Source organism: Pipistrellus kuhlii, unplaced genomic scaffold (assembly GCF_014108245.1).
Source record: "Pipistrellus kuhlii isolate mPipKuh1 unplaced genomic scaffold, mPipKuh1.p scaffold_m20_p_3, whole genome shotgun sequence".
Lineage (NCBI taxonomy): Eukaryota > Metazoa > Chordata > Mammalia > Chiroptera > Vespertilionidae > Pipistrellus > Pipistrellus kuhlii.
Genome location: NW_023425529.1, coordinates 106,571,280 through 106,715,458, shown reverse-complemented (window position 1 = coordinate 106,715,458; position 144,179 = coordinate 106,571,280). Strand labels below are relative to the sequence as shown.

Below are 144,179 nucleotides of genomic sequence, written 5' to 3'. Positions count from 1 at the left end.
AATTTTCTAATTCTTTGTTCAGAAACTTCCTCTGAAGCAATCACAGAAAATATGGGAGTTTGGTCTACAAGTGAAGTCTTGAGCTGTAGATGTGTCCAGACTGACTAATTGGCAGTTACTTACCAAATATAACACAGGAAGAAGAATTGATTCCAGAGTTTTTAAGATCCACTAAATCTGTATTTGTTACCTAAACATGCAAAGAGATGAAGCAAAGCAATAGTCCAGTGTACCAGTATGGGTGCAATGCCTCTGACAATGGTTGGCACACAGTGGATTCCCAGTAAATATTGATTTAGTTGAATGATCAAACCAGAAATATTCCCTGGTGACACAGGTATAATCTGACACTGTATAGAAAACAAGCAAGGAAAGAGGAAGGGATGAAGAATTTGAGAGCACTCTATCTTTGGTGCACACTATGGTGCAAAATCCAGTCAATGTGTCTTCTTCTAACTGTGAAGCTCAGTGTGGCACCCCTGTTGTTGATGGCAATACTATATATTTTTCTTTAGATTATTGTAGTTCAAATCTTTGGAGCTACTCTTGATCTTTTCTTCCACACCACTACATGCAATTAATCACTATGACTTCCTGATTGTTCCTTAATAGTTCCTTTTTATTAGTGTTTAAAGTATTACATGTCTCCTTTTTTCCTGATTAATCCCCCTCCATGGCCACTAAGACCCCCGAGGGCAAGCCCCTACCACCCCAGTGTCTGTGTCCATTGGTCATGCTAATATGCATGCATACAAGTCCTTTGGTTGATCTCTAACCAGCCCCCTTCCCTGCCTTCTCCCCAAGGTTGAACAGTCTGCTCAGTGCCACCTTGTCTCTGGATCCATTTTTGTTTATTAGTATATGTTAATCATTATATCCCACATATGAGTAAGATCATGTGATATTTATCTTTCTCTGATTGGCTTATTTCACTCAGCATAATGCTCTTCCGTTTTATCCATCCTGCTGCAAATGGTACAAGTTCCTTCTTTTTTAACAGCAGCATAGTATTCCATTGGGTAGATGTGCCACAGTTTTTTAATCCACTCATTTGCTGATGGGCACTTAGGTTATTTCAGAATCTTAGCTATTGTCAATTGTGCTGCAATAACAAGGGGTGCATATATCCTTTCTGGTTGGTGTTTCTAGTTTCTTGAAATATATTCCTAAAAGTAGGAATACTGGGTCAAATTGGAGTTTCATTTTTAACTTTTTGAGGAAACTCCATACTGTCTTCCACAGTGGCTGCACCAGTCTGCATTCCCACCAGCAGTGCACAAATGTTCCTTTTTCTCCACATCCTTGCCAGCACTTGTCATTTGTTGGTTTGTTGATGATATCCATTCTGAGAGGTGTGAGATGGTACCTCATTGTTGTTTTGGTTTGCATCTCTCAGGTGATGAGTGACTTTGAGCATGTTTTCATATGTCTCTTGGCCTTCTATACGACAGCTTTTGAAAAGTGTCTATTTAGGTTCTTAGCCCATTTTTGGATTATATTGTTTTATTCCTATTGTTAAGTTGTATGAGTTCCCTGTAATGTTAGAGATTAAAGCCTTATCTGACACAGTATTGACAAATATGTTCTCCCATGCAGTGGGCTTTCTTATTGTTTTGTGGATGGTTTCTTTTACTGTGCAGAAGCTTTTTATTTTGATGTAGTTCCATTTATTTATTTTCTCCTTAGTTTCCATTGCTCTAGGAGCTGTAATGGTACAAATATTGCTACAAAATATGTCTGATATCTTGCTGCCTATGGAGTCTTCTAAGATGTCTATGGTTTTCCATCTTACATTTAAGTCCTTTAAACATTTTGAGTTTGTCTTTGTGTATGGTGTAAGTTGGTGATCTAGTTTCATTTTCTTGCATGTATTTGACCAAATTTCCCAGCACCATTTATTAAAGAAATTGTCTTGACTCCATTGTATCCTCTTGCTTCCTTTGTCAAATTTTAATTGAACACAATGGCTTGGGACTATTTCTGGATTCTCTGGTTTGTTCCATTGGTTTATATGTCTGTTCTTGTGGCAGTACCAGGAAGTTTTGAGAACTGTGGCTTTGTAATATAGCTTGATATCTGGTATTGTGATCCCTCCAATTCTGGTCTTCTTTCTCGGGATTTCTGTGGCTATTCAGGGTAGTGTTTTTTCCAGATGAAATTTTGGAGAGTTTATTCTAGGTCTGTAAAATATGCCACTGGTATTTTATGGGGATTGCATTAAACCTATAAATTGCTTTTGGTAGTATGGACATTTTAATGATGTTGATTCTAACAATCCATAAACATAATATGGTCTTCCACTTATTTATGTCTTCCTCTAGCTCTTTTTCAATGTCCAGAAGTTTTATGAGTATAGGTCTTTTACCTCCTTAGTTAAGTTTATTCCTAGGTATCTTAATTTTTTTGATGCAATGGTAAACAGGATTGTTTTTTTAGTTTCTCTTTTTGTGAGTTCATTGTTGATGTATAAAAAAGCCATAGATTTATGGGTGTTAATTTTGTATCCTGCTACATTGCTGAATTCATTTATTAAGTCTACTAGTTTTTTGATGGAGTCTTTGGGGTTTTCAATGTATAGTAGCATGTCATTTTTGAATAATGACAGTTTTACCTCTTCTTTTCCAATTTGGATGCCTTTTATTTCTTCTTGTCTGATCTTTAAGGCTAGCACTTCCAGTTCTATATAGAACAGAAAGGGTGAAAGTGGGCATTCCTGTTTTTTTTCCTGTTCTTAGGGGAAATGAATTTAGTTTTTGCCCATTGAGTATAATGTTGGCTGTAGGTTTGTCATATGGCTTTTATTATGTTAAGGTATAATTCCTCTATTCCCACTTTCTGAGAGTTTTTATCAAGAAAGGATGTTAGATTTTGTCAAATGCTTTTTATGCTTCAATTGATATGATTATGTGATTTTTTTTCTCTCAATTTGTTTACTAATATGTGATGTATCATATTTATTGATTTGTGTATATTGTACCATCCAGGAATAAATACAACTTGGTCATGATGTATGATAATTCTAATGTAATTATGGATTTGATTCCTAAAATTTTGTTGAAGATTTTAGCATCTATGTTCATCTAGGACAGTGGTCAGCAAACTGTGGCTCACAAGCCAAATGCGGCTCTTTGGCCCCTTGAATGTGTGGCTCTTCCACAAAATACCATGACCTGGGCGAGTCTATTTTGAAAAAGTGGCATTAGAAGAAGTTTAAGTTTAAAAAAATTGGCCCTCAAAAGAAATTTTAATGGTTGTACAGTTGATATTTGGCTCTGTTGACTAAAGAGTTTGCCGACCACTGATCTAGGATATTGGCCTGTAGTTCTCTTTCTTTGTGATGACATTATCTGGTTTTGGAGTTAGGGTAATTCTGGCTTCATAGAAAGTGCTTGAAAGTGTGCCTTCCTCTTGAATTTTTTGGAATAGTTTGAGGGGAATAGCTTTTAGTTTTTCTTTGAATGCTTGTTAGAACTTTCCTGTAAAGTTATCCAGGTGAGGACTTTTGTTTGCTGGAAGATTTTGTATTACTGCTTCAATTTCTTCAGTAGCTGTCGGCATATTAAGATTTTTTCATTTTCCTGATTGAGTTTTGGAAGCTTGTATTTTTCTAATAATATGTCCATTTTGTCTAGGTTGTCCAGTTTGTTGGAATAGAGTTGTTCATAGTAATTTTTCATAATCTTTTGTAATTCTGTGGGGTCAGTTGTTACTTCAACTCTTTCATTTCTTCTTCTTCTTCTTCTTTTTTTTTTTTTTTTTTTTTTTTTTTTTTACAAAGAGGAAGGGAGAGAGATAGAGAGTTAGAAACATCAATAAGAGAGAAACATCAATAAGAGAGAAACATCGATCAGCAGCCTCCTGTACACTCCCAACTGGGGATGTGCCTGCAACCAAGGTACATGCCCCCAACCAGAATCAAACCTGGGACCCTTCAGTCCACAGGATGATGCTGTATCCACTGAGCCAAACCAGTTAGGGCTCAACTCTTTCGTTTCTGATTTTGTTATTCTGGGTCCTCTCTCTTTGCTTCTTGGTGAGCCTGGCTAGAGGTTCATAAATATTGTTTATCCTTTCAAAGAACCAGCTCTTGGTCTTATTGATGTTTTGTATTGTGTGTTTTTTCCCCTCTATGTCATTTATTTCCACTCTGATCTTCATTATGTCCTTCCTACTGCTTACTCTGGGATTTTCTTGTTGCTCTCTTTTGAACTCTTTGAGTTGTAGGATTAGATAAGTTATTACCATTTTTCTTGTTTTTTGATGTAGGCCTGTAGAGCTATGAACTTCCCTCTCAAGACTGTTTTCACTGTGTCCCATACATTTTGGATTGTTGTGTTTACATTGTCATTTGTTGCCATTCAAAGAAGAACTAAAACTTATCCTCCTCAGACTATTCCAAAAAATTCAAGAGTAAGGAATACTTCCAAGCTCCTTCTATGAAGCCAGAATCATCCTAATACCAAAACCAGATAAAGACAACACAATGAAAGAGAATTACAGAATATCCCTCATGAACATAGTTGCCAAAATTCTCAACAATATTCTAGCAAATCGACTCCAGCAGTATATCAGAAAGATCATACACCATGACCAGTAGGATTTATCCCAGGAATGCAAGGATGGTACAATATCCACAAATCAATAAATGTGATACATCACATAAACAAATTAAGCAATAAAAATCACATAGTTATATGAATTGATGCAGAAAAAGCATTTGACAAAATCCAACACCCTTTCTTGATAAAAATTCTTAACAAGGTGGGAATAGAAGGATCATACCTCAACATAATAAAAGCTACATATAATAAACCCACAGCTAACATCATACTGAATGGGCAAAAACTAAAACCATTTCCCCTAGGAACAGGAATAAGACAGGAATTCCCACTCTCACCACTCCTGTTTGACATAGTACTGGAAGTATTAGCCATTGTAATTGGACAAGAAGAAGAAATAAAAGGCATCCAAATTTAAAAAGAAGAAGTAAAGCTGTCCTTACTTGCAGATAACATGATATTGTATATAAAAAACCTGAACGACTCCATAAAAATAACCTAATAGACTTAATAAATGAATTCAGCAAAGTAGCAGGATACAAAATTAACTCCAAGAAATCTATGGCCTTTCTATACACCAATAATGAACTTAAAGAAACAGAGACTAAAAAAGCAATCCCATTTACCATCACACCAAAAAAATTAAGATACCTAGGAAAAAACTTAACTAAGGAGGTAAAAGACCTATACACAGAAAACTACAGGACACTAAAAAAAGAGATATAGGAAGACATAAACAGATGGAAGAACATACCATGTTCAGGATTAGTAGAATCAACATATATGGACAATTAAAATGTCCATTCTACCCAAAGCAATCTATAGGTTCAATGCCCTCCCCAACAAAATACCAACAACATATTTCACAGACCTAGAAAGAACTCTCCAAAAATTCATCTGGAATAAAAAAAGACCCCAAATAGCCACAGCATTCCTGAGAAAGAAGAATAAAGTAGGAGGGATCTCAATACCAGATTTCAAACTGTATTACAAAGCCACTGTTCTCAAAACAGCCTGGTACTGGCACAAGAACAGACATATAGATCAGTGGAATAGAATAGAGTAGGGGTGTCGAACTCAATCAGAGAAGGGGCCAAAATCTAAAATCCAGCCTAAATCCCGGGCCGAATGGTTTACTGAACAGTCATAAACTGACAATGTTAACCAGAAATGTGAATTTAAAATGAGTGGAACAATCTTTTCCTTAACAGTGCTGTTAACCAACTCACATGCTATCAAGCAAAACAGTAATATTGGTATCAAGCAAAACAGTAATATTGGAATGTACCTAAAATGCTCATTGTTTTGTTTTCTGGCTAGATGTCTGACACGGTTTTCCCCGGATCAATGAGTCAATGTTCGGTTTTATTTCTTGGGCTGTAGCAACCCGCAAAACAGCATGGAGGTTGTCATTGGTAATGCGTGATCTGTGCTTGTTTTTGTTCAGATTCATTATTGAAAACATCTGTTCACAAAGATAGGTGCTCCCGAACATGGGTAGAATACGGGCAGCATGAAGTCGGAGCTCTGGCGTTGAGTCAGGGGGCAGTAGAGGGTAGAAGTCCTCAATTTCAACATCCTGAAACCTTGATTTCAGGCCACTGTCAGACTGAAGCTTGATTATCTCCATCTGAAGGTGATGGGGCACATTGTTGACATCAACTGTAAAAGGATTGGCAAAGATGTCAAAGCCTGAGTGCTGTGTTCTAAAGTCAGAGAAGCGCCGCTCAAATTCACTTAGTAAACGGCTAACTTTGGTAGCCAGCCGACTGCAAGGAAAAGTACCAGAAATAGTGGTTGAGATACTTAAACAAACGGGAAAGTGGGCAAGATTGTCCTGTTCCAGTTGGGACTTCCATAGTTGAAGTTTACGCTGGAATGCTGTGATCATGTCAGACATCTTCGTGATGACTTGTTTGCGTCCCTGCAGCTTCAGATTCAGTTGGGCGAGATGCTCGCATATGTCACACATCATAGCAAAATCACATAGCCAGGCGGGATCCGACAGTTCAGGCAAGGGCTTTCCTTTACTTTCCATGAAAAGAGCAATTTGTTCTCTGAGCTCAAAAAATCTTTTGAGGACTGCGCTCTTGCTCAGCCATCTTACTTCTGTGTGGTATGGCACGTCTCCATGCTCTGCACCCACCTCCTGTAAAAACTGCTGGAACTGGCGATGATTCAGGCCACGTGCCCGTATAAAGTTAATAGTTTTAATGACTGTGGTCATTATGTCATTCATGTCCAGAACTTTTCCACACATATCCTCTTGGTGGATAATGCAATGATAAGTAATCAAAGGTGTGTGGCAGTGACTTTTTTGCATTCTTTCCTTCATTAGTCCAACCAAGCCTTTCTTTTCTCCGCACATTGAAGGTGCGCCATTGGTAGTTAGCCCCACCAACTTTTCCCAGGGTAATTTAAAATTATTTATAGATTTCTCCACAGCCTCAAATATATCTCTACCAGTCGTCGTCCCATGCATGGCAGCTACATCCAAAAGTTCCTCAGTGACAGAGAGGTCGGTCTTCGTAGCACGTATAAAGATGGACAGCTGCGCTGTATCAGTGTTGTCTGTGCTTTCATCGATAGCAAGTGAAAAAGCGAGATAACTGCATGCCTGTTCGGCCAGCTGTGATGATAGATTTCCTGAGAGTTCTTGAACTCTATCTGCAATGGTGTTTCTTGACAAACTGACATTTTGAAAACTCTGTATCTGGTCTGGGCATACTTGCTCACACACTTTTAGCATGCATTGCTTCAAAAAGGCACCCTCTGAAAAACACCTTGAAGTACGGGCAATTTCTTCAGCCACTATAAAGCTTGCTTTCACTGCAGCATCATTTTTCACTGTAGCCTTTGTAAACATTTGCTGCTGTGATTGTAGTTTGCCTTTTAGTTCTTTAACAATTTTATGCTTTTCTTCCAAAGTATATTTGCCATACTTAACATTATGTTTGGTGTCAAAATGACGACGTATATGGTATTCTTTCATCACCGACACTGTCTCATAACACAATATACACACTGGTTTGCCCTCTCTAAGCACAAACATGTATTCATTTTCCCATTTGTCATTAAATTGTCTGCCTTCACCATCAACTTTTCTTTTTCTGGACATTTTGGGATCAATATTGGCAGTAAAAGATGTAGTTTATTGGAAATCTGCGTTAGAAGGAAAAAGTTGAAAACTGCACAGGGATAGCTTGATTTGGCAGATGGAGTGGAGGGAAAAAAAGTCAGTCAATAAATGCCTGGCTGGGTACAGATAGCAGATTCTGTTGCGATTTTTATGCCTGCACTTTATGCCAGGAACTGGCAGCTTCTGCTGTGTATTTTTTAAGCCTGCACACTCACTCTCTCCTCTGCTCTGCCACCGGCACAACCACATAGGATGCCGGACTATAGGTCATGCCTCCTGAATCTCGAGTGACTTGTTATCTATGCGCATGCGTAATAGATAGCAAGTACTGCGGCCGGCGAGGTGGCCGGTGAGATCACAAGCCTCCTATGTCCACGCGTCATTGTGATGCAGTGATGACAGCGCAGTGCGGGCCACATTGCAAGGCCTGGCGGGCCGGATTTGGCCCGCGGGCCTTGTGTTTGACATGTGTGGAATAGAGAATCCAGATATCGACCCAAATCACTATGCTCAATTAATATTTGACAAAGGAGCCATGAACATACAATGGAGTCAAGACAGTCTCTTCCATAAATGGTGCTGGGAAAATTGAACAGATATGTGCAAAAAAAAAAATGAAACTACATCACCAACTTACACCATACACAAAAATAAACTCAAAATGGGAAACCAAGATGGTGGCATAGGGTAGACACCTGAATGCAGCCTACCACAACAATTTTGAATGTAGAGCTGGAAAACAGAGGAAACATCGCCTTAAAGTGTCCAGACGGCTGGCTGAGAGGAGGTTCTACAATCCGAGAAGGAGAGAGAGGGCACGCTGAGCCTCAAGAACTGTAAAAGTGCAGAGATCTGTGCAAGAGAAAAGGCAGCCGCCCGAATTCGCTGCTGGCTTACTCGCAGCTTGGAGAGGGTGGGCTGAGTTCGCTACTGGCTCGCTTTAGGCACACAGAGAGGGTGGACAGTTATTACGCAGCTGGCTTTCTTGTTCGGGAGGAAAACAGAACCACCCTATTGCTCTGATAGATAGATGGCCGCAGTCAGGGAGAGGCCAGACTATCAGGCAGTGGGCAGAGATCTCTAGGAGGTGTGTGAAGCCAGCGGCCATTACTGCGGGGCTGAGGAGAAACCAAGCTTGTCAGCACCACCCTGAGACTCCACCTCATCCAAGCACAGCACCAAAGCCCTCCCGGAGGCTGGCTTTCTCGTTCACCATGAATAGGACTCTCCGGAGGAGGGACAAGTTTGTCTGCGCCTATACCAAAGAGGTGCGTGCGCCTGCAACCAATCTTGCGGGACTCACCACCCTGAGACTCCACCCCATCTAAGAGGAGTGCAGAAGCCCTCCTAGCTGAGACACTGCTGATCCTCACAGCCAATTGGCTTGGAGATCAACGCTTCCCAGTGATACCAACAGCAAGCAAGGCTTAACAACAAGACTACACACAACCCTCAAAGGACTACACCAAGACTGTCTACCACAGGTAACTGGGAAGGCTGTGCTACTGGGCTCTACCAGAGCACCTAGCACACAAAACTATTCCATCAAATCAGGGAAGAAGCTAAAATGCAGACAAGAGAAAGGACACAAGGAAGGAAATTGAGTAAAAGAAAAGAATGGACATTGAGTTCAAAACTACTGTTATAAGGCTTTTTAAGAATCTCCTAAAAAGAGGCCGATAAAATAAATGAGACCTAAGAGGATATGAAAAGGGATCAACTAGAAATAAAGAAAACATTGTCTGAAATAAAAAAAATATTACACAGAGTCCTAAAAACAGACTGGAAGATCACAAGAATCAAGACAAAGATTTAGAACACAAAGAGCCAGAGGACACTCCTCCACAGAAGCGAGAAGATAAGAGAATGCAGAAAATTGAAGATAATGTAAGAAACCTCTGGGACAATTTCAAGTGAACCAACATCAGAATTATGGGGATTCCAGAAGAAGAGAAAGAACAAGATACCGAAAGAATACTGGAAGAAATAGTGACAGAAAACTTCCCCCACCCGGGGAAAGAAATAGACTTACAAGTCCAAGAAGCCCACAGAACCCCAAACAAAAGGAATCCAAAGAGGACCACACCAAAACACATCATAATTAAAATCCAAGAGCAAAAGACAAAGAGAGAATATTAAAAGCAGCAAGAGAAAAGCAGGAAGTTACCTATAGAGGAGCACCCATATGATTGTCAGTTGATTTCTCAACAGAAACCATGCAGGCCAGACAGGAATGGCAACAAATATTCAAGGTGATGAATAGCAAGAACCTACAGCCAAAAGTACTCTACCCAGCAAAGCTATCACTCAGAATCGAAGGCCAGATAAAGAGCTTCACTAATAAAAAAAAAAAAAGCTAAAGGAGTTCATCACCGCCAAACCAGAATTATATGAATTGCTGAAGGGGGTTCTTTAGGAAGAAGAAGAAAATAAAGATAAAAATTATGAACAACAAATACATAAATATCAACAAGTGAAACTAAAAGCCAGGGGAATTAAAAAATATATGATGAGCAATATTAACTGGTGAATATAATAGAATCAGAGGTATGGAAGGGGAATGGACTGACGATTCTCAGGGAAAAGGGGAGTGGGGAGGTGCGGGAAGAGACTGAATAAAAACTGTGCGCCTATGGATGAAGACAATGGGAAGTGAGGAAAGGGCAGAGGGTGGAGGGGAGCAATTGAGGTTGGGATGGGTGGGGAGAGGAACATTTGTAATAATCTGAACAATAAAGATTTATTTTAAATAAATAAATAAATAAACTCAAAATGGATACTGAACTTAAACATAAGATGGGAAACCATAAAAATACTAGAGGAATCCATAGGCAGCCAAACCTCAGACATGTGCTGAAAGAACTTCTTCACTGATACTGCTCCTAAGGCAATGGAAGATAAAGAGAAAATAAACTAATGGGACTACATCAAAATAAAAAGCTTTTTCACAGCAAAAGAAACCATCAACAAAACAACAAGAAAGCCCACTATATAGGAGAACATATTTGCAAATGTTATCACTAATAAAGGTTTAATCTCCAACATCTACAGGCAGCTTATACAACTTAATAAAAGGAAGATAAATAATCCAATTAAAAAAAAATGGGCAAAGGACCTAAATAGAATCTTTTCAAAAGAAGACAGAAGGAAGGTCACGAGACACATTAATACATGCTCAAAGTCACTAATTATCTGAGAGATACAAATCAAAATGACAATGTGTTACCATCTCTCATCTCTCAGAATGGCTATCATCAACAAATCAACAAACAACAAATGTTGGTGAGGATGTGGAGGAAAAGGAACCCTCGTGCACTGCTGGTGGGAATGCTGACTGGTGCAGCCACTGTGGAGAACAGTATGGAGTTTCCTCAAAAAACTAAAAATGGAACTCCCACTTGACCCAATAATCTCACTTCTGTTCAGGGTTGGAGGGATTGATTGTCTCAGAGCTGGCTTCCTGATCTCCTCTCCCTGTTTTGTTTTCCAGCATCCACAAAACCACCTCCCCCCCCATTGCAGCCAGGGTGAGTGAGTGTAATTGAAAGATCCTAGATTTATTGAGTAAAAGCAAGGAGATAATAAAGACTGAGCTACCACACCACTGTGCATTTCTCTGTTCCTCCCTCCCCCACCCCTTCCACCCCAGCCCTGTGCTGCAGGTGCAGAACCTCAGGCTGCCTTTCCGGACACAGTCTCCCATGGCTGTGGGCTTAGATCTAGAGTCCTTCACTGGCAGGAGCCCTATGGATAACCTTCCACAGTCAGGTGCTACACTTGTCCCTAAGGGAAGCGGTGTTGGTTCAGTGTAGTCCAGGCTGCATGGGTTTCTCCCTCCAGCCCAGATCCCACCAGTTTTCTGGCTACCTCTGACCTTTCTGTCCACAGATTGTCTCTACAGCTGAGTTTAATTCACAAATTTAGGGTGGATGTTATTTGATTCAGCTGTTTCTTCTATCTGCTCCATGAGAAGGCATCAGACCCATCTGCCTATTCAGCTACCATTTTGTCTTCCCCTGGACAAACTTCTTGGGAGCCTGCGACCAGGGAGGCTGGAGTCTCAGTGTTCGTGGATTCACAGTCAAAGCAGCTTGTCCCTGGCTGGTATGGCTGTAGGATTCCAGATGGTGTCCGACGTTTCCCCTGGTGAAGGTGAGGCTGGGCTCCCAGTCACAGCCACTCTCCCCCTCAAGATGGCATGATCTATGAGGCAGAGCCAGCCACTCGAGAGAGATTTCAGTGGTAGTAGAGGCTGCCCAGCTAGGGGAGCCTGGTCCACCAGGAGTCCTGAGGAATAACTGTCCCTCACTCACACATACACACATGCCCCCACATCCACACACACCCCTTTCGCTCTTTCACTCACTTACCGTCATTCTGTCTGTTGCCATCTTGGATAGCTCCCTTAATAGTTCTTAAATATCTCTCTGTCTTTATGTCCTAGAAGCACATCTTAAAATGTCATCAATTCTTGTCCTCAAATAAGACTGAGCTTAACTAACATCATGCAGCTCATCTATTGATAAAAACTTCCAAAGCCTTTAAGCTCCTCTGACAAGCTCTAATAACCAACCTAGTTTAAAAAGAACCTTTAAAGATACCTAACCTTTTTATTATAATGCAGTTAAATTCTATTTTTAAATCAGCAGAAATAGAGGCTCATGGATCTGGCTTGTTAAATAATTATTGAGCAGTTACCATGTGCCAAGTGTGAAGTTTGCAGTCATGTTTCCTGCTGATAAAACAAAATATCTCATAACGTTTTATTCCTCTAAAGTAGGGGTCACCAAATGATAGTTCCTACATCTGTTCTTATAAATAAAGTTTTACTGAAACTCCCATTTACAAGTTAGATATATATGTATATTGGCTTTCCTGCTACAAGGGCAGAATTGAGCCGTTGCAGCATACACCATATGGCTTGCAATAGCTAAAATATGTACTTAATGTCTGGCAATTTGTAGATAAATAAATTTGGCAACTAAAGTTTTAAGTATTGTTTTCCAATGGCCCATCTTTAACCATACTCAAGAGGCTAGTCACTTCTGTGCCCTAGAAGTCTATTGACCTAATTCTGGAGACATGGCTACTGAATCTAACAAATAGTTCCATCATTCCTAAAATGGGGTAGCCACCACCCATCTCGCCTCTTACTTGTGGAATGAAATTCTTCAACATATAGAAAAACATCAGTAGAGAGCTTGCCAAAGAGTAAATGATCAGAAAATACTGGCCTCCCTTCCTATATGCAGTTTTGTACTATTGATAGAAGCTTAACAGCTACAGGGGAATTTGTCCTTTTCTTTCCATTTGGTTCCAAAGCCCAGAATCATTTTACTCAAGTTCTCATCTCTTCTTTCATGTCATTAAATCCTTTTTTGCTGTCTGAACAACTTGTTCAATATCATTTCAAGGTCCAACTGAGACCAGAATGTAATTTTTCTCCCCAAACATCCTTGACACTGCATGTCATGAAGCTTTTAAGAATAATTCCAGTTTTATTTACAATAAAGTACCAGCAGGAGATACATTTCCTGAGCAATTCTACTTCCACAGGGTCAGCAGGCTTGATACAAACCCATGCTTCTTATGCCAAGTAATACTCCTTGTGTACAAACTTGAAACTGTAAAAAGAACTATTTTATTCTTGACTTTTATAAGGGAGTAATTAGTTTTCTATCTCTGCTCAATAAGTACTAGCTCCCTGTTAGTATGGCAAATGAGCAAAACACTCATAGATGTTTGACTGCACACTGAAGTTAACTTATGTCACACCTGATCACTGCTCAGAACTGCAGTATGTCATCAGGACGGTGACATTGGTCTTTTTGAACTTTATTTCCCATCCCAAGAAAATCAATGAGCAACTATTGATAGAGATCTCTCCACTGAGAAAATCCCAGCACCCAGCGGGGAGCTTGAAGCACCTATCTGAAACATGGAGACTGGGAGTACACTAGAAGGATAAGAGAAATGGCTACTTTCTGACTGTATCAGCCCTCCTCCAGACTGATACAATACTGGTGCCCGCCCCCTCACCTTCACCCCCGGGGCCTACAGTTTCTCCAATGGCAAAAGAGAGCCCAAGGTGAACATCCAGCTCACTCAAAGTTGGTAAGATGCTTTCTGAGAAGCCCATTCAGATCTTGCCTCACAGGGATCACTGGGGATCAGATATAGATGGAGAAGGGGGTCAGCAAGACTTACAGCAAGCAACCCTCAAAAGTTGGCATACCATGATCCTGCTTGCAGGGCACCTCAGCCAATATTCCAGCCAGCAGCAATGCTGATCTACAGAGTAGAGCCAGTGGCCCTGTCTGGCCAGAGCTTGGTTGGCAGTTCTGTCTGATTAGGGTCCCCAGTCAATGAGTCACACTACTATCCTACTGAGGTAGGGAAGCAAATTCAAAGCCACAACAAACTACTGAGTCTATGCTGCCCAGCAGGGAAGCGTGGCCAGAGAACCCAGATAGCCAAGAAGCCCATCCTACAGCCCCACTTGGACAGAGAGCCAAGCCAGCAGCCCTGCCCAACTGTTGAGCATAGCCTCAGCCCTGTATAACCAAGAAGCCTGAGCAATAATCCTGGGAAGCCACAGGACCAGCTTACAGCAGCATTCAGCCACAGAGCCACTCTACAACCCGACTCAGCAGTGGAGCCCAGCCTGCAGTTCCAGCCAACATCAGGGCACAGTCTATAGCCCCACCCAAACCTTGAGCTCAGCCTGCAGCACCCTCCATTTGGGAAGCACAGCCATGAGACCCCACTTTAACAGGAGCAATTGTGAAGCCCAATCCATAGTAGCCCAATCATGTCATCCAATAAGTGGCAAGAGACTGCCACCTCACCCAACCAGGGGTAATTGCAGGGCAAGTGGCCCAACCTAGCAGTGGGACATAATCAGAAGCCCTTGCCCAAACCAGGAGCCCAGCCAGCTGTCTCATCCAACTGTATAACCAAGCCAGCAGCACCCACACAGCCTTAGAGCATATGCAGTGCCCTTGCCTTAATAAAGACAACAATAGCAAGCACAACCTGCCCAACAATGCTACCAGCTGACTAGTGAAGGTCAAAAGCAAATCTTCAAAATCTGGAAGAGGAAACTTTTTACTTAAATGCACACATAGAATGTTAGGGATCAAGAATCATGAAGGGCCAAAACCGGTTTGGCTCAGTGGATAGAGCATCAGTTTGCGGACTGAAAGGTCCCAGGTTCGATTCCGGCCAAGGGCATGTACCTTAGTTGCGGGCACATCCCCAGTAGGGTGTGTGCAGGAGGCAGCTGATCCATGTTTCTCTCTCATGGATGTTTCTAACTCTATCCCTCTCTCTTTCTCTCTGTAAAAAATCAAGAATCATGAAGGATCTGGAAAACATGACATCACCAAAAGAAATTAATAAAGCTCCAATAACTATGCTTAACAAATAGAGAACTAAACTATGAGCTTATCAAAGAATTCAGAATAAGCCACTTAAAGTAGTTTAGTAAGCAAAAACACACAAAAAAACACACAAAAAAAACCCAATACAAAATTAAAAAAATAATGCATGAACAAAATAAGAATTTGAGTCAACAAAAGACATAGAAACCATTAAAAAAAATCTAAAGCTGAAGAATACAATGATTACACTGAAGAATTCAAAAGAGAGCTTAAATGGCAGAGTTAACCAAGCAAAGGAAAGAATCAATAAAGTAGAAGATAAGTCATTTGAAGTTATCTATGAAGATGATATGGTATCACAAAAGATCCTGAATAGCCAAAGAAATCCCAAAAAAGAACAAAGCTAGAGGTATCAAATTTCCTCATTTTAGACTATATTACAAAGCCATGGTAATTAAAGCAGTATAATACTGGCATAAAAACAGACACATAGATGAGTGGGATAGAACCAAAACCCAAGAAATAAAGCCATGCACATACAGTCAATGAATAGTTGACAAAGGAGCCAAGAATACTCAATGGGGAAAAATAGTCTCTTCAATCAATGGTGTTGGGAAGATTAGATATTCACATGTGAAAAAAATTAAAACTGGACCCCTCTCTTAAACCACTCACAAATATTAATTCAAAATGGATTAATTAATTCAAAGACTTAAAAGTTTGAAACCATAAAACTTCTAGAAGAAAACATCAGAAAAAAGTTCCTTGAAATTGATCTTGGAAATGATTTTTTGGATATAATACCAAAAGTATAAGCAACAAATGCAAAAGTAAAAATTGGGATTATATCAAACTAAAAGCTTGTTCACAGCAAAAGAAACAATTGATAAAATGAAGGCAATATATAGAATGGAAGTAAATATTTACAAACCCTATATCTGTTAAGGGACAAATATCTAATATATATAAGGAAATTATACAAATAATAATAATAATCCAATTAAAATGAGCAAAGGATTTGAGGAGACATTTTTCCATAGAAGATATTCAAATGGCTAAAGGTATATGAAAAGGTAATCAACTAAACATCAGTGAAATACAAATCAAAACCACAATGAGTCATCACCTCACACTAGTTGGGATGTCTATTATCAAAAAGATAAACAATAACAAATGCTGGCAAGGATGTGGAGAAAAGGGAACACTTGTACAGAGTTGATGGGAATGTAAATTAGTACAACCACTATGGAAAACAGTGTGAAGGTTCCTCAAAAAATTAAAAAAAGAACTACCATATGATCAGCAATTCTAATTCTAGGTATTTATCCAAATGAAATGAAATCACTATCTCAAAAAGATATCTGTACCTCTATCTTCATAGCAGCATTATTTATTATAGCCAAGACATAGAAAAAACCTAAATGTCCATTGACAGATAAATGGATAGAGAAAGTGTGATATATATACACAATGGAATATTATTAGGCCATAAAAAAAGAAGAAAATCCTGCCATTTACAACAACAGGAAAAACTTTAAGGGCATTATGCTAAGTAAAATAAATCAGAAAGAAAAATACAAGTATTTCCTAGGTGCCCGTCAGCAGATGATTGGATCCAAAAACTATGGTACATCTACATAATGGAATACTATACTGCCATAAAAAAGAAGGAATTCTCATCATTTGCAGCAACCTGGATGGAATTGGAGAACATCATGCTGAGTGAAATAAGCCAATCAATGAAAGAGAAACATCACATGACCTCACTCATTTGTGGATGATAAAGAACATTATAAATTGATGAACCAAGAGACAGATTTAGAGACAGTAAAGCAACAGGCAGACTGTCAAATTACAGTGGGGAGGGGAGGAAGATCTGGGGGAAATAACAGATCAACCGAAGGACTTGTGTACATGCATATAAGTACAACCAATGGACATAAAACTCTGGGGAGGGAGGGTATGTATGGGAGGGAGGGAGGGGGGCAAAAAAAATCAATAAAATATATTAAAAAAATAAAAAAAATTAAAAAAACATTTAAAAAAACACTAACTCATAAGAAGAAAGGAGGGAGTAATCAATTGTATCACAAGATATTGGGAGGTAAAAAAAAAAAAAAGTAAAAAAAAAAAAAAAAGACCATTGGATTTAATAGCATGAAGGTCAGTGTGATGTTGACAATGTAAATTAAGTAGACTGGTAGTTATGAAATTCTGAATGTAAGACAGAATGAAGGTGAAGGAATTGGAGACAGAGTAAAGAAAAAAAAAAATACAAGTATTGTATCGGGTCTAGTAATAATTAATGTCGTTTTTAAACATTCGTTTAAAATCTTGCTTGGCGTTGACTTGTATTGACATAACCTTCAAACACGTGGTATCTACAGAACGTGTGAAGTGCAATTAACAAGTTTTGCTTGAAAAAGTTTGTGTTTGGTTTGGTTTTTGTTGCAAAACTAGGGCTAAGAAGATGGCGGATGAAGACCATATTCGGCACTGCATGCTTTACGAGTTCCAATTAGGAAGAAAAGCAAGTGAGGCTGCAAAAAACATCTGTAGTGCTCTTGGTCAAGATGCAGTTAGTGCCAGAAAATGCCAGCGTTGGTTTGAGAAATTTCGCGAGGGAAATATTTCGTTAGATGACAAGAGTGGTCAAGGCCGTGTGTCCAATTTTGATCAAGAAGCTCTTCAAGCTCTTTTGGTGCAAAATCCTCAAATTACCCAACAAGAGCTTGCGACAACTTTAAATTGTTCACAAAAAACAATTTCCAATCAATTGCGTGCACCTGGCAAAGTCCAAAAGTTTGGAAAACGGGTTCCTCATGAGTTGACCGACAACAACTGTAATCAAAGAGTCACAATTTGCAGTTTGCTCCTCTCTCGTCAAAACCGTTTGCAGTTTTTAGAGCAAATTGTTACCGGAGATGAAGAATGGGTGCTGTATGTTAATTTGAAAAGGCGGCCTCAATGGTTGGACAAAAATGAGGCTCCGCAGCCCACGCCAAAACCTGACTTGCATGCGAAAAAAGTGATGTTGTGTGTTTGGTGGAATTTTAAAGGAATTCTTCATTATGAACTTTTACCATCTAACCAAACCATTACAAGTGCAGTGTATAGTGCCCAATTGGAAAGGTTAGCCCAAGCTTTAAGAGAAAAAGAACCCGCGCTGATTAATCGGAAGGGCGTAATTCTTCACCACGATAACGCACGACTGCATACTGCAAGAATCACTGCTGAAAAACTGCGCCAGTTGAAATGGGAAGTTCTCCCTCAACCTGCATATTCTCCTGATATTGCCCCTTCCGATTACCATTTGTTTCGTTCTTTGCAAAACTTTCTTCTTGGAAAAAAATTTAATAATGAAGAATGCCTCAAAAATGCATTGACCGAATTTTTTGCATCAAAATCACAAGAATTTTACAACAGAGGGATTAAAATGCTTCCTGAGCGTTGGACACAAGTAGTAGAAAACAACGGCAACTATATTGTTGATTAAATTTTGTTGTATTGTTTAAATAAATTCTATTTAAAAAAGTATCGTATATTAGAAAACGACATTAATTATTACTAGACCTAATATATAATTTACATGTGGAATTTTAAAAAGCCAACAACACTAAACTCAAAAAAAACAGAAAGTACATTGGTATTTTTCGAGGTCAGGGAAAGAGCATTAGGGAAGGGGTAAAGGATGTAAAATTCGTTATAAGTTCTATAGATGTAATGCATAGCATGGTAAATATACTGTTACATATTGGAAGTTGCTAAGAAAGTAGATCTTAAAAATTAATACATAATTGTCATTATGTGACATGATGGATGTCACATAACTAATCTTATTATGGAATCATTTCACAATATATACATATATCAAATCATTATATTGTACACCTTAAACTTACGCAAAGTTATATGTCAATTATAATCTCAATAAAGCTGAGGAGGAGAGAGAAAGAAAGGCATGTGCCGAAGCCAGTTTGGCTCAGTGGTAGAGTGTCAGTCTGCAGACTGAAAGGTCCCAGGTTCGATTCCGGTCAAGGGCATGTACATCGGTTGCGGGCACATCCCTGGTAGGGGGTGTGCAAGAGGCAGCTGGTCGATGTTTCTCTCTCATCGACGTTTCTAGCTCTCTATCTCCCTTTCTCTCTGTAAGAAATCAATAAAATATATTAAAAAAAAAAAAGGCATGAGGTGTGGGCTAGGGAATAAAGAGGAAGCAACTAACCACAGCCTAGATTCAGAGGCCATTTCAGCTCCTTTTTAGCATCTAAATATCCTGGGCTGGTTGTTACGTGACACACTTTCCATCTTTTCAATTTTTTACAATGAAAAAGATGAGAAAAACAAACTAGAAGCAAATCTGGCAATAACTTTCTAAAAACCCACTAAATTTGCCAATAGTAATAATAATTTAAAGACAAAAGACACTATAAATGATATTTATCCTGTTTTATGAGAAGCTGAGGATCAAATGTAGAAGCATTGATTTACATTTTGCAATCTTGTGTTTACACAATGTCACATTATAAAGACTCTTAAACCTTTTGAGAGTATGACCAAGCACACACAAAGAATGGTGGTCTCTGCTAACAAAGGGGAAGGGCCAGTGAAGCAATCATTTGAATGAGACTTACCCAAGACTCATTCTGTCCTGTGCCCTATGATCAGACAACAGTTCCTTACAAGAAAATTAAATTAAAGAACATGAGGGCAGCTATTTTTTATGGAAAAGAAACAAATGGACAGTGAGAAGTGTCTAATAATCACTGATTTACTACACACAAGTATTGTTACACTAGTTGAGCAAAGTACAAAGTATTTAAAATGACTAAGACAGAATCTGCATCCTGAGCACTAACAATCTAAAAAGTAAGGTTAGAGAGAAACCAAGATGGCGGCATAGGGTAGACACCTGAATGCAGCCTACCACAACAAATTTGATTTTAGAACTGGAAAACAGGGGAGGCATTGCCCTGAAGCACCGGACGGCTAGCTGAGAGGAGGTTCTGCCATCTGGGAAGGAGAGAGAGGGAATGCTGACCCTCAGAAACTGTGAAGGTACGGAGAACTCTGAGCACGAAAAGGCGCTGGCTTATTCCCTGTGCGCAAAGAGGGTGGAAAGCTAACTCAAGTGGCTTTCTTGTTAGGGAGGAAAGCAGAATCACCCTATTGCTCTGATAGACGGCCCTAGTCAGGAAGGTCGGACTGTCAGGCAAAGGGCAGAGATCTCTTTGAGGTGTGTGAAGCCATTGGCCATTACTGCGAAGCCATTGGCCATTACTGCGGGACTTGGGGAGAGGCAGACGGCTGTCTGCAACACCCCGAGACTCCTCCCCATCCAAGCTGAGCACAGAAGCTCTCCCAGAGGCTGGCTTTCTCTAAGGAGGGACTGGCTGGAATCCAAAGCTTGTCTGTGCCTTTACCAAAGAGGTGCGCACGTCTGCAACCAATCTTGGGAGACTCACCGTGAACAGGACTTTTCTAAGGCGAGACTGATAGGGAACCAAAGCTTGTCTGTGCCACCCAAGACTCCGCCCTATCCAAGAGAAGTACAGAAGCCCTCCTAGCTGAGACACTGCTGATCCTCACAGGAATTGGCTTGGAGATCAACGCTTCCCAGTGATACCAACAGCAAGCAAGGCTTAACAACAAGACTACACACAACCCTCAAAGGGCTACACCAAGACTGTCTACCACAGGTAACTGGGAAGGCTGTGCTACTGGGCTCTACCAGAGCACCTAGCACACAAAACTATTCCATCAAATCAGGGAAGAAGCTAAAATGCAGACAAGAGAAAGGACACAAGGAAGGAAATTGAGTAAAAGAAAAGAATGGACATTGAGTTCAAAACTACTGTTATAAGGCTTTTTAAGAATCTCCTAAAAAGAGGCCGATAAAATAAATGAGACCTATGAGGATATGATAAGGGATCAACTAGAAATAAAACATTGTCTGAAATAAAAAATATTACACAGAGTCCTAAAAACAGACTGGAAGATCACAAGAATCAAGACAAAGATTTAGAACACAAAGAGCCAGAGGACACTCCTCCACAGAAGCAAGAATATAAGAGAATCCAGAAAGTTGAAGATATGTAAGAAACCTCTGGGACAATTTCAAGTGAACCAACATCAGAATTATGGGGATCCCAGAAGCAGAGAGAGAGCAAGATACCAAAAGAATACTGGAAGAAATAGTGACAGAAAACTTCCCCCACCCGGGGAAAGAAATAGACTTACAAGTCCAAGAAGCCCACAGAACCCCAAACAAGAGGAATCCAAAGAGGACCACACCAAGACACATCATAATTAAAATCCAGGAGCAAAAGACAAAGAGAGAATATTAAAAGCAGCAAGAGAAAAAGCAGGAAGTTACCTATAGAGGAGCACCCATATGATTGTCAGTTGATTTCTCAACAGAAACCATGCAGGCCAGATGGGAATGGCAACAAATATTCAAGGTGATGAATAGCAAGAACTTACAGCCAAAAATACTCTACCCAGCAAAGCTATCACTCAGAATCGAAGGCCAGATAAAGACCTTCACAAATAAAAAAAAGCTAAAGAAGTTCATCACCGCCAAACCAGAATTATATGAATTGCTGAAGAGGGTTATTTAGGAAGATGAAGAAGACAAAGATAAAAATTATGAACAACAAATACATAAATATCAACAAGTGAAACTAAAAACCAAGGGAATTAAAAAATCTGATGAACAATATTAACTGTTGAATATAATAGAATCAGAGGTATGGAAGGGGAGTGGACTGACGATTCTGAGGGAAAAGGGGAGTGGGGGTGAGGGAAGAGACTGAACATAAACTGTGCACCTATGGATGAGGACAATGGGAGGTGGGGAAAGGGCAGAGGGTGGGGTGGGAACCTGGTTGAGGGGAGCAATTGGGGGGGGGGGGGAGGAACACATTTGTAATAATCTGAACAATAAAGATTTATTTAAAAAATAAATAAATAAAAAGTAAGGTTAACATGTAAACATGTTAGAAGATGTTATGGAAGAAGAGTGGAGATTATGCCACGAGGAAAAGTAAGGAAAAACAGCCCTTTGCTTTGGATATTGAAATGTAATATAAGAGCAAATAGGTTTATGGTGGGCTATAGTTTCCCAAAGTATGTTACCCAGAATACTAATCCGGTAAATTTGGAGAAAAGGGATGGCATGGATGGTTCCATGATTAAATACTACATAGTACAGTTCTTCTGTAGCAAATTAGCAGCACTAAGAAGTCCACTACTAAAAACAAAAGCATATCACAATTCAACCTGCATTTCCCACTTTAAGGAAACAGAGAACCTTTGTAGAGCAGCGCCTGTAAACAATGTTGGGAACCAGCTTTGGGAAAACAAGTTGTACAACCTCAATGGCACTAAGTAGCTGCTAACACTGCGGGAGAGGACGAGCCCAATGCCAGCAGCACTTTGTTCTTGGGCTCTTTTAAGTTGGTTTCATTAGTTGCATAACGTTTCAGTAGTAACTTAACAAAAGAAAGCATACAGGTATCTATAATACAAGATCAAGCAAGAAGAAAAACAGAAACCCACAGATAACTCCTGATTTCTTGTTTTGATCATAAATGTTGTTCTTCTGAAATGTTAACTCTTATCAGAGATAAAATTTGAGAGGTGCCAATGCTGGGGCCTAATGGGCTACAAGTGTTGGCTTATGGCTGTGCAAATATGTAAATGTCAATTATTGAACTATTCTTGTAGTGTGATAGAGAAAAACTATGAAAATGAAACTCTTCAGTTGCAGTCTCGAGAAACTAAAATAGCTACTAGTAAGTCCATCTAACTGAAGACTCATCTGTACCGATTGGTCAAATTTCTTACATTGTGCCAAGGTGCGTGGACTCTAACACACACACACACTTATAATATTTTAGCTGATATAGGATTTTATAGTAAACCTCTGCTCATTTCATTAACATTTATTTAAAATGTTCAGATAGCATACTAGATAGCAATAACGACTTTTTATCTACAATTATTATAGAAAATTTCTTTTCTAAATGTTTCTACAGAAGAAGATCAATTGCTTAAATTAAATTTATCACTGGCTTTAGGATAAGATATGCCAGGGGAATGTTTCCATTGCTTTCTCCCTTTCCCTGGCCCTGTCAGGTCCCCTTCAGTGATGCTGGGAAATAAATGTTCCTTACAGAGAACTCAGCCAACTCACAATTTCCTCTATGTACTCAATTTACGAGATTGATGAAATGCTGTAGATACTATACTATGGGCTGATTCTATTCTCGCATGCCGGTCATTTGCCATCTCCTGGTATGTGCATAAAATGCAAAACACTTTAAGTATTGTCTAAAATGAAACAAACTGCCTCAAAATACATGTATGTTAATGATCAAGAATTTTATCACAGGCGCCTTCCCATCAGCATGCTAGAGTTGACAAGATATTTTTTGAAAGATGACCCGTTTGTGTGAAAGGGTGGGTGGAAATGGGCACTGCAGGCAGGAAGCCTGCATATGCCCAACTCTGCTGAGCAAGACTCATCTCAGGTGACAACAGCTCACCTAAAATTAAAGGGTTGAACTGAATAATTTCGTGTTGTCTAGTTTTAAAGATTAACTTTTATTCCTTATTGTGTCATCAAATATTTCATTGTGGTTATTTTTAAACAATTAATGGTTAAATTATAAAAATCTGTTAATTTCCCTAACCAATCATATTCCTATTTGCTAGGCTTATCTTTGAAACTATTAGCACACAACTATGATAGTCTAACCTCTCATTTTCTTTGCAGATTCCAGTCCATGAGGCAAGTTAATTGCATAGCTGATATATAGCTCAGTATACAGAATGCACTCCTGTAGCATCAGACACATTTTCAATTCACTGAATTATGCCTTTTAAAGCCTATAGTAAAATCTGCCATTTAAAAATGTCTCTTAAAATGCAGTCCATCCAGGAAGGCATTCCAGGGAAATCATCTCAGAAGCTTGACAAAAATGCAGATTTCTGGACTCCAGAATCTGCACTTCAACACATATTCTGGTAATTCTCCTATCACCACAGTTTTAGAAATATTGGCTGATAGAGATGTAAATATAAACTAGAAACTTTAAAATAACTATTGAAAAATGGGGCACAACTCTGAATATTAATTTGGGATTTTTATATGATTTATTAACTTTGATGTTTGAAAGTTGCATAAAATATTGCACCTTAAGAATTTTCTGACAAGCTTTCCCTAGCTATACAGTAAGCAACATGACTGTTAAGTACAGTGCACGCTTAAAAAATGTGCTCAAATCTCTAAAACAAACGCATAAAAAATACAATAAGCAATTCACATCTTTATCCCCTATGGTTAGGCCAAGATGGCTTTCGTGTTTTTGAAGTGATCCACAAAGCCAAGATTGAGGTTTCAGAGAAAGGCACCAAGGCGTCTGCAGCCACAGGTGTGTTTGTAAGGGGAACTGAGCTGTCCACATAGCCCCACTGCTGCCTGTATCTATTATATACTTAGCCAGTTCAATCTTCACACTTGTTTCCTCCTGAAAACCCCAAGTGCAGGCGTGGTACAGCAGTTAAAAAACATGTTAACAGAGAAGTTTTTGGAAAAAAAAAAAAAAAGATACCCATTTTAAAGATTTGTACCATCATCCCCACAAGGAATAGTCATTCTGGAAAAATAAAAAATAAAAAAAGGGTTTAATTTCCCCAATTTCACCCCATCCTAATCAAAATGAAAACTTAGGATGCTTTTTCTTCAAAATCAAGGGACTTCATATCCAATTTTAATAGTAACTTCCTTCAAATGAATAGAAAATGCAATGGGGTTCTTCTGTTTTTCTTTATTATTGAAAGTAATACAGATGTCCACTTTTAATGGGGTTCTTCTATTATCTTTCCTGCAGTGCTATTGTTAACCAAAAAGGTCTGATTCCTACTTTTTAAAGCAGATTGACTATACATCTTTTACCTGAGAGCACAACACAGTATTAGTGTTTTTTGTTAGAATTCAGATAAATTACTTATCAGCCTCTCTTTAGCAACAAGGGCTCATTTATCCACAGTAGCCTAACAAGCATTCCCTCTAGCTAGTTTCCATGGTGCTGTACATCCCAAGAAAGGAGAACATTTCATAACTAAATAGGAAACTAATAATCTCTGTAGCTTTTCACCATTCTCTCTCAAGCTCATTTGTAGTTGATGTACCTTTTAAATATTCTGATTTCTACTTCTGGGGAGACGTAGAAAAATCATGAAAGTAAAATAAACGATAAGTTTTGACTTTTTCTAGTTGTTGCCCAGTTCATTGTCATTGCAGGGTAAAAAGACAGTTCCTTCAGACCACTATAGTATCCAAGAAGTCCTCTGACTCTCAGCAACCCTAATGGTCTAGTTACTAAATGCCTATACTAGATTTCTAGTCTTTCTGTTGTTCTTAAGTTTGCTGAAAAAAACAAATGTTTGCCTTTGTAATTTTAATCCCTATACCTTAATTTTTTTTAAGTGGTATAGTACAGGCAAATAATTATAGTACAGCACATAAAAACAAGCCCAGAGGTCCTTAAGTGTCACCAACACTGAACAAAATATTCTAATTATTCCTCTTAATGTTCCTCCTCCTCTTATGGCAATTATTTATCAGCCTAGGAAGGAAAAGAGATTCTCAGTAAAGAGTTGTTGGCAAGTGTAAATGTGTTAAAAAGAAATAGTATCGAAGAAGACTAATAAAATCAAGCAAAAGTGGATCTACTTTATCTAAACATCAGGCATTATTTTTATTTATGGAAAGAAAAGTCAAAAGTTAGAATCACGAAAATTAGGCATAGGCTTTACACAATTAAGGAAATATTGTCAACATCATTTTATCTGAGAATCATTTGCTGCAACTTGTGCTAGAAATCAAAGGAACAATTTTGTGACAAAATGAAAATGATCATTTTGGGACTATTTGGGGAGAAATGGTCCATCAACAGATATGTCCTGTTAGTAATCATCCCAATGCCATACATATTAGATGAAAATGTCACGTTACCACACAGAACAGGCAACAGAGAGCCCTCTCTTAGAAAGGATACATGTCAAAAATGAAAGATGACAGCTTCTATTCCCTCAATAAAGACAGACAGGAGACTAAATTCGAACAGAAAAGTCAATGTCAAAAGCTGATAGTCAATAAAAGTTGATGACAATTTTTTCTTGGAATTTAACTGCATAAAAATGACCATAAAATCTTCGAAGAAGTAAAGGACACACCACCATTTTGATGATAGGAGTTTGTAGAATTGCCTTAGTAAACAGAGAATGAAAACATAAGGCTAATCCAAAACCAGTGACATAATGTGCCACACATCTATAGTCCCTGTGAATTAATTTACCTCTCTTTCTCTGAGATACTTACCCACATCACACAAGTGGATGGACACTCTTCTGATGACAGGGGTATTGAAGAGATAAAAATGACTCTAGCCTTCAGTATACCAAGTTGATCAATCTTACTAATAAGGGCAAATAATTATTCATCAATTGACAAATTGGACCATTAAGAAAACCTCTTACTCTCAAGATTTAACTATTGAAAAATATAATTTGTCCAGCCTAGTCATCTTCTTTGCTTATAAGAATCCTACAGTATTTCACTAATTGAAATATAAGCCATTTCATAAAATGCAGAAAACTTGATAGAGGTGGGGTATTAAGCTTGAATTTCAATGGATTTCAAACCTTGTGACTAGATTTTCGGATGAGGATGTAGAGTATTGTGGCAGAGATTGATAAAAAGAGATTGAACAAACTGCTGCTTTACAACTCTTTCTAGTATTCATCCCCCCAACAACAGATGAAAGGTCAAGAGTCTAAAGGATTAGTAGTTCATAAGCAACCTTTGAAATGAAAATCAAAAATTTTTTAAGGACACTAAACATTGGCATAAACTGAATCCCTTTCTTAAGAATTCTTAAGCATGAACTTTTATCTGAATGACTTGTACGTAATCCCTTCCATTAATCTCAGAATATAAACATATATATAATTTAAGATCAGACAATATATTCTGGATTTTGTGTAACTCTTGCTGAATTTACCAGTGTGATCATACAGAATTACCTAACAATTCCATCTATTAAATGACATCGTGCTTTACTTAAAGTTAGTAGAGGTTAAAAAGGTTTAAAGAATTGCATATGAAAATACTATATAGCATTATACATGCTTCTTTTTCTTGACAAGGTTTATCTTCAGTATTGGGAGAGTTTCAAATCCCCTAGACTAAAAAAATTAACAGATCTCAAACATGTTCTTCACTTTCATCTATGCTTTTCTTCATAAAAAGTTAGTTTCATTACCCTATACCATTGAAATGTAAAAACTGTTCTACTAAAGTGTAAAAAGGGTATGTAATTTTCAAATGTTATGAACCTAAAAATACTTTAATTTTACTATAATTTTTTATAAATTTATTTCACCCACTTAATCTAAATGCATTTTAACCTCCTTTTTCTACTGACTATCCCAAAGCACTACAAGGCACAGCAGTGATATATGAATGTTGAGTCAGGTCATATGGTCGTGTCCTCAGTAAGGATACGAGACCACTTTACTGAAGGTTGACAATGAATAGTGTTTGTTTTTCCTTGTCCCAGGTAAACGGGGGTAATGCAAAATGAGCCAAGTCATCATAATATGTTTCCTTTTCATTTAGCTTCAAAAAAAAAAAAAATTAAGAGTTTATGTGTGAGAATAGCAGAGAAGAACAAAGAGATCCCCTTGAACTCCCAATTTGTTATGGGACTTTTGTAAGCATGGAATCAAGCTGTTAACAGCTAGATATTTCAGAGTATGTGATGTGCCCCAAACTTACAACTCCCTAACAGTTTCAACTCTGAGCCATCCACAATCCTAGTGAGAAAGGAAAAGGCATTGAAGGGAACTAAGGAAACCAATAATGTCCAAAGGTATCTGCTTTTTAAACAGCTTTTAAAGTATCTGCCTATCTGCTATAGATATTGTTGATTCCATTCTCTGGGCAGAAATGGGAGTACTTTGGCATGACCCAAAACAGCTAAGAACATATAGAAAAAAGACAATGCAGATTATGTACCAAGTAATTACAGTTACGTTTAACAAATATGAACTTCAAGTGGTGTATTTTTTCAATGCTAAAAAGCAAAGCTTTTAAAATTCCATTATCTTAAGATAGTTTTAAATGATTTCTTTAAATGTGATTATTTCCTAAACCACACAAGAGTAAAATAGAGCATTTATTGATGGAATAACAAAAGTGCTTTTCTTAAATATTCTTCAAAATACATTTGTACAACTTACAATAATATATCCAAAATAACTGTATATACAAAACATTACCTAGTTTTAATGTATGTGCTTTTTTCCCCAAAAATTACAAAGTAACTTCTTTTTTATTTATTTTTTTGGCAAAGTTCAACCTTAACAGAGGTGACAATTTTAAAGGTTGGTTTAAGAAAATAGAACCTGAGGGAAATTGACACGCAAGAGTCAATGACAAGCAAGAGATTTGAAGGAATATTTTTAGTTTGTTAAATAAAAATGTTTTTTAGAATGATACTTTTCACATTACAAAAATAAACCAAAATGAAAAGGTCACTGTAAAATGATGAGAAAGATTCTGTAGACTTGCTCTTAGTATTTCAAATAGCCAACAATGCATGTCAAAAAAATGAATGCAAAATCACAACAGTCTTGTATTTACTTTGTATTTGGAGAAGATATAGTGAAATAAGTGGCCACATTCTGTTTTCTTTTAATTGCTATTAATATGGTTGATCTGATTGGCTCTTCGATGAATTTCATCCAAGAAATTCTCCAGTTGTTCTATTAGCATTCGTTTTTTAAACCTGTATATAAAAAAAACAACAACAGCACTCTCAATTCCTTTTTAATGAATAAGTTATATATCAGTATAAAGTTTTTCTTAAAACAGAGAAGCTGCCTTGGGCAGATTTTTCAAAGTGAAATAAAATTAAAAATCAACTTTATGATATATAAAATCTCCTGGAAGACTAGAAAATTATTTTTATCAGTACTGTATTTTTGTTCCTAAAAACAAACAATCCAGGCCTAAGTACAACGGGAAAGAGGTTATTCCTTCTACGATAAAACAGAAAAAGGTAAAACCTAATATATACAGGATTATTAATATTGCAGCAAAATTAGGACTCCCAAAGTAATGATTCCAATAGCTTCTTATGTTCTTTGAAAGCTGAATGTTAAAAGGAATGTGAACAAAGTATGAATATAATCCTTCACAAAATGTTAGATGAAATGAAAGCTGGGTAGTAGCACTTAAAAGCCTCAGTGTTCTGTTATAATTTGAAAGCTAGCAAATCAAGGATAATTAGACATCTTTAGTATAGAATATAATGAACAGTTCAAGTTCAAACTGCAACTAAAAATTTTGTTTCAGTAATATAGTACACTGAAACTGCATTTGTCTACATAAGCAATAATACTGCTGATGCTTTTCAGATATCCCAAAACATTATACTCACTTCTTCTCTACTTGTAACTACTATAAAATTATATAACTCTCCAAAACAGCAATTTTCAACCTTTTCATCTCACGGCACATATAAACTAAATAATTAATCTGCAGCACACTAAAAAACACATTTTTGCCAATCTGACCAAAAAATAGATATAATTTTCATTCATTTAAACTGATTATTGTTGTGATGGCTGTTGTCATTTTTTAATTTGACAATGTAAGGGAAAAGAGGTCAATGCCCCTGACTAGTCAGGTATTGCAGAAGTTTTTAACTTCTTGAGGCACACTGGTTGAAAATTCTAAAAGGTGGCAGAAGTAAAAGTGCAGGCACCAGGAATATAGCTAAATCCATGATGATGTCCAAGATGACAGAATACAATGTAAAGAGCAGAATAGGTTAAATACTCAAAACAAATAATGTGAGAAGTTATCGCCTTATCTTGCACCTTCAAAGTAGCCTATGCCATAGCCTCTCTCTTTCTCTCACACACAAACACATGCACACACAGAATTAACTGCTCAATCCAAAACCAACTTTGAGTGTAGCATGGAAGAAACTGAGGGACTAATTAAAAAATGGGTATATTGGGAAGGTCAGATAAGATAAACTGTTTTCTTAAAATACTAAAAATCTTAAAGGAAAAATAAAACAAATTTTTATATTCACTAAATTTATAAAACTATGCTTTACAGTTAACTGCACTATGGAGTTATCATTTAAAATCTTGATTCACATTCCTTGTACTAAAGTTCATAATAATCCTGGGCTACTGAAGCAATCAGGCCCATTTGTCCTACTCTGGTCCCCTTAATTACAAGTTTTCCCCCATGTAAATAAGCTGCATTAAAATATTATATTGCCTTTTGAAGTTATTACTAATCAATGATTAATATTAATAGTAGTCCAAATATACAAAGGAGAAAAATTAGAGGCTATTAAAATATACAGACACCAAAAGCCACAGAGTGGGAAAGAAGAATTATGCAAGTATCTGTACTTCGTAAGAAGAAAAGATTCAAGTCTAAAGAATTTTTGTGTGGCTGTTTTTAAGTGAACTTTCAATAAATTATAAAAGAGAGAAGTGCTTATGTGTGTGTGTGTCACATACATGAATAGCACAATAGATACTGTCAAAATACTTCTTATAATGTTCTATAGATTATTTACCTTGATGCTTCTTTAATGACATTTTGTAAAAATATTAGTCTCGTTTGTAAACTGCCTTGTACGTGCTTCAGTAAAGTGAAGATTCTTTCATATTCTTAAAAGAAAAGAGAAAAATTAAGTGGTTTTCATTTGCATTCATATTTAATATTTTTCTATTGCAGTGTACAAGATATTCTAAGACAAAACAAAAGATATTCTACATAAAATTTTCACTGCTCATTGAAGACTTTAACTTGCCAAACACTGCTTTTTTAGTAAAAGTTCTCATTAAAGTACCAGATCTTAGAAGAGTGAATTAATAGCTTTTTGGTGTTGCCATTGAAAAGTAAGATTCAAGTGGCTTAACAAAAATCCACCTTATAATGAAAATTCTAAACTATAGCCACCATGGGGAAAGGGGATTGGGTACTGGGGATAAAAGGAGGAAAAACAATAAAACAGATTAAGAGTGGCTATTTCAGTTTCAAGTTTCCACACAAAACTCTGCTAAGGAGTATAAGATCCTAAATGGCAAGGACTGAGTCTTAACCATTTCTGGACCATCATAACAAGTGATCTGTCAACATCTTCTGAAAGAATACCAGTTGATACTGATACTTTATCCCACAAAGTTCTTTTGTTTTCATATAATAGATAGCTTTCATAACTAGTTTTGTTTTGTTTTGTTTTGTTTTTTTTAACCTAAACACATCCCTGGTCACCATAATAATTTAAATCTTAAAACACAGTGGTGGGCACTATGCCAAGAACTTTAGAGATATAAAGTCATTTAATATTCCTAACATCTTTTTGGGTTTGCTGCTACATTAAAATTTCAGTTGCTAGCTAGGAGAATATTAAGACTATGAGTTTCTGTCATGGTAGGAACTATACGTAATTTATCTGAGTTCTCTTCCTATGTTCTCAGTCCCTTCTACTTATCATAGTACTTTGGATATAGCAAGCGGATATTTGTCAGTTTTTGTCAGCTGAACAAAGAGTCAAATCCCACATATCTATATAAATATATAAACCTAAGCAGCGTTTGATTGGTAGCTATGATGCACACTGACCACCAGTGGGCAAATGCTCAGCATACAGGCCTGTAAACATGGAACAGACTGATGAATGATGAATCTCAGAAGAAAGGGGGAGATGGGAAGGGCAGGAAGAGATTAATCAAAGATCTTATATGCATACTGGAGGCCTGATGAATGGATTTGTGCACCAGGTCTCTAGTATGCATATAAGATCTTTGGTGGGGTCCCTTGGCCTGGCCTATTGGGATAGAGCTGAACCAGCAGTCCAACATCTCCTGAGGGGTCCTGGATTGCAAGAGGGCACAGGCTAGGCTGATGGACCCCATCAGCACACGAATCCATATAGTAGACCTCTAGTAGCTTATATACTATTCAAGATTGATCTAGAATCACATATAAGCTTTTAGGTTTTTTTTGTTTGTTTTTTGAGAACACACCAAAAATCTGAGATTTGTGTCTAAGTATACATACTTCTTCCTGGCTTTCTAATCTCTTTCATTATTTGTGCTTTTAGTTCAGTGTTGACTTTTTCGTGGCTTCTGCAATGCATCAATTTCTTTCCTTTGTTGAGTGAAGATGCTGGTATATTTTCTTCAGGGCATTGTACTTTATCTCTTGGCTCCTCATGATTTTCTAAAAATCCACCAACAGTGAGGTCATTAGTTCCTAAATGATCATGACCAAGAGTCTCTGTATGATTTGTTGACCGTTCCAGTAAATTGGCTGGAGAAGATGATGCTGAAAATTCAGTATCCATAGCATTTGGTGTAATATCTGATGTAAGTTGGTCAGCAACATGGTTTTCAACCACATCATCTATTGTTGAATCATTACTGACTTCTGAATCTAAAAACAAAGAGAGGAGGGGAAATTATGAGGAATAATTTCAAAGCACACGGTAAAGAAAACTCAAAGAAATATCATTGCAACAAATTACAACTGATCATTTTCACAGATGCAAACTAACAAATAATGTGATGTGATGCTTAAGCTTTGATAAAGATACGGTGGATTCAATGTGGAACATTCATAATATTTATAAAATCTGTACAATTTTTGCCTTGGGGGAGGGGGGAATAAAAGCAACTTCAACTTTTACTTCTCTGTTTTTCTATGGCAATTTTATTGAACAAGTATGGCTTAATGTTTTAGGGAAATATATATGATCAAGATTGTCATGCTTATCTTTTCTAGCTCTAGCTCATTTCAACATATAGCTGTCTTATACATCTGTTGTCACTTAGAGACCTAAGTAAACACAGGGAGTTTAACATGTTCAATGGTCTTCAGGGAACATACCACCAAACAGGTCATTTTACGGTACACCCTTTTCTTATACTCATCCATCTGGTCTTCACTACTGGAGTAATGCAGAACAATCCAGTGCGCTTCAGCTCATTAGACAACTAGATTTAAAAACTTGCCACCTTGCCATTTACATTAGATTATTACACTTACTCCCCATAGTAAGTTGAATTCTAAGTTCCTTGATTGCTCACTAAACCTCTAAGACAACAGCTGAATTCATCACTTCCCTCACTTACTGTACAAAATGTACTCATCCCTACAAAAATCCCTTTAACTTCTGATTCCCTCCTAAATCCTATTCCAGAATATGCAAACTCTACTGAATGTCTTATAGAACTCATTTCTAATTGAAACCAGCTCTCCTGCAAAGAAACTGCTCTCCTTTTCAGACCTGAAATAGAAACTTTCTCTTAAACACTCTCCATGAGTGTGGACTGATTCTTTCAACTCTCAGTACCACCTCAAGATCCTTTTTCCATGTACTCTTCTTAAAATTCTTGCTCTTTTGAGGCTCAACTGTGTCACTTTGCTCATCCTCTCTCTCCTCATCACTATCTTTAATGATACCTCCAGTACCTAGTTCACAACTTCCTTCCACCCCTATATGTCCCTCAGGACATCATTCTAGTTCCTTACTACACAAAGTGTGGTCTGTAGTCAAGAAGCATTAGCACTATCAGCAACCTTTCAGTCCCAGCAACCTCCCCAACTATAGCCCTGTCAGAAATAGCTGCTTGAGAGATTAAGATTGACAGTGGTCAGACAGGCTAAGTGGAAAGATTGGTTCCACCTGCTGGTAGTCAAGGCTGTGGAGATAGACACAAACAGAGGACCAGTGGACCACTTGGAACTTCAACAACCTAACAGGAAACTGAGAAGTGGCAGACAGTTCAGAAGAGTGGCATCTTAAACCAGCCCTAATGGGGCATTAAAACTTGGCAGAAATGAACCACACTCCACTTTTTCATTTTTATTATTATTTTATCTTTTTTCTTTATTTTTCTTTCTTTCTTTTTTTACCTGTTTACTTTTTATTTCTTTTCACATTATTTTTTCATCATTCTATTTTTAATTTTTTATTTTATCCTATTTTTCAAATTAATTTCCCTTTTTCTTTCTCTTTCTTCTTATACATTCTTCCTCTTTCTACTTCCTCTCTACTGAATTGAGGTACTCCCCATTTTGATCTAATTCCTTAACCTTACCTTTCTGTATATAAGCTTGGCCTCTACCGATTCTGCCTCCACCCTCTTTTCTGGGTGTTTGGTATTTGTATTTTTGGTTTATCTGTTCGGTGGTGTTTTATCCATATACATATATATTCTCCCCCCTTTTTCTTTTCTCTCTTATCGTTTTTTTTCTCTCTTTGATATCATTTGCATTCTTTTCACTCCCCTAAATCTCTGGTGGTCACTTATATTGGGGTTATCAGTGTCATGAGTACATTTGTGTTTTATTTCCTTTGTGTCATGTCTTGTCAAGTGGCATTTTGTCCTGTTTGGTCAATGTGGTAGAGAGCGTGCCACATAACCAGACACCCAGAGAGGAGACTCTATCCACGAATGGGTCAATAATGCTCCAGACCCAATTACAGAGGCAGGAAGATGGTGGCAGTGAGTGTGAAAGTGAGGGAGTAAAAGGGGAGTGTGTGGACGTTTGGGGTGTGTGTGTGTGTGAGGGACAGTTTGGTCCAGCAGGACCTTTGGGGTATGAAGACCGGGCTCGCCTAAACAGGCAGCCTCTACTATTGTTGCAAACAGTCCTGGGGCAGCCGGCTTTACTGCAGAGGCTGAGCCTTCTTGAAGTGAAGAACTGCTGTGATGGGGAGCCCAGCCTCACCTCCAACCAGGGTGCCTCAGACACCACCCGGGACTCTACAGACACCCAAAGAGGTACCTGCTGCCTCAGCTGAGGTCGCACAGTCACCAAGACTCCAGCCACCCCAGGCATGAGTTCCTGTGAGTTTCAAAGAGTGCTCCCCTGTGGCAAGCCCAATGTTTTAGCCCAGGGCGCCATGACCTCTGAGCAGCTTGCCCCTCTCTGAGTTACAGCAGTCCCGCAACCTGCCCCCATTTAGAGGAGCCACCACAGCTGCAAGCAGCCATGCAAACAACACCTATTAGAGGAGCTGCTGCCAACTGAGAAATAGCCGCTACCGTGACCACCTGAGAAGCAGCCTGTGCATGACTGGACACCTAGATCCTTTGGAAAGAGCAAAAATGGGGAGACAAAGAAACCCCCACAGGAAAGAAAAGGAGGAATCACCAGAAAAGCAGCTAAGGCGGCATGCAATATGTCAAAAATTCAGAACAAGGGTCATACAGTTTGTAAGCTGGATAGATTAAAAAAAAAATCAACAACTTATGTAAGAATCAAGAAGAAATAAAGACTGATAAGCTGCAATAAAAAACACTATGGAAAATTTCAACAGTAGACTAGGAGAAGTGAAGGACTGAATTAGCCAATTAGAAGACAGGGAAGCAAAACATACCCAAACTGAACTGCAACTGGAGAAAAAAATTAAGAGACAGGATGAGAGCCTAAGGGAGTTTTGGGATAACATGAAACAAAGCAACATACAAATAATAGGGGGGCCAGAACGACAAGAAGAGGAACAAGTATTAGAAAACCTATTTGAAAAAATGTTAAAACTTCCCTGATTTGGGGAAGAAAAAAGTCACAAAAGCACAGAGTCCAAAACAAGATGAACCCAAAAAGACCCACTCCAAGACACATCCTAATTATGATGGCAAACGATCAGGACAAAGAGAGAATCTTAAAGTTACATACAAGGGATCTCCCATTAGATTATCAAATGATTTCTCAACAGAAACACATCAGGCCAGAAAGGAAAGAAGGAAGTTTACAAAGCAAGGGACAAAATCCAAGAATACTATACCCTGCAAGGCTATCATTCAAAACTGAAGGAGAAATAAGAAGGTTCATAGATTTAAAAAAGAGCTAAGGGAGTTTATCAATACCAATCCAGCAATGCAAGAAATTCTAAAGGGACTGGTATAAAAAGAAGAAATATAAAGGGAAGAAGGAACTCAAGGCACAGAAAACTATAAACAAGTATATATCCTATCTAATAAAAGAGTAATATGCAAATTGACTATCACTCCAACACACAAGATGGCTGCCTCCATTTGATCAAAGTTGGCTGCCCCCATGTGGATACAAGATGGTCAGCAGAGGACAATCAGGACTGCAAGAGAGGGCAGCTAGGGTGACCAGGCCGGCAGGAGGGCAGTTGGGGGCAATCGGGCCTGCAAGGAAGGGCAGTTGGGGGGTACTGGGCTGGCCGAGGAGGGCAGTTAGGGGTGATTAGGCCTGCAGGGGAGGGCAATTGGGGGAACCAGACCTGCAGGGGAGGGCAGTTAAGGGCAGTTGGGCCGACAGGGGAGCAGTTAGGCGTCGGTTAGGCTGGCTGGCAGAAATGGTTAGGGGCAATCAGGTAGGCAGACGAGCAGTTGGGAGCCAGCAGTCCTGGATTGTGAGAGGGATCCCAGATTGGAGAGGATGCAGGATGGGTTGAGGGACATACACCTCCGTGCACGAATTTTGTGCACCAGGCCTCTAGTCAATAATATCTTTAAACATAAACGGACTAAATGTTCCAAATCAAAAGATATCGAGTGGCTGAATGGATAAGAAAACATGAGCCACATATGTGCTGTCTACAAGAGACCCATCTCAGAACAAGGGACTCACACAAACTGAAAGTGAAGGTATGGAAATATATCTTCCAGGCAAATAGAAATGAAAAGAAAGCTGGAGTAGCAATACTTGTATCTGACAAAATAGACCTCAAAGTGAAGGCCTTAAGAAGAGATAAGGAAGGCCACTTCATAATATTAACAGGACCAAAACAACAAGAGGATATAATCCTAATAAACATATATGCACCCAATGCAGGAGCACCCAAATACGTTAAAACATTTCTGGAAGAAATCACAGGAGAGATCAATAATACAATCACAGTAGGGGACTCTAAAACCCCACTGACATCCAACCCACAAGATGGCTGTCCCCATGTGATCAAAGTTGGCTGCCCCCATGTGGATACAAGATGGCCAGCAGGGGACGATAGTTGGGGGTGACCAGGGCTGCAAAAAAAGGGCAGTTAGGGGTGACCAGGCCATCAGAGGAGGGCAGTTGGGGACGGCCAGGCCTGCAGAAGAGGACAGTTTGGGGGCACCATCTAAACAAAAAAGTCAGCAAAGAAACATCAATCCTACATGACTCATTAGATCAGATGGACTTAACTGACATCTTCAGAACATTTCACACCAAATGCCACAGAATATACATTCTTCTCAAGTGCACATGGGACATTTACAAAGACTACATATTGGGTCACAAGAAAGTATCTCCAAATTCAAGAAGATTGAAATCATATCAACCATCTTCTCAGACCACAGTGGCATAATCTCTCTATATAAAAAGCCCATGGCCCTAATGACCAAAGACTGGCGTGGATGGGCAGGGCTACCAGCACAGCGAGGCGCACAGGTGTGTGGGGCCAAGCAATTTTGTACGCTGGACTTCTAGAATTAGAAATAAAGTACAATAAAAACAATAAAAAAAATTCAAGCACTTAGAAGCTGAATTGCATGCTATTAAACAATGATTGGGTTACCAAAAAGACCATTGATCAGCTGCTTCCTGCACACCCCCTACTGGGGATGTGCTCGCAACTGGAATCAAACCCAGGACCCTTCAGTCTGTAGGCCAACGCTCATCCACTGAGCCAAATCCATTAGGGCTACTGAATACTCTTCTTAGACTACTCCTCTAGCACAGGCAAATGCACAGCTTTAGTTAACTAATTCCATTCACCCTTCAAGTGTTGGTTTAAACAACTCCCTAGTAAAGTGCCTTAAGCCTATACACCAAATTAAGTTCTCAGGCCAAATATGTCCACAACATACTTGACTTCCCTTTCACCACACTTCTAATGAAATGTCCAATGACTTCCTTTCCTCATGCATTATAAGTGAAAACAGAAATCACTATCTTGATCACTGCTATACCTAAATAGCACAGGTATTTAATAATTGCCTGCATTAAACTGAAATTGAAAACCATCTTTCTATGGATATTGATAATACCCCTTTAAAACTATTATTTTAAAATACTTAAAATTTGCAATCAATATTTTAGATTAGTGATCACCAACCTTTCGGAACTCACAGACCACCAGTTGGCAACCACTGTTTTAGATTTTAAATACTAATAAAGCATAATGAAAATATAAAATGTTCATTAATTAAAAAGAATCACAAAATTAATTACATGCCAATTTAGAATAAACATTAACTTCTCTAGAAGCTCTTAGACTTTATCAGTTTGTTTTCCCCCCCGATATAATCTATTTTAAAATCTCTTCTTTGAAGAACCAAAAAGCAGCAATATAATGTTTTTGCTATTGACATTGTTTTAAGCTCTTACTTTTATGAAGAGGAAGGGGTTTAATAAGATCTGGCTGTGCTTGAGTCATAGGTATAGGTGGTCCTTTTCCTCCAATATGATTGTTTACAACTGGATTCTGTTGTCTGCCTCTTAGCAGTGGAGACATACAGCGACGTCTTTTAGGGATCCCTTGCATATTTGGTTCTCCAGGTCGTTTATGTTTATTTTGAGGTCCAGCCACAAATTCATCTGCTTCATCAATCATCATACCCTATAATAAAATACATAATTTCTTTGGATTTATATTCAGTTTTTAAATGGCACAACTAATTCCAATTTCCATAAAAACAGCTCTATTTAATTATGTTTACATTTATTAGGTACTCTATCAGAAAAATAGCTTTAGCTTACTTTAAATTCACAGTACTTAGCATAAACGAATTATATAAGGAAATGTTTCAAATTTACCTTTTTATCCAGCTTAAAAGGGTTGCCAAATGTATGTAACCTTCGAGGCTGATCAGGATCAAGTTCTCTTAGTGGAGAAGGTACTTGCTTGAGATATTCCTGGTAATTCCCCATTTGTGCTATAGGAACACTGTGCACTTGATCTTTTTGAACAAAATAAAGTAACAACAAAAGTTAACACTACTAACACTGTTCTAGTTATCATGTATCCTCTTACATATGAACTAGAGGCTGATGCACGAAATTCATATAAGAGTAGGCCTTCCTCGTTCTTCCTCCTTGGCTGCTGGCCACAGCTTCCCTCTGGCACCAAGGACCTGGGCTTCCCTTGCAGGCCCGGCTTTGTCTGAAGGTCATCTGGTCTATTTAGCATATTACCCTTTTATTATTATAGATGCTACCTAGTGTTTGTTATTTTAAGCAGTCTTCTCTTACAACATACCCTAAATTAATGTGTTGCCATTATAAATATTGTGGCATAAAACTCTGAAATTTTTAAAATGAAGTTTAAAATCATTGATTTTATTTTCTAAACAAAACAAAACAAAAATATTGTAGCTAATTTCAGTGGATAGAATCAGTAATGTATAACCTTACCATGAGAAAGAATGTCTCTTCTACTCTATTCCAAATATACACAATTTAATTATAGCAGAATTTACAGAAAAATCACATATATAACCCTTTTATATATATATATATATATATATATATATATATATATATATATATAGTAGAATGCTTACATCAAAGATAGCAAAAGATTAAATTTTCATCTGACTTTGACATGCCAGTGTCATGCATATGGTTGAAGGAAATATTAGAATTTTCATCTGACTTGATATGCAAGTGCCATGCATATGGCTGAAGGAAATATTAGAATTTGACAATTATTAGCCACCCAGAGTTAAGTCATCAGATACTGGTATCTTATATAATAAAGATGTAATATGCAAATGGTGGGGCAGTGAACTACAAGCGGGTGGCAGAGAGCTATAGGAAGGGGCAGGCCAGCAAGCTATGGGAGGAGTGTGAAGGGGAGGTGGGGAGGGCAGAGCGAGCTCCAGGAGGGCGGGGCAGTGTGCAGAGCTATAGGAGGGCAGAAGCTACTGGCTACAAGCGGCCGATGGAGATCTACAGGAGGGGACAGGACAGCAAACTATAAGGGGGGGCGGGGAGAGCTACTGGCAAGCTACTGGCGCACAAATTCATGCACAGGGCTACTAGTATCATAATAAAATAACTCAGTTTGTATATGTGTCTGCATGTGTGAATGGACGAAAAATCAAGAAAGGAAACTAAGCTGTAACAAAGGTGGTTATATCTGGGGAACAGAATTTGGGGCAAATTCTATAGTGAAGACAGAAAGAAATGTAAGAATCAGGAATGACTTTTTACTTAATTTGTTTGAATTTACAATGAGAATTGTGCAAGAATTCTTTAAGAGTTACAATGTTACTCAACTGTGTTTTAATATTAAGAGAAAAATACCAATATTAAAATAATGATCTAACCTTCATCCTGTCCTTTAAGAAATCTTCGGGTGCTCTTCATAAGATTAAATCTCATTCTTGTTAAGTGATCCAAAAGATTCCGTCTAGGAATGTCATACGCATTTCTAAATGTCTGTGGCTTTAAATCCTATTGAAAATATTCAAAGACAAAAGTTATTTATAAATATAGAATTAAGAGACTAAAATCTCTACCTTGCATATAGGTTTGAAATTAATATATATAAGTTAACTAATTACCTTAAAAAACAGAATAGAATTGTGATGCAATCTTAAAAGTATTGTTTTGGGAACCAAAAGATAAAATTTTGGAAGTGAGCTCAACCAAATCATCTCAAATTTATATCCAACTCAAGATTTTATTATACTTTCTGATTAGAAGTAAACACCCCAATTTTTATTTTTTAATTTTTATTCATTCACACCAGATAGCTATGCTGTATTGGTGGTTGTCATTTTTTAAAAATATATTTTATTGATTTTTCACAGAAAAGGAAGAGAGAGGGATAGAGAGTTAGAAACATCGATGAGAGAGAATCATCGATCAGCTGATTCCTGCACACCCCCTACTGGGGATATGCCCGCAACCAAGGTACATGCCCTTGACCAGAATCAAACCTGGGACCCTTCAGCCCTCAGCCCAAAGCTCTATCCGCTCTATCCACTGAGCCAAACCGGTTTCGGCTAAACACCCAAATTTTAAAGACTTCTAAGATTTTATCTTATGCTTTTATGTATAATGTACATACTATAAAACTACCTATTTAAGTATACAGTTCGATGAGTATTAGTAAATTTATAGTTTTGAAATAATTACCGCAATCTAATTTTAGAATATTTCCATTGTTTCAGAAAGTTCTTTGTGCCCATAATAGTCAATCCCTATTATTAGCCCCAGGCAACAAGTTATCTGCTTTCTGTCTCTGTACATTTCATTTTATAAATAGAATTTTGCAATATCTAAAATTTTCCATCTGGTTTCTTTCACTTAGCATGATGCTTTTTTGATTCATCCATGTTGTTCATGTATCAGTAGTCTATTCCTTTTTATCAAAGTAAAGTAGTATTTCACTATATGGATATGCCATCTGGAAGGTCTCCAGAAGGACATCCGGTTTAATTAGCATATTCCGCTTTTATTATTATAGATGGATATCCAATTTTTCTAGTGTTATTGTTGAAAGGATTGTATTCTCACTTACTGAATTATTTGGCACCATGTTAAAAATTGACTATTTGTGTGAGGGCCTACAACTTCTAGACCAAATTCTGTTCCATTTATCTATATGTTTGTCCTTATGCCAACAACACAAACTGCTGTAGCTTCACAATAATTTTTAAAATTAAATAGTGCAACTTTATTTGTTTCCAAAATTGTTTTAGCTATTCTACTACCTTTACACTTCATATGAATTTTAGAATCAGTTTTTTTTTTTTTTTTTTAACAAGTATTCATAAAGCATTTTAGGATCACACTATGCACCCAAGGTCCTAAGTAACAAATTGTAGTGACTCTACCATTAGCTATATAACTTTAAGCAATCTCTAAGCCTCTGTTTACTAACTTATTAAATAAACGGGTTGGTTTACTTTTTGTCAATACATTCATTCACTCATCATGGACAGCATTTTTTTTTGTTTTTGTTTTTTTTAAACAATAGTTATTGCCCTGGCCGGTTTGGCTCAGTGGATAAAGCGTTGGCCTATAGAATGAGGGGTCCCAGGTGCGATTCTGGTCAAGGCATGTACCTTGGTTGCAGGCATATCCCCAGTAGGGGATGTGCAGCAGGCAGCTGATCGATGTTTCTCTCTCACCGATGTTTCTAACTCTCTATTCCCCTCCCTTTATCTCTGTAAAAAATCAATAAAAAATATATTTTTTAAAAGAATAGTTACTAATTTTTAGAGAGAGTAAGGGAGAAGGGAGAGAGAGAGAAAAATCAATGTGAGAGTGCAACATCAATTGACTGCCTCCTGCATGCTCTCCTCAGGGGGTGGAGATGTAGGGGGGCGGTTGAGACCACAACCCATGCACGTGCCTGACCAGGAATCAAACTGGCAATCTTTCAGTGGACAGGAAGATGCCCAACCAATTGAGACCAGCCAGGGCTGTCTGTTTTAATTCTAAAATTCAATTATTCAATCAAAGTATACTGATCATTATTCTGCAGAATCATAGAAAGTACTTCTGAAAATTTGGACAAACAGTTTCAGTTAACAGGAAATTTTATCTATATTCAATAATGTAACAGAATATAACTAGAGCAGTACTAAATTCATGCAATTATTACCTTATTGAGCAAAGCAACTTGGAACCCAGTGTATTCTTTCATGTTCAGGTCCAGCAGTCTATGAGGAACATCCTCTGAAATTCCCTGGAGGAGTTGTTGAAAATCTTTCCTATAGGCCATTGATAATCCATGTGATCGGCTTCGAACTTTAATTCCAGTTTCCTGTACTACTTTTTTGCCTACAGATCCAATGACTCGATCAGATTCTATTTTGGCCTATGGTAAAAAAAACAATCAAGAATTATTTTGATATAATATAAATTGGTAAATTAAATATTATAGTTTTAATCTTCTATAAACTAAACATTTACATATTTAAAAAGTATATAAGAAATTGAAATCCCAAGTGACATACTTTATGTCAAGTACTTGTTAAACATAGTTTAAACAATGTCTTATGATTTTAAATCATTATTATAACCTTTTGGAGCAGGATGAACAAACAAAACTTATCTAATTTTAAAAAAATGTTTTCATTCATTTTTTTGAGAGGAAGAAAGATCGAAACACTGATGAGAGAGAGAGAGAAACATCCATCAGTTGCCTCCTGCATGCCCCCTACCAAGGACAAAGCCCGTAACCAGCAAATGTGTCCTGACTGGGAATCGAACTGGTGAATTCAAGATGCACAGGACTATGCTTAATCTATGGAGCCACATTAGCTGGGCTAATTGTATTTATTAATACCTACTATACTTAAACCATGAAATGTAAAGCAGTCCTAATTGAAAATATGTATTTCTAATTCAGAGGTGATTTAAAATTAGAAAAAAAATAATTGCACCAATATTTATTTAAAGGCATTAACATATAACAAATGTTCATACATACAGCAAATGATGAGGTAATTTTTCACTGGAAAGCAAATACCAGTATTTTGACACTTTACAACCTGCATTTCAATTACTGGTAGCAGTTAAAGGAGAGATGGCAGAAGTACTGGGAAAATGTTGTATTTTATATGATAGTAATAACTTGGCAGTCAGTTAAACTCTATTGCTGAACTACCACAGTATCTATTAATGTGACTTATGCCCCAAATAACAAAATTCAATGTCTCTTACAAACATTTCAAAATAAACTACCATTTTGAAGAAAAAAAGAAACACAATAGGTTTTAAAGCACAAAACAAAAGAAACTGATATTTTATCCAAGAAAAACAATTTTCTAACATAAATTTCTCAAAACGAAGACTATTCACATAGAGAAAATCTAGGAAGCCATTTCATAAACTAGGAATTATTATTTGAAATTAACATTTCAAATCATAGCATACAATGTTCTTAAGACAGAATAATGTATATATGATATATGTGATTTTAAAATGTATATAGTAATCTAATGAAATTCTTTTAGAACTATCAAGAACTAATATCTGGTCTGCTAACCATCTTAAAAACGATTCAAAATATGTAATGGTTCTATTTTTTAACATTACCTGTTGACTCAATTTTTTGAGGTATGAAATGACACTGTAACTTAGTCCATATTCCATACTGTCTGCTATGAGGTTAGGTGCTCCCATCATTCTAACAGCTTTCCTCAGAGGCTATAGGCAAAAAAAACAACCACCATCACTAGTCAGAAATTTAAGGCTAGATGTGTTATGTCAGTTTTGAAATTTTCTGCCCCCCAAATTTCTCCTTTTCTTCAATAAGAGTAACAACATATTTGTATTTCAGTAAAATGTTTGTCAGTGGTATGAACGGCAGTTTGAAATACTAGTAAAAAGGCATTAGAGACTATAACAATAACACCCAGGATGAGAAAAGGTGAAATCCTGAACTTCTTAGTATCCCTGGAGATAGTAAATTTGAAAGAAATGGCAGGAGACACTGTAGAAGTAGATTTGGTAGAACTTGCATTAGCTAGGCTGAAAAAAAACACCAAAAACACAACACACAGAAAGAAGCTCTGAAGGGAAAATGAGGAGGAAAAAACAGTGTAATATTTACTATGGATATGATATAATGAAATAATACTTAATTGTAACGGGAGACCAATTGAAAACCACTTTGTACAATGAAAAATATCACTAACAGGAGTGTCTAGTATATTTGAATGGAATACAGTGAGAAAAAGGATAATTCGCTGACATATTAGAAAGTGTATAAGCCTTTGTGTACAACTAGAATCAAATCCCAGTTCTGATATTTAATATCCACGTAGTTTTGGCTAAATCTTTGGGTTGCTATGAAATGTAAATGAGTCAACATATGTAACATTTGATATTCAAAGTGTTTCTTCTTTTCACTCTCTTACTAGGCAGGCATTATGTGCTAGACACTCATAAACTTATCACTTAAAACTATAAAATATTATTTTTAAAGTTAAAGAAATTAATGTTCTTATGAGAAACCATTTACAAAGATCAGTTATAGTCAAATGCTATAATACTCCTGAATTAAAAGCAGAAGTATGGTCTAAAAAAGTTACTTTTCATAAAATAAAGTATACTTAATAATATATACATTAATACTAGGTTTTAAGTAATTACAAAATTTATAGTTCTAAAAATAAATGGTTCTTTGAGAATATATACTTATCTTAACCTAAAAACATATTTTTGAAGATTTAGAAACTAATGAAACAAAAAGAATTTTGTACCCTTAGAAATAATTCTGAAATGGCAATTAGAAAACATAGTACAACAATTGAGATTAAAAACCTAAATTCTAAAGCCACACTGCCTGGGATTGAATTCTAGTGCCCCATATATTTGCAATGTAGCCTTAGACAACTTACTTAATATTTTAGTGCCTTAGTTTCCTCATCTGTGAATCAGGAACAATGATCATTCCTACCTCAGAAGATTACTATATAAATTAAATAAGATTAATACCTATAAAGTGCTTAGGATAGTACCAGACACAGTGTAAGCATTGTAATATTCATGATCATCATCATCATCATCATCATCTTGCAAGTCATGAAATATTTCTTTTCCACTATATTTATATTGGTCATTTGTAAACACAATTTTTATGACATTTAATCTATAACAACATTAAATAGAACTTTGTAATGCAATAAAGTATAAGCATAATATAAAACTTTATAACAAGTTCTATTTTTAACAATAATATTCTTACCCCAAGATAGTAAGGAGGCATTGTCTTCAAATAACTTTCGAATGACTGTCTCCATTTCAACGTTGGTTTTGCTTTATGTACTTTAAACAAGTCATCTAAAATGTATAATGTAAATAAATTATTATTACTAGATGAAAACCAGGTCAACTTAGTCTGTTTTCTTATTTAAAAGAGGAAGAGTAAAATGAGATATAAGCTTTTAATAAAATAAAAGTGGTAAAATTTTTGGTTCTGGAATTTTCAATTAGTAATAACATTTTAAAAATTAAAAAAATGCCAATTATGGTATAGAATTACATCAAGGAGGAATCAGGAAACAGATAAGGAAAAACTCTACCCTATATAAACCTAGACATGAAACAGATTTGAGAAAAGAAACAAAGTGTTTTCTATAAAATATACCTACTAATACTTTGACTACAAAATCTGAATAATTTCATAAAGGAAAATTAGTTTTCTCCAAGAGTACACCTCAAAAATTATAGACAGATGATCCCCATAAATTAACTTTAGGTTTTTATCATATTACTAGAGGATCAGTGCACAAAAGTCATGCATGAAGGAGTCTCCTCAGCCCAGTCTGCACCCTCTCCAACCCGAGACCCCTCGAGGATGCCCAACTGCCGGTTTAGGCCTGATCTCAATCCTGGACTGCTGGTTCCTAACTGCTCACCTGCCTGCCAGCCTGGTTGCCCCTAACTGCCCCCCCGCCCCCACTCCCTTGCAGGTCTGGTCGCCCCCAACTGCCCCCCTTCCCACCGGCCTGGTCGCCCCTCACTGCCACACCACGCAGCCTGTTCAGTGGTTCAGTCATCCCTCACTGCCCCGCACAGCCTGCTGTTCAGTGGTTTGGTTGTCCCTCACTGTCCTCCCTGCTGGCCTGGTCACCCCACATTTGGTCGTCCATCGGGTTGTTTCAGTCATAATGACTCCTGGATTTTTATATATTAGGATTTTGGAGCAAGTTAAATTCTTTTTAAAAAATAAAAATATCTGCCAAGTGAAAATTAAGATAAATTCTTACAAGAAAATACACTTAGATTTTATGACTATGCTTCACAAAATGTCTTATTTACCAAATATAAAGCCTACATTACTAATTCTAACTATGTAAGCAATCTAACTTAAATTCATATTTAATCTAACTTAAAGAATTAGAATTTTTTTTTTTTTTTAAATCCTCACCCAAGGACATGTTTATTGATTTTAGCGAGAGACAGCAAGAGAGAGAAACAATGATCAGTTGCCTTCTATATGAGCCAACCAGGCATTGAACCCTAGAACCTGGGTATGTGTCCTGACTGGGAATCAAACACACAACCTTTTGGTCTACAGAACAAGGCTACAACCAACTGAGCCACCTGGCCAGGGCTAGAATATTTAATTTAGAAATTTAAAATATAATACCTTCATAAGTTGTTGACTCAAAGGTGATTTGACACTGCCTTTCAATTTACCACAAACATATAATAAAACAACCTTTGACAGATTTAAAATTTTAAAGACACTTTCATTAATTTTTAGCAGATAAAAAACTCAGAGAACATTCCTATGTATGCTAAGCCACAGAGAATGTGACAAGAATGACTTACCTAAAAGGGGGAGGAGAACTGGGTAATTGTAAGGCATCACAAATAAGTTGACACAGTTCAGTGCTGTACTGGCTTTCAAGTAACCAAAGGGATGACCAAGTTCACTATATTTTGCACTATTGCTCACATATACCTGTTAAAAAGGAGTGGTTAAAACTTATTACTTTTTAATCCTTACATGAAGATACATTTTTACTGAATTTGAGAGGAAGGGAGAGGTAAAGAGGGAGAGAGGGAGAGGGAGAGGGAGAGGGAGAAAGAGAGGGAGAGAGAAAGAGGAGGAGGGAGAGAGGGGAAGAGAGATAGAGAGGGGGGGAGAGAGAGAAAGAGAGAGACAGACAGACAGACAGACATCGATTGATTGCCTCCCACATGTGCCCTGATTGGGACTGAACCTGAAACCTGCTTATGTGCCCTGACCAGGATCGAACTCAACCTTTTGGTGATGACTGTTACAACCAAATGAGCCACACTTGCCAAGGCAAAACTTCATATTTTTATGAAGATTAAAACCTTTACAGAATGTTTATATAAACTATTGATTATATTTAACTTTTTAAGAAACATTTAACTTAAATTGTTCAGCTCACCTGCCAACAAGTTTGAGGAGATTTCCTTTCCAGGATAAATTGAGTCAGTGGTGAAGGTTCCAACTCATATTTGTCAAAAGGCAATTTGTCAATAACCATTGGTTCACAATCTGTACAGGAAAACTTCACTACAGGATGAGATGTACGCGGTGGCTAGAGAAGAAAATCTTATTACTATTTACATAAAACACCAGAAAGAAACTCATTTTCAGTATCACTCACTACCAAAATCACTTACTTCCTAAGTTTTATTAGTCAGAGTTTAAATTACTAAACTATAGAATTTATTAGTCATAGTTTAAAATACTATAGATGAAAAAAAAAATACTTAAAAATGCAAAGCTTAAATTATATAATATTCAAAAGAAAAACATAAAACACTTCAAAATCTACATAAAATGGAAATCTTTTTAGGTTTACAATGTAAAATTTTGGAATAAGTACTCATTGTGTTTTATGTCCAAGGAAGAAACAAGGAAGATACAGAAACCTTCCATTTTAAGTCCTCACTTGTAGAAATTCAAAATTACTTGTATAGAGTAGTGTTTTCCAAACTGATCATATACCTTCAAATTTTTGAATATACAATTAAGTTAGGACAAAATATACATACACACATACATATATACATATATACATACATATATACATATATACATACATACACACACACACACACATGTATTTACTAGAGCCCGGTGCACAAAATTGGTGCATTGGATGGGGGGGGGGGGCATGCATCAGCCCAGCCTGCCCTCTCTCACAGTCTGGGAGCCCTCAGGGGATGTCCTATTGACAGCTTAGGTGGGGAGCAGGCCTAAACTGCAGTCTAGCCACCCTCTGCAGGCTCATCAGGGGAAGGCGTCACTCCCATCATCCCACTGCTGCTGCCACTGTCAGTCGCCAAGGTGTTTTCATCAACAGGGACTCCAGTCCCTTCACCACAAAAAAATGACAACTTTCTTTAGGCATTTTCAAGATGTCTCTTTCATAGGATATGACATTTCTTTCTCTCTCTTTTTTTTTTATCCCTCACCTGAGGATATTTTACCATTGATTTTTAGAGAACATGGAAGAGAGAAGGAAAGACAGAGAGAAACATCAGTGTGAGAGGGACACTTTGATTGGTTGCCTCCTGCATGAGCCCTGACATGGGCCCGGCCAAGGAGGAGCCTGCAACCTAGGTACATGCCCTTGATCAGAAGGGCAGGATATGACATTTCTTAGCCCCTCCAGCAGTGGAACTTTGTGTTTTCCCCCAGGAGTGAGGTGGAAAAACCCTAGAGCACCTTCTTGGATTCTTATTACCCAAGTTATCAAAAATGCTGCGAGTGTCATACAGGGAGCTTGGCCAATGAGCTGTAGAAAAGGTGTTTCCTCTGTAGCTCACATGCAGAGGCAGGCGTGCTGCGACACTGTCTCCCAGAGGTGGCAGCCTGGGCATGGCCCCCTGCCTCTTCGCTCTGGGGCTATGCCATCCAGTGCAAGCAGTCCCCTCCTGCCCATCTGCGAGCAACCTCTTCTTGAACTGGTTGTGACTGTTACGGCGTCCCAGCTAATTTGCATATTAACTTTTAAAATATAAAATATATATTATTTATAAATTATTAAGTATGTATAAATGTATAGGTACATATTAAAAGTTTTAATGTATTCTTTGCCTATTGTGGTAGAGTGTTTTGGTTATCCCTGTGGTTTATACACCCTACTTCTGGAGATACAAAAAAATGTAATACTTCAAAGGAAAAAAAGGGTGGGAGCATGTTACTCTATTTTCCCCTTAATAGTTTCCTTCCTAAAAATCTTATTGGTCTTTATTGAGGGTTACTGAGCTCCAACCAGCTACAAGGGGCATCTTTAGAAGTCAAGCAACATTGCAGAAGACATCAAGGCCAAAATCAAGATCTACCAGACTGCCCCTCTGACAGCCACTTCCTCAGCCAGAACTGGACAGGAAGCTGCTGGCCATCTGGGGGAGATGTCTCCGTATATGAATGTTACTGGTATATGTACAAGTACCCCTGTCCCATATCCTGGGTGTGTCAGCCTAGGCCACAAACACCAGGCAGAAGTCATGATTCCTGAGAAGATCTGAACTGCCTCCACACACCTCTCCTCTGTCCTTCATCCTTCCGCCAGGGTGAAGAAGCAAGCCCTGGATACTTGGTGATCCCCATCCTGGGATCTTGAATCACGACTTAACTAATAATAATTGTTGGAAAATGGAAAATAAAATCTCACCAATTGAAAATTGGTGAAGAAAATATGAGCTATGAAGATATACTTTAAAATTTAATAGCTATAAAGGACTCTCAGCCTCAGTTACTATGTATACACTGGTGGCTCCCAAATCTGTGTTGGGACCAGATCCCTTTCATTTCTCGTATTTATCCAACTGCATGATAGACAAACTAAATCTCCTATAGGTCCCTCAGACACATTATTATCCAATTTATTTCTTCTCCAAACCAGAAAACCTAAAGACCTAGATATTATCCTAAATATCTCCTATTTATCCTCCATATTTAACTGTCACAAAGACCTAGATAAAGAATCCATAAATTCCAAGCCACTTAGCAGAATACAAACATGGCAAGTGCTCAGTATTTAGTTACTACCCTCGGTCTATACTAAATTCCCAACTCTCTAGAAATTTATCTTCTATTTCTTATCACTCTAATTCATGTCTTCATTTCTCAGACAAGAGTTGTATAACTGCTTATTTTTAATTAGTTCCCCTAATTAGTCAGCATCCTCTAATCCAATGGCCATGAAATATATATAATCATGTAATGACCCTACCTGAAAGTATTTGATAAAATAACCAATCACCTAAAAATAGGGTCCAGACTTTTATTATACACGAAGATCCTTAATGATCTGGTCCCCATCTGCCTTTCAACCACCATACTGTGTAAACTCTGTGCTCTAGCCATGCCAAACTACTTGCAACTGCTCAAATAGATCATCATCTATCATGCCCCTGTGTTGCACATGTTATCTTGACTGCTTTGTTATTTTCTCCCTTGCATATTGCAAATAAAGTTTTAAAGTCTGAACTGGCAAGTATCAACCACTAAAAGACTTATTTCCTTATACTCCTTCACTGTATCCCAAACAAATACCAGGCAATTAGGCACCACCTCCTCTGGGTTCTGCTCTGCCCCTCTATTACAGTTAACACACTGTACTCTACTATGTTACTATGTTTATATGTCTGACCTTCCTATAAAATGGTTAGGTTCAACAGGGTGAGCACTGCGTTTTATTCATCTTGTGCTCCTGTGCCTAAGTTGTATGTAACACATTGCTTATTCAGTCCATGAAACTCAATTGTTTTTTGGATGAAAATATTGAGGTCAAGAGGAAAAGAGAGGCAGAGGAAATTCCTCTAGAATTTGACAAACAAATTTTGCATTATTTCAGTTAATCCTCCAAAGAAGCCTATGAGATAGCAGCTATTATAATTATTTAACAGATAGGAAATTAAGGGTTAGCTAATAATTGGTAAAGCCATGATTCAAATACAGAATCAGTCTCTAATAAATCACTTATTTTCAATACTTTTTATTTGAAATAAAAATTTATTTCCCTCTAATATCCTTTAGTCACTAAATTTTGCCAAGTCTTCCCATTATCATCTTATGATTCTTTCTTCTATCCATCTTAATCCAAACTCTTAATATCTCTTATGTGAACTATAGCAATAACCCAATAGGAAACCTGACTACCTCCCAACACATCTACTTTTCCTGCAAAGAACCACCACCAGATCAATTTTCCTAGAGCAGCAGTCTGTAAAAACATGTCGTCAGTTGTTCTTTCAGTCCCACTGAAAAAGGCTTAAATTCCTTAACCCTGCACTTAAAGTAATGAACAATTTGGCTCATTCAATAGTACTCTCAATATGTGTCATGACCCACATTTCTCAGGAATATACTTGTTTTCCTCTAAATATACCTTATTCTTTTTTTATTTCCATACTTTTTTTCTCATACTATTTCCTCCCCCTACTGAAATCCTATCCACACTTCAAATTCCTCTATGGCTTGTAATAATTTGCAATAGACAACAAGAGTAATGTTAATAGATATTGCTTGTGATCCTGATTTTGAATTTATATTAAGACCCGACTACTGTAAGTATTAAATAAAGACTACAGACTGAATAATCAACCAGACAATACTTCATACAAATATGTAATCTGTTCTATAAGAGTTGAAAGAGCTCCAGAGGAGAAAGTAAAATGAAGAAATTGAAAATTTCTCTATAAGGCTAGACTGGAAAAATTATGATGGTTCAATCAGGAAAAAAAAAAAAAAAAGGAATAAAGAAGATACCTCACTGAAATTTATAAGACCTTAATTTCATTAAACCCCAAGTGAATAAAGGAAACATCACTTTATAGATCTTGTGTAGATTGAAAGTAAATATTATCCTATAAAGTTCATATAGGTTTAAAATATAAAAGGTGTCAAATAGGATTCAGTTTAATTCACAAATGATAGCTATATGAAATATTTAAGACTGCTTAAAATCTGAATAAGTTTCTTTTTTTTAATCCTCGCCCGAGGATATTTTTCCTTTGTTTTTTAGAGAGAATGGAAAAGAGAGGGAAAGACAGAGAGAAATATCGATGTGAGAGAAACACATTGATTAGCTGCCTCCTGCACAAGCCTGGGCCAGGGCCTAGGCCAGGGAGGAGCCTGGAACAGAGGTGTGGGCCCTTGACTGGAATCAAACCCTAGACTCTTCAGTCTGCAGGCTGACACTCTATCGACATAGCCAATTAGCTATGGCAAGTCTTACTGTTTCTAAAAAATAATTCATGTAGCCCTGCTGGTGTGGTTCAGTGGTCAAGTGTCGATCTATGAACCAGGAGGTCACGGTTCAATCCCCAATGCAGAAGGCAGCCAATTAATAATTCTCTCTCATCATTGATGTTTCTTTCTCTCTCTCCATATCCCTTCCTCTTTGAATCAATAAAAATATATTTTAAATAATAATAATAATAATTCATATAAACAAGACCAGAAAATCTTTTTTATCTTAAATCTCTAGACTGACAACACTGAATATAACTAAAACCATGCAAGTCAACATGAATTTGTAAGATTAACTCCTAAAAGATTGAAAGCAAACTATCAAAATTATTGTGGAAGCCTTCACTTAAGATCCAAATTATATCTCCAAGACAAATTTTATGTTACATTATGTTTAGAATCCAAAGAGAAACTCCTTATATTTATGATTCTGTACACAGATGCTAATAATAAAAACATAAACATAGTATTAGATTCTAAAGAAAACAGATGCTTTTTTTCCATTATACATAACAAACAATACAGTATACTAAAGCAACTAATAGCTTATCATAGCACTTTGAACATTTGTCTAATTCCTGTAAACTAGCCACACATTTAACTGATAATAGTAAAACTAGTATGAAAAACAACTACATGGCTACTATTACAAAGCCACAGTTTCTCTGGTACTTACTAATGTTGGAGAATTCTGATCTGGCCAAAAAGACTCTGGAACAGGCCAATGACCTATAGGAACCCCAGTTTTGGGATTTGGCCTGACATATATGAGTTTGTGACAGCTATGCCAAGGCTGAGATCCAAAAGGCCTTGATATATCTGGCTGCCCATCTATAGCAAAGAAATTGACATAAAAAAGCATGTATCATTAAGGAGAGAAAATATCAAAAGTTCAATTATATCTATTATTACTTAATAAAAATGTCCCAATAGTTGTTCAATTCTGAATTTGCCTAGTTTTCTTAAATGGTACAATACTATCACAACTGCTTAACATTTACATGAGATTAAAATTCACTAGAGAGTAAAGTCTATAAATGCCAACTATGAGTTCAGCAGTTGAAAGGAGGGCTCATAGTATCATTTGCTTGTCCAATCAGAATATGTAAAACATACTTCATGGTAAATAGTTATTTAATGAATGATATGTTTCCCCCACCAGATGATAAAGGTAAATACTACTCAATATTTTCATCATTGTGGTTGGCTTAGGAAATACTAGATAAGTATTGCTAAAAAAAGTAATCATTTTAACTAAAGCCTAATAACTAAAGAAAAACTTACCGTATTTTTTGGACCATAAGACGCACTTTTTTCCCCCCAGAAGTGGGGGGGGGGGAGAAAGTCCCTGCGTCTTATGGTCCAAATATAGCCTACACTTTAAAAAAAAAGTTTTTTTACTTGCCCGGCTCTGTGTGCTTGACCGGCTCTAAAATGGTTCTAAATGCTGCTGTTTACTTTACAGGGTTGATTACATGTGTTTATGACTATGATGTTGGGTTTTAATGCACATAAAATATTTTAGGACACTATTTGTTTCAGAATCTTTTTTTCTTCATTTCCCTTCTCTAAAAACTGGTGAGTCTTATGGTCCAGAGCGTCTTATGGTCCGAAAAATACGGTAATATGCAAATCCAGATTTGAAGTACTTACCTTTAATCTGAAATAATTCTACCAAAATAGCAACTCTCTTCAACTAAACATTTGTTTAGTGCCTAACTTTAAGCCAAGTACTAAAATAATATAAATACATTCCATGCCTAACAATTCAATTAAAAATTTTAAAAACAGAAACAATGATATAATTTGTATAATCTTAACTGTCTTCTGCTCCTTTACTATAATCCCCCTCCTGAGGATACCCATTTTTTCATCTCTATGACCTTTCTCTTCTCCCACCCTGTGGATCACCTCTGCCAAGTGTCATTAACAACTTTCTAATTCTTGTTATAAGCTCCATTGTATAATGCAGAGGATCCAGATGTTAATGGTTGTCCATTGGTTCTAAGGTAACTCTTTATACCTTCTAATATAAATAGTTCATGATCATAGAATATTGGATTCATAGAGTAAAGCTAGGTGGAGCTTAGCTGAAGTTAAATAATCCAGCTTAATGGTAAAGGCTGGCTCCTCATGTTTGGAACCACGTAAACCATTTGGTTCTGGCCAGTTTGATCCTTAGAGAAAATAGTGTTAAGGAATTAAACACCTAGAGTTCACTCCTGTGAATAAAGGGACATAGGAGAAGCATATATACAGGAGAGAGACAACATTATAACACTAAAAAGAAAATATGAGGTTGCTCATCTATAAATGCTTAAAAAAGTCTATGGCTCTTATTTTTCAATTCTAGTTGAATAACTAATATAGCAAATTTAGAATGTTTATAAGAAAAGTGTGATAGTACCTTCTACAGGGGAAGGATCTGGTCCTGCTTTTTCAAAGTTTATTACCACTCCACTTTGCACTTTCTGCACCAAGGACTCCAGACACTGATTAAGCATTCTTGGAGAACATACAGAGTAAGAGCGACCTGAGATTAAGAAAAAATAAAATAAAGTGAACTAGTCAGTTGTAGTAATTCCTACCTTTAGTAAGAAAGAATAATAGTGGGTTTTCTGACAGTATATTTACAAAAGTTCACTGGAAAAGCTTATTTCATTATCTTATGCCAAGAATGAACAAAATAAGTAATTTTCAATAAACCAACAATTTCATGTTGTGAGAGTCTTTAAATTTTCTCCTTCCAATATGGGTACATGGAAAATAGAGATCTCGTTCTGAACAAACCACAACAACAATGTCATACTTTACTTATTATATATTATATAAAGTGTGATTTCAAAAATATAGATATAAAAAACTATCTCCAACTGTTACCCAATATTATTAATTTTTCTTTATTATAGTAGTACATATACAACCTCTAGGATCCAACTCCCCCAAAACCTTACTCTTGCTTAACAAGTATTATCAATAAAATTAATGCTAAGCACATAGATCACTTAATTGATCTGCTGACAGTTATTGCTTATTTTAAATATTTGCATTTTAATATAAAGATAATGCCTTTGCTTTTCTGAATTTCACTTGGCTCACATACTTGGGAATTACATCTCTTTAACATATAAGTGGTAGAATGTGCTTTTCTAAACTCATTTGGCTTACATGCTTGAAAATCACCTATCTTAAATAAATTTCCCTTTTGAATATTTTAAATCTATAGGATTTTTAGTTCAGCAGCATTAAAATGCTAGTAATTCAGAAAAAAAAAAACACTAATAAAATGATCCCTTAAACAGAAATTTTCAATATATATGTGTGTGTGTGTGTGTGTGTGTGTGTGTGTGTTATCCCATATGTGGTCACTGGCCACACAAGGCTACTGAAAACTAAAAATTGAGATGTACATTAAGTATAAAATATATACCTGATTTAGTAGTTTTAATATAAAAATTACATAAAATGTCTCAACAATTTTAAATATAGATTTGACGTGGAAATAATATTTTATATATATTAAATTAAAATTTATTAAAATTAATTTCACCTGTTACTATAAAATTTATAATTACATATTTAATTTGTACCATACTTCTATTATATGTATTAATACAGTCCAATACTAAAAATCTTAACAACTAAAATAATCTTTAAACATCTTACAATTTGCAATGAGCTTAATATGGAATTTTACAAATTCAACAATTCAACCAAACATGACTATATTATTGTATCTGACATACCAAATTATCCTTATCAATTTATATTTAACATGGGATTTGCTAAAGGCTATTCAGAAAAGAGAACATTAGGCAGTAGTGTGATTCAAATCCTCAGTCAGCTTTACTTAGAAAGCAAGTATCATATAACAAATAACTTATCATTGTACAATAATGATAGTTGGAATCATAAAAATATCTACCAATTACAGAGTGTCTATGTGCCTGGCACCATTCTAATCATCATATTAATTTATTTAATCCTAGCAACAATCCCTGGGCTACTTTCTCCCAATAAGAAATAAGAAAACTAAAGCACACAGAGGCTAACTAATTTATCCAAGTTAGTACCCTAGTACAGCTAAGATTCAAATCCTTAGAATATTAGAAACTTAAGCCTGGATATACTTTGTTCTTCGAAAATTTGAAATCAATATTTAAAACAGAATGTCTATATGGAGTCACACTTAATGGAAAGAATTCGTGAATTATTTTTCTCAGTCAATTTAAAATGTACAAAAAACAATACTTTAAAAGGCTGACCATTTTAATACACAAAGTATGTAGAAGACTATAGTATATATCTTATTTCATGAAACTTAAGCATATTCCTAAGATGCCATTAAAAAACAAAAGTTTTTAAGTGTGAAATTGTGGGAATTCTCTCTACCCCCTAACTGTGTCATCAATTAACTGATTAGGAAAATGTAAGTAAATGAGTTATGATCTTAGCATGAAATAAAATTACTACCGTATTTTTCGGACCATAAGATGCACTTTCCCCCCCCCAGAAGTGGGGGGGAAAAGTCCCTGCGTCTTATGGTCCAAATATAGCCTACACATATACTTTAAAAAAAAAGTTTTTTTACTTGCCCGGCTCTGTGTGGTCTCTGTGTGCTTGCCCGGCTCTAAAATGGTTCTAAATGCTGCTGTTTACTTTACAGCACATGTGTCAAACACAAGGCCCGCGGGCCAAATCCGTCTCACCAGGCCTTGCAATTTGGCCCTCACCAGGCTGTCATCACTGCACTCCGCTGTGTTTCCATCACAATGACAGTTTATGACTGTTCAGTAAACCATTCGGCCCGCAATTTAGGCTGGATTTTAGATTTTGGCCCCTTCTCTGATTGAGTTCGACACCCCTACTTTACAGGGTTGATTACATGTGTTTATGACTGTGATGTTGGGTTTTAATGCACATAAAATATTTTAGGACACTATTTGTTTCAGAATCTTTTTTTCTTCATTTCCCTTCTCTAAAAACTGGTGAGTCTTATGGTCCGGAGCGTCTTATGGTCCGAAAAATACGGTGACAAAGATGTTTAATAAAAATTAGAGAAAAAGTGAATAAACTTGAGTGTGAATAACTTGAGTCACTTGGCAATTAACGAAAATTCATTAGTTCTTTTGAAAGTTAAAGAGAAATAGCAAGTTTTGCCATTTTTACAAAGTGAGCCTATATCTTACAGAATGTTTCTCTTATTCTCTATGTAAAATCTCACCCATTGGAATGGATGATACTTTGAAGCATAAAGTTTCTAGGATCACTAATTATATTTGTGCAGAAAACTCACAACTTCAAGCCAAAAAGCTGGATCACTTGCGGTTATGTAGAATCGACCAAAATTAAAATTAAAATCTAAATATAGGAGCTTGAAGGCAGAAAGTGAAAAAAATATATATAACTTTCTCACTGAAGTCTACTAGAATTAGCATTTTAGTATAAGAAACAAAAGAAACATTTCTAAGTTAGGCAACAGTCCTTAACAGAGTCTAAGTTAAACTAATTTACTCTACAAATTGTTTTATAATTTTTATGAAATGCTTTTCATCCTCGATACTTCCACTGACATGTCTTAGGCATTTTTAAAAATCTGATATCATCCCCCTGTCTCCCCAACACCTGCTTCTCCCCAGTGTACTCAGACAAGTCCGTTTACTTTCCCTTGTTCAGGCCAACTGGATAATTTAGGAATCATCCTTGATTCCTTCTTCCCTCATTGTCCTTATCCTCGATTCTCCTTTGCATCAGATCTCCTTATCACCTCCAAACCTAGCACTTTAAATCAAAGTACAATCATCTCTTACTAGTCCCTGTTCAATTCTTGCCACTTTACAGTATATTTTCATCTAGGAACTGAAGTGAAATAGAAATCAGATGTCACCTCCTATAAAAAGACCTGTAATGGCTTCTACTTGCGGTAGGAAAATAGAAAATATTTATTATGACCTAAAAGGGTATTTAATATTTGGTCCTTGCCTACATCTCTACACCTGTTACTCTCTACTTCTTCCCATGTAAGCTCTAGTAACATCATCCTTCCTGTTGCTCTGAAAATACAGAGCATGCTCCTTCCCTTACTATTTCTTCTGCCTAGATCTTCCTTTACCTCATTATTCAGATCTCTACTCGTATGTTACACTTGTTGTAGTGATCATTTCTCAACATACACAAATATTAACTCACTTATGTTGTACAACTGAAGTAACATAATGTTGTATGTCAATTACACCTTAATTGAAAAACTGACGGTGGATGAACATGCTGTAACAATAGTTTAGCCAGATTAATATTTTTTAAGACACACCAGGGCAGATTCAATTTCTATTCAAATAAGTGACATTAACTTCAAGATTAGAAATATGGAAACGTAATTTATTTTTAAATCTGTTGTTTTGTTTACTTCTATACACATGATAATGATCTCCAAGGATAAGCAATATTTCAAAGTGATTCAAACAGGAGTAAGCATATGTCTTAGGTATATGGTTTTTAAAAAATGGAGCACATCCTCAGAAGACTTCCCAAGAATATTCACTGTCTTTCTCAACTTATTTTCTAAACCCTTACCCTATTTTTTTCTTCACAGAAAGAAGCACTTCCTACAATATTTATTCATTTTACATGCTTTCATGTTAGACAGTCCAAAAATGTAAGCTTTCTGACTATTGTTCCTGCTGCATCAAGTATAGTTATTTGGCCCTAGCTGGTTTGCTCAGTGGATAGAGCATTGGTCTGCAGACTGAAAGATCCCAGGTTCGATTCCAGTCAAGGACACATGCCTAGGTTGCTAGCTCAATCCCCAGTAGGAGGCATGCAGGGGCCAATCAATGATTTTTCTCTCATCATTGATGTTTCTATCTCTCCTCTCCTTTCCTCTCTGAAATCAATAATAAATGCTGGAGGCAACTTTGTTATCACAGAAAGAGTTGAACTTTCTTGGTGGGATGATCCATAATTTTCTCTAAAGAATAAGGTTTGATTGTCAAAAACATGTAAAATATTTTTAATGTCTCTCTCTCTCCCTCTGTCTCTCTAAAATCAATAAACAAAAAAAATTTTTAAAGAGAATAGTTAATTGGCCTAGAGTGGGTACTCATTAATTACATGGTAAAGAAAAATGCTTACAACAATTACAAAAATTTTTAAAAAGCATACATAAAAAATATAACAAAATATTAATCATTATTTTGGCAACACAGGCAAATTTCTTTCCAATTTTTTCCTCAATGAACATAAATTATTCTACAATGAGAAAAATAAATGTATACATGCTACTCATATCATTAAGTCTTTAAAAATGCACAAGAAAAAGTGCACAAGTATTAGTAGTGATTACATATTACATAGTGCAATACCAATGGATATTAGCATTTTCTGTTCTTTCTACCTTTTTTATATTTTAATCCTCAAAACTTTCTTTAGTGAAAAATAAATAAGAAAACATATTATTGAGATACTAGAGGCCCAGTGCACAGATTCATACACTGGTGGGGTTCCTCAGCCTGGCCTGCACCCTCTCACAATCTGAGACTCCTTGGGGGATGTCAGACTGCCGGTTTTGGCCCAATTTGGGGGGGCTGGGGTGAAACCGGCAGTCCAACATGCCCTGAGAGATGTAGTAGTGTGCAAAGTGGCAGATAGCCAGGGAGGAGCCCGAGTCAGGCGCCGTGCCACTCCTGCTCATCCTGGCCCTACTGAGCCTGCTGCCAACACTGCACTGACCACCAGGGGGCAGTTCCTGAATCGAGCATCTGCCTCCTGGTGATCAGTGCGTGTTATACTGACAGGTCGAATGGTCACTTAGGGTTTTATATACATAGATATGAAAAGCATTTCAGCCACTTCCCATTATTGCTAGCAAGAGCATGGAAAGAGGGAAATAAACTAGTATTTCAGGATGTATATTTGGGAAAAGTTTCCTCATTTTTTAACTAACTAAGGTTTCTGGGTCATTAAGAGATATTACCAAGGGTGACTTTGGAATCTTCTCCTCTAGAGATGTTCTTTCAAAGAATAAACAACATAACTTTAGACATAACTTTAGTATATTACTGCCCAAAGGCAAGGACGTTAACTACTACATGAGGCCTTAAGTTCTTTTCAGACTCTTTTTGATTATACTACTCACTTCATTTCACACTCTAAATATTCTCAATGCTAGAAGTACATGTAGTCCATAACTTTACCATAATTCTAAGTACAAACTAAGTAATTTACAGTAAGGAATTTCCAAGGTGAGAATGTTTTAATTACAGCCTTAATGGCCTTTTTCAATCTGTTAAGTAAAAAACCTAGAGTTAAAAAAAAAATCAGGATTTTAGCAAGGCTGAAAACTAATATTTCCTGAATACAAATGTGCATCCACGCACAGAAACAATTGGGGCTGTCACTGAAAAATAATATCCATGCACAGAGAATTGTTAGCAGTGATTCTTCAAGTTTAGATGACAGATAGGTTTCCCTTTAAATTGTGTATATACGTCTTTTTTTCTTTTGTAAATTAAATTGTGAAGGTATTATACGCGTTCAGGAAAAAATACTTCTATTAAATGAGAACATTTAATAATAGAATAACAACTTCCTACTTTACATACCATTTTATCTGTGAATTTTGAAGATGTCCAACACCAGTGAAATTTTAGAAGGCATCTAAAGTATCAATTAGACCTTATATTTGTCTTTAACTTATATAGCTGGCTATGAAGGAATCTCAAAAAGTATTACCAACTATGTCTAGAGACTATGCCACGGGTCCCTGACAAGGTGAAATAGTGGTATGCCAGACTTGGACATTTTACTGTTAAATTCCTTCAATAAGAACTATAATAAAATGCCCCATGAAAGCAAAACTACTACATCTGTCATATTCACTACTGAAGTCATAGAACAGTGCTTGGTACACACTAGGTACTCAATACATACTTATATGAATTAATCCACCTGTTCGCTAATTCCACAATAAAGAAGTTCTGAGACTATTACATTGTTAACTTAGCATATTGATTACCTGGACTAGCTGGGTAAGACCTAACTACCTGCGTTTCCTCTAACACATCTAGCTTCCTCTTTGCCTCTGGGAAAAATTACATTTAACCAGGCTTTAATCATTACATGCTTAATGGATATTGATATGATTTTCAAACATTTTTCACAAAAAATAATTCCATGACATTTGTAAATCATTGGCAATCTTTTAGGTAAGAAAATAAGTTTAACAACTTCAAATACCAGCACTTTCTATGGGCAGAAAAAATTACCATTCATTATTAGATCCAAAAGTATTCATATCCTATTCAAATCAAGGCACAGACCTTCATCAATATAGTTTTAAAACTATATGTGACTACTAATTACTAATATTATAACTTGTTAGACAAAAACAAACATGGAGTTTTTGAAATGTACATTTTAAAACATTCAGGTAAACTCTGCTTTAAGTCACTAAATTACTGCCAGCAAAAAACTTACCGCCTGTCACTTCACACATTGGTGTGATTGCAGAGTCATCTAAAGGCACACCTGTCAACTGTTCTGATTCTACTGACATGGTGCCAGGCAACCGCAACACTAATGCAAAGAGTCTCTGATCCCAACGAAAAGGTTCCTTGGTCAATTCACTTCCAGGCAAAGGAGAATTAAGAGGTAAATGGAGCTGAAAGTAAGGGGAAAAAAACAATAAGATTTCCACATGCTACTTTTCCCAAAAGGCCACATTAATTACACTTGTATTAAAACTACATCATGAGTGTCCTATCACTAAAAAAACAAGCCCAAAAGCATTTGCAGATATAACTAAAATAGCACATGAGATAGTTACTTCAATTTTCTTAAGCTCTTCTCAGAAGATCTCAATAGAAAGACATCTAGAACTGTAATTTTTTTTTCAGATTTTAATTCAACTATCCACCAAGTGCTGGACTGTTTTCAAATAATCATTTCATTATCAAAACCACCCTTTTTATTCCTATTTTCTAGGTTAAAAAAAAAATGGATCTCAGAGAAAAGAAATGATTTTGGCCTCCTGGGTATGAGTCTGTACTTTCTCTATCACACTGCAGCAGTCCTAAACATCTCCACAGTTAATAATTTAAATATGCTTCATTTTATACAAAACATACATTTTCAAAGCATTTGCAGGAAAGTAAATTTTGTTACTCTAATTGCATATTAAATGTTATTAAAGGTAATGATTCTTATCACATTTCAGTAAAAACAGAGAGGGTTTGGGGGTTGTTTGCATCTGTTTTTTCCCCATCACCTTTTAACCCCCATACCCTCTGTGTTAGTTTTTTTTTTTTTTTTTTTTTTTTATGGTTCACCTCTTCCCCAATAGACCTGCTAAATCATAATCTGAAAATCTTAAGAATCTTGAAAAGCTTTAAAGTGATTCTAATGGGCACCTCTGTATCAACAGAGTAACAAGATAATCCACACATCAATCTTAGCATAACTAAATGGAAACAACCAGACAGGGTATAATGCAATAGGATGTAAAACATTAAAAGGAAAAAGGAGAAGGGGAAGTAGAAGGGAAAAGAGAAGGAGAAAGGGAAAGGGAAGATTGAACCTGCATCTAATCAAGTCCTAACTACCAGTTTATGGAATACTGGGGATTATAGGAGGATCAAGTTTAACACCACCACATGTCAACAATCGGTCAAATCCAGAATGTGAGACATTCACAGGACAGATGATCTGGTTCTTCCAATAAATTAATGGCATGAAAATGTAGAATGGGAAGTGAGGAAGGTTGGTGGAATTGTTATAGAATAAAAAAACAAAGAAAATCAAAAGGAAAGTTTTTTGTAAAAATCGGGAAATTTTGAAATATGTTATTGGAATTATAAACAGTATTTTAAGTGTGATGACACAGTGCTTAGAAAAACAAGTCTTTATCACTTATAAAATTTCTAAAAAAAAAAAAAGACCAGAATCCGCATACCGAGGAACTTATTTATACAATATTGGAGTTTTCTTCAAACTACAGTACATACTAAAATGATCACTTTCAAATTAATTGCCCAAGTTTATGCTACCTTTTTTATAAAGACTGCCCTTCCCTGCAGGCCCGGTCGCCCCAACTTCCCTCCTCTGCCGGCCTAGTCACCCCTAACTGCCCTACCCTGCTGGCTCCTAACCACTCACCTGGCTGCCTGCCTGCCTGATTGCCCCTAACCACTCTGCCTGCTGGCCTGCTTGCCCCCATCGCTGACCTGCTCACCCCCAAATGCCCCTACAGCCAGCCTGATCACCCGCAACTGCCCTCCCGCTCCTGCCAGTGTGCTCTCCTCTAACTGCCTCCCCTGCCAGCTTACCCTCAACTGACCCCCCCTGCTGGCCTGCTCACTCCAAAGTGCCCCTACCCTGCTGTGCTGATTTCCTCCGACTCCCACTGACAGCCTGCTAGCCCCCAATTGGCCCCCTTGCTGGTCTGCTTACCCTCAAAGGCCCAGCCCCCCACCAGCCTGATCACAACTGCCCTCCCCTCTTGGCCTCTAACCACCTCTACCTTGGCCCAACAGCATGGCTTTGTCCAGAAGAATGTCTGGAAGGCCTCCTGGAAGGTCTCCCAGTCTAATTAGCGTATTACCCTTTTATTAGTATAGACCAGAGGCCCAGTGCACAAAATTCATGCAGGGGCGGAGGGGCAGGCGGTGTCCATCAGCCCAGCCTGCACTCTCTCCAATCTGAGATCCAGCTAGGATCAGGCCTAAACGAACAGTTGGACATCCCTCTTACAATGCAGGACTGCTGGCTCCCAACTGCTCGCCTGCCTGCCTGCCTGATTGCTCCTAATCACTTCTGCCTGCCAGCCTGATCACCCCCTAAACACTCCCCTGCCAGCCTGATTGATGCCTAACTGCTCCCCTGCCAGCCTGTTTGCCCCTAATTACCCTCCCCTGCAGGCCTGGTCACCCTAACTGCCCTCCCCTGCTGGCTTGGGTCCCCCCAATTGTCCTTCCTTGCAGGTCCGGTCATGTCCTTCCTCTGCTGGCCTGGTTGCCCCTAACTGCTCTACCCTGCAGGCTTGATCGCCCCCAACTGCCCTTCCTTGCAGGCCTGGTCCCTCCCAATTGCCCTCCCCTGCTGGCTATCTTGTGGAGGCCATCTGGTGTCCACATGAGTGCAGCCATCTTTGACCACATGGGGGCAGCTATCTTGTGTATTGGAGTGGTGGTTAATTTGCATAGTACTCTTTTATTAGATAGGATACAAGCCAGGTGCATGGGTGGGGGCCAGCTGGTTTGCTCTGAAGGGTGCCCTAGATTAGGGTGGAGGATTCCTTTTGGGTGTGGAAAGGCCTAGGCCAGGGGCCTGTGTTCATTTGCAGGCCGACCATGCCCCTATGTGGTAAGGATCCCTGCTAGGGGGGCATGGGCAGCCTGGGTGAGGGGCTGAGGGATGTTTTCAGGCTGGCCACACCCCTTTCAAGGTGGAGGTCCACACTGGGGTGCCAGGCCAGCCAGGGTGAGGGCTAATGGCTATTTGCAGGCTGGCCACACCCCCCAGCAGGCACTCTTACTTCATGGGGGCATGGCCAGCCTGGGTAAGGGTTTTTATGGTGTGTGTTTTTTACAGACTTTTTTCTTCAGTGCCTCCTTGTTCGGAGAAGGCCAGGGCAGGCTGGAAGCAGTTATCTGGAATTTATTTATCTTCTATAATTGAAACTTTGTAGCCTTGAGGGGAGGCCAGGGCAGACCAGGGCGAGGGTGAGGAGAAGGGAGGGATGCTCCAGCTCTATGGCCACTGCCATCTTTGTTGGGTTAATTTGCATACTTGCTTCTGATTGGCTGGTGGGTATAGCAGAGGTATAGTCAATTTGCATCTTTCTATTTTATTAGTGTAGATTCCCATATCACTACCCTCTGTCATTACTGGAGAAGAGAGAGGAAAATCCCCTATAGCTAAAATGTACTAATTTAAATAGAAAGGAGTGGTAGCAGACAAACAGGGACAAGAAAAATATAAAAAGCCTGGAAGAAAATATTCTTAGAAGGGTTGAATTACTCCAAATCTAAAGTCTACATTTAAAATTTCAGCAATGTCTTAAAATCACAGAGAAGTCTCTCTGAATACATGGACTTTGAGAAAAGCAAATTGCATGTAAATCAATAAGGAAAACATAAAATTAACCTTTAGAAAAATATGCATTAAATATGAATAGATAATTCCCCAAAGTGAAAAATGGACATACACAAAAAATACTCAAGGAAATCCATATGGCCTATAAATATGTGAAAAGATGTTCAAATACACTAACAGCAGGTAATACAAATTAAAATATCAAAGATATAATTTCACTCCCAACACATTAGCAAAATTTAAAAGTATGAAAATACCAAGTAAAAGGATAGGCATACATAGGGAACTCTCATCACTCCTATATAGTCATTTTGGAGAGAAATTTGTAATGTCTGGTTAGCTAAAGATAAGCATACCGGAAAACCCAGCAATGTCATCTCTAATTATAGAGAAACTCTCATGTTTATTTTCACAAGAAGCCATGTAAAAGAACACTGTCTACAGCATTATTTTAAATAGAGAGAAAATGGAAACAACCTAAAAGTCCAATAAGGAAATCCATATAATCCTATATAATAAAAACCTAGTATGTTAAGTGTCCAGTAAACTGGTCAGCCATTCAACCAATCAAAGTGTAATATTTTAATGATATGCTAAGGCCGCTCAACAGCTTGCTATGGTGGCAGAGAGTCAACCAGTTACTATGACATGCACTGACCACAAGAAGGCAGATGCTTCAACCAGTAGGTTATCTTGCTGCTGGGGTCTGGCTGATCGGGACTAAGCAAGAAGGGCCAGACACACACTGAAGCTCTTCTGCGGCCCCTTCCCAGCTGGCCAATTTCCTGTGTCTCTCCCTGGCCCTGATCTTGCACCAGGTCTTTAGTCAATAAACTGTGATCTATTCATAAATCAGATTTCTAAAATTCAACACATATCTCAAAACAGTATTTTTTGGATAATATAACAAATAGAATTTGCTTTTTTGGCTTATTACTTCTTTCATTCAATATTACAGGGTGAGATTAATCCATACTGTTCTATACAAGTGTAGGTTATTCATTCTTATTGCCATACAGCACATGTGGGGCAGGAGGGAAGGGAATATACTTTAACTTACCTATGTTTTATGTTGATAGGCATTTGGGCTGTTTCTATTTTGGGTATATTATGAATAACTAAACCATGAATTTATAGTACATGTCTTTATAGAAAACATATATATGCATTTCTGCTGAATATGCACCTAGAAGCATTATTGCTGGGTTAATAGTATATGATGATACTTACTTTTATTACATACTGCCAGTTTTCCAACATGGTTGTACCAATTTATACTCCAATAAACAGTAACCAAGAATACCAGTTGTTCCATATCTCCTTCAACATTTAGTTTGGCTGTCTTTTTCATTTTAGCCATTTTGGTGTGTGTGTAGTGGGGACTCATAGTGGGATATGAATTTCCCTGAAATCTATAGAAGATGAACACCTTTCATTCATTTCTTGGCCATTTTGCTATGCTCTTTCATGAAGTGCCTAATTTCTGCCTACTTTTTTAAAAATTGAGTTACCGTTTTCTTATTGATTTGAAGGAGTATTAATATACTAGAGGCCAGGTGCATGAATTCGTGCACAGGTGGAGTTCCAAGGAGCAGGGGGAGTGCAATAGGTCCTCAGGGTGGGCAGCAGGACACCATTGTGGACCCAAGATCCGGATCCATTCCATTGACATTGCGTTGCTTGTTGGGAACCACCTGGTAGCGGCTTTTATATTGTTGCTTCCATGTGGAGTGTTTATGGTCCCACTACTTAAAGAATTCTGATGAAAGGTTTTATGTTCCTAAAGGAATCTGTTTAGAGATGTGTTTAAGGATAATATAACAAACAGAAAAAAGAAGAAAGAAAAAAATCACCACAGTATGGCACCCTGGCCGATGTGGCTCAGTTCTTTGAACACCATCCCATGAACCAAAAAGTTGCCTTTTAATTCCTGGTCAGGGACACATGCCCAGTTGTGCATTCAGAACTGAATATGGGAAGGAATCATTCGATGTTTTTTTCTCTCTCTCTCCCTCCCCTTTCTCTCTCTCTAAAATTAATAAAAAATACTTTTATTAAAAAACAAAACAAAGAAAATCACAGTTCTGGCTATCAAGATATTTATTAGGATTTTTATTTCTGAATAGTTGATAGGAAAATAGTTTTATAATAGCTATTTTCTGAATCTTAATTGCAGGAAACTTTAGTATGAAATTTAAGTGTCTAAACTAATAATGCTAAAAAATCAGTCATTAATTACAACCACAAACTTACTATTACAATAGGTCCTCGGGTTATGTCAGAGATCCGTTCCTACAGCATGATATAAAGCGATTGTCACCGTAAGTCAGAACCTACCTATATAAGCACTTACATCACTCACATGGAGCACATACACAGCAGTAATAAAGTGAAACAGTAAAAAAAAAAAAAAAAAAAAAAAAAAAAAATTTAAAGAAAGATAATTCCTGATCTTTACTTGTGTCAAATAAATAATAAAAAACATAAAGCACATATGGACATAAACTGAAATGACGGAACTTTTTTTTTTTTAAATAAATAAATAGCCACAAAACGACATACATCTAGTCCAATGTAACCCAAGGACTGCATGTATATGGCAGACAGTGTTCTAAACCCTCGATATACACAGTTCATTTTATTTGACAGATAGTATTATAATTCCTACTTACAAATGATTTTAAAAAACACTAATTCTATTTACTGGAAAGATACTTTAATTATAAAAGTGTCCACTATAAGGGAGGAAAAATCAGATCACAAACTTCTGAATCAATCTATTATTTTTAAGCCACTAATTAGTATTATTAACATTTTAGATTGCTTGTCTGTTTTTATAAAGCACAATCCTATGCTTTCCCAAAGTTACTCTTTTATCCAATGGAAAGAGGCAATTCACTCTTCTTCCTTTTGCTGTTATCTTCCCATTCTCTAGTACATCCTGCTCGCACTGCGGCAGCAGCCATTCCTGTTGAAATTTATGTATCTTCTATAATTGAAACTTTGTAGCCTGGAATGGAAGCCTAGGCCGGCCAGGGCTGCAGAAGCTTGGCTTCCTCTATCGCTGGGGGCAGCCCATGCCTCCCTCCTGCTCTCTGTGGCCACAGCCATCTTGGTTGGGGTTACTTTGCATACTCTCTCTGATTGGTTGGTGGGCATGGCTGTGAGTATAGAAGTGTGATGGTTAATTTGCATATTACTCATTTATTAGGTAGGATGGTTTAGAAACTAATTATTCATGACTTTGCTAAGACTGGACTAAGGCTTACCTTAAATTTTAATTATTTAATTACTAGAGATCCAGTGCACGAATTCGTGCACAGGTGGGGTTCCTCGGCCTGGCCTGTAGGGTTTGGGCTGAAATTGGCTCTCTGACATCCCGAGGGGTCCTGGATTGTTCTCGGGTGACGCATCTCAGAATCGGGCTCCCTCTTCTATGGTTTAGGGTGTGTCACCCAAGATTCTTAAATGCCAAGTCACCACACCTCAGCAGCACCTGCACTGAGCTTCTGCCTTCTGGTGTTCAGTGCGCATCATAGCTACCGGTCAGAATGTCTGCCCCCTGGTGGTCACTGCACATCAGAGCTCTCTGTCAGATGGTCACTTAGGCTTTTATATATATATATATATATATATATATATATATATATATACACACACACACACACACACACACACACACACACACACATATATAGAGAGAGAGAGAGATTTACTAAGCGCCTACCATAAACATGGCATTATTTCAGGATTTAATAAGCATTATACCAAGCCAAATAAACAAGATTGGAGATAAAGTTTTAACAAACTCACTTTAAGAGAAACTATTATAAAACTTCTGCTAATGAGTATCTTATATATTATTTACTTTTTAAACTTACAAATGTAAAAAATAAATAGAAGTTAACAGCAAAAGAAGATTTTAAAAAATTATATTTAAAATGTCTTTAAATCAGGAACCCAACATATTTCTCCTGGCATACAACTTAATGGGCTCCTGAATAGTGATCATATTAAAGCTTTTCATAAATGGCAGGATTGACTGGTTTATTCCAACACTTCAGAGGTGTCTTCTTGCACTTGGATATTCTGCCAACTGGTTCTATTTGTGAAGTAATTCATATTATACGTCCTTTAATAAGTATACTTCCCACCTTGTTTTAATAACCTATTTACTGGCTGTCTATCTCACCATTTTAAAAGAGGGCAAGGAAAGTTATCTGATTGTTTTCTATGTCCCTCTCCCCACCCCTCACGGTATCTGTAAAATGAAAGCATGAGGCACTCCCATTCCCACAGCATAAGGAAAGTGCAAGAGCAAGAGGAGCAGAGTTATGGCTATAATCAGAGCACAAGCACCTCTCTGTGTCCCTCCCCATCCAAGACACATATTGATGTGGAGTAGACACACAAACAGAAATTCCAAGGTCATGCATGCAAAACATTACCAGAACATCACAGAACTAATTGGTCCTATTTCCAAGAGATGGAAGCATTGTTTTGTCCCTATGTATCTAAGCAGCTAATTATGGCCCTTGTATGTGACCTCACTTAGAGGACACAAACGTGAGCTGCAAAACTGCTTGACACCTAGAACAGAACTAGAAAAACAACCATCCATATGTTGAACCCATAACAACAATTCCATCTAGCTCAGTATACAGTACTCATAATGATAATTTGCATAAGGGCATACTTCCTCTTAGACCCACAAAATATAAGCTCATAAATTCTTCTCTTATTCAAAGATACAAAGAACATGACCATATATTTATTGCAAATTTTTTTTTTACCTCACACACCAAACCATCATTTTTCTTTAGAGTTTAATGCACTGGCTAATACCAATGAACTTGGCAATAGTACCAAGGAAGTAATTAGGTCATTATTAATATTCAATTTTTAATTGTTATCATTAGAGGCCTTTTATAAAATAAGAATGGGGATCACAAATCAAGCTATAAAAAGGAATTATTTAATGAAAGGTGACACATTAGACACTAAATCTCCTACCTTCAAGAAGATGTATACAAATAATTGTAATATGGGGATGAATTAGGGAAGACTCACAGAGAAAACAGCATCTGAGTAAGTTTAAAGAATGAAAAATTTACTAAGAATCTATAAACTATTACAGATTATAGGGAATATACAGAATGAAGATCATGATAAAAAAATAAGAAATAATAAAAAATAAACAATGGGATAAACATAAATGAAAATTCAGGACTATTGGAGGGTTAAGTACAAAGAAGAAGAGAAACTGAAGATTTTAGGAAAGCCTCTAAGAATGTGTAAAAATTTAATATGGGGAAATAGAGGAATAACATTCAGGGGAAAAAGACCATGCAAGGAAAGAAACCGGAAACATTCAGAAAATAGTAGCCTTCTTTGGCTCAAGTTTAGAGAAAATATAGAGGAAGGACAATGAATTTTTCTTCATCTGCTAGTTATTTTCTAGTCTTTCCACTCTATTAAAATAACTCAAACTATTAATCATCAATGATTTTTTTTTTTTATCATTGTTGTAGATGAATGTGGTAAAAATATTCTAGGCCTAAGTCTTAACACAGGCCTCACAGCTCTGTTGTCACCTCTTAGGAGCCAGTTGCTATGTAAAGAAGCTTGAACTAGACTACTGACTGATGACAGATCACATGGAGAGACAGAAGCCACAGGGACAAGAAGCAAGGTACCCACAAAACAGTGAGCAGCAATGGTCAGACAAATAAATAAATAATGTTATCTTGGGTGTTCCAGCTCCAGCTAAGTCCCCAACTGAATAAAGCCAACCCACAGAATCTTGAGAAATAATAAACTTGTTTTAAACCACTAAAATTTAGGATGATTTGTTAAAAAGAAATAGGTAACCGAAGTAATTAGGTCATTATTAATATCATAAGAACAAGTAGAGATTGTCCCTCTCCCTTCCTCTCTGAAATCAATAAAAATCTATTAAAAAAATAAATAAAATTTAATAATAAATTTTTTAACCCTACAACTTAAATGATTACAAAGAGGTCAACAAAAAAATCCCTGAGAAAGTAGAGGGAATGGAACAATAAAGGTTAAAGCAGAAGAAAAAAAAATAGAGGCTAAAAAATATATACAAAATTAAGTGAAACCAAGAGCTGGTTCTTTGAAAAGATAAAAAAGATTGATAAACCATTAACCAGATTCATCAAGAAACAAAGAGAGAGAATCCAAATAATTAAAATCAGAAACAAAAACAGAGAAGTAACAACTGACACCATAGAAATACAAAGGGTTATAAGAAAATACTACGAACAATTATATATATGCCAACAAGCAGGATAATGTAGATGAAATAGATAAATTCCCCCAAAAAATATGATCTCCCAAAACTAAATCAAGGAGAATGAGAAAACTTGAATAGGCGAATAACTGCTGATGAAATAGAAGCAATAATCAAAAACTCCCAGCAAACAAAAGCCCTGGCCCAGAAGGCTTCACAGGAGAGTTTTACTAAACCTTCAACTAGCAACTAATACCTATCTTCCTCAAACTATTGCAAAAAATCCCAGAGAAACAAACACTTTCAACCTGTTTTTATGAGGCCAGTATTATCCTAATTCCAAAACTAGATAAAGATACTCCAAAGAAAGAGAATTATAGGCCAATATACTGATGAACACAGATACTAAAATCCTCAACAAAATATTAGCCAATTGCATCCAGCTATATATTAAAAATATTATACACTGTGACCAAGTGAGATCTGTTCCAGAGATGCTAGGCTGGTACAATATTTGCAAATCAATAAATGTGATACATCACATAAACAAAACAAAGGATAAATATCACATGATTATATCAATAGATGCAGAAAAAGCACAACTAAATCCAACACCCTTTTTGATAAAAACTCTGAGCAAAGTGGGAATAGAGGAAGCATATCTCAACATCATCCTATCTAATAAAAGGGAATGTGCTAATTGACCATCATGCCCTCACAAGAAGGCAGTGCCCACAGCCAATAAAGAGGGAATATGCTAATTAACTGCAATGGCCTCACAAGATGATGGCGTCCACAGTCACAAGATGGCAGTGCCCAGTCCCCTCAGCCCCAAAGGGGAGGGCAGTTGGAGGTGATCGGGCTGGCAGGGGAGGGCAGTTGGGGATGATCATGCCGGCAGGGGAGCAATTAGGCATCAATCAGGCCGTCAGGCGAGCATTTAGGGGGCTATCAGGGTGACAGGCAGAGTGGTTAGGGGCAATCAGGCAAGCAGGCAGGAAGGCAAGTAGTTAGGAGCCAGCAGTGGGATCAGGCCTAAACTGGTAGTCAGACATCCCCTGAGGGAACGTTCTAGATTGGAGAGGGTGCAGGCTGGGCTGAGGGACTTACCCCCAACCCCTACCACACGAATTTCTTACTTCGTACATCAGGCCCCTAGTAAAGGCCATATCTGACAAATCTACAGCTAATATCATACTTAATGGGCAAAAACTAAAACCATTTCCCCTAAAACAGGAACAAGACAGGGAGGTTTGCTTTTATCACTCTTATTCAACATAGTACTGGAAGTCCTAGCCACAGTGATCAGACAAAAATAAAAGGCATCCAAATTGGAAAGGCGGAAGTAAAGTCATGATGACATGACTTTATATACAGATGACATGATATTATACATGATATTATACATAGAAAACCCTAACACCACCAAAAAGCTACTAAAGTTAATAAATGAGTTCAGCAATGGAGCAGAATACAAAATTAACACCCAGAAATCATTGGCATTTTTATACACAAATAATGAACTCACATAAAGAGAAATTAAACAAACAATCCCATTTATCATTGCAACAAAAAAATTAAGATACTTAGGAAAAAACTTAACCAAGGAGGTAAAAGACTTGTACTCAGAAAACTACATGACATTGAGACAGAGGACGATATAAATAAGTGGAAGAATATATAGTGTTCATGGATTGGTAAAATTAACATTATTAAAATGTCCATACCACCCAAAGCAGCCTACAGAGTCAATGCAATTCCTATTGAAATATCAATGGCGCATTTCGCAGATCTAGAACAAATACTCCAAAAATTTATATGGAACCAAAAAAGACCCCAAATAGCCACAGCAATCTTGAGAAAGAAGAACAAAGTTGGAGGGATCACAATATCAGTATATCAAGTTATACTACAAAGCAGCTATGCTCAAAAAAGCCTGGTACTGGCACAAGTACAGGCATAATTTTTAAAGTCTAAAAAAATTCAAGTGTAGAGCAACTAGAACTCATATATTTCTGGTGAGAATGTAAAATAAAATAGTACAGCCATTTTAGTAAATAGTATGGCAGTTTCATATAAAGTTAGATATACACTTATTCTATGAATCATCAACTGTGCCCCTAGATAAATACTCAAAAGAAATGAAAGCATATTTCCACAAAAGGACTTGTATACCAATGTACACAGTGGCTTTATTCATAATGATAAAAAAAAAAAAAGTGTATGTGTGTGTGTAGGGGGGGAGGTAGGGGGAGGAGGGGGAGAGGGGAAGAGACAAAATGTTCTAACTGGTGAATGGATAAGCAAATTGTAGCCATAAATGGAATACTATTCAACAATAAAAAGAAACTACTGATATATGCAACAATATGGATGAACCTCAAAAACATTATGCTAAGTGAAAGAAGCCAGACACAAAAGACTAACAGCCAAAACCGGTTTGGCTCAGTAGATAGAGTGTTGGCCTGCACACTGAAAAGGTCCCAGGCTCGATTCCAGTCAAGGGCATGTACCTTGGTTGCGGGCACATCCTCAGTGGGGAGTGTGCAGGAGGCAGCTGATCAATGACTCTCTGTCATCGATGTTTCTAACTCTCTATCCCTCTCTCTTCTCTGTAAAAAATAAATAAATATATTTTAAAAAACACAAAAAAACAAAAATTAGCATACTATATAATTCCCATTTACATGAAATTCTAGAAAAGTGAAAACTACACACACACACACACACACACACACACACAGAATTAGAGAATCACAAATCAAGTGATTCCAGGGTACAGTGATATACCAAAGGGTCAAAAGAAAACTTTTTACAATGACATATCCTATATAATAAAAGCTTAATATGCTAAGTGTCCGGTCATCCATTCAACCAATCAAACCATAATATGCTAATGATATGCTAAGGCAGTTCAACCACTCGCTAAGACATGCACTAACCACCATGAGGCAGATGCTCTGACCTATAGATTAGTTTGCTGCTGGGATCCAGCAGATCAGGTTGAACATACCCTGGAGCCCTCCCACAACCCCATCCCGCTGGCCAACCTCCCACGTCCCTCCCTGGGCTCAATCATGCACCGGTAGGGGTCGCTCAGCCTGGCCTCACAATCCAGGACCCCTCGGAGGATGTCAGAGAGCCAGTTTCAGCCCAATCCTGCAGGCCAGGCCGAGAGACCTCATGGCGCAAAAATTCAGGCCTCTAGTATTTGATATCATTACTAGAGGCCGAGTGTACAAAAATTCCTGCACTGGAGGGGGGCTCCTCAGTCTGGCCTGCTCCCTTTCACAGTCCTGGAGCTATCAGGGATTTCCTACTGACAGCTTAGGTCCGCTCCCCGAAGGGAGCAGGTCTAAGCCACAATCTGAACTCCCTCTGTGGGAGGTGACCAAGATGAACAGGGAAGCCGCCGCCCTCATCATCCCGCTGCTGCTGCTACTGCCACTGCCAACTGCAGGGGTTGCAAAACCTGAGCCCTGGGCTTTGCAACTGCCTGAGCCCATGGCTGCCGTGAGCCCACAGCTGCTGTGAGCCCCAGGCCTCAAAGCTGCCAGAGCTCACAGCTGCCAGGGATCACGACTACCTGAGGCCCAGGCCTCACAGCTTCCAGGGCTCACGGCTGCCTGAACCCATGGCTGCCATGAGCCTGGGCCTTAGCTGCCTGAGCCCAGAGCTGACATGAGCCCCAGCCCTCGCAGCTGCAGAGAGCACAGTGCCTCTGTGCTCTGGAGTACCGGCCCCCCTGCCCGTGTCCACTCTGAGATAACCATGCCAGCTTGGGCAGGCTCCCCTGCCTCTGTCTCCATCTCTGCTCTGGGCCTCACCTGCACGCACAACCTCCTCCTGTTCGGGTATGACCTGTCACTGAGTCCTGGCCTAATCTCTTTATATAGAGATTGTGCTGTTAATACCATATTGCTTTTATTTGTCAAAACTCATCAATTTTTGCCGAAACCGGTTTGGCTCAATGGATAGAGCATCGGCCTGCGGACTGAAAGGTCCCGGGTTCGATTCCGGTCAAGGGCATGTACCTTGGTTGCGGGCACATCCCCAGTAGGGGGTGTACAAGAGGCAGCTGATCAATGTCTCTCTCTCATCGATGTTTCTAACTCTATCCCTCTCTCTTCCTCTTTGTAAAAAGTCAATAAAATATATATTTTAAAAAATACAAAAAAAATTCATCAACTTTATACTTGAAATTGCTATATCTTATTGTATATAAATTATAGCTAAATAAATGAAAAAATAAAAACAAAGCAAATACAAACTAATGCAAATTTTGAGTACTTATACTTAGTGACAAAGAAAATGGGGGAAGAAAGAAAAGGTTCTGGAATACATATGCCATTTAATATGGAGTCTGGTGCCATAAACTATTACCATGTTGCCTCTGTCTCCTTTCTAAGAGTAGCTCTGTAAAGATCCAGATGAGAATACACATTCTCAATCTTTCCATGGGACACAAAAGATATGCATATGCACACACATACACACACTCCATTGGGAATACTAAACTTAAGTCTTGGGAAAGTAATCAACTATGTATCCTGATCTCTCCCACTTAAGACAACAGAAAAGGGAAACAGCAGAGTAGCTTCATTATAAAGGACTACAAACCCAGGGTGCGAAATCACCCGGCCTTGCCGTGCTAGCAGTCTCACCCACCCGAGTGCGACACACTCACCGCCCTACCGAGCTCACAGCCCCATCCACCTGCACGTGCCCCACCCCATCATGTTCACAGCCCTGCCCACATGCACCAGTCTTTGGTCCTTACAGCGTTAGGGCCATGTGATAAATGGATGGATGGATGAAGATATATTGAAAATACTTTACTTGCCTGCCCTTCTATTCTTTACTCCTTCCCACAGGCTGAAATTCAGTTGTAGTGTTAACTAGGATGTGTTGTAAAACTAATATTAACCATGCAGATAAAAGCAAAGACAGAGCAAGAAAGTAGAAGGAACTTGAAGACCCAGACAATAACTTAGAGCAGATGCAGTCTTTGATGTGAGAGAAAAAGAAACTATCTTTTTAAAGCTAGTATTACTTTTGTCCTAACTATAGCAGCTGAACAATATCCTAAAAAGATACCATGCCACCTTTCACAATCCTTGAAGGTTCAACTAGATGCCTGTGAATTTGTTTTGCAGAAAATCTGTATTCAAAGAGGCACCGTATGTGCATTAAAGGCAGGGAAGCACATATTCCAATCAAATTAATGCTAAATGCATTGTAATTTTATAAATGGAAAGCTGGCATCTCCAGGATCAAGTCTCACCGAATTACTCAGATTTGACAGGATAATGTAGATGAAAAAGCTTCAAATAAAATTTTAACATTTTTTAAAAAAACCCTCACCCATTTTTTTTTTTTTTCAGAGTGGAAGGAGAGAGGAGCAAGAGATAGGGCAAGAGCAAGGGAGAAAGAGACAAATATCGATGTGAGAGATACATCAATTGATTGCCTCTTGCACACACCCTGACCCGGGCTGGGCCAGGCCAGGAATTGAGCCTGCAACTGAGGTCCTTGAGCTGAGGCTCTAAACACTAAGGGCAAATTTTAACATTTTCAGTGAAATTGTGTGTATTTTTAAATCTCCTTCCTCAGATATCATACGGCTTTAGCTCTTGCTCATAACAAATATAACAACAAACAAAATCATATAACTAGTATTGGGTCTTTATAGATGCATTTCAGTTTCTTCCTTCTCAATAGATTTAAGAATAGTTCTAAGACTCAAGATTTAGTCCTTCAACTTCCTGCATCTCCCTAAGGTTTTCAATAGCATAATCCTCAGCTATTTTTCTGGTTATTTTAAAACAAAACACCACAGTTTAAAATCCAAAGATATGCAAGAAATCTGCCTATCCTAGAATCTGCTGCTTGGGTTTAGAGAAAAACCAATTCACTTTCTTATATAGCACCTTTATATTTCTGTTTAGTATAAAAGTGTTAAAATTAATTTTTAAAAAAAGGAATTAATTTAAAAAAAAAAAAGGTAGGTGCTGAATGACAAAAAATTGTTCACTTTAAAATGATTACTATGTGATGTGAATTTCACTTCAAAAAATATATATGCAAACCTTAACAAAAGCAAAGTCCTTTACCAATCATTAAGGAAAAATCCAAGAACAAAGATGAAGTAGGAGACAAAAGATAAATGATGATGATAGTGGATCAATTCAGAATCTCATATCCAGAAAGAAAAAACAGAGACATAGAAGGGGAAAAAATTGTCAAAGAAATAATAACATTTCTAAAACTTAAAAGATATGAGTTTTTACTGCACAGATGGGGGAGGGTAGAGGGACAGGGTTAGTTTGCCTACATTAAGTGATGGGCAAATAAACTAAGATCAAGACTTAAAACAAAACAAAAAGCCAAAGTAAACCAGGAAAGTGTAAACCCAAAAGCCACAAGATACTTAGAGTATTCATGTCCTGGCCAGGTAGCTCAGTTGATTAGATCATCATCCCATATACCTAAGGGCTATAAGTTAGATCCCGTTAGGGTGAGTATGGGAGGCAGCTGATTGTTTCTCCCTTTCCCTTTCCCTTTCCCTTTTCCCCTCCTTCTCTCTCTCTCTCTCTCTCTCTCTCTCTCTCTCTCTCTCTCTCTCTCTCTCTCACACACACACACACACCCCTAACAGCATTAAAAAAAAACAAAAAAAACCACGAGTGGTCAATAGTGTTGGCAAAACATGAAAAAGAAAAATTTTAAGCCAATTATTGGATTTGGAATACGAGAGTCATTAGTGACCTTATTAAGAATGACCTTGTTAAGTTAAAAATGCTAGAATCAGAAGCCAGATTGTAATTAAGGGTTAAAAATGAGGTAGGGAAGCCCAGCTGGTGTGGCTCAGTGACTTGAGCATCGACCTATTTGCCAGGGGTCAAGGTTGGATTCTGATCCCTAGTAGGGGGCATGCAGGAGGCAGCCAATCAATGATTCTCAGCATTAATGTTTCTATCTTTCTCCCACTCCCTTTCTCTCTCTGAAATCAATAAAAACATAATTTTTTATTTAAAAAAAAAAAGTAAGAGCCCTAGCCAGTTTGACTCAGTGGATAAAGCGTCAGCCTGGGGAGGTAAAGGTCCTGGGTTCAATTTCAGTCAAGAGCATGTAATTCAGTTGCAGCTCCTCCCTGGCCCAGACCCTGGCTGGGCACATGCAGGAGGCAACCAATCAGTGTTTCTCTCCCATTGATATTTCTCTGGGTCTTTCCCTCTCTCTGAAAATCAATGGAAAACATCCTGGGATCAGGGAGGGAGGGAGGGAGGGAGAATGGAAGGGAGGAAAGGAGAGGAGAGAGGAAGGGAGGGAGGGAGGGAGAAAGGGAGGAAAGGAGGGGAAGGAAGAGAAAGGGGAGGTGGGAGAGAAAAGAAGGTAGGAAAGTCAAAGAGGTGTCAGAAATGAAAGAGATATCAGAAATGATTTCCAAATTTGCTGTGAAAGAAAATTAAAATCACTAGAGAGGGAAATAGGGTATGTGGGTAAAGATATGAGTTTTTCCATTTGTTTTATTTCATTTACTTAGAATGGGTGAACCAGAGAAGCAGAGATATATGACTATCACTAATATCTAATTTTATAACATTTTAACCACTGCCCCCCTCCCCCAACAAAAAAACCTCACGCACATTAGCATCACCACTTAACCCTACAACCCCTAGAAACCATTATTTCTTTTTCTATGGAACTGCCTATTCTGAACATGTCATATAAATAGAATCATCCAGTAAGAGGCCTTTTGTATCTGGCTTCTTTCACTTAGCATGTCTTCCAGGTTGTAGTGTATGTCGGAATTCCATTCCTTTTTAAAGCTGAATAATAGTCCATTGTATGAATATACCACATTTTATTTATCAACAATTGATGAACAGTGGGTTGTTTCTACTTTTTGGCTATTATAAATAATGCTGATCTGACATTTTATGTGGACATGCTTTCACTTCCTTTAGGTACATATTAGGTCTAGTAATAATTAATGTCGTTTTCTAATACTTTTTTAAATCGAATTTATTTAAACAATACAACAAAATTTAATCAACAATATAGTTGCCGTTGTTTTCTACTACTTGTGCCCAACGCTCAGGAAGCATTTTAATCCCTCTGTTGTAAAATTCTTCTGATTTTGCTGCAAAAAATTCGGTCAATGCATTTTTGAGGCATTCTTCATTATTAAATTTTTTTCCAAGAAGAAAGTTTTGCAAAGAACGAAACAAATGGTAATCGGAAGGGGCAATATCAGGAGAATATGCAGGTTGAGGGAGAACTTCCCATTCCAACTGGCGCAGTTTTTCAGCAGTGATTCTTGCAGTATGCGGTCGTGCGTTATCGTGGTGAAGAATTACGCCCTTCCGATTAATCAGCGCGGGTTCTTTTTCTCTTAAAGCTTGGGCTAACCTTTCCAATTGGGCACTATACACTGCACTTGTAATGGTTTGGGTAGATGGTAAAAGTTCATAATGAAGAATTCCTTTAAAATTCCACCAAACACACATCACTTTTTTCGCATGCAAGTCAGGTTTTGGCGTGGGCTGCGGAGCCTCATTTTTGTCCAACCATTGAGGCTGCCTTTTCAAATTAACATACAGCACCCATTCTTCATCTCCGGTAACAATTTGCTCTAAAAACAGCAAACGGTTTTGACGAGAGAGGAGCGAACTGCAAATTGTGACTCTTTGATTACGGTTGTTGTCGGTCAACTCATGAGGAATCCATTTTCCAAACTTTTGGACTTTGCCAAGTGCACGCAATTGATTGGAATTTGTTTTTTGTGAACAATTTAAAGTTGTCGCAAGCTCTTGTTGGGTAATTTGAGGATTTTGCACCAAAAGAGCTTGAAGAGCTTCTTGATCAAAATTGGACACATGGCCTCGACCACTCTTGTCATCTAACGAAATATTTCCCTCGCGAAATTTCTCAAGCCAACGCTGGCATTTTCTGGCGCTAACTGCATCTTGACCAAGAGCACTACAGATGTTTTTTGCAGCCTCACTTGCTTTTCTTCCTAATTGGAACTCGTAAAGCATGCAGTGCCGAATATGGTCTTCATCCGCCATCTTCTTAGCCCTAGTTTTGCAACAAAAACCAAACCAAACACAAACTTTTTCAAGCAAAACTTGTTAATTGCACTTCACACGTTCTGTAGATACCACGTGTTTGAAGGTTATGTCAATACAAGTCAACGCCAAGCAAGATTTTAAACGAATGTTTAAAAACGACATTAATTATTACTAGACCCGATACCAAGGAGTGAACTTTTGTGATCATAAGTTAACTGTTTCACTTCTTGAAGAACTGTCAAGCTACTTTTCACAGCAACTACATTACTTTACATTTCCATAAACAATCTGAGAGCAGTTTCTCTACATTCTGAACGTTTATTATCCATCTTTTTTTTATTATAGCCATTATGAGTAGTATCTTGTTGATTTGCATTCCCTTTAATGACTAATGATGGTGAACATCTTTTCATGTACTCATTGGCCATTTATTTACCTTCTTTGGAGAAATACATTTTTCAGTCCTTTACTCATTTTTAATCGGGTTATCTTTTTATCTTTTAACTTATTGTTAATCCGTATCCGAGGATATTTTTTGCATTGATTTTTAGAGTGGAAGAGGAGGGAGGGAGAGGTGGACAGAGAGAGAGAGAGAGAGAGAGAGAGAGAGAGAGAGAGAGAGAGAGAGAGAGAGAAACATCAATGTGAGATACACATTGACTGGTTGTCTCCCGAATTCACAACCCAGGTAACATGTGCTTGACTGGGAACCAAATCCATGACCCTTCAGTGTATGGGCCAAAGCTCTATCCACTAGACTACACCAGCCAGGGCTCTTTTTATTGTTGTACTGTTTTTTTATTTTTATAACAGTTCTTTGTATCTGTATTCTGGGATTTTATCAGATATATGATTTGCACACATTTTCTCCTATTCTGTTACTATCTTTTCTTGACAGTATACTTTAAAGCACAAATACTTTTTACCTAATTTATCTTTGAGTGTCATGTCTAAGAAACTGCTGCCTAATCCAAGGTCATGAAGACTTACATTGGTTTTCTCCCAAGAGTTTTAACTCTCACACTTAGTTTGCTCACCCATTTTTAGTTCATTTTTATATATGGTGTCAGGTACAAGTACAACTTCACTCTCTTGCACATGAATATTCACTTGTCCAGTTCCATTTGTTGAAAAGATTATCCTTTCCCCACCAAACTGTCTTGGCTCCCATGTTGAAAATCAATTGACCATAATGTATGGGTTTCTTTATGGACTCTCAATTTTATCCACTGATCTTCACATCTATTCTTATGCAGTACTGTACTTTTTAAAAATCCCATACTAGAGAATAAAGAGCAATAAACTTGAAAAAAATAGGGGGGAAAAATGTCAAGCTCTGCCTCTTACTTGGGAAATAGTTATGTACTAAGATTAATTTTCCTCACAGTCTCAAAATTGGTGATTGAGTTGTGAAATTATCTTGTAAACAATAAATAACACAATTCAGTTTTATACATGTTTTCTTATTATGTTCAAACTCAAATAATTTTGGCACCAAGAAATAAAAGAAAGTATCATAGTAAAAATCTATCTCTATATCTGTTTCTAAGAAGCAGTGCCAAGCACATAGTAGGCCCTCAATAATATTTGAGTAAAAACAACCATTTTTCAATTGTTTTTGTGTGTTTTTTATTCATTTCTATAAATGTTAAGGTTATGCAGAAACAATTTACAAATTTAAAATCTTCACACTTCAGGTTCTTTCTTTAGCAATTATTTCCTTGGAAAAAAGAAATCAAGAAAATTTCCCTTAGCTTGTTTCTAGCTTTTTAATGTTACCTAATATAAGCACTTAAGATTCTCCACATGCTATTAACATGAAAAGAAACATTTTTTCAAAAAGAAAAGGAAAATTAATTATAAAAGTCATAGTGATTTCTATAAACTTTACTTCCTACAGTTTCTTTTTTAGTTTGCAATGTATGCCCTTTAAAGTAAAAAACAAACACACTTTTTTTGGGTTCTAGTATGCTCATATTTGTTCAAAGGAAAGAGCAATTACTTGGCAATAGTAATATGGAAATAATTTCTAACAAAGTTTTACTCCAACAAATTTCAAAGGTGAGGTCTTTCTAATTTTTTTTAACACCTTTGAGGTATGCTAGTAATTACCTACCATAAAACTTACCCATTTACAAATTATCCAATTATTTTCAGTAAACTTAAGTAAACTTACTATTTTTAGTAAACTTGCATAACCTTCACCACTATCCAGTTTTACAACATTTCAACATTCCAAAAGATTCCTCCTGTCCATTTGCAGTCAGTCCCCAGTCCACCTCCTGGCAACCACTAACTACTTTATGGACATTCCATAAAAACGGCAACATTGAATATACATCCTATGATATATGGTCTTTTGTATCTAGCATAATTTTTAGAGGTTTATCCATATTGTAGCATAAGAATAGTTCATTCTTTTTATTGCTGAATAGTATTCCAAGTTTATATTACATCTGATGCAAAACAACCTACAAGCAATTATGTCCCTTTTTAGAAGCAGGTAAAGAAAACATCTACTTCTTGTATACGCCCCACTACTGCCACTATCATTCTAAAAGCTAAATCTGATCACTTTCTCCGGTACTATTATCTCTTCAATGATTACCATCAACCTGTAAGGCAAAGTCCAAGTTCTTTGGAAGAGCATACACGATATAGGCCATGCCAATCTGTCCACTTTCATTTCCTGCTGCTATTTTCTCAAACACTCTGCCAACTATCAAAACTGAGGTATATACGGTTCCCCCACATTCCCTTTATGGCCTTTGTACCCATCCACATCACTAACTTGAATTAATATTTCAAAGTCCAACAGAAAACATCATTTCCTAGTGCCAGCCTCACTTTCTGTTGAAAGTGAGCTGTCATCATTTTACTTTTTACACCAAGCCCTAACTGTTTACCTATCTTTCAAATTTACCTATCTTTCAAATTCCTGATATCAACACCTAACCTTGTGCATAAATCACTGGTGTTCCCATAAGTATCTGTTCAACTAAACTGAATACATTCTGACTACTAGTATTCTTCTCAGTCAGTTTAAGAAAGGTCAAATGCACTTAAAACTGCTGGTGAAAAAGAACTAAAAAAAGCAGTATAATACAATTTCAAGGTCTAGGCAGGTGTCCTACAAAACAGGATATACTCCAGGGTCAGCAAACTTTGGCACACCAGCCAAATCCAGCCCACAGTTTGTTTTGGCAAATAAAATTTTATTTAACACAACCACATTCTTTAGTTTAAAATATTGTCTATAGCTACTTTTGCCTTACAATGGAATCCAGTAGTTCTAATAGAGACTATATGTGCTGAAAGCCTAAAATATTTACTCTCTGCCCCTTTAAAAAAGGTTTGCCAACTCCAGCATACATCATGACTAAAAAGATATGAAAGAAAATATCAGAACTTTTGGTAAGTTTTCTTTACATCATCTTTTTTTTTTTAACATTTTTGTATGTTTTTAAAATATTAATACAGCAGTGACATATATAATTTCTAAATGTAAAAATGCACATTCAAATTGGGGATGGTGCATGCCCATGTTTTTTCTAATATTAGTGACTCATTAAAAAAAAAAAAAAAAAAAAAAAAAAAAAAAAGCCTAAAAGGTCTTAAGAGTTTTAGAGTTTGAAAACTTAGCAATAAAGCTTATTATATGAACAAGTTTATTATATGTAAGTGGATAAAACACAGAGAGAAAAGCTTGGACTTAAACTTGCTCCAAACACCTCTAAAGAATTTTTTAGAGCTAAAAATGTTATTTTAATTATGCCAGGCAGTTTTAATATACTTCAAGTTGAATGCAATAAAATATGAGCCACATAAATCCAAATTGCTACAAAGCCAGCTGTTTTTTAACCTCAGGTTCTGAAGGGCTTAGGAAATACCGAATCCCTCCCTTTATACATCTTAAGGTTAGGAGGAGAGTTTCTAATAACTAAAAAAAAGTTGGGGTCTGATCATTATCAACAAATTTATAAACTAAAGTTAATTTATCAATTGAGCCTGGATTTGTCAGGTTAGAGATGTCATTCTATGTTGAATCATATTCTCCAACAAATAGTCACAGCCCCCAGAGAGAACTACACTCTACTCTGCTCACCTTTAAGGCTTTTTCTGAGGCCTTCCGAGATGACTAGCATCAGACTTTTGAGGAAGGCTAGCCATTAGACAAGGCTTTTCCCCACGATCTGACTGCTTGAAGTGACATCCAGGATCAGGTCGATCCTGTATCCAGGAATCATGACCCTCCCTGAGGCACCAGTCATCATGAGACAGTCAGTGCACTTTGGCACTTCTTGAAAACCACTGGGCTGCTCCTTTAGCTGAAAGGAAAAAAAACATCAAAACCAAACAAACAAAACAAAGGGGGGGCAGGGGCAATCAGTAATTCAACCTGAAAAGACAGAGCGTGGGGAAAAATATAACAAAATAGCCTTGTGTAGATCAAAATGTAGCCTTGCCTTGATATAAAAATCATAGTTTCAATATCTTCCAATCACTGCACAGTTTAGTCCTAATACAGAAATTTAAAAATTTTTATATCTATTGCATTACTTCTGAAAAGAACTGGAAGTGGGAATTAAATAAAATAAGTATTTATGGAATAGAGCTAAGAAAGTATAATGAAGGTATAGTAAGCCCTTGATTTAATGGACTTCGGATATAACAGACAATTTTCCAATCCATGTCATATCTGAAAATTAAAACCCTGTTAATTTTAAAATGCTTTTAACCAAGATTTGCTTATAATTAACAGGTTATTTAAATTTTGTTATTAATTCATGGTTATTCTTAACAAATTTTAGCAAAGAGGCCATACGTTGGAAAAATGCTGTAGTAAAATGGTTGACATAAATGTATAATACATATATACATCTATAGTCTACATATTTAAATCTGAGATTCACTGCTCCTAAACAATATTCGGGGAATGATTAGCACGTGATCACACCGCATATGTGGTAATTGGTTCTGTTGTCTTGGGGTGTGACTTTCTGCAGTAATTTTAATGTGTGTTGGCTGATATCCCCACGTGGGCTAAGCCACACCTCAGCTGTGTGCCTTTGTTTACTCCAGGTGACTGGTGAATGTACACATTTACAGATCTATTCAGTATAAATTTAAAATTACAGTAATATATATAGAAAATTTCTCTGTAAAATTAAACTTTTCATACATATTGAACCACACAAAGTCTACATAAATAAAAACAGGTAAACTAATTTGTCAAATTTTTAACATATGCTTTTGGAAAACCTACTTTATTATATAACAGACTTTGGCTTTAACAGACACTCCCTTCCCAAAATTAGTCCATTATATTGAGGTTTTACTGTATTTATAAATGACTAGCAGCCTAAGACTATTATGAGTGTACCTCATCAGGAGACCAAGTACTGAATTTTTTCAAGCCCAAATTGTAATCTGATTTAAAGTGGCATGAAATACACCTCACAGGCTAAGTGGCAGAAAATTGCCAATAGAGTTAAAGCCAATCCATTACTACTCTTAAATTACATTCTAATAAATAGAAAAGGATTTCATCTTATATCCTCTTTAACTGACTTGAAACTAGCACAAGGCATAATAACCCCCAGACACAATGCTCTTGTCCTAGCATTCTGAATTTCAATGTTCATGCTTGTTTTAAATTTTAAACGTTGACATCACTATGGCCTTAAATTTAAAAACTCAAAATATCTAATAAATAATAAAGATAACCTAAGGCTTATTCAATCAGCTTCAAAATAAAAAAGTTAAATTATTAGAAATCAGAGTAAATTCTACTTATTTGTTTTTAACAAAATATTTTTCCTAAAACATATTAAAATGCAAGAAATTTTCTTTGACGTTATTGTTTTAAAAGTTGTCTCACAACTCCTTTAAAACATTTGTACCCAAAGATAATGAATTTATCGAACAATCTATACATATATATATAAAAACCTAAGCAACCATTACGACCAGTCACTATGACATGCACTCACCACCAGGGGTGCTCAATTCAGGAGCTGCACTCCTACAGCCAAACTCCCTCGGCTGGCCAACCACCCATGGTCCCACACTCTCCCCCATGCCCTGCCCGGCCAGCCGGAAGGACCCCACCCATGCCTCTAGTTGTTTATATTCCTTTCTACTACTTATCCAATATCCCCCATTCAGTGAACACAACCAACATCCACATAGATTCCCAAGTTGGAAACCTCAAAATACTACTAGATTGTTGTGGCTTTGTTGTTGTTTTTCACTTGTTTGAGAATATGATTAAACCTATTAACCTCTGTCCCTGAGAAAAATGTGTATACACACAGATGGACAATGTCTGGAAATAGGATTTCAGGGAATTCACAGAACCCTCTGAAACCCAAGTCTGGGGTTCAAAAACTCCTGCTTTATTCTCCTATTACCATCTTTCAAGACGTGACTAGTTTATCTACTGAGTCTCTCAAAAATTTCTCTGTAAAATTAAACTTAGCATTAGCTTAGTTGTAGCATACCCCATGTTTTTCCTGAATTGTTTCATGTAGTTTGCTAATTCTTCCCAGATTACCGCTCTTCAATCTATCTTCTTTCACCTTGCTAATAGCAAAAGCTTGTTAAAATGCAAATCTGAACTCACCTGCTTAACATCTTCAATGCCTCCTTTGTAAATGTTAAACATATTTATATTGTCTCCTTAGGGAGGTACCATCTGGCCTCTGCCTATATTTCAAGCATCCATGCCTCCTACCTAAAATTTCTATACTTCATTCATATTTTTTCATAATTGCCCAATACACTGTTTGCATAACTTCATACTTTTGTTTTTAGTTTTTTTGGCACTGTCCTTCTTCCTGAAATTTCAGCTCAATTCCTTACCCAAGCTTCAAAGCTAAGCTCATCTCTTCATGTTCTCTCAGAACCTTGTTTATTTATGCCATGAGATTTATCTCAATGCATTATTACAAATGCTTGTATGCTTGTTTACTTGCATATCTCCAGGCAATATGCAAGAGTCTCCCAAGGACAAGAATCTTGCTTAATTCTATCTTTTTGTTCCCACTATCTAGAACACAGTAATTCTAAATATAGATGGTGTGCCAAGTACACAACCAATTAGTAAGCATCACAAGAAAAATTATTGTTGGATTAATCTAAATATACTTTTAAGAATTCAAAATCAACTGGGGGTGGGGGGATGGGTTCAGGGTGGAGGGGGTCAATGGGAGAAAAAGGGTTACAATACAGATAATTTTTTAAAAAAGTATTCAAAATCAGAACAAATTGTTACAAAAGGGTATTTTAGTAGCAACTCACTAGAAAGCAAAAATTATGTGTAACTATCACCAATTCTTTAAAACTGTGCCCACCTGGGTCAAATGTGTGTATTTGTGTAGACTAATATTAATTATGGACATCCAAACCAGGAATTAAAGCATAATAGGGATAACAGAATATTATGTAGTCCTTTGGATACAAACTCCTAAGCCAGGGATAGCAAGCACATAACAGAATATAAATTAATTTATTCCCCTTTTATTTTTTTTATTGTTTAAAGTATTACAAATAGTAGTACATATGTTTCCTTTTTTTCCCCCTTTTCTTACCTTCTCCTCCTCTATCCCATCTCTAACTTAGGATCTAAGAGGCTTCCTCAATTCAGCAAGCCAGAAGCAATAACTATAGATTACAGTCAGCACGTAAGTTAATATTTCAAGGCTACCCAAAACTGATTCTAAACCAGACCAAACACAATATAAAATATTCACAGACGGCCTATTCCATATCCCTTGGAAACTTCTTTACAAGGTTAACCATTCTAAAGGTTAAGAATTAATTTTCTTGCCAAAGCTGGTTTGGCTCAGTGGTAAAGCATCGGTCTGGGGACAGAAAGGTCCCAGGTTCGATTCCGGTCAAGGGCATGTACATTGGTTGCGGGCACATCCCCGGTAGGGGGTGTGCAAGAGGCAGCTGGTCGATGTTTCTCTCTCATCGATGTTTCTAGCTCTCTGTCTCTCTCCCTTCCTCTCTGTAAAAAAATCAATAAAAAATAATTTAAAAAAAAAGAATTTTCTTAAAATATTTTGATAGTCTTGTAAGTCAAAACAGTTTTAACTTGTTAAAATTATTCATTTTCACATGTATTTTTAGCAGCTTTAAAAATATTTATTTGTAGTTATACTGTGCTCGGAAACTATAGTTTCTAAATCTGTGCATCAAAATCAACTGGGAAACTTCAAAAAATACAGATCCCAAGGTCCATGCCCAGATCAACTGGACCAAAATTTCCAGAATTGGCAGTATATTTTCTAAAACATCCTAGGTGATTTTTAAAAATATATATTTTATTGATTTTTTACAGAGAGGAAGGGAGAGAGCTAGAGAGCTAGAAACGTCGATGAGAGAGAAACATCAACCAGATGCCTCTTGCACACCCCCCACCGGGGATGTGCCAGCAACCAAGGTACATGCCCTTGACCGGAATTGAACCCGGGACCTTTCAGTCCGACCGACGCTCTACTACTGAGCCAAACCGGTTTCGGCCCTAGGTGATTTTTATGCAGCAACTTGAAAACTACTATTCTAAATATCATAGTAGTTTACTAGCATATATGGAAGAACTAGAATCAGAAGAGTAACAGAAGTTTTCCTTACATGTGCAGTGTCGCTTATTGCTTGCTGGCTCTGACAGGCTAATAAATACAAGGTGAAGTTGCTTCACCTTGTATTTATGAAATAAATGAAATGAAAATAATGTTGCGATGAAATGAATGAAAACAATGTTGAATGAAAACAATGTTGAATGAATGAAAACAATGTTGCGATATCTTACAAGTTTCTGGATAATAGACTAGTTATTTTAGCCATATAGCTTCATTAAAGAGTAATCAGCCAGCATTTCTTTTTAATTATTCTATTATAGTGTTTGTCTAAAGTCAATCCTTAAAAACTTCCCTTTACACAAAACCTTGAGGGGGGAAAAAATAGAATATTGCAAATGTGAATTGCTGAAAATCCACTATAGGTATTAAATAGAAATATTTCATCAACTTCTTTTAATTATGCATTTTTCCACATATTAGAGGCCAGTGTTCAAAATTCATGCACTGGGAGGGGAGAGGGAAGGCCCACCTGCCCGTGAGCCCAGCTTCTGCACTGACCACCAAGGGGCAGCTCCTGTGTCAGGTATCTGCCCCCTGGTGATTAGTGTGCATCATAGCAAATGGTTATTCTGGAATTTGGTCAATTTACATATTAGGGTTTTATTATATAGAATTTTTAATATACTCATAATTGCAGATATATCATTTTTTATAGCACAACAAAATAAATGAAGAGTTGAGAGAACAGGGCAAAAATATGGGTTAAAAATAATAAACTACATCTAACAAATTCTTATTAAATGTTCCTGAAAAGTTGTGTTGATAGAGACTAATATATATGCAATGTTGTACATACGTTTGAACATTTGAATCACAGATCAGTAAAATAGGAGCTAATGTTAAAATTGCCACTGAGCCCCTACTACTATCAATGTGAAAAGGCACCACTACTAAGGAGGAAATAATGAAAATGCAGAAACACATTTACACACAGATCTGTTTGATACATTCTATCATACTACAATGACATCCTTCAATATTCCTAAGTGGTCTTTTTAAAAAAGAAAGAAAAAGTACCCCCAAATTCTAAGAATATTAGGAGAAAAATAACTATTTTAAATATATGTTTAAAGTCTTCCCTGACGCAATTTAAGCAGTTTTGACAGCATTTGGCACATATTTTTAATAACTTTAGTGAAATAAAAACATTTTTTTGAGGAAAAGAGAGATGTGATATCTGAATTATTTCAGACACTAGAAACATTCTGGACTATTCTATTAATAATCAGTAACAGATCACGAAGAGTTAAATACAAACTGTAATTATAGATTCTAATCATAGATTATCCTTGTCAAAGGCAAACCATTTACATTGCCCAGCAATGATACAGAAAAATCACTAATGTCAATCAACAACTTAAAGACTCATGGGACATCTGCATCAAGTTTTGAAAACAGAGAAGTTAAAACATAACTGAGATTACTCAGACACTTTTTTCCTGCAAACACATGTCCTTCCTGAACATCTGCCAAAAAGTTATAATAGTTGCCCTCGTTCATCTTAAAAAGTTGGGAAAGCTCATTAAAGGCAAAACTTTTAATGCAAAAAACCAACAGGGTTGTTGTTTTTTCCTGCTAATATCATCTCTAAAATGTTAGCTTCCAGAGCCATTATAACATTGATAGAAATGCAGATTCTTCAGCATATAGAAATTTCAATATTTGAAAGGTAATACAACTATGAGCACTTTCAAGGAAGAGAAAAATAACTGCTATACTTCCTGGAATGTCATTAGTCACCAAAAAGGCACTGGCAGGATTTCTTCTGGATACTTTATTGAGCAATATAGTTAACCACCTGTTCTTGGAATCATAGTACAGAACAGTTTTCCATTGCAAAACAGTTCTTAAGAGAATTATTACAGGAAAAAAGATCAGAAAAAAATGTTTTTCAACAACTCTAATTTATAATTTGGTGATTCTCCCAAAACATCTGACACATCAATAATATAATACGCTAAATAGTACTATGATTATTTGGCCACAAGTATATTTATCAACATCAAAGATTACTACTATGGAGATAAACAATATAATTTTCTTGTATATCAGAATTCAAAGTCCCATCTAATTTACTCCTCATAAGTGAAAATATTGCAATATATCAAATAACTATATTTAAAAAGAAAAAATATAGTTTAAAAATACACACATACTTTTCCAACACAGTTATCAAAAGTCCTAGAAAGTTATCACAAATGCTACACTATAAACACACTTATGACATTTCAGACAATTGCCTGGACTTTTCATTAAAGGAGGCCAAAAAGATAAAGTCATGAATTAAGGTAAAATGATCATATACACCTCAAGATTTTTGTCCGCAATCCAAAGCTTTTGAAGAAATGAACTGTCACAAAAGAAATATAATAGTAGCCCTATAATTATTTGACAAACAAGTTGTAAGGAATTGGATTATTCTGGCCTGTATAAAGAGACAATTATTGCACCAAGTTTTTCCATTAACTGTTTTCTAGGCTTAAAACAACTTTATATTTGGCTTCTTTTCAACTTCACAAACTATAAGCCACATCCTCTACCAAATCATCTGCAAGATCCTTGAATAAAAATTAAATGACTATAAAAATTCAGATTACACAGGTTTTGACATGTACACAAGATAGCTAATATTAACCCCACCCTCCCTTTCCCATGTTCCCATTCACTTAGTATGTATCTTTATTTTATTATTCTTAAAGCCATTCAATAGATGATCACCCCCATAAGACTGTGAATTTGAGAACTGGCAATCCACCTATTTACCATGTTTCCCCGAAAATAAGACATCCTCCGAAAATAAGATCTAGCGCATGGAAAGATAAGACATCCCCTGAAAATAAGACCTAGCGCATGGAAAGATAAGAAATCCCCTGAAAATAAGACCTAGCGCAACTTTGGGAGAAAAAATTAATATAAGACACTGTCTTATTTTCAGGGAAACAGGGTATCTTGGTTATCCTCACTATCTACTGATAGAAATGCCCTGGCCATAATAGTCCTTCAAGATACACTGTATGATTAAGAACATAATACCTTTGTTAGAAATGCATAAAAAGCTGAAGGAGATAAATAGGAAATCAAGTAAACAGAGGTAATTTTAAGAACACACAAAAACAGAATCTTAGTGGTAACAGAGATATTGGGTTGGGGGTGGGGTGGCGCACTGGTCTGGAGGGGCTGGAATGTCTTTGGAATTTAAATAAACTCTAATCCAGATTTTGACAATAATAAATGTTACAAACTTTAGTGAATCATGCTTCCTAGATCTCAATTTCCCCATTTATAAAATAAACTAGAGACCCAGTACACAAAAATTTGTGCACTGGGTGGGGGATGGTCCCTCAGTCTGGCCTGCCTCCTCTTACAGTCTGGGAGCCCTCAGAGGATGTACTGAGGGCCCATGGGGAGTGGCCTAAAACAGTCTGGCCACCCTCTGCGGGAGATGACACAGATCAGGGAAGGCACTGCCCCCATCAACCCCTCACTGCTGCTGCCCCCAGCCTCCCTCTGCAGGAGGCAACCAGGCCAATCAGAAGGTGCAGCCCCCATCACCCCACTGCTGCTGCCACTGCCAGCCACTGCAGCTGTGAGGCCTGACTGAGCCCAGGCCTCACAGCTGCTGCCATGTCTGCCTGCCTTTTGCCCTTGCAGCCACTGTGGCTTTGTTAGATAGATAGATGTCTGGAAGACATCCGCTCTAATTAGCATATTACCCTTTTATTAGTATAGACAGTATGATTAAATGAGCTCTAAGTTTACTTATATGCCATAAAAATGATTTTAAAGTAGCAGAAACACTTATTCCTGAAAAATAGCACTGACACAACAGATATAATATACCATGAGAGATAATGTAACTCTGGAGCAAAGATATTGTATGGGTGGAATGCACAATACCATAAATAGTAACAGGTCACATCAATAGCAGCCACAAACAGGCAAGAATTATATGCACACATACCTAATGTGAAAATTACTGACATTTTCACTCATTCAATAAATCTGAAAAGGAATCAAGTTCTGCCCAAAGCAAAGGTTAAGAGATCTGAAGAAAAGAGGCATAAAGGCAAGTAGAAATCATAACAATACAGATCATATGTAGCACACACACACACACACACACACACACACCCCACAAGAAAAAAACAATTAGCATTTTTATGCTTTTTATGAATTGAAAGGCTCCTTAAAATGAATCACATAATTTAATTATTTGGGCTAGAACAAACCAGTATTTCACAACATTTTAGCAAAAATTAAATTTCAACAATATACACATCTGGGATACATTGTCTTTCTGCCCCACAAGATGAGACTTACTGGGACACTGAAAACCAAACATGCATAGGATTAAAGATATTCAATCCTAAACTTGAAAACTGAAATAACTCATAGACCCTATAATGCAACTACATAACCAAAATAAAACTTTGCCTTAAAACAAATGAATCATCCACCTCAGATAAGAAGTTTAATGTAAGCTCTGTTCTTAGTATTATGCTAAAACTGTAGAACATAGAAGTAAAAGATTCTTGCCCACAGGAAATTTCCCCAACCTACTAGCAAGTTAGTTTTAGGTTATTGCAAACACACAGTCTCATTTCTCCAACATCCTTCCCAAAAACCTAGGAAGAAAAATAAGCAATTCCAATATCTATGTATATTTCAAGATATTTTTTAAAAGTACTAGAGGGCCTACAAAACAAAAATTACAAATAAAACATATTCTTGCCCTGCAGGAATGGATCAGTGGTTGAGCATCGACCTACGAACCAGGAGGTCATGGTCCTATCCTAGTCAGGGCACATGCCCAGATTGCAGACTCGATCCCCAGTAGCAGGCATGCAGGAGGCAGCTGATCAATGATTCTATCTCATTATTGATTTTTCTATCTCTCCCCCTTCCTCTCTGAAATCAATCAATATATGTGTGTGTGTGTGTGTGTGTGTGTGTGTACATTTTTTTTTAATATCCAGATGTATGAAAACAAAATTACTGTATTCCAAAGGGCATGTTCACAAGGGTAGTAAGACAGAGCACCTTGAGTGGATAATCTCACAATAGAAAATAGGAATACATTTCCAGTCATCAAAACTACAAATCAGCCCAAACTGGTTTGGCTCAGCGGTAGAGCATTGGCCTGAGGACTGAAAGGTCCCAGGTTCGATTCCGGTCAGGGGCATGTACATTGGTTGTGGGCACATCCCCAGTAGGGGTGTGCAAGAGGCAGCTGGTCGATGTTTCTCTCTCATCGGCGTTTCTAGCTCTCTATCTCTCTCCCTTCCTCTCTGTAAAAATCAATGAAAAAATATATATAAAAACAAAACAAAACAAAACAAAAAAACTGCAAATCAATATCATTAAGAATATCCCTAGCCAGTTTAGCTCAATAGATAGAGTGTGGGCCTGCGAAATGAAGGGTCCTGGGTTTGATTCTTTAGTTGTAGGCTCCTTCCCAGCCCGGGCCCTGGATGGGGCTCATGAGGCAACTAATGGATCTGTTTCTTTCACATCAATATTTCTGTCCTTCCCTCTCTCCCACTCTCTCTAAAAAGAAATGGAAAAAATATCTTTGGGTAAGGTTTAAAAAAAAATCATTAAGAATAAAAACAAAATGAAACAAACCAATCATAAGACTTCTGTAAATTTTACAAAAAAGTTCATTGCTATGGGCTCTAATAGTATTTCTGACCTATCAATACATCAATATTTCTGAAGTTTTTCAAAAGGAAGGTAAAGTGGAAAAATCAACTGAGAGTTTCAAATTTAAAATTAAGCAACATTTCTATTGAATGTTCATGTATATAATCAATGTCTATCTGATCCTAATAATGGCAGGACATAATATATGTCCACTAAGTTAAAGAAGAAAAAAAAAAAGCCCCCAAACCCATTAAAGTCAATTATGGAATATTCCAAGTCTACTAATTATATATAGCCCAGGAAGTATTTAATTATGAATTTTAATCTATCTAAACTTTTCAGCTCTATCTCCTAAGAATTATAGCCTAAATTCCCTTTGACATCAACTGTTCAAACAAAACAATTCTAGCTCTCTTTACCACTAATCAAGATGAGACAATCACAATTCTTTACTGGTTCCAATGCTTCATGATAGCACATGTTCTTTTCTTTAAAGCCTACCAAGCACTTTCACATACATTAATTATTTAATTTAGTCTTCCAACAATCCTAGGAGGCAGGGCAAGAATTATCATATTCATTTCATTGCCAAAACAGAAATTTAAAGACATTAAGTAGATAGCTGGTTCACTGCTAGAAAGTAGTTGAAGGAAGACTAGATCCACATGTCTTTATTCCATGTCCAATTGCATTCTACAATGTCACACAAAAGTATTGCTAAAAATTACTGAATTTAAAAACTACACTTTTCTTACTTAATCAAACCCTCTGTAGATACAATGAGAATTAAAGATTCTAAAGTAAATGCAAACAAACTAAGAGAATAGTGTAAACCAGGGTGGCAACATCTGGCCCACAGGCCATATAAGGCTCGTAAATCATTTGGTCTGGTCCTGCCATAGCATTAGGGGTGAGTTAATTAAATGTTTGACCAAATATAGCAGGCTAATTTTTAAGTTAATAATTTTGTATGACCCGTGAATGATCATATAAATGTCCAAATGGCTCTCGGCAGAAAAAAGGTCTAAACCAACTCCTTCCTATAACCTACCTTAAAAACCTAATACAATGTTCAAGACCAATTCAAATATTAATACTACAATAAAAACAGATTAAAGTTACAAATAGTTCTATTGTATTCATCCTATCACATAACACACAACCAACTCTGCATAATGCATGCTTGTAGACAATAGGTGAGGTTATTATACTATATTTGACCTCAAATAAAAATGTCCTAAAACCTCCTAGTCTTAACCTCCTTTTGGCTTTGCTATATTCTAGTCTAGGAGTATCCACAGTGGAGTGCACATAACAATCTACTGAAATATGGGAAGAAATTACTAGAATGCTGTCTTCATTTTTTTAACCTGAAAATAAAAATTTTACTAAATTTACTTTATGAATTAATACTGTCACTCTCACATAAACTCAAAAATACACATATAACTGGAGTGGGGTATGCTCAAAATAGTTTCACATAAGGGATTCCTATTCAAGAAAATTTAGAAACTGGTGCTACAAACAACAGAGAAGGTACAGGAATACTAGGAAACAAATGACTCTAAACTGCATCAAATAATAAAAGAATCTATTTAAGGGAGTCAATAGCCTGAAGTTGCATATAAAAATAAAGATCTTCAACTGCATTTACATAATCCATGCTGATATAAACATAACTTACCTCATCCTGGACTCCACTGGTAGTAGTCAACTTGCTCCCATCAGTAATTGTAATAATTATTGCTGGCTCCAAGAAAAAGGGGTTTCTTCCCTAAGTCAAAAAACACATTAACCATATTAAGATCTACACATTAGCTTAATTTTTCTGGGTAAAAAGTCAGTTCTCAGAACAACACATAAATCCCCCTTTTTGTTGTTAAATTTTAAATATAGTGTATGGGCTCTTGTACATTTAAAAAAGTTAGAAGGAAACAAACTAAACAGAAGATAATTTTTTAAAAGTAGGATTAAGTAGAAAAAAAGGTGGATTTTTCACTTCTTCAATACATTGTTTTAATTTTTATAGTGAGCATTCATAGTTATGTGACTGAAGTATTCAATTTCTTAAAAGAGACTCCATAATTAAGTTCTAATAACTGAGCATATTCAGACATCATTACAAATTAAAAGAATAGATAGTATTTTCTGAGAAACTTCTTCAAAAGGAAGGCAAAATGATAGGTGAACATTACCATGTAATATAATCCAAGAGCTAGTTCCATCGAAAAACTAGGGCTACTCTGAGCTTAGCAAAATTAATAGTAGTCCAATGCAAAAAATTATAATTACATAGGATGGCTACTTAAAGAAACTACTTGGTGAAGAGTACAAAAACAGTAGCAATGGCAATGGAACAAAAAAAAAGCTCTCAAATGCTCTATAGGTAAGATGCAATAACTACCTAACTTCCCTTCAAATCTGTGGTCATTTTATGAATACAATAAAGGATTGTAAGTGACATAGGAGCTCAGATAAACAAAAACTTATTTTTTACATATAAATTATTCTCATCTGCGACACTAAGCACATTCTGTAAAAACTATAATGAAAGGTTGAAATTTCTAGAGGGTAAGCCTGGTGTTTGGAATCAAAGGTATCAAATTCTCAGTTATTAACAACGTTCAAGGCCAGAATGAAGCTTATTGGATATGATGTTAAAAAGCATGACAAATTTCAATGTGTATATGGAGATCTTGATAAAATGTAGGATCTAATGTAAGTATGGAATGGAGACTAGTGTTACGCATATCTAACCAGATTGCAAGCTAGGAGATGCTAATGTGCACAGACCATACTTAGAATAGCAACTACGTAGAAGGATTTTTGCATGCATATACTCATCTATGGCTCTATAACCTTTCCCTTACACATTTATATCTCTCAATCATTAGCATATTACAGTCATAGTCAATATTTATTGAATTTACAAACATGTTTTCACATACAGTAATAGTGATTATAATCTAATCATCATAAAATACTGCAGGTGGAGGTCTGGTGGATTACATTTCTTGATCAAGTTACACAACTTTTAAGTGGCATATACATTTTTTAAAACTGGTGTCCAGATGGCAAAAGCTTCCTCTTGTCAAATAAAACATGTTGGATATGAGCTCTAGAGGATTTCAAATGCACAGTAGCATTCAAATGATAGAGAAGCTTTGCAGAAATAACTTATGAATTTACCTTCCCTTCCTCCTCTACATTCATGGTAAATAGGACACATTTTTGAACTATTACATTATACTATATTGTCTCTAATACCATTCACCCCCAACATAAATTATAAATTCTAATAATATAGTTATTCTCATGGATCTAGAAACAGACAATGCTCATTCCCATCTCTGAGCTTTGACTAGTTTCCTCAAGTAAAAGGCTTTTTCTTTTCCCTGCCCACAACCCTCCCAACTCCTAATCATTCCTTAAGATGTCTTATCTAATAATAGACACACATGTAAATTGACCATACCTCTGCTACACCTACAGCCAATCAGGAGTATGTAAATTAACCCGACAAAGATGGTGGGTTAATTTGCATATGAAGGTATGAAGCGGCTGGCTATGAGGAAGGTGGGAGGGAGGAGCTACAGGAGCAGTGCTCCGGTCAGGAGCGAGGACTTGCCAGCTCCCAGGCAGCCGGGAGCAAAGCCAGGGGAGGGAAGGCCTATTCTTGCACAAATATTGTGCAATGGGCCTCTAGTAGCTTATCATAAAGTACTGAGGTTAGGGGTCTGCAGATTACATTTCTTGATTTTCTTCTTCCATGAAACCTTCCCTGATTACTCTAGCCTTAAAAAGTATACCCCTCTCCTTCTCTAAATTCTAATAGTAAGTTTTCAAACCTAAGTCAAGTAAATATATTTACAAATTTAACATAGATAAATAAAATGTTTCTTCAAGTAAAACTGGATTTGGAGTGGTTTCATGGTGTACATTTTGAATACCACTTCCCTACAGCATTTACCCTCTCTCCTCAACAAATTATTTTAAATTTAAATATGTAACACCTTGTACAGCAACGTGAATGTTTAACACTACTGAACTCTACACTTAAAGTTAAGATGGTAAATTTTGTTGTGTGTTTCTACTACAATTTTTAAAAAATACTCTATTTTGTATTATTTGCTATTGTTTTATATGTTTCAATACATTAAAGGCAAGGATCATGTTATATTTCTTCCTTGGGTGTGAACACGAAATATTTAAACAATGAGCACTTAAATATTCATTATTCACTAATTATATAGCCTAGTACAAACCTGTCAAAGTTTTTAAACTATTATACTTAAAATTATTCAAATTTCAATAAGGTTAAAAAATGCTACCTTCACTTCCATATAAATGAGTGCTTCCCAAACTTAACACATAGCTCATGAACTTGCTAGGCTACATAGGTACACTCCCTCCTGAATCTGCCTGGCTATCACTATCCATTCACATTCCTGTTTGTCATTCAAACACTTACTAAAAGGCTCTAGACATTATGCACTGTGTTAGGTGCATAATACATAAGCTCTACTCTCATACTAAATGTACATATCTTTGTACATATAACAGTATCTCTCTCCTTTACTAGTCTCTACAAATAACCCTGTAGCTAAAATATTGGCAAAGGGAGCTAAAGAACACCAAGATGTCCTAATATCTTCAAAACTGCTGTATCTTGATTCCATCTTTAAGTTAAAACTACTTTGGTTGACTTGCTACCTTTCAAAAACAAATCAGCAAATATCTTAAAGCCACCACAGAATGGACAAAAGACTTGCTGTAGTGTCTCTGTTTCATCTCAGTTTTAACTTAAGCCAAAGTCTTATTTTCTGACCAAAAGTTTGACATCCATCCATTCTTAACCTATACTAGAGGTCCAATACCTGCAGCGACTTCATCTGGAAGGTCATCAGGAAAGACATCCAGTCTAATTAGCATATTATGCTTTCATTATTTTTCTATATAATAAAAGCCTAATATGCAAATTGTCCCGACTGGGAGTTCGACCACTATGACATGTGACCACCAGGGAGCAGCGCGAAATATGACAGGCGTCAGCGATGCAGCACTGGCAGAGGGCTGCAGTGGAGGTGCTGTCAGCCTGATGTGCCCCAATGACAGCAGGACCACAGCAGGATGTTTGGGCAGGCGAGCAGGCAGCATCAGGCCAAGGTGGGTGTAAGCAGGGCCCAATCGCCCCACTGATTGCCCTGCAGACAGTGACTAGTGGCAGTGGCAGGGAGCGGGGCCACTGACTGGCTCCCAGGTGCTGAGGGAGCTGGGCAGGAGCCCGATGACTCAAGCAGAGGGGGCCGCACAGGGGCATGAGGGCTCAGGTGCCCACCAGGGTCCAGAGTCAGCTGGGGACCTGTCCTTCCACATCAGATGCTCGCACATGAATCACTGGCCAGGCCTACGACTGCACCCATGCATAAATATCTTACACCAGGCCTCTAGTTCCTATATAAGCACATTGAGTATTATATACACAGCGCAGAGAACTGGTCATATCTATAGTAAAATAACAATAATCTATGGTGTATTAAGAAGTTTATAGATGATTATGTCAATCCAAAACTAACATACTTCCTTAATATCTAAAGATCAAATTAAAATGCATTCAAGTCCGGCCAGTGTGGCTCAGTAGTTAAGCACTGACCTATAAATCAGGATGTCAGTGTTCAAGTCCTGGTCAGGGCACAAAGCCCAGGCTCAATCCCAGTAAGGCGAATGCAAATGGCAACAGATCCATCATTCTCATTGATGTTTCTATCTTTTCCTCTCCTTTCCTATCTCTGAAATCAATTAAAAAACCCATATTTTTAAAAATTCATTTAAATTCAGCAAAAAGTCTGAGTTATTAAAATTTAAGGTAAATTCAAAGTTACTTTTCCCTTAACAACAAAATGAAGCTTTAAATTGAAATTTTACTATATCATATATACACTGTAGTCTCCCCCCTCCCAGAGGCTATTCCTAAAATTACTATAATAACCATGTCCTTAATAATAATCTATATATATAAAAGCAAAATATACAAATAGACCAGATGGTGGAATGACTGGTTGGCTATGACACGCACAGACCACCAGGGGGTGGACGCTCAACACAGGAGCTGCCCCCAGCCTATAGCCCCCTATCACCCCATGGGGAACGGGGACCTAAGGGGTGGGTGGCAGTGGACGCAGGTGAAACCGGGGCCCTGGGCACCAAGTGGCAGCAGGGGGTGGGGCCAGTGAGCAGATGGAACAGCCAACCTCTTGATCCCTCCCCCTGGCCTACAGGCTCTGGTAGCCTGATATGGGACAGGGAGAGGGTGGCCAGCGGTGGCACGAGGAGCAGCTGGGAGGAGAGAATGGCCAGCTGCTGGCAGCCAAGGAAGGCTGACCCTGATCGCAGGCCAGGCCTAGGGACCCTACCTGTGCACGAATTTTGTGCACCAGACCTCTAGTAATAATTTACCTCATATGACCCTAAAAACTTGAAGTAAATGTTCAGAAAGATTAAATGATAGAACCCAAAATCATCTAGCTGGTAACTGGCAAAGCCAGAACCTTAATTCAACTCCAAATCATAAGGTCTTTCAGCAACACCTGAAAGTCCTGTTGGTAACAGCTAACAATTCTACAAGGTATTCTCAAATCTTTAGCTTTAACTGTTACTATTTTAATTTTTAGTCTTAATGTTTATGAAGTCAATCATTGGAAAATAGTCCATATTTAGAATTTGCCTCAAAATTCATATTGGTCATAAAGTTATAAACAGACTTGTTTAGTTACAAGATCTCAAAATAAATAAATAAATAAGCTCTGCTACGACAAAGGCAGCCAGTAGAGGGACTAAAAGTTTACTTTTGCGATTAGCAGAATTAAATGCAAGAAGTGCAAAATAAATCAAGAGACACAGAAGCATAGAACAGATTGTGGAATCTGAGGGAAGGTGGAGGAGGGAGACAGGTAGGAAGAGATCAATCAAAGAACTTGTGTGCATATATACATAACCCAAGGACACAGAAAATAGGGTGGTGAAGGCCTGGGGTGGGGAGTGGGGATGGGCTAGAAGGGGTCAATGGGAGGGGAAACAGGGACATATGTAATACTTTCAATTATTGTAATACTTACAATAGAGATTTAATTTTTTTTTTTAATAAATGTTTCCATGTGAAAGTAGTGGTTCTTGGCAAAGAAATCTAGACACGTCACCAGAAAATATAGTGCAAATTATATATTCTACCTCTAGAGCTATTTCCTAATGGAAACCCTGTCACTTAGAAAAACTGAATTTAATATTGGTCAAAAGCCTTAGTAAGAGTTTTTATAAAGTAAAATTTTCACTTAAGTTTTCAATAATTTAAAAATATCCCAGTATTAATTCAATTAAAGTAGAATACCAATAAGAAAATTTAAAGAATATAAAGTAGAAATTATCTATTAGAACCTGTTTCATTTTTATAAAAAATGTTTTTGAAATGTTAAAACACTGCAAGGAAAAATTTTGCAAATGTAAAAATAAAGCTAATTTCTCCCCAAATATGAATTAGCCTGGTTCTAAGAATGAGAATTTTTAATTTTACCCCTAAACAATTAATGTATTTTGGGAAGGGACACAGGAATTTTATTATATCCTTAAACAGGTCTTAGCTATTTCCTTGCAACCCTGAGGATTTAGAAAACTTAGTTGCTATGTGCTGTAGGACCAAAGGGCTCCATGGTCTAAAGTTTTCTTTCATGCTCCACCAGGTTACCAGTCCTTTGAATAATCCCATGAGGATAGCCAAATGCCTGTGTGTGCTACATTTTCCCCATGGCTTAAGGTTTCTGTTGAAAAAAGTAAGCTCTCTGGCTCTTCAGTTAATCCACACCAATTACTTATTACCTAGCTATTTTTCTATATGCCAAGAAAACTATGTTTCAATAGCAATCAATAAAATAGATGTTAAGGTATGTAACATCTTATACATCTAGGTTAAAAAAAAATCTAAATAAAAATATCAAAACTTCCAGAAATAGCCCATGCTTTTTCAATATTGGAACTTCTGTTTCAAGTAAATACAAAAATAAGTAAAAAGATGGGAAGGGCTGCCATAGTTAAGAAGTATGTACTGTATCGATAAAGGTTCTCATGCATACAATGAACAAGTACTAAGCAAGACTGCTGTTAAAATTTTCAGAATGGCTAAGTTGCTACATTAGATCTTTGGTTTTCTTTATTTACATCTTTGCAGAATTTACTTAAACAGTAATATGAAATAAAACCTGCATTATCTATCCTACTTTCCTCTTTTACCAATACCTTTTAGATAAGTTTCTTAAAATATGACAAACCACCTCATATTCATTTAGAAACTTTTTATATAATTTCTATATAACTTGTCAAAATTTAGATTCTATAAAGAAAATATAAAATATATAAACATTAAGTATAATATTCTACTTTATGCTTATTTCTAAAAGTATATGAGGATATAATTCACATCCAAAGACTTACTATCATAATATAAATAATAAACACTATTACAACTATATATAAATGAGAAAAGCAGATTTTAATGCAACTAAAGTAAATAACATTACCGCCAAAACCGGTTTGGCTCAATAGATAGAGCGTCGGCTTGGGGACTGAAGGGTCCCGGGTTCGATTCCGGTCAAGGTCATGTGCCTTGGTTGCGGGCATATCCCCAGTGGGGGGTGTGCAAGAGGCAGCTGATCAATGACTCTCTCTCATCGATGTTTCTAACTCTGTATCTCTCTCCCTTCCTCTCTGTACAAAATCAATAAAATATATTTAAAAATAAATAAAAAATAAAATAAAATAAATAACGTCACTTAGTTCGGTATAGCCCTTTCAACATCTATATATTATAACCAAAATTTTTGGTTATTACCTGTGCTAATATTTAATATTTTTCTTTAAATTCTTTTTTATTTTACTTTAACACTATAGTAGTAAAATCTATAAAATCATTATCCTAATTATATTTAACTAGAGACCCAGTGCACAAATTCATGCACAGTTGGGGTTCCTCAGCCTGACCGGCAATTGGGCCTATTGGGGCAGACTGATGAGAGGTGGGGGTAAGAACTATGGCCAGGAGACTGGCCAGCCTAGGAGATTGGCTGTGGGAGTGTACTGAATACCAGGGGGCAGCTTCTGAGCTGTGCATGGATGGGGTCTGGCCAACCTGGCAAGGGGGAGAGGACATGGATTGGCAACTAAAATTGCCCAACAAAAATTGATAATTTTACATTAGTTATTACAAGCCAATGTACATAAATAATCAGGAACCGTGACGACCAAGGTATTTCCAAAGGCCAATACATTGTTTTGCTTATTCCTAATATAAGAGTACTACAGTCTGCCATGTTATTTTCAACTTAGTCTCTGTAATATAACCCCCTGTGGTTTTTCACAGCCAATTTTTCATAGAACACTGCATACTCAATCATCTTCAATCCCAGTGATTAAAAATAATCTATTGTCAAAAATAATAATGACCTATTGTTTTTAACCCTTCCAGAATAATTGTTTGGATGCTTTCAGTGTTTAAACTCCATAATAGCTGGAAGACTTTGTTGGTGCTTTCTAATACCTAATTATGTTTACCAGATTTCAGACAAAGGGAAAGTATTCATTTAACATGCCAGTATCAATCCTGTCATTTACTAGTAACAAATTATATTACTTAACAGCTAATGCTACAATAACTTTTTCTCAAATAATCAGAACTGTTTATCTTTCTACTATAAACTTTTTTAGATGCTTTAATCCTCCCAAGCACCTTCACCATGAGTGAAGCTAGAGAGTTTTTCTGGACAAAACTATGAATAAAATTATATATATATTACAATGTCATACTCTTTTAAGGTACAGATAAGAAAGGCAAGAGTCCGTACAAACTAGTGGTAAGACGATACTAGGGTAATATAAACTTGTCCTTTGGTTACAACTAATCCTCTTAAATTGTAAGTTAAAATACAGTTTATGAGCAACTATCTCAATATATCAATAATCAACATTCAAATCATATACGCCTTAAAAAAGAAATACTATCACACAAAAAAAATATTTCCTAGGCTAATCCTGTTATATTTCCCCCCGCCCCCCTACAATAAAACTATATTACAAATAAGAAAAGGGATCATATACTTGACATTTGATCTCTCTGGACAAAAACCATCTCCCTTTCCCCTATCCCAACTATCACCTACTTAAATTCTAAAATATCTATATATATAAAATCCTGTTATGCAAATAGACTGAATGGCAGAACAAACGAACAACTGATCACTATGATGTGTGCTGATCACCAGGGGGCACCCACGGAACATGCAGGCGTTGGCCACAGTGGGATGGTGGAGCAGGTGCGTGGGAGTGCCAGACCAAGGCGGGGCGCCAGTCCCTGTCATTGAAACGAGCTTCTGGTGGTTACTGAAAATTTTTTGCTCTCATGTACCATGGTCCCATCTAGTGCTCACACCTGCTGCTGGCACTGGCCCTGCTCAAACTGCTGCTGGTGCCCAGCGCTGGCCCTGATCAACCAGCACAATCAGTGGGTGCGAGCGGCAGCTGTTGGCTGCTGGCCTTCTCCATCTCCCCCTACTCCTGAGGGGTGATCGGGACAGCAGCCACCACTCGCACCTGATGGCGCCAGTCCAGCTCTCACCCACTGCTGATACCAGCCCCAATCGCTCCGCACCACCAGCGGGTACATGTGGGGCCTGCACAGTCAGTGCGAGGGAGTGGCAGTGGTGGGAGGAAGGCTGGTGGCAGACCGGGGACTGGAAGCTACAGTGGGAGGAGCAGGACAGGGGCACAGAGGATGAGCCAAGACCCACCCCTGCACCCACTGCAGCCTCATGGCCCACAGTTCCTTTCAAAGTGCACAAATTCGTGTACTGGGCCCCTAGTACTATTTCAAAGCCCTAAAAATTGACTTGAATCTAAATTTCTCAAAAATAAATCCTTTCTTGCTTTGAAAATCAAAAACCCTTTTTAATAAAAGTGCTTTGATTAACTATTTTTGAACAAGAAACAGATTTGAGGGGAAATACTTTTATAACAACCACAGGAAAGTATTTCTGAAGCAATCTATAGAGATTCAATTCAAAACCAAAAGCCATTGCATTCTCTGTGACAAGATATTTTACTTTAGCTGGACCTACTGAATAGCTAACTCTCAGTTCCCATGATGAATTATGAAACACCTTTTATTATCTTTTTTCTCTCAAAGTTTTAGAATTGGAAAGCTCTATCCTATTAAATGTTTACCTTACAATTCAAGATGATGATAATTATCTCATCATCTGAATTTCTACCATGTACCAAGCAAATACTTTGCTAGGTAAATAACAAATATTATTTCTATATAGGTGAGCTTGCATTTGGGATTCCCAGTAACAAAAAAGTCTAAATAAAGCTTTTGTAAAATTATGCACACATATATTTCTAATTCTTATAAAAATTTTCAAATTTGGTATTACCACCATTTGTGGATAGGAAATTTAAAACTCAGTGAGGTTAAGGGACTTGTCAATGTAGCATAAGCTAGTCTGTGGCAGAACAGGCACAGTCAGTTCTAATGAAGCAGTTCTTTCAATATCACACTGCTTGTACTATCCAGGAGCTGGATAAAATACTCTATGTAACCATAACTCCAATTTTTAAAACTCAAATAAAAGTCACAAAAATGGTAATACGTGTTAAAATACTAAATTATGCTGTATGTCACCTCATCTTTACCACAATCCTGGCAAGATATAGCCTTTCATCCCATTTTCCTAATGGGGAAACTAAAGGTGAAGAGGTTACAAGACATTCCAGAAACTTATAGGTGGAGTAGGAATTCAGAATCAAGCAAATTTTTCTAAATATTAAAATACAACAATTAGATATTTTCAAAATTATCTTACATGAAAAGAAACTAACAGTTAATTACAAAACTTGCCAAATAAAGTTATAATTATAGCACTAATATTGGCTGGTTGTACTATAGTGGAAAAGTCAATTAACTGATGAGGTTAAGAGCTCTATATTAATTAACTTCATCAGAAATTTAATAATCTATGAAATAAAAAGTCAAAAGGCGCCATTAAATATATATATATATATATATATATATATATATATATATATATTAGTATCTAGACTTAAACTAATATTGGTTAAAAAAAAAAAAAATCCTGTCAACTGTCCTCCAAATTCATATTATTTTTTTCCAAACATGGGAGTAGGGAGGAAATACATCTGAATCTAATAAACATTACTTCAATAGTGTGTTACAAGAAAGACTAAATGTAATACAATGGCAAAGTGAAATGCCTGGTATTCAGAGGAACTGAAAGAATCTATATTTCATTAAAGAATAATAGATATATTCCAAAGAAGGGCTCAGATCTACTAGTTATGCCTTTAACTAAAATTTATTTTTAAATATTACATCAACTACTAATAAAATCTGCATAACTACTCCATAACCAATTGTAATCTTTAAAATATTTCAGAAATGTGAAGAAATTAAGAATTTTAACTTCTCTAGGAAGATGGAGTAAACATCTAACATCATTTTAACTTCTAAAGCCCTATGAAACAATAAACATAATACTTATAGAAAGATCAATGAAAAGCACTGTCAATAGATGCAAAGTTCAAATTTTTTTCAAGAGTGTATACAAAAATTCATTAAACTTCCGACTTAGGATCTGTGTACTAAGTTGCATCTCAATAAAAGGTTGGTGGGAAAGATCAAGGAATAATACAACAAAACCAAAAATATCTGGTATTTTATTTATGGTCTGGAGACCATGCTTAAGTTAAATAGATTAAAAATAAGGCTAAAGAAAAATTAAATTTATATAAGGAAAATTTTTTTACTTAAAAAAAAATAATGACTGGTTTATGTGATTTAAAAAAAAAAAAAAAAAAAAAAAAAAAAAGCCCAGCCCTGACCAGTTTGACTCAGTGGATAGAGTGGTGGCTTATGGTCCCAGGTTTGATTCCCAATCAAGGGCATGTACCTTGGTTGCGAGCACATCTCCAATAGGGGGTGTGCAGGAGGCAGCTGATGTTTCTCTCATTGATGTTTCTAACTCTATATCCCTTTCCCTTCCTCTCTGTAAAAAAATCAATAAAATACATTAAAAAAAAAATAAAAAGCCCAGCAAGATTATAGATTTGGGTGAAGGATTATGATGGCTAAAAATAATTTTAAATATTTAAGAAAATCTCAAATTATAAAATATTACACAATCTCTTTGAAGAAACCCATGACATGAACATGGATAAACAATCTTTTTAGCTAATTCTGAACACAAATCATCTTAAATCAATTCAAAATACTTGAATAAGTGAATTATTTCATTCAAATATTAGATTTATTGCTGGCCTTTTACTGTTCAGTTGTACATAGTTTAATACATAATTATTGACAACCTCTTGCAAGAAGGACAAATAAAATTCTTTCAAGAAGCAGAACCTATTACTTTTGCCTTTTGTACTCATTCCTTTTTAATAATTTCTAGTTAAGAATGCAATGATATCTATTGTTTTTCATTTTCTTTTGGAGTCATAAAAGGGTAGTTTTTGACCCTTTAGAAAAGAAATGTAAAGAGTAAAATTATGAAAAAAAATTATAGCAAGTGTGTTCAAAGAAAATAAACCTTCAAATTTTTTTAATTACCACCTTTAAAATTAACTCTATGGCCAAAACCGGTTTGGCTCAATGGTAGAGCGTCGGTCTGCGGACTGAAAGGTCCCGGGTTCGATTCCGGTCAAGGGCATGTACCTTGGTTACGGGCATATCCCTGGTAGGGGGTGTGCAAAAGGCAGCTGGTCGATGTTACTCTCTCATCGATGTTTCTAGCTCTCTCTCTCTCTCCCTTCCTCTCTGTAAAAATCAATAAAATATATTTTAAAATAAATAAATAAATGAATAAATAAATAAATAAACTCTATGGGAAATAAACCATATCCATTTTGTTGCTCTGAGCTCAGTCAAACCTTATTAAAATATCCCTTGATTTATCCAACAGATGTGCTCCTCAAGCTTCCTTATTTAAATCTCATCTTAAATGCACTAGGGGGAGCTCCCTCTTTGAAAGAATCTAAAGCATGTGCATTCCTTTTCTAATTTTAATTCCTGCAAAACAATGATTTACCTGCTGAACTATTTATGTCCAACTTTTGCTTAACAGTTTTTTTTAAATACTAGCCCTGTACTTTATCCCGTTTATCAATTGCCATTATGACAACTTTCACCAAGTTATAATATTTACTGCAGTTTCCCAAAAAATATAAAGCCCAAGAAAAATATGCACTTAATATACCACTAATAGATTTTAAACCATGTAATAAAAATCAGCTTAACATATCACTAGATTTTTATAATTGTAATCTCAAATTTTAAACTGAAAATAATAGAAAATTAGAGGTTAAGAAACTAATCTATTGATGAAAAAAAAGTATGCTTTGCGCCTTACTGAGCACTTCATAATTTTTAAAAATACATTTTACTATCCTATCCCATTTAACCCACTCATCAAACCTCTCATTGATTCTATAACAACAGTACACTGGCTTCATTAGAATATGAAGAGAGAGATAGGGTAGTAAAGTAAATGTCCAATGTTACAAAGCAATGCAAATGCTGATGTCAGAACAGGGATTCAAATTTTCACATTACTGGTCATTCCTCTTCTAACACAAAAAGATGGAGAAAAAAACATTTAAGCAAGTTTTACTGTAGAGTCCCCTATCAGGTAACAATTGTTGAAAATAATTTTAGGAGGCTAAAAAGTTCAAGGGCTTGCCACTTGGGGAAAGGACAGTCTTAACAAATGGTGTTGGGACAATAGATGCCTAAATGCAAAAGAAAGACGTTGGAACCTTACCATACAACATATACAAAAATTTACTCAAAAATAGATTGAAAAGTTAAATGTAAGACCTACAACTAAAACTAAAATATAGGGAAAAGCTTCCTATATTGGATTTGCCAATGATTGCTTAGATATGATTCCAAAAGCACAGGCAACAATAAAAACATTGATAAATTAGACTGCATCAAAAATTAAAACTTCTCAAGCTCTAACAGGTTTGACTCAGTGGCAGGGGTCCTCAAACTTTTTAAAGTGGGGGCCAGATCACGGTCCCTCAGAGAGCTGGAGGGCCGGACTATATGAACTACTAATTCCTACTGTAACACCTCGGCTGCGCTCACTGCCCAAAAAACCTGGCGGGCCGGATCAGACTCCTCTGCGGGCCGCATGTGGCCCGCGGGTCGTAGTTTGAAGACGCCTGCAGAGCGTCGGCCTGTGGACTGAAGGGTCCCAGGTTCGATTGCAGTCAAGGGCATGTACCTTGGTTGCAGGCACATCCCAAGTAGGGGGTGTGCAGGAGGCAGCTGATTGATGTTTCTCTCTCATCGAGGTTTCTAACTCTCTATCCCTTTCCCTTCCTCTCTGTAAAAAAATCAATAAAATATATTTTTAAAAATAAAATATATTTAAAAAAACAAAAACTTCTGTGCACCAAAGGACACACAATCAATAGAGTGAAAGGGCAACCACTGTAATCTGAAAAAATATTTGCAAATCACATTATCCGATAAGGGAACTCCTACAGCTAAAAGAAAAAAAAAAAGAAGAAAGAAAAAAGCAATGGTCTTGAATAGACATTTCTCCAAAGCCAATATACAAATGTCCAACCAGCATATGAAGAATGTCAACATAAATAACAATCAGGTAGTGCTAAAAATCCAATGAGAGCTTTAGTCAGTTTGGCTCAGTGGATAGAGCATCGGCCTGTGGACTGAAGGATCCCAGGTTCCATTCCAACCAAGAGCACATGCCTGAGTTCCAGGCTCATTCCCCCAGTGGGGGACATGTAGGAGTTAGCAGGTCGATGGTTCACTATCATTGATGTTTCTATGTCTCTCTCCCTCTCCCTTCCTCTCTGAAATAAAAATATATTTTTTTAAAAAAACACAAAAGGCAGGGACCGGTTTGGCTCAATGGATAGAGCGTCAGCTTGGTGACTGAGGGGTCCCGGGTTCGATTCCGGTCAAGGGCATGTACCTTGGTTGCAGGCATATCCCCGGTAGGGGGTGTGCAAGAGGCAGCTGATCGATGACTCTCTCTCATCGATGTTTCTAACTCTCTCTCCCTTCCTCTCTGTGCAAAATCAATAAAATATATATTTTTTTAAAAAGCAAAAAAAAAAAACCCACAAAATAAAACAATGATATATCACCTAACACCCATTAAGATGACTAATATGAGAAAAATAGAAAATATTAAGTGTTGAAAGGATGTAGAGAAACTAATTCCTGTGCCTTGTTAGTGGAAATATAAAATAGTGTAAACTGCTAAGGAAAGCAATATGGCGGTTCCTCAAAATTTTAAAATGAAGTTTACCATTCGATCCAATTGCACTTCAAGGTATATATCCGAAAGAATTGAACACAAAATCTTTCAATTTGCATAGCATGTTAATAGCAGCATTATTCACAATAGCCAAGAGGTGGAAGCAACCCAAGTGTCCATTGACAGATAAATGGAAAAGCAACATGTGGTATATACATACAATGAAATACTATAAATGATTTAATGTAATGAAATCTTGACATGTATGAACCTTAAGAACATTACGCTAAGCAAAATAAGTCAGTTGAAAGAAGACAAATACAGTTGACCCTTGAACATAGAATTGAGCTGCACATGTCCAATTATACTCGGTTTTTGTTTTTTAATAAAGTATAGGATTATAAGTGTTTTATGGTTTTCTTAACTTTTTTTCTAGCTCACTTTATTATAAGTATACAAGATATATATAACGTAGAAAATATGTGTTAATTGGCTGTTATCAGTAACACTTATAATTAACAGTAGGCAATTAATATTTAGGTCTTGGGGGAAGTCAAAAGCATGGGTAAGTGTCCCTAACCCCAGAATTGTTCAAGGGTCAACTGTACTGTATGATTCCACTTATACAAGGTTATCTTTAGTGCAAATTCATAGACAGGAAGTAGAATGGAAGTTGCTAGCAGCTGAGAAGAGGGAAAATGAGGAGTTACTGTTTAATGGATACAGAGTTTCAGTTTTGCAAGATGAAAAGTCCCAAAGACTGGATGGAACAACAATGTGACCAAACTACACTAATACACGTGAAAATGGTGAAGATTGTAAATGTTGTTATATGTTCTTTGCCACAATTTTACAATTTAGGAAAAATATTCAGGCACTGAAAAAATTTACCAAATATAATTAATTCACCATTGTGTTTCCACCACCATAATAATCTACTTTTCTATTGAGAAGATGTCTGTAAGTCAATAAATACCAAACTACTATGAATAGATTTGTTGATAGCTAATGGGAAACCAAAAACCCAAATGAGTATCAAGTTTTCATTACTTTACCTTCCAACATTAAAAGAAGCCATTATTTTGTACTATCTGAGTATTAAATGTGTACTGCTTGGGTAAAGGAGGAAAAACTCTACCTGCATTTTCCTGCAAAGTTCACAAAAAGTTCTTTATGCTGAAGAATAAAATTAGTTAAAATTATTCTCCCTAAGATTCATTCTATTTAATCTTATCTGAAAACCACCATCTTCCAATGAAGTTTACACTTAGTATTGAAAATCCTCAAAAAATTAAAACACATATTATTGTACATCTCATTTTAGGGTATTGATTAAGGATTATCTTCAGAGGGGACCACAGTAGTAGTAGGTCAGGTAAATTCATTCTAAATCCTGAAATAACCTAATCAGTACTAGTATACTGAGTTATAGGAGTATGGAATCAGTCTAATGACAAAAATGATGAATTACAGGCTAGAATAATATTCAACATCTGAATTTAGCTGGAACTGAATTTTAAAAAAAAAGGAGGGGGGATATTGAAAACATTTAAAGAAAACAGAATAATTTGAAACAGTATGAAAAATAAACCAATCTACATATAAAACTTTAATCAGACTTCCATAACTTCAGATGTGCCCTAACTTAGAAATTAAGGCTGGTTCAAATGTTCAGTGGCTCTCAAAAGATCAGCATTATTTTTTAAACTCTGGTGAACACGTGAAAATATATTGAATTTAGCTGCAATGATAAGCAATAAGGAGCTGCTATAATGAAGAAAAAGACTTGACTAGAAGCTACACATTGTTCCATGACTGTAGACATGGTACGGATTATCAAAATTAAATATTTATAAGGACTTCTAAATGCAAAGAATATTTTTGGTGGGATATCCAAAGTGCTTGAGGAAAACATTCACCAAGAATCATTCTTTGTTCTCAGCTACTCTAGGGAGGCCCTGCAGATTCGTTAGTATCCTAATATCTCAAAGATGTTTTACTTATAGGTATGCTAACTAAATTAACATGCAATATAGATATTAAGAATACTTTTGGCCGAAACCTGTTTGGCTCAATGGATAGAGCATCGGCTTGGGGACTGAAAGGTCCCGGGTTCGATTCCGGTCAAGGACATGTACCTTGGTTGCGGGCATATCCCCAGTAGGGGGTGTGCAAGAGGCAGCTGATCGATGACTCTCTCATTGATGTTTCTAACACTCTATCCCTTCCTCTTCCTCTTTGTACAAAATCAATAAAATATATTTAAAAAAAAAAAAAACTTTTGGTTATAGAAAAATCACATATATGCATATATGTGGGGCGAGCAAGTTTGCAGTATCTATGCCATAAATGCACATACATACACACACACACACGCCCACACATTTATACTGAAGAATCCAATTTAGATATTTAAGAAAACCTAGAAACATAAAAGGTCTTCAAATGCTCTATAAAATCAGGCATCTAACTGGCCTTTTCTCATTTCCTTCAATTATTGTGATTATATACAAATATTTAGTTCTGTGGGCTCCACAGATGCTAGCACAAAGCATGATGAAAGTTACTTATGTAAAAACAGGGTAAGAGTTATTCCACAGAAAACAGACAGATACAAAGTACTTTTACAAAGAAAAGGCATGAACTGTATTTTGTGTTGAGACATCCAAAATTCTTCACAATTTACCCTTTCACTGAATTATAAATATATATTATCTAAATTAGCAAAAAAGTCTTAAGATGAAAAATATCACCTGGAAAGATTTTTTTCTTCTCACTAAAAACTTTACTCCAGCATTTTCATTTTCATTTTGAAATTGTGGCTTCCTAAGTTAGTTTAATGCTAGTGTCATTTTACGTGCCAGCTCAGGACTTAAGTATTAATATTTCTCCTCGTTTATTCATCAAAATAACTAAGAAATATTATTCTTTCCTTTTGTTGAATTAATAAATTTTAACATGTGCCGAAACTGACTTGGCTCAATGGATAGAGTGTCAGCCTGCGGACTGAAAGGTTCCGGGTTCGATTCCGGTCAAGGGCATGTACCCGGGTTGCAGGCACATCCCCAACAGGAGGTGTGCAGGAGGCAGCTGATCGGTGATTCTCTCTCATCAATGTTTCTAACTCTCTATCCCTCTCCTTTCCTCTCTGTAAAAAATCAATAAAATATATTTTTAAAAAATACATAAATAAATAGATTTTAACATGCAAAAATATCCTAATCTCCAGGCTTTTTCTCTTGGTCAAACTGGTAACAGCACAGCTGGACCACCTTCAACCTCAAACTTTCTGTGATCTTTATGGACAAGAACTTAAGTGATCTTCAGTGGAAGATGGCAACTGGGAAAAAGAAAATACAGGTTTACATTACAAATGTCCTCAGTCTCTCTCCATGATAATCAGTTTTTCTAAGGAAGCACCCTAAGAAATATTTTTAATTAGTTTATAGACAGTAAATGTGTCTAATTGTATTTCCTACTTAGGAAATGTAATGAACAAAAACAGGAAATCAATAGTTCTGCTATATACTGAAAACCTGACAACCAAAAATGGATAACCAATGGCAAGTTTCAATTTTTTTTTTTTTTTTATCTAAAAGAAATTTAGATCAAAACCTTAAGCAATGAAATACTGTAAGTACTGCCGGGACCGGTTTGGCTCAGTAGATAGAGCATCGGCCTGCGGACTGAAAGGTCCCGGGTTCGATTCCAGTCAAGGGTATGTACCTTGGTTACGGGAATATCCCCAGTAGGGGATGTGCAAGAGGCAGCTGATCGATGATTCTCTCTCATCGATGTTTCTTCCTCTCTGTGAAAAATCAATAAAATATATATTTTTTAAAACACAAAACTGTAAGTACTACATCTAACAAATAAATATGGAAGGGAAGGAAATCCATTATTTTACATAAACAATCTAAAGAAGTCCTGGCAAATGTGCCTAAAATACTGAGTTGCAAAATAAAATGACACAGAGGAGGGGAAACAAAAAAATTAATGTGATAGGAAAATACACATTTACTTAATTAAACAAGGGAATCTTTTTAGATAAAAAAAAGAAACAAAGTGACTCTGAATTCCAAAGCATACTAAATGCTATATGGCTAAGCTACTGCTAAGAAGTAAAGTGCAAACATTTTTAAACTAAGGGAACAATTGTTTCATTCTATATAAAGCAACCACAAATTGTAGTAAGGTTATTTGCCCCTGAAATTTGTGAAATTCATGAAAACTGTGGCTCATGAACCTTGAGAAAAAAACAAAATGTATACCTGAATATATCACTGTGGTAACAGTACTTTGCACTACAGCATAAAAATTAAACTCCTTGGATTTTACGTTTATATGTAACGTAACAAAATTTTATTTTCTAGGCCTCACCTCTCAAAAAGTTTTAACAGACTGCCTTATATTACTCCATAGTGAATCATCATGTGATTTAAAGATCTTTCTCATCTTCAAATAGATACAAGCAAGTGCAGTAGATGGAAGAGTGTAGGGAATGGGATAAAGGAGTAAGGAAAGATTCTTTCATACTTTCAAACAGCCTCTTTCCCAAAGTTTTAGAATATAAAAATAAATTTTAAAAAAACCACCTCTGGTCCTGCCATTTAATTCAGTAATGAATTAAGAATTCTTCCTGAATAAATGCTTATGGTATAACTTCAAAAGCTGAGAAATCTTAAATGTATTCAGCTAGTTATTGGACTCCAATGAAAATCTTACCTTTCAGAGTAGTTATACAATATGGTTAAATTAACCCCTGGTATGATAAACAGAATAATTTCCTGTAACATTTTTTCCAGCATAGAAATGAAGACCACTAATCAACTAGTGTCTGTAAGTTACTGCAGACTAATAGCCTGTAGGTAGAGAATCAGAGAAACTGCGTATGACAAAGCAGGATGTTTATCTATTTATGTGAGTGCAAGGTAACAAATACATTTTAAGATGAAAAAGAGGACTATAAAACATATATAGTAGTATGTTTCATTTTTGTATTATGTGCTTGTTGTATTTTAATCCAAAATCTTTTGTACTGTATTTCATATTATATAGTTTTTGGACTGGACTGTTTTCCACAAAAAGAAAAATCAACTGTTTTCCACCTTAATATTCAACCTACCTGCCCATAGTTGTCTATGCCAGTTACTAATCTATTTAAATTTAATAAATCAAAAGCTGTCCTTAGGGATTGGCCAAGAGTCGTAAGTCCTTCAGCCTGAAGGTTTTTCAGTTCATTCATAAACGTTGCATGGTTTTCTTTCCATCCGGCCTAAAAAGAAATATGTAAGAATGTGGTTTTGTTTGTTTTTTCACTATTTAAAGCCATGTATACACAAAACACCATTACAATCTGTAGTTTACCAAATAGCTTCTTTGCTTTACACTATGGTTTGCCTAACCTGTAATGCCTTATCAGCGCTGAAGAAACTCTCCTCCAAAGGTGGCCAAGCATGAACCTGCCCGCACTACAGCTTTGGACAGCCTAACTACTTCCTAACTTCCCCGGGGAAGGTACTCCCTAACTTAACACCCAAAATCGAGGGATGTAAAGTGCAGGCGGAAAGCAGACGTGGGCAGGACTTCGGAAGTTAACCTACAGCTGCCCCACGGACCCGCGGCCTCTCGGGAAGACCCTTACGATCAAGCCCCGCAGCCCCGCAGCCCCCACCAGGCTCGCTGGCAGCGGAGGGCCCAGCCTCCGGCCGGTTCCCCTTTAATGCAAACCCGGGCTCCGGCGCCGGGCCCGGCTGTCACTCGGGCTCAGTTGAATAAATATCCCCCACAGTTCATTGCTGCCGCTCACGGCGCGGAGGGGAAATGTCGGCCATGTTGATCGCAGCGCCGCCGCCGCCGCCGCCACCACCACCGGGCCGGCCGGGGAGGGGACGGCGGTGGCCCCGCGACTCCACGCGGTGCCGCGGCGCTCCGGGGCGGGGGAGGGGAGCCCTCGGGGAAAGGACTCAGCGCCCGAGCACAGCGGGTGGGGGAGGGGAGCCACATGAAGGGTGAATGGGGGGGGCGGTGAGCGCGGAGGGAACAGGAAGGGAAGGGGGAGGGCAGCGCTGTTACCTTGATAGCATAGGGCGGCTCTTCGAAAGTGACCAGCATATACCTGTCCCCTCGGCTGGCAGGATCCCGGGCCCGGAGCTGCAGGAGAGCGGGCGGGGGACGGAGGGAGAACGGGGCGAGTGAGAGGGAAGCCCCGAGGCGAGGCTCCGCGGCGGCGGCGAAGGGGCGCCCGGCGGCCCCCCCACACACAGTACCGCACACGCAGCGGCCGCCCCCCGCGCCGCCCCCCGCACACACACCGGCCGCCGCGCCGCCGGGGCCGGAGCCCGGGCCGGGCCGAGCCCGGCTCGCAGCGCACGCCGCCCGCGCGGTGGGGGAGGGGGCCCCGAGCCCGGCGGCCCCGCAGTCAGGTCCCCGCCGCCTCCGCCCGCCTGGCCGCCCCCGGCCGCGCTCCCCGCCGCCCCCGCCGCCCGCGGGCTGCCGGGCCGGGGTCGCCGCCCGGGCTCGGTCAGTCGGTACCTTCATGAAGGTCTCTACCGCGCCTTTGGCCGTGTCCAGGTAGGTGGTGCCCAGATGGCTGCGCTGGTTCATAGAGGCAGACGTGTCTATCAGGAACAGTAAGATGGGCATAGTGCTGGCCGGGGACACCGGGGCCCGAGGCGGCGGAGAAAGAGGAGATGGCAGAGGTGGAGGCGCCGGCGGCGGCGACCGCCGCTACGCGGGGCGGGGGAGCGCGGCCCCCGGGAGGAAAACACCGTCTGGGTCTCTCCTCCGGCGGCGGCGGCGGCGGCGGGGAGTTTCTCCCCCGGTAGTTGGGAGGAAAACTCCCAGACCCAGTCCTCCCCGCCGTACCCCCGTCTCCGCCGCCTCCTGCCTGCCTGCCCGCTGGGGCGGGAGCCGGCCGCCTGTCTGTCGGTCCGTCCCCCCGCCTCGGGGGTCCCGTCCCCGTTCCCGGCCCCCGTGTGTGTCCCAGCGGGAGACGAGCCCGGCTCCCCACCCCACCCCCGATGCAGGGAGTGGGGACCTGGGAGCTGGCGGCGAGGGGAGTGGGCTGAGAGGAGATTGGCCCTGGGGCTGTTGGGAGAAGTTTCAGGGACTCCCTCCGCACCCCGGCGGTGTCACCACTTTCTCAGCCCCTCTCGCTACTGAAGCGCTTTTCTCTCTCACACTCCGGTTTTAACTCGGGCTGGGGCTGCAGAGCCGCCGCCCCCTGACACGTCTTCGCGCCACGTGACGCGCCGCTCCGCCATCCCATTGGCCGGTGCTTAGCCCCTCATTAGCATATTCAAACAGCTCCGGGACGGGAGAAGCTCGGAGGCCGGCTTCGGGAACTGTTATTGAGCACGCGTGAAGGCGGGGCGTCGGGTGCGCGCGCGCGCGCGCGAGCGCGCGGGGTGAGCGGCCGGGGCGGGGCGGGGCGGCCGGCGCGGAGGCGGCTCCAGGAAGGGGCGGAGACGGGCCGCGGAAGGATCGCTGGGCGGGGGCGGGAGCCGCGTCGGCGCGCGCGCAGGTCGTCTGCGGCTGTGAGTCTGCGCGGCCGCGCCGCGGCGCTCTCCTTGGCTGGTGGAGGTGATAGGGGTCGGGAGGAGGGGAGCAGACGCTGTCCTCTGCATTGCTAACGAGGTCTCCGTAGCGAGCCCCTTCCCCGCGGGGCGAGTGAGGAGGAGATAAGGCTCAGACGCCCGTTTAGGGGCGGGCGGCCCGCGGAGGCGTTGCCTGGTCCTCGGGGGCCGGCCCAGCGGAGGCGGCCCGGGCGGGGGAAGGGAAGTGCGAGGTTGTTTGTGACCGGGGACCGGTCTGTGGGAGTCACTCCGCTCCCGCCGGGGAGCGAGGACGGAGAGCCCTCCTCCCCGCAGCGGGCTCCCTGGGCCTTGGGGAGCTACCAGGGGCGAGGGATGAACCTCGATCGGGCCCGGAGCCCTCTCGCGGGAGGACCCCGCTAACGGAACCAACCACTTGTTTCTAACTCAGCTCTGCAAGGTCGTGGCGGAAGGTTTGACAGTTTGTTGCCCTTGTTAGTCTCGGGAAAACCAGGACTGCCCAAAGAAATACCTCTCCCAAACCATGTTTACTTAACACACTCTCAGGTTCAGAGCTAAAAGCGATCTTGGCAAACCATAACCCATTTCTCTTAAGTGAAGAGACTGACTTCGCCTCGCTCCAGTGACGCAGGGAATCGGGTCCCTAGACCCCTTCCTGTCTCTCGCCAGATACTGTCTAAGTATTGTCCCCGCACTGGATGAGGGAACAAGTTCTAGGTTCAAACAAGCACCTGTCGTGATGCCGGAAATAATGAAACCGCTCCTGAGTACCCAGGGAAAACAGTGTCCTCAGATACACTAGTTAAAATACGGAAGACTGCCTGAAATACAAGTTGAATTAGAGATATAACCCTTATAATGTATTGGCCTTGTATTTTGATTTTTTTTACTCTTTACCCTAAAATTTATTATTTACCTACTGATCATTTTTTAAAGAATTGTTCCTATTGACATTAACACAGAAGAGACATGTTTTGCGACACTTTAAATCTTTAGTTTCACAACTTGGTCTTTTTCTAATTAAGTTTTGCAGTAATAGGGCTATTTCAGTAATATGTTGTATGTACCATAGAAGAGTGAGATATTTTTTAGAGATTTAGACTATAAAATAAGGTGAAATATAGCTCTTACATACAGTATTTGCTGAGGACTGGTGGTGATAAAAAAAAATGATTAAAATATGGTACCTGCCTTTGGAGAGCTTAAGGTTTTTCTAGGACAATATTACATACATATTATTAGCTACTACAAGGTAGAAAGTAATTAGATACTAAACTCAGAAAATTCTGAGAAAAAAGTATTACCCTGCAATGATGAAAAAACATTTTTCAGGATCAATATATTTAAGCTGTGCCTTAAAGGAGTGTTTCTAAAACTAGGATCCTAGACCTGGAGCTAAGAAAGAGAGTTGTTTTTTTTTAATACTCACCAGAGGATAGGTTTTCCATTAGTTTTTTGATAGAATGGGGGTGGGGGTGGGGTGGGTGAGAGAGAAACATTGATGTAAGAAAGACTGGAGAAACTGCAACGTAGGTAGGTGCCCTTGACCAGCAATCCAAACCAGTCCCTTCAGGCCACAGGCCATGCTTTAACCATTGAGACAGACCAGCCAGGACAAGCTTTCTTTAATGCTTTAAATTTTTTTCTTTTTGTTTAAACAATATATTATACAAATTGTTTTCCTAGTTCAAAAAACAGAACTATTCTTTCAAAGTGATACTTTGCAACTGAAACATTTTAATGAAATTGGTCTTCAGTTTTCTACATCTGTCCTTTTCAAACTGTGTGTCCAAAATGTATTCTGTAGAATCAATAGTAATTTCTTTTATATTATTCAGGTTTGGGAAATACTCCTTTAAAGGTTTGGTAGGATTTGGATATGGTGGGTATATCCAAATCCTACCAATGGCGGGTAAAGAAATAGGAAGCTGCTGGTGAAAAAGTCTGAGACATTCGAAATGTGAGAAAAGGAAGTTAGCACACCATTATTGCCATTGGCTTTCTGGGGAACAGTGAAGTTCAGCTAGGCTGGAGCACCAGCTACACAAGGAATAGTATAAGATCCAGAAAGTCAGGTCATATCTAGAGAGTAAAGGGCCTTTATTTATTCCAGGCTAAGGATTTTTTCCATATAAGAATTTTTACTTGGGGTGCTTTGAACAAAGCAGTGTTTGAAGAGATTCAAACTAGACTATTGCAGTAGATGAGCATGCATTACTAATGACCTTACCTATTTCAGTTATTTGAAATCATCATGGCCCTTCCCTCATAATTGGAAGTTTGTATGAATTAGATACAAAGATCAGGAGAGCCAAGTCCAATGAGCCAGCCTGGAGCATATAACCAGAACCTATGCTTATGATGGCACCACAGAGGTCAAAGGCCAGGTTTCCAGTTCAGAAGCCCAGGAGTGTTGGAAGGCAAAGCCCTGAGACAGAACAGGAAAGAAGTCAGGACATAAGTACATAGGCAGCAAATGAAGAGAAAATCAGGAACCAGGAAGCATTGAGTTATCCCTAGGCAAAATTGTGAAATAGGCCAAGTTGATTCTGGTTGGCAAACTATTGGTCAGTGGTGGCTTGAAGCCTTGGTACTGGGCCAGGAAGTACTCAATCAGCATTACCTATAGAACTTAAAAATAATAATAATAATAATAAATGTACTAAATCTCCATACCCAAAGAAAAATAATTCAGTAGAATTGGTTGGGCCCTGGCCATCTCATTTTTTAAAAAGCTCTTCAGGTGATTAAGAACTTTGTACTTAAAGTGTAAAAATAATGTATTTCTCTAGCATCTAATATTACCCTTAGAGTTATGACATTTCTTAAACTCCTAAAATCTGCAAACTAAAGGGAAAACTATAAATGTGACATCAACATAGCTAACAATGGATTTGCATCACATACTAGTACTTATGTAAATTACTTGAATTCAACTATGTTTGACAAAAAGGAAAAAAACTAGTGCTGGATATCCCACTGCTCCCTTTGGTGAGCTTATGCCTTAAAAGCATGGGAAGGGAGACATGAATCTCTTTTTCACTCAACATCTGTGATTCTAGAAAGATTCTGGTTATGTGCTGGCTTCTTTGTGTAAAAGATGGCCTCTAAACGCAAACTGAGTATTTCACTAGACTCAACTGAAGAAACAGTGAGCTCTTGTAATGCTAGGGAGAACTAGTTGGAATAATGTGTTGCAGACTAGGGGATCAGGGAAGATTTTTCTGGGAGGGTATTGGTCAAAAGAGGTTAGTGGGAGAAAACTTGCTCTTTGCTGCTATTTTTAAAGGAGTGCTATCCAAATGCTCCAGTTTTAAAGGGAATGAATTCTATGAAACCTGAAAGAATGGCGACTAAATTTTTGAAATGGAGCTATTCTAACCAAATTAAAAGCAAATGAACTACATTTATTTGTAGAAGCTAAGCAGAACCCTTTTAAATTATTTTAAACCAATTAAGCAGGTAATACAGTTTTTAAATAATTGTGTGCAATAACTTGGCTTATGGTATCTAAATGTGCCATCTCAACAAAAAAAATCAGATAAAGCTAGTGTTCCTCATATGTAGCCTAACAAATATTCTTGTGGCTAGCTTACCATTTCCTTAGCTCTATGCTTTCTTCTTTAAGATTGCAATAGTCAATGATATTTAGAGGTTGAGAATATTTTTTTAAAATAATAGGCATAAAAAATTATATGTGAAACTATGCAACAGAAGGTATTCAGATAATACAAGTATAAAAAATTTATTTTGGTCATCCTAATTTATCAATTCTCAGGGTGGGGAATATGCTAGTAGGGAATACTATTAAAAAGAAATTAGACATTTCCAAAGAGCAGTATTTCAAAGTAATAATTGAACTCTGAGATGATTCAAGATCAGTCCTGAAAATATCCAAATTGAGAATTAGAATCACAGTGGAACAGTTTCTCTAACGAGCATGAAAATTGCAGTAATTTAAAAATTAATGTTAATTGCACAACTACTATGTAATAGGCACTGTGGTTGGTCAAAGAGAGTTTATAATCTAGGAAAGACAGAAGGCAGATAAACAGATAATGAGAATATTAAGGCAAGTCAGCAGACCCTATCTAATAAAAGAGTAATATGCAAATTAGTCACCACTCCGCTACACCTGCCAGCCATGCCCACCAGCCAATAAGGAGCAAATATGCAAATAAACCCAACCAAGATGGCTATAACCACAGAGAGCAGGAGGGGGACTTGGGTTTCCTCCGCGAAGGAGGAAGCCAAGTTTTCCAACTGCCTTTGCTGGCCTAGGTCTCCACTCAAGGCTACAAAGTTTCAATTATAGAAGGTAAACAAATCTAAACAGAAATGGCTGCCGCCACAGAGCAAGCAGAAGGTTTGGCTCCATTCCAGGCTACCAAGTTTAAATTGTAGAAGATAAATAAACCCCAGATACCAGGGTCTCCGCTTGGGTCTCCAGGGGGCATGGCCAGCCTACAAACCACCACAGGCCCCTCACCCAGACCATCCCATGCCCCAAGGGAACCCTCACCCTGATCCAGGACATGCTTCAGGGCAAACCAGCTGGCCTAACCCATGCACCAAACCTCTATCCTATCTAATAAAATAGTAATATGCAAATTGACTGTCACTCCAACACACAACATGGCTGTCTCCATGTGGTCAAAGATCCTGCCCCCATGTGGACACAAGATGGCCAGCAGGGGAGGGCAGTTGGGAGGGACCAGGCCTGCAAGGGAAGGCAGTTGGGGGCAATCAAGCCTTCAGGGGAGGGAAGTTAGGGGTGGCCAAACCAAAAGAGGAGGGAAATTGTGAGCGACCAGGCCTGCAGGGAAAAGCAGTTGAGGGGACCAGGCCTGCAGAGGAGGGCAGTTAGAGGCAAACAGGCTGGCAGGGGAGCAGTTTGGCATCAATCAGGCTGGCAGGGGAGTGGTTAGGGGGTGATCAGGTTGGCAAGCAGAAGCAGTTAGGGGCAATCAGGAAGACGGGCAGGCAAGCAATTGAGAGCCAGCAGTCCTGGATCATGAGAGGGATGTCCGACTGCCCATTTAGGCCCGATCCGGGGTGTCCCAGATTGGAGAGGGTGCAGGCTGGGCTGAGGGACACCCTCCCCCCCTCTCCCATGCATGAATTTTGTGCACCAGGGCTCTAATGTTATAATAAAGTCTCGTGTCAGAGCATTGTTTTCAAAATACAAGATAACATACCATGTTTCTTTTTCTTTTATTATTTTATTAATTTATGAGAGGAGGGGAGAGGAAAAGAGAGAGAAACATCAGTGATGAGAGAGAATCATTGGCCAGCTGCCTCCTTCATGCCCCCAACTAGTGATCGACTCTGCAACCCGAGCATGTGCCCTTGACCGGAATTGAACCCCTGGACCCTTCATTCTGCAGGCCAATGCTCTGTCTACTGAGCCAAACTCGCTAGGACAACATACCATGTTTCATCAATGCTGAGACATTATAGGTTCTTAAAATGCCATTATTTTTATACCACTGAAAGAAAGAAGAATGCTAATTAAACTGTGACACAATGCCTTCTTATCAATTACAGTTTATCCTTACTGTATTAAATCCCAGCCAGGAGCATTGATGATGCAAAAATTTTTAAAAGAATACTTCACTATTGTCTTCAGTAGTTTCTTCCAAGTCACTGGCTTCCATTCTGAGTTTTGATGCTGCTGCTTTCTTGATCAAACTAAAGGTATCAATGAGAGATTTTAGACTACAACCAGGATTTATATTCTTTCAATGGTTGACTGAAATATCTAGGGTTTGCAATTGTCTAGTTGAGCCACCAGGAATGGCCACAAAGTTTGCACATGTATAAACTCTCAAGGCTGTATCACAACTGCCTTCCAGTCACAGCAATGAAGATACCATTATTTCTTAAATCCCAAGTTTAGAAGTGTTAAAATAGAAATGTACACTTAAAATCAGTAAAACACCACTTAATGCTGGTAGCTGTTAAAATAAGGTCAACTAATCTTACAATATTTCAGCAGACTGAATCATATGGGGTTGGAAGAAATGTGGAACAGTGATAGGAGTTAAGGCTAGTCCACATCATAAAGGGTTTCACTTGCCCAAATAAGATACTTTGTGTGTGTGTTTTGATTTTTTTTAGAGAGGAAGTGGCGGTGGGGGGAGGAGAGTGCAACATCCATCGTTATGCTGCCTCCTGCATGACCCTACTGGGAATCAAGCCCACAATCCAGGTATGTGCCCCAACTAGGAATCAAACCAGCAGCTCCCCAGTGCACTGAAGAACACCCAAACAACTGAGCCACGCTGGCTAGGTTGGGAGACAAGATTTTGGGGCAAGATAGTGATATGATCAAATTCTCCCTTTAGAAAGATTTTCATAACAATTGAGAAGGTAGATTAGAAGGGGAAGACAGTGGACAAGAAAACCAATTAAGCAATTTCTGCACTAACCCAAGGAACTTAGCAGTGAATCATTTTGTAAAGACAAATGTGGAGTGGCAACTAAAACGTAAAGAAAGGATTATAAAGAATATGAAGGATTATAAAGAATTGACAAAACTTGGTGAACTGAGTAGATACAGGCAGAATCATATTTTGTAGATGTAATCCAGCTTGTGTCGTGTAAAGTGAATATAATCAAACAACTGTCCTAAGCTGTTTGGCTCGGTGGACAGAATGCTGGCCCACAGACTGATGGGTCCCAGATTCAATTGATTGCAGGCTCAATTCCCGGGCCTGGTCGGGGCATGTTCAGAAGGCAACCAATCAATATGTCTCACAGCGATGTTTCTGTATTTCTGTGTCTTGCGCTCCTTTTCATGCTCTCTAAAAAATCAATGGAAAATATCCTCCAGTGAGGATTAACAAAAAAGTAAAACAAACAAAAAAAACTATTGGTAATTACAAATGCTAATAACCAGTGGTATTTATTCAGTCACTTGTTCAAATATTTATTGAACCTAATATGTGCAGGAGCCAGGAATTTAGCAGTAAGTAAAACAGGAAGGAAAATGCCTGTCCTTGTGAAGTTTACTTATAGCAAAAGAGCTGGACAATATGGTAAGTAAAGTATATAGTATATTTGAGTGCTAAGAAGGAAAAATAAAGTTGGGAAAGGAGGTAAGTTGCAAAAGGTTGAGAGTTACAGTTTTAGATACAGAGAACAGGTAAGGCATCACTGAAAAAAAATGGCTTTTGAGTAGAAATCAAAGAAGAGAGAGACAGCTGTGCAGATACCTAGAGAGAGTCAGATTTTATCCATTTACTGATGTTTAGTAAAACATTTGTGGTTTGAAAGGCTGATTCATATTAAAGTCTTATCTATTGATCATATTTTTTACAGATACTTAGTAATCTTATTCTTAACAAATATTAATAAGTATTCCTTTCTGATACTTAATACATATTCTTGTTAAGAGTAGTAGTATTCTAATTAATAAGTATTCTTTGCTGATACAAGTTCTCCCTGATAGGCAGAGCAACAATTATTCATTAAATATTATTGAGAGATTTATCTGGTCATCAATAGGTACTGTTTTTTATTCTGGGGATTCGTTTTAAATGAGATAACACCTAACCTCAAAGCATTGCCAAATAAAATACAGGATTCAAAACCAACTTGCCTTAGCTGGTTTTGCTCACTGGATAGAGCATCAGCCTTTAGACTGAAGGGTGTTTCAGTCAAGGCACATGCCTGGGTTGTGAACTCAATCCCTAGTGGGTTGTATAGAGGGGTGCAGCTAATCAATTATTCTCTCTCATTGATGTTTCTATCTCTCTTCCCCTTTCTCTCTGAAATAAAAAATATATTTAAAAAACACAAACTTTTTTTTCTTTTAAATAGTTATTAACTACTAGAGGCCCAATGCATGAAATTCATGTAAGAATAGGCCTTCCTTCCCCTGGCTGCCGGCACTGGCTTCCCTCTGGCACCTGGAACCAGGCTCCCTCCCTGCCCCACCCACCTCCGGCTTCGTCTGGAAGGACATCCAGTCTAATTAGCATATTATGCTTTTATTATTATAGAGACAAGTAGTGAAGGCTCTGAAAATTATAAGACATGTTTTCTGACTTCAGAAAGCATAGGGCCTAGTAGAGAAAATACAGATACATAATACTAGGCAGCAAAAGATGAGTGCAAATGATATCTCTAAAGTGATAAATTCATTCTTAGAGAAGAGAATAAAGCAACTAAGTGAAGAAGCATTTTTTTTCTTCAAAGCTTTATAATTTCCTAATTTATTTGAGATTTGTCAAAAATTTCAAGAATACAAAAATAACAGAGAAAAACAAGAATCACTTTTAAACTCTCTACTGAGACATAGCCACTGATGACATATTTTAAATAAAATTGGAGTCTCTTAATATATAATTCTTTTCAATCCTGCCTCTTTTCCACTTAATATGTTAACATTTTTCATTAAATATTTTAAATGACTTTTAATAAATGGATAATATTCCATCCTATGGGTGTATAATCATTTAATCTCTTATTAGTAGATACTTGTTTAGTTCCAGATGTTTTATGATACTTTATAAATAATAGTACATTGAACAGTGCTATACATAAATCTTTGTATTAATTCAAAAACTATTGTTTAAACTCTAGTTATAGCTCTGGTAGTTGGAGATACATTAGTGAACAACAACAACAACAAAAAATCTCAAATCCCTTGCACTCATGGGGAGGAGAAAGAGATAATATGTAAATATACACTGAGTGGCAAAATTATTAAGATCTCTGAACATATAATAATCTGGCCACTCAGTGTGTGTGTGTGTGTGTGTGTATATATATTTAGAGGCCCAATGCACGAATTTGTGCAAGGGTGGGGTTCAGGGGGAGGGGACATGGACAGATGGCCTGCCTGCTGGTCGAACTCCTGGTCAAGGGGACAATTTGAATATTAGCCTTTTATTATATAGGATATACACTGAGTGGCCAGATTATTATGGGTTCAGAGATCATAATAATCTGGCTACTCAGTGTATAAGTGATAAGAGCTCTGGACAAAACTAAAGCAGAGAAGAGGAATAAGAAGTGGTGGGACTAGATATATCCCTTTTAAACCTATTTTATAGAAATAACTAAAACATGGAGTGGCATTTGATAAATGCCAAAAAAGAAGTTAAAAATGCTATGAGGAACATTTATCTAAGAGAACAAGACAATAAATAACCGAAATAACTAGAAAAGAAGAAGGTGGGCAACCAGGAAGTCGACTTGCCAAAGCTAAGAAAAAGAGGAATTTCAAAAAGAATTTTTTTAAATTACTAAAACATCAAAGTGAAGACTGAACAAAAGACATTGGATTTGAGAAAGCTGTGGTTGAATTATACAAGGGTCTTGTTAGTGGAATGTAGAGATAAAAGAAACATTAATTAGATCAGGGTTTTAGGGAATGACTGAAGGGAGAGGCTATAAACATTCCTTTTGCACTAAAATAGAATTTGGACAGTAACTTAAAGGACCAAAGAGGACCTTTGTTTTAAAGTCAAGGAAAAACCTAAACATGTTTTTAGGTAAAGAAAGAGTGGAGGAAAACTAAAAACATTGGAGAGGTATGGTAGGTCTTGTGAACAGGAGGGTACAGGGAAACAATCAGGTGGGGAAGATGGCAGCAAAGCAGGTGGAAGGTACATTCACCTCCTCCCAAAACCAAACTGGAATTAGAACTAAAATATAGAACAATCAACCTGAATAACCAACTGAAGACTAGCTGAACAGAAATCTTATAAGCAAGGATTTACAGAAGAAGCCCTATCGAGACTGGTACAAGAGATGGAGATGGCCCCACTCCTGTAGGCAGCTACTGAGATTTTAGAGGGGCACCTCAGCTGCAAAGGCCACCCCTGAGAAGTGTGAGGGAACCTTACCCCAGGCTCCCCAGCCTAAAGCACCATAGTTTGGGAAAGGCACCCACATAACACAGGTGTGAAAATCAGGAGGAATTCTGTCTGCTAGGCAGAGTCAGGAGTCTATTAGAACCACAGGTGCCCACTCAAATGGTCAGCACACAAAATATATGCAGCTATCCACCCTGGGCTCTGTCAAAGGTAGGGCAGAGCCAACTAAAGTCCTGTGAGGAGAGACTGGTGTTTGTGGCTCTGGGGAGAGAGCTAAAGAAAGAGCCACCAGAAATCCTGTGCTGAATTTCTCTTCCACATCACAGACCCCATCTTTCTTGGGTGGAGATTCCCCTCTTTAAGGTACCAGCCTAGGGGAATGCAGGGCCCCACCCTCTGGACTTCATGTTGCCCCAACATGTGGAGGTCATGCCCTGCTGAGGAGTCAGGTGTCTTGGCCAGACTGTAGAGGCCTGGGCCCTCAGAAAGTGTGAGAGACAGAGTTGTGTGGCTTTGAGGGTGGGAGCCATCCCCCCCCCCCAATTTCCCATGAACCTGACTGGCACCTCTCTTTCACATGAGATCCTAGCCCCATGTTCTCAACTCCTGGTGGCCCAGCCTTGCACTGCCAAATTGGCTTTTCAGGAGGTCTGGGCAGAATCCAGAAAATACTAAGTTGTGTGCTTCTGAGTGGCAGTTGTTCCATCACTTTCCCCAAAGCATGACCAGTCCTTCCTACTCACAGATCCACTCACCCCACCCTAGCAGCACCCAGTGGCTATGCTCTGCAGAGCTGGAGTTCCGGCAGAATCTGGGACAGACAGAGTTGTGTGGTTCTGAAACAAGCGTTATTTTTCTTCATATGCCTGACCAGTGCAGAGATCTGCCTTCATATAGTCTGCTTGGGCCTGATGAAGTCTGCTGGCTTCAGTTGAATGACTCCCTGAGACCCCACCTAACCACAAAGATCAGCAGATGCTCGACAGGTGCCAGGGACTTTTGCTGAGTGGCCTCAGACTCAGCACTGGTACTGAGTTTTAACCAAAATCAATCTGGTGAATACTACTAGCCCCTACCTGGTGATTCACTGAGAACCTACTTCATACAACTTGAGTACCACCAGAGGCTCTTTCAGTAACTGAGCTTAACAGATAGCAGGTAGAGGCAAATAGAGGTGGATCTTGGGGGACTTGGGCCTTTTGCTGACCTGTCACTGAGCTCACTGCTGGTGGAAGCTAGAGTTGGTGCACAATTGGTCCTTCCCACCAACTTGCATACCTAGGTCCAGCAAAGGCAGCCACACACTGTGGATCACTATGTAGTTCTAAATAGGTTGTTCAGGGCCTAACAATGGCAGTGTCTGACACTGATCTGCACCAGAGGTCCCAGAACCAACACATACACTGGCCAGCTTCAGACAACATCAGAATAGGATCCAAATAGCTTCATAAGCAGCATATCCCAAAGGAGATCTCAGCAGACACTAGACCCTGCTAAAGCTAATTCTGGTTCATATTGTGAGCATCTGCACAGCAGCTTATACAGTGTGGTCAGGGTCAATTCCCACAGCCAACCAGCCTGAGGGTCAATCCCACATATAAATGGGCCAATAGCAATCAAGACTCAATTACAACAGGAGGGCTCATATAACCCATCAATTGGTCATTCCTGGAGAACCCAGTTCAGATCAAATAGACTGTCACTGGGTTCCACAGGACACATACTACATAAGACCACGTTACAAAGACTGGTAGACTTGGCAGATCTACCTAATACAACACAAAGAGGCAACCAGAATGGGGAGAACAAACACATACTCCAAATGAAAGAACAAAAGAAATCTCAAAAAAAAAAAAAGCTAAATGAAATTTAGATAAGCAATTTACCAGATGTAGACTTCAAAAAAATGGTTGTAAGAATTCTCAAGTAACTTGGAACTTCAAAGAACTTAGAACTTCAACAGCAGATACCATAAAAAAGATTTTGCCAGAAATTAAGAATATAATATCTGAAATGAAGACTATACTAGAAGGAATTAACAGCGATTTAAGTCAAGGAAGCAGAAAACACCCAATTAGAGTAGCAAAAAGAAAAATTTAAAAATTAGTATAGTTGAAGGGACCTTTGGAGCAACATGAAGCATAACAACATCTGTATCATAAGGATACTAGAAAAATAAGTGAGAGAGCAAGAGATCAAGAACCTATTTGAAGACATAATGACTGAAAACTTCCTTAACCTGGTGAAGAAAAAGGACAAAAAATCCAAAAAGCATAGACAGAGAGTCCCAAACAAGATGAACCCAAAGAGGCTCCCACAGCAATACACATTATAATTGAAATGGCAAAGATTAAAGACAGAGAATCTTAAAACAGCAAGAGAAAGACAGTAACTTACCTGCTGTCTCTAAGGGAGTCGTAAGAGAGCTCCCATAAGACTTTAGCTGATTTCTAAACAGATACATTTCAGTCCAGAAGTGATTGTCATAAAATATTCAAAGTGATGAAAAGCAAGGATCTACACCAAGGCTGTTTTACCAAGGATTGCTATAATTTAAAATTGAAGGAAAAGTAAAGAGCTTCCCAGAGAAGAAAAAGCTAAAGAAGTCCATTACCACTAAACCACTAATATATAAATGTTAAAGGTTTACTGTAAGAAGAAGAGAAAAAATTAAAAACATAGAAACAGAGTCATAAAGGATAAAATGACAATAAACATATACCTATCAATAATCACTTGAAATGTAAATGGTTTAAATGCTCTTATAAAAAGACATGGGGTAGCTGAATTGATAAGAAAACAATATCCATACATATACTGTCTACAAGAGATCCACCTCAGAAGAAAAGATACACACAGACTAAAAGTAAGGGGAAGGGAAAAGATATTTCATATAAATAGAAATGAAAAAAAAAATGCTAGGGTAGCAATAATTATATCGGATAAAATAGATTTTAAAACAAAGGCTTTAACAAGAGACAAATAAGGACACTATGTAATGATGAAGGAATCAATCAACACAGAGGATAATATAACCATTGTAAACATTATGCACCTAACCTAGGAGCACCTAAATATATAAAGTAAATCTTAATGAACATATGGAAAGATTGACAGCAATATAGTCACAGTAAGGGATTTTAATATCCAATTGGCCTCAATGTATACATCTTCCAGAAAATCAACATGGAAACAGCAGCTTTAAATGATACATTAGATCAGATAGATATCATTTATATCTTCAGAAAATTTCACCCCAAAGCAGCAGAATATACATTTTTTTCAAGTGCACATGGAACACTTTCTGGAATAGACCACATGTTAGGACACAAAATAAATCTCAATACATTTAAGAAGATTAAAATCACATTAAGCATCTTCTCTGGAGACTGCCAGGTGGAGAAACCAAGATTGTGGCCTAGGTAAACACCTAAACTGCAGCCTTGCACAACAATTTCAAAACCACAGCTAAAAGACAGAATGGACATCATCCAAAAACACAGGAAAGCTGGCGGAGTGGGAAATCTACAATCAAAAAGAAGGAGAGAGGTTCACAGATCAGATTGGGAGCTGCAAAGTGCTGAGGTAGGGAGACGTGCACAGAGAAGTGAGGCCAAATGCCTGGCTAGCAGGAGGGGAAAGGAAGTCCCCAATTGCACTGAACCCTTTCCGACTGCACTGAACCCCAATCCCGGCCGAAACCCTATGTATCCAAGCTCATACGGGTGGAGTCCAGACTGTAGAGAAAGGCACACAGAGACTCAGAGACTGAGAGACTGGGGGAGCCGGGAGCCACAGCAGGAAGGGTCTATAGTCATGCGCGAGTGAGTGAGCGCAGAGAGGTCTGACCGTGGAGGTTGCCGCAGCCTCTCCATAGTGGAAGGAGTCAGAAGCTCCAGACTACAGAGACCCAACCCAATTCCGGGCCAGATCCTGGGGCACCCACGCTCTTGCACAGGGAATCAGGACGGTCAGGCAGAAACTCAGAAGAGCTGCAGAAGGCAGAGATCAGGCAGAAACTCAGGCGAACGCACAAGGGCATGGCTGACGGGAAGCCAAGACTGTCAGCTTAGCCCTGAGACTCCTCCCCATCCAAGCTGAGCACAGAGGCTTTTGCAATTTTGCAAGTCTGATCCTATAAGACTATCTCCAATACAGAAGGTATCCCAGAGTAGACACAGCTGATACCCACATCCAATTGGCCTGAAGGTCAATTCCTCTCAGGGATACCAACAACAATCAAGACTTAACTACAACAAGGCTGTACATGCAGTCCACAAAGGAGAGCACTAAGAGTGTCTACCTCAGGTAACCCACAGAGCCATATAGGACACCAAATACACAGAGCCATCCTACCAACTCTGGGAAGCAGCGGAAATGCCAAGACAAGGAAATAGATCTCAAACGAAAGAGATGGAGAACAAAAGACTGTATATAGAGTTCAAAACCATGGTTACAAGGTTTTTCAAGAATTTCATAGAAAAGGCTGATAAAATAAATGATACCTTTGAGGATATGAAAAGGGATAAATTAGAAATAAAGAATACATTGTCTGAAATAAAAAAAAATATTATACAGAGCCCTAAAAACAGAATGGAAGATCGCAAGAATCAAGTCAAAGATTTGGAACACAAAGAGCCAGAGGACACTCCTCCACAGAAGCAAGAAAACAAGAGAATCCAGAAAGTTGAAGATAGTGTAAGAAACCTCTGGGACAACTTCAAGCGAACCAACATCAGAATTATGGGCATCCCAGAAGAAGAGAGGGAGCAAGATACCGAAAACATTGGAAAAAATAGTGACAGAAAAGTTCCCCCACCTGGGGAAAGAAATAGACTTAAAAGTCCAGGAAGCGCACAGAATCCCAAACAAAAGGAATCCAAAGAGGACCAAACCAAGACACATCATAATTAAAATTCCAAGAGCAAAAGACAAAAAGAGAACATTAAAACCAGCAAGAGAAAAGCAGGTAGTTACCTATAAAGGAGCACCCATATGATTGTCAGTTGATTTCTCAACAGAAACCATGCAGGCCAGACAGCCGGGAATGGCAAGAAATATTCACGGTGATGAAAAGCAAGAACCTACAGTCAAAATTATTCAACCCAGAAAAGCTATCACTCAGAATCAAAGGCCAGATAAAGAGCTTCACTAAAAAAAAAAAAAACCTAAAGTAGTTCATCACCGCCAAACCAGAATTATATGAATTGCTGAAGGGGGTTCTTTAGGAAGAGGAAGAAGATTAAGATAAAATTATGAACAACAAAATGACAACAAATACATGCCTATCAACAAGTGAATCTAAAAAATCAAGGGAATAAAAAAATCTGATGAACAGAATAAACGGATGAGTATAATAGAATCGGGCATAGAAAGGGAGTGGACTGACAATTTTCAGGGGGAAGTGGGTGTGAGGGTTGCAAAAAGAGACTGGACAAAAATTTTACACCTATGGATGAAAACAGTGACAGAGGGGGCGGGGGTGGGGGGGATAAGGGCATGACGGGGGTGGGAACTGTGTGTAGGGGAGTTATGGGGGGGGGGGGCAAAGAGGAACATCTGTAATAATCTGAGCAATAAACATTTATTTAAAAAATAAATATATAAAATTTTAAAAAAGAAAATTATGAACAACAAATACATATCTATCAACAAGTGAATCTAAAAATCAAGTGAATTAAAAATCTGATGAACAGAATAAACGTGAATATAATAGAATCAGGGGCATAGAAAGGGTGTTGACTGACAATTCTTAGGGGAAATGGGTGTGGGGGATGCGGTAAGAGACTGGACAAAATCGTATATCTTTGGATGAGGACAGTGGGGGTAGAGGGGGTATGGGCAAAGGGTTGGGTGGGAACCAGGTAGAAGGGAGTTATGGGGTGGGGGAGAGGAACAATTGTAATAATCTAAATAATAAAGATTTATTTTAAAAATAGATTTTTAAAAAGCATCTTTGCTGAAGCCGGTTTGGCTCAGTGGATGGAGTGTCAGCCTGCGGACTGAGGGGTCCCGGGTTCGATGCTGGTCGGGGGCATGTGCCTTGGTTGTGGGCACATCCCCAACGGGGGTGTGCAGGAGGCAGCTGAACTATGGTTCTCTCTCATCGATGTTTCTGGCTCTCTATCTCTCTCTCTTCCTTTCTGTGAAAAATTAATAAAAAGCATCTTCTCTGACCATAATGTTATAAAACTGGAAATTATTTATAAGAAAGAAAATAAAAAACACTGAAGTACATGCAAAAACATGGAAGCTAAGTGTCATATTACTACATAATTAATGGGTTAAACATGAGATCAAGGAAAAAATAAAAATATGCCTTGAAATAAATGAAAGTGAGAATCCATTAACCCAAAATCCATTGGCTATTGTGAAAACAGTTACAAGAGCCAAAATCATAACATTTCAGGCCTATATCAAGAAACAAGAAAAACTCAAACTATTAGAAAAAGAATGACAAAGCCAAAAGTGAGCACAAGAAATGAAATAATAGAGATCAGAACAGAAAAAAAATAAAAGTCTAAATTAAAAACTAATATAAAAGATCAATGAAGCCAAGAGCTTGTTGTTTTTTTTTAAGATAAAAAAAGATGGAAAAACATCCAACCAGACTTATCAAGAAAAAGAAAGAACCCAAACAAATAAAATCAGAAATTAAAGTTTGGCTCAGTGGTAGAGCATCGGTCTGCGGACTGAAAGGTCCCGGGTTTGATTCCGGTCAGGGGCATGTACATTGGTTGCGGGCACATCCCCGGTAGAGGGTGTGCAAGTGGCAGCTGGTCGATGTTTCTCTCTCATCGACGTTTCTAGCTCTCTATCCCCCTCTCTTCCTCTCTGTAAAAAATCAATAAAATATATTTTTAAAAATTAATTAAAAAAAAAAAAAGGTCCCGGGTTCGATTCCAGTCAAGGGCATGCACCTTGGTTGTGGGCACATCCCCAGTAGGCGGTGTGCAGGAGGCATCTGATTGATGTTTCTCTCTCATCGATGTTTCTAACTCTTTATCTTTCTCCCTTTCTCTCTGTAAAAAATCAATTAAAAATATATTTTTAAAAGAAATTAAAGAGAAGAACTAACAATAGAATCCACAGAAAGAATTGTAAGAAAATATTATGAACTATATGCTAACAATTCAGACAATTTGTGTGTGTGTGTGTGTGTGTGTTTTACATTCTTGACTAAATGGATAAATTCCATTAATAAATGGATGTAGCCAAAACCGGTTTGGCTCAGTGGATAGAGTGTCAGCCTGTGGACCGAAAGGTCCCAGGTTTGATTCCGGCCAAGGGCATGTATCTTGGTTGTGGGCACATCCCCAGTATGGGGTGTATAAGAGGAAGCTGATGGATGATCCTCTCTCATCGATGTTTCTAATTCTCTATCCCTCTCTCTTCCTCTCTGTAAAAAATCAATAAAAATATATTTTAAATAAATAAATAATAAAAATTTAAAAACTACCATCAAACCAAAGACCTGGCTTCACAAGTGAATTTTAGCAAATATTCAAAGAAGAACTAACACATATCCTTCTCAAACTATTCCAAAACAGTAAAGAGGAGGGAAGACACCCAAGCTCATTTTATGAAGCCAGCATTACCCTAATTCCAAAACCAGATAAAGAAAGAAAATTATAGGCCAGTATCCCTAATGACCATAGATGCTAAAATCCTCAAAATAAATATTAGCAAACTGGTCCACCAAAACAGTAAAAAGATCATATACCATGATCAAATGTACTTTATTCCAAGAATAGGAAGTTGGTACAATATCTGCAAATTAATAAACACGATAACACCACATAAATAAAATGACAGATAAAAATCACATGATCACATCAATAGATGCAGAAAAAGCATTTGGTAAAATCTAATATCTATATGTGATAAAAACTGTAAGCAAAGTGGGAATAGAGGGAACACACCTCAACATAATAAAGGCCATATATGACAAACCCACAGCTAACATCAGACTCAACAGGCAAAAACTAAACTAAAAGTGTTTCCCTTAAGGAACAAGAAAGGGATTTCTGGTTTCACCACTGGAAATCCTAGTCAGCAATGAAACAAAAAGAAAAAAGAGGCTTCCAAGTTGAAAAGAAGAAGTAAGACTGTCATTTGCAAATGACATATTATATATAAAGAACCCTAAATATTCCACAAAAAACTAGAACTGATCAATTCAGTAAAGTAGCAGGATACAAAATAAATATCCAGAAATTCGTTGCATTTTATACACCAATAAAAAAATACCAAAAAAGAAATTAAGAAAACAATCCCATTTACAATTGCACCAAAACAAACAAACAACAACACAAAAGAAAACAACCCTAGGATAAATTTAACCAAGGATGTAAAAGACCTGTACTCAGAAAATTATAAAATACTGAAGAAAGAAATTGAAGATGATATAAATAAGTAGAAGCATATATCAAGTTTATGGATAGAAAGAATTAACATTATTAAAATGTTTATACTACCCAAAACAATACATAGATTCAATGCAATTAAAAAAGTATATTTTGAGAGAATAAGTCGGATTGGGGAAGATGGCTGCTGGCACGACTGAGGTAAGGGAGAGGAAGTGAGTGAGTGAGGGTATGAAAAGAGAGTGTGTGGATGTATGGTGTGTGTATGTGTGTGCAAGTGAGTAAGGGACAGTCAGGCCACTGAGAGCCTCCGCAGGTGTAATTCTGGCAGGGGAATTAGTGAAAGATAACCAAAGGACTAAACAGCAGGGGTGATCAGGCAGGCCGGCAGGTGAGCAGTTAGGAGCCAGAGGTCCCGTATTGTAAGAGAGATGTCCGACTGCAGGTAAGAATTAATTATATATTTAATATAGAGAGATAGATATAGAGATATAGATATCCACCTTTAAAAATTCATTTGGTGAGCCAGATTATCATTTTGGACAATGGTCAGTATTTGTGCTCACTGTAGTCTCAAAAACTTTAAAATATAAACTTTTTTTCTCTTTATGTGTATGAGTTAGAAAATATTTGCTTATTATTGTATATTTAATTATCATTAAAATATATTTTATCATAGCTAAAGCTTGTTTAATTTGGTGAAATGTTGAAAAAAATAACATTTGTTGAACCATTAAAATTTTACCACAAATATTTACTTGTATTATTCATATATTTTTAAGTAAAGATCTTGACCTTCAAAAGATGTATCTGCGGGATCATTGGGTTTCTGATTCAGTTGCAAGAATTGCTAGTTATTATAGACATTGTTACTAAAATGGCAATACTAGACATTTTATGTAAGATACTAGATTTTGTTAAGCAACAAGAAAGAAGATAACGTATTTATTTCATAAGAAAATTAACTATTTTTTTACATAGAAAAATGAAAAACATTTTCAGAACTTCATAGATATAAAAATACCTGGAGGTGCCCTAGCAGGTTTGGCTCAGCGGATAGAACATTGGGCCTCAGACTAAAGGGTCCCGGGTTGGATTCTGGTCAAGGGCACATACCTCAGTTACATGCTTCATCCCTTGCCTTGATTGGGGTACATGTGGGAGGCAACCAAATGATGTGTCTCTCTCACATGGATGTTTCTCTCTATCCCCTTCCTTTCCACTCTCTCTCTCAAAATTAATGGAAAAATATCCTCCAATGAGGAACAACAAAATATATATATAGCTAGAGGTAACATCTGCTTTACATCCCACTAGAGGCCTGGTGCATGAAAATTCATGCCCTGGAGGGGGGGGGGGGTCCCTCAGCCTGGTTTGCCCCCTCTCACAATCCAGGAACCCTCAGGGGCAGGAGGTGACTCAGTAATCAGGAGAAGGTGATGCCCCATCACACTCTGCTGCTGCCACTGCCGGCAGCGCAAGCCTCGGTCGTCCCTGGTTTCCTGAGCCTTGGGCAGCCACCATCCAAGGCTTGCCTGGGCAGCTGGGGGGCTGGGGGTACTGGGGGACTCTGGAGACAGGCACAAGGAGTGGCCAGACTCATCTGAAGGTAGGCCCAGTCGTGCCATGCACCTGCTGCCCCACCAGGGCTGAGGGGATTGGGCACTGCCATCTTGTGGCTATGGGTGCCGCATTTTTTGAGGGTGTAGCAGTCAATTAGCATATTCCCTCCTTATTGGCTTTGGACGCCTCCATCTTTGTGAGTGTGTGACGGTCAATTCACATATTCCTTCTTTATTAAATAGGATGGTAAGACAAATATGAATATGAGGTGTGTGTGTGTGTGTGTGTGTGTGTGTGTGTGTGTGTCTGTGTGTGTGTTTGTGTGTACTGAAAGGTAGGGAATCTAGCCATTGAAAAAGTTTATCTAGCCCAGCTGGTGTGGCTCAGTAATTTAGTGTTGACCCATGAGCCAAGAGTGTACTCATTGATTCCCAGTCAGGGCACATGCCCAGGTTGTGGGATCAATCCCCAGTAGGGGGCATGCACGAGGCAACCAGTCAGTGTTCTCTCACTGGTTTTATTTTTTATTTTTATCTCTCTATCCTTCTGCCTCCCTCGCTGTCAAAAAAAAAAATTAATAAAAACATATTTAAGTCTATCTAGGAATCATGTTTAGCACTTTATAACACAACTCTAAATAGTTATTCCTCCAGCAAAAGTGAATCACATGGAAAGGAGACATCAGAGAGATTAAATGTTCCTAACAGGGACTGCAGAGCTGTGATTCAAACACAGATCAGAGGAACCTATAGTCTGGATTGATTCCTCTACTTCATACCCGAAACATAAAATTGTCTCATGTATGACTTAGCCTCTAAGTTTTTCATGTAGCAATTTTGTGACCTTTGATATTAATAGAGAGATGTAATGTGGTTTTTATTTTTTCACATAAAGAATACACTTTTATTTTTATCACAGTTTCTTTACATTGTTGAATGTGATATTTTGTAGTGTATGATTGTATGTCTTGTAAAGAATAAAATTATGCCAAACTATTTATTTTTACCTTCAAATATCTTTTAAAATTGCAGTTTTTCTTTATTATGGGAAATTTCCCATTTATTAATCAATTTATTAGGATGAATGGTAAGTTTTTTATCTTTATTGTTGGGAGTATTACAGATGATCCTGACTTTTCCCCATTGTCCCCTCCATCCTATTCCTACCTTACCCCAGGCCTTCACTTCACTACTGTCTGTGTCCATAGATTATTCATATATGCACACATGTTCTTTGGTTAATCTCTTCCCAGTCACCCACCCTCCCTTGCCTTCCCTCTGTGATTCCTCAGTTTGTGCCATATTTCCATGCCTCTGGACCTATTTTTTTTTTTTCATCTATTTATTTCATTAGATTCCACATGTAAGTGAGATCATGTACGGTAATACTTCTTTTTTTCTGACTGGCTTGTTTCACTTAGCATAATACCTGGCAGGTCCCTCCATGTTGTCTGAAAGGGTAAGAGATCCTTATTTTATACTACTGCATAGAATTCCATTGTGTAAATGTAACACTATGTTTTGTTTTTTTTATTGCCTCAGCTAATGATGGGCACTTGGGCTCTTTCCAGGTCTTAGGTAATGTAAAGTGGGCTGCTATACACATTGGGATTCTTAGGATATATTTATAGAAGTGGGATCCCTGAGTTAAACAGCAGTTGATTTTTAATTTTCTGAGGAAACTCCATACTGTTTTCCATAATGGCTGCACCAGTCAGCATTCCCATCAGTAGTGTATTAGGGTTCCCTTTTCTCCATATCCTTGTCAGCACCTGTTATTTGTTAATTTATTGATAGTAGCTAATCTAGCAGGTGTGAGGTGATATCTCATTGTCATTTTAATTTGTATCTATCTGATGATCAATGATTTTAATCACCTTTTCATATAACTTTTGGTCTTCTGTATTTCTTCATTGGAGAAATGTCTAGGTCCTTTGCTCATTTTTAAAATTGGATTATTTTTTAAAAATTTCTTTATGGATTAAAGTATCACATATTTGTCCTCAATCTCCCATTCCAATCTCCCACCTCCCCCCTCATGTCCCTACCCCCTTATTGTCCTTGATCACTGGTTAGGCTCATATGTATGCACATAAGTCCTTTGGTTGATCTTTCCCTTTTATCCCCACCCTCCCTTTGAGGTCCAACAGTTTGATCCATGGTTCCTTAACTCTGAGTTTGTTCTTGTTCATCAGTCTATGTTGTTCACCATTTCCCCTAGATGAGTGAGATCCTGTCTTAATGGAAATATACTTATAAGAATAAAAAATGACACATGGATTATTTGTCTTCCTTTTGTTGAGCTGTATGAATTCTTTACTTATTTTGGAAATTAACCCCTTATCAGATGTATCATTGGCAAATATGTTTTCCCATACAATGGATTTTCTTTGCATTTTGTTGCTGGTTTATTTTGCTGTGCAGAAGTTTTTTAGTTTGATGTAGTCCCATTTGCTTATTTTTTTTTCCTTTATTTCTCTTGCTTTAGGAAATATATTGATGAAACTTGTATTGTGGTTTCAGTTTTTAGATTTGTGAAATGTAATTTTGGTTTAGGTTTACTTTTGAAATACAATACAAGATAATACAAGCAATGTAATATTGAAATGAATAACTAAGTGATGAATTTAACCAATATATAAAGTTTGAATTCAAGCTTCTCATTGATTGCTAGATTTTTCTTTTTTCACTAATATTCCCAAAATATTTGACTCAGTTTTTGAGGTGTTCATTTTCTTTAGGACTTTGTGTGTTTCTGGGATTCGTGTGACTTTTTTCTTCCCCAAATCAGGGAAGTTTTCTGTCATTATCTCTTCAAACAGGCTTTCTATTCCTTGCTCAGCTTTCTCTCCTTCTGGCTCCCCTGTTATGCAGATGTTGTTTCATTTTGTTTTGTGCCAAAGCTCCCTTAGGCTCTCCTCCAGCTTTTTAAGTTTTTTTGTTTGTTTGTTTGTTTTTGTTTTTTGTTTTTTTTAGAGGCTGCTTTGTTTGGGTGTTTTTTCTACCTTGTTTTCTAACTCTCTGATGTGTTCCTCACCTTTTCCTAGTTTACTGTTAAAATTTTCCATTATATTCTTTATAGATGTTATGTCATTCTTCATTTCCTCTTGATTCTTACACATGTTATTGAATTTGTCTTCCATTTTTTTCAACATCCTTATAGTCATTGCTCTCAATTCTTTCTCTGACAAATTGCTTGCCTCCATTTCATTTATTTTCTTTTCTGGTGGTTCCTCCTTTTCTTTCTTATTGGGGTTGTTTCTTTGTCTCCCAATTTTTGCTGTTCTTTTATGATTCTATGTATTAGATCAAACTGCTATGCCACCCAGATTTTTTGAGTTTGTCTTATATAAAGATGTTTTGTGGGCCCAGTGATGCAGTCTCTAAGATCTGCTGGGCTGGGTATTCTAGGGATGTCCCCTCTTTGAAATATTTGGGTGCTTGCTATAGTTGGGTCTTGAGTGTTATTGTCCCATTGATGAATGGAGTCTCCTTTCAAGGTGTCTGGTTATGTGGCTTGCTCTCTACCACATTGACCAAACAGCATAAAATACAACTTGATAAGCACAACATAAAAGGAACAAAATATGAATGTACACATGACACCAATAACCCCAGATAAAAGAGAATTAGAAAAGAGAAAAGAGCAGAAATGATACCAAGCAAAGAAAAAAAAAAAAAAAAAAAAAAAAAAGGTAAGAGAAAAGGAGAAAAAATATATGGGAAGAAAACACCACAAAACAAACAAATAAACCAACAAATGCAGACAAAAACACCCTGAGAAAGAGGGGTTGGGTGCAGAATATGTAGAGGCAGAGCTTAAATACAGAAAGTAAAGTTAAGGAATTGGATGAATAGGATAAGGACCTTGGTTAAGTATAGAGGAGGTAGAAAGAGAATGAATGCATAAGAAAAAAATAAGTAAATAAATAAAAAGATAAACAAAAACATTTTTTAATTTTATCTATTTATCTATTTATTTATTTTTGGAAAAGGAGAATATAAGAGAGAGTAGATAGGCTTGAGTTTAGTGAGTAAAACTAATTAAACAAGAGAAGAAGAGAGCAGGAGAGGAGAGGAAAAGCAAAAGCATAAACAAACTGACTAGTGAAGAAAGAAAGAAGGGAAGAGTGCAGGGAAGAGGAAATTAGATACATCAGTAAGCCAACAGAGACAATAATAATAATAATAATAATAACAACAACACATCAATAAAGCAGATAAAGATCAATTTTGAACAAGAGGTAAAAAGAAAGGAAAAAGGGAAACTAAAGCTGAGAAAGGAGAAGAGAACACAGGATAAAAAAGGAAGAAGTGAGGAAGGAAAAGGTGAAAAAAAAAAAGAAAAAAGAAAAGAACAATGCAAAAATAAAAACAATAAAGAAAAAATAATACTAAAAATGAAAAAAAAAATAATAAAAGATAAAAAATAAAAAAGTAAAGTGTTGTTCACTTCAGCCAAGTTTTACTAGTAATGCCCCTTGATTTAAGACCTCACCCTTCTGTCTGCCACTTCTCAGTTTCCTGTTAGGTAGTCAGCACCATGTTGAAGTTCCAAGTGATCCACTGCTCCTCTGTTTGTGTCTGTCTCCACAGTCTCGGCTACAAGAAGGCATGACCAATCTGCCCTAAAGTCTTTGTTTCTTTTGTACGCTGAAGGTATAGGCTAGGTGTGTCCGTATTAGCTGCTTGAGGCTGCTGGGTGGGGCTGGCTCTTCTGGAGAAAAAGGGCTGTTTAGGCTTGGAGGGTCACAAATGTCTCAGGGCCTGATTCCTGATCACCTCTCCCTCTTCTGCTTTCCTCCACAGTCTCTCCCCAGACTCCACAAATATACATCTCTACCTGCACCACAGCCTCGGGTGAGGGTTTGTAACTGAAAGGTCCTGAGCTGGATTTAGCAAATAAAAGCAAAGACAAACAAATGCAAAACAGCTC

The 144,179-nt window shown here is 37.7% G+C and overlaps 1 protein-coding gene and 1 long non-coding RNA gene across 10 annotated transcripts; one reads left to right on the top strand and one right to left on the bottom strand.

The window, feature by feature from the left end:
• Positions 1-24,898: 24,898 nt before the first annotated feature.
• Positions 24,899-119,106, bottom strand: INTS6 (integrator complex subunit 6). Of its 9 annotated transcripts, none has more exons than XM_045588643.1 (18): positions 118,467-119,106; positions 118,008-118,085; positions 117,058-117,207; positions 97,265-97,354; positions 62,342-62,525; positions 55,275-55,400; positions 53,544-53,698; positions 48,045-48,197; positions 47,455-47,587; positions 45,863-45,957; positions 44,209-44,319; positions 42,770-42,985; positions 40,482-40,608; positions 38,968-39,110; positions 38,539-38,770; positions 32,248-32,622; positions 30,758-30,851; positions 24,899-25,515 (listed from the first exon to the last, which is right to left on the bottom strand). In XM_045588643.1, exons 1-18 carry the CDS (start codon positions 118,575-118,577, stop codon positions 25,476-25,478), a joined length of 2,613 nt encoding a protein of 870 aa, XP_045444599.1. In that variant the 5' UTR covers positions 118,578-119,106; the 3' UTR covers positions 24,899-25,475. The 9 variants fall into 9 exon arrangements, with proteins under 9 accessions (XP_045444599.1, XP_036310428.1, XP_036310431.1 ...); XM_036454535.2 differs by lacking the exon at positions 24,899-25,515 and adding an exon at positions 25,819-28,939; XM_036454538.2 differs by lacking the exons at positions 24,899-25,515; positions 44,209-44,319 and adding an exon at positions 25,819-28,939.
• Positions 53,746-73,507, top strand: LOC123653248. The gene is made up of 3 exons (XR_006742921.1): positions 53,746-53,757; positions 71,046-71,048; positions 73,372-73,507. It is a non-coding gene; the product is annotated as an uncharacterized LOC123653248 (long non-coding RNA).
• Positions 119,107-144,179: the final 25,073 nt, after the last annotated feature.

Excerpts from the sequence above, each read along its gene's own strand:
- INTS6 (XM_036454535.2), bottom strand. The coding sequence starts at position 118,577 with ATGCCCATCTTACTGTTCCTGATAGACACGTCTGCCTCTATGAACCAG. Across the intron at positions 117,208-118,007 it reads AGCCGCCCTATGCTATCAAG|GCCGGATGGAAAGAAAACCA; the intron begins GTAACAGCGCTG and ends ATTTCTTTTTAG. Across the intron at positions 48,198-53,543 it reads ATCAGAATTCTCCAACATTA|CCACCGCGTACATCTCATCC; the intron begins GTAAGTACCAGA and ends TTTCTTCTCTAG.